This window comes from Lissotriton vulgaris, chromosome 5 (genome assembly GCF_964263255.1).
Source record: "Lissotriton vulgaris chromosome 5, aLisVul1.2, whole genome shotgun sequence".
Classification (NCBI taxonomy): Eukaryota; Metazoa; Chordata; class Amphibia; order Caudata; family Salamandridae; genus Lissotriton; species Lissotriton vulgaris.
In genome coordinates, this window is record NC_141693.1 from 1,208,989,637 (window position 1) to 1,209,133,815 (window position 144,179).

The 144,179-nt window shown below is 45.0% G+C and overlaps 1 protein-coding gene across 1 annotated transcript; it reads left to right on the forward strand.

Moving 5' to 3' along the window:
• The first annotated feature begins 12,356 nt into the window (after window positions 1–12,356).
• Window positions 12,357–92,105, forward strand: LOC147712291 (uncharacterized). The gene is made up of 5 exons (XM_086919613.1): window positions 12,357–12,571; window positions 33,097–33,417; window positions 68,656–68,691; window positions 90,726–90,773; window positions 92,054–92,105. Exons 1-4 carry the CDS (start codon window positions 12,357–12,359, stop codon window positions 90,769–90,771), a joined length of 618 nt encoding a protein of 205 aa, XP_086775739.1. The 3' UTR covers window positions 90,772–90,773; window positions 92,054–92,105.
• The last annotated feature ends 52,074 nt before the right edge of the window (window positions 92,106–144,179 follow it).

Consider the following 144,179-nt stretch of genomic DNA (forward strand, 5'->3'; position numbering starts at 1 on the left):
GATGCACTACAACTATGTCTTCTTCAAATAATTCACTGAAGTTCATTTCATGGAATATAAGGGGGATGGGGTCTATGGCAAAGCGGTATAACACATGCTTCTACTGTAGGCGCAGGGGTGTGCACCTAGCCTTTCTCCAGGAGGCTCACTTAATTAAGGAGGATGTTGCAAGATTACGCAGAAGGTAGAGGGGTCAGATTTTTGCAACCACCTTCTCGGCATGTGTCAGAGGAGTGATGTTTTGGGTTCATACTGCAGCTGGATGTCGAGACAGGATGAGCCGCTGGGGACTGGAAGATATTTGAAGGGTGCAGCATCCAGCAGATAGAGAGTATTCATTCTTCTCCCCAATACACCAGGTCCATACTAGAATTGACAATTTCTTGTTCTCCTCGGCCCTCAGTGGCTCTATTGTTGACACTGAATATTTGGGGCGCACTCTTTATGACCACAGTCCACTACTGTTAATGCAGCAGCCCCTAGCTTGCTGCTAATTGCTGTTTGCACATCGAGGGCTCCGTGCAGCGGATCCATCGCTCACGCGACGCCCTCCTGCCGGCTGGCCACGCCCACATCCAGGCCACGCCCCATTCCCGCCTTTACGGCCGCCTTTATTAATGTGTCAACACAGAACGCGCAGCGGACGAGCGCAGCGGGAGCGCCGACTTCGCGCCGAAGTCGCGCATAAGTCAAGCCCGTCTGCGCCCGTCCGCGGCCGACCGGGGCAAGGGGCACGACGCCATGCTCAAATTATATCATACACCTCCAAAGACCTTATCGCCCTTCAAGGCACTTGGCCACTTCCGGACTCTGTCCGTAGACTCGTCGACTCATTGGGCCTTGCCCCCACCCTCCCTGCACTGCCGCATTCCCCGCCGCAATCTCCCCTGGCACCCTGCCTCCCCTGCCCTGACCCACCCCCCTCCACCCCAGTTCTGTCCGTTATTCTACTCAATACCAGGTCGGCGGTCAAGCATCACCACGAGCTGTTCGTCCTACTCGATACCGAGAAACCGGACCTACTGCTCTTGACCGAGACCTGGTATTGCGATACCTCCCTTCCCGCTCTCCTGGCCACCCTTCCACCGTCTTACGTGGCCCTACGTGCCGATCGACCGGCCGGCAGGGCGGGCGGTGGGGTCGCGCTAATTACTAGGTCAGATCTGCACTTCCAGTTACTTCCCTCTCCCCCTATGGCCCCTGTCGACTTCCTGGTGGCCCGTTCCCTCCAGACCGCCCCTCCCATCACTTGTCTCCTCATGTACCGCCCCCCTCAGCCCTCGCCTTCTTTTTTACCTGCCTTCCAAGACCTGCTGGCAAATCTGGCGGTCAACTTTGCCTCGGTTTTGGTGCTGGGGGATTTTAATTACTGGCCCTCAGACCCACACGAGTGCTCCGCCTCAAAAGAATTTACCGAATCTCTGTCTTCCCTCAACTTTGTCCCACACATTTCTGTCCCCACTCATTCTCACGGGCACACACTTGATCAGGTCTGGGCTCTTAACCTCCCACTGGCTTCGGTGGCGGTCTCCCCTTGCCCTTGGTCCGACCATGCCCTCATCTCTTTCTCCATCCCCCACAACTCATCCCCCAAAACCCCGCTTGCCAAAAACACCTGGGCGCGGAACTGGAACAGGTTGGATCTCCCCTCCCTGACCTCCCTGCTTCACAATTCCATCCCCCCCCTCTCTGGCTTATCATCGGCCTCACAGGCCAAGGCCATTAACACCTGGCTGGCTGGAGCCTGTGACTCAGAGGCCCCCTTACGACGTATCTCCATCCGCCGGCTTAAGGACTCTAACCGATGGTTTAACGACCATCTAAAAGAACTTAAACTGAGCGTCCGGAGGGCGGAGAGGCAGTGGAGGAAGGACTACAGCCCGTTATTAAAAACCCACTTTCTGACACTGTTGGCTGATTACAAATCAGCAATTCTAGCTGCAAAGACCGACTACTTCTCCACGAGAATAATGTCGGCCGCCAACAAACCCAGGGCTATCTTTGACATCGTAAACGACCTGGCGTTCTCAGATCGAGCCTCGCCCCAAATCCCTCCCTCCCAGCTTCTCTGCGACCAATTAAACAACTACTTCGTGGATAAGATCACTAATATCAAGGCCAATATCCCTTTACCCTCGCCTACCTTCGTCGATCCCTCCCCCCCCCCAGTACAAAATCATTTCACTGTTATCCCTCCCCTCACTCAGGAATCCTTTCTGTCGATTCTCCCCAAAGTTAAATCAGGGTCCCCGGCGGATGCCTGCCCCGCTCGCATCCTACAGCAAATCTATTCTAGCTGCCCTGATCCCCCGATTGCCTTCCTCAACAGCGCCTTGGCACAGGGTGTGGTGACCCCGGTACTAAAAGCAGCCACCATAGTACCCCTGCTGAAGAAACCCGGCTCGGACCCTTCTATCTCGTCCAACTTTCGCCCCATCTCCCTGCTGCCCTTTCTGGGCAAGGTGATGGAACGCCATGTTACCGCGGCTCTGAGCACTCACATTGAGGCGAATGGGGGGCTGGCTTCTCGTCAGGCAGGATTCCGCCCCAGGCACTCAACAGAATCGGTCGTAGTCGCCGTCCTAGACAACCTCAGAAAGGGCATGGATGACAACAACCACCAGGCACTGGTCCTCCTCGATCTTTCCGCCGCCTTTGACACGGTGGACCATACCATCCTACTCACCCGTGTCAAGGCGGCTGGCATCGGGGGATCAGCCCTTGTCTGGCTCTCCTCCTTTCTGAGGGACCGCACCCAGGCGGTCCGTCTAGGCGACTTCACCTCCACTCCCCTCCCTGTCACTTGCGGTGTTCCCCAGGGTTCCTCTCTTTCTCCCCTTCTTTTCAATCTCTATATCTTTCCTCTCATCTTCGCTCTCCAGCAGCTGGAGGTCACCGTCTTCAACTACGCGGATGACCTCCAGCTCATCTTTGATCTGTCCCCCTCTTCTCTCTCGGTCTCCAATTTCCAGTCTACTATGACATTCATCAGGGACTGGATGAATCACAACCATCTTAAACTGAACCCCGATAAAACTGAGCTGGTTCTCACTGGTGGTTCGTCCAGCCCCTGGAACTCTCTTTTCTGGCCCCCCTCTCTCGGCCCTGCACCCTCCCCCTCCACCACTGTCAAAACACTGGGTGTCAAAATGAACAATCAGCTCACTCTTCACTCACACATCAGCTCCGTGGTCTCCTCCTGTTTCCTCACTCTTCGAACCATCCGCTCTGTCTCCCGCTTCTTCACCCCTCAGGCCCTCAAGACCATCATGGCCGCCCTGGTAATCTCGCGTTTGGACTACGCCAACGCTCTTTTCCATGGCATCCCTGCCTATAGTTTGCGTAGACTCCAAGCCATCCAGAACCAGGCGGCCAGACTGATATTTGGCCTTCCACGTCATCACCACTCCACCCCCCTCCTAAAGAAACTCCACTGGCTCCCCGTGAAACAACGCTCCCTCTTTAAAATCGGGTGCATGGTTTTCCAGGCCCGTCAGGGCACTGCCCCTGCTTTCATCACTTCACTTATCAAACCCTACGTCCCCGCAAGAAATCTCCGGTCCTCCTCCAAGTCCCTTCTCCTGATCCCCCGCTTCTCGCGCAAAAAGTGGGGTGGATCCAATTTCTCTACTCTGGCCCCTTCCTTCTGGAACTCTCTCCCTGATAACCTCCGCTCCGCAACTCAGTACCTTTCCTTCCGTGGAGACTTGAAAACCTTCCTATTTAGCCAGGCTTTCCCCGCCTAAATTTTCTCCCTGGTCTTCCCTCCCCTCAGCCACTGAACCTTCAGCGCCAAGAAACCGCAAGGTGTATGCTGCGCTTTATAAGCATTTTAAATTAGAAATTAGAATTAGAGAGGTGCCCCCGTTCCCTTCATGGAGGCTTAACCCATTGACACTGGAAGGAGTCCCGTTTAGGGCCGCATTAGGCATGCTTGTGAGTCCTTCTTCTTACATACCAATGCTCACACACTTCCTCAGCACTAATTGAACGGGAGGCATTTAAAGTGGTTTTGAGGGGACACTGCATGGGCCAGCCCATTGATATACAAAGAGAAATCCGCCAAGAGTTGTTATATTTAGAAGGACAGCTATGGCAATTGGACAATGTCCAGGGTCTTGACCCCACAACCCTGGTGAAACTGCAGGAAACAAGGGCGAGCCACAATGCAATATCGGAAAGACTGAGATGTCATGAATGTAAGGCACATCTGGATAGGGTACAGAAGGAGTAGGGGAGAGCTGGTCGTTTCTTGGACTGGCTGATCACAGCAGAGACTCGCGGGTTGCCAATTAAACAGCTCAGGGCTGAGTCAGGTGATTTAGTGTACAAACCTGAGCAAATTACTGTTTCATTCCAAGAGTGTTATGAGGGATTGTACGCTGCCCCGAGAGAGGTTCCCCAACACCTATTGGGCACTTCTTAGGCCCCCTGCGGCTCCGGATGGTGGACAGGCAGGTCCATGAGGAACTGGGGGGTCCGGTGACTTTGCAGGAGGTAAATGGCGCCATTACAGACATGGCTGCCGGTAAGACACCAGGACTCAATGGCCTTCCGGCAGAATTTTATAAAAGATACAGTGCCAATCTGGCACCACATTTAGTGACCCTCCATGCGGACTCTCTTAGGATTGGCAGGCTTCCTGACTCTACCCACAGCGCGTTGCTGATTCCCCTCCCCAAAACTAAGGAGATAGGTGCCCGGGTGGCGGATTTTAGGCCTCTCTCCATGCTCAATCTTGAAGATTTTGGTGGGCTGGCCGCTTCCCCACATGAAATCCCTTATCCACCATGACCAGAATGGCTTCATCCCCTCCCTCAATACCTCCTACAACTTGCGTAGGCTCTACTCCATCCTTTTTCATCTAGAGGTGACCTCTTGGCGACAGGCAGCGGTTCTTTCCATTGATTTGGAAAACACATTTGATAAAGTCTGCTGGGAATACCTGTTTGAAACCATGCTCCGTATGAGCCTTGGGAGCAAGTGGGTGAAGTGGGTGCAGCTCCCCTATGAGGCGTCTATGGCTTGGGTTAAGATGGCTAAAACTATTTCCTGTCAATGCCAGATCTCCAGAGGAACCTGACAGGGATGTCCCCTATCCCCCCTCCTGTGTGCCTTAGCTATTGAACCATTGGCTGAGAAGGCGGACTGGGGGTACCAAATTTTGAGCTCTATATGTCAGCAGCCCAGCTGCAATGGTTAGCACAGTGGATAGAGGGAGTAAATGAAGAGGGTGTATGTCTGTCGGACCCTGGCACCTGCCCTGACATACTCTTGGCCAAACTACTGGACTAGTCCATCACTGTCCCATACCACTTGAAACTACAATCCACAGCTTTACAGACAAGGAAAAGATGTCTGACTAAAGTACGGGGATCCCTAAGGTACTCCCCGGTGTTGCCGCTGGTGTGCCTCCTGCACGGGTCCTAGGACAACATCCTCTCCCTAGCAGCTGGCACCCTGGACAGCAGTGGGGTTGGAGAACTTCGGGGACTGCTTTTCTGATAACATGCGGATCCATTTTGGGGAACTATACAAAGGAAATGGGGGAGTGGCCTCGGAAAATGGCTGCTCGGAGCTGGAGCTCCGTAGGGAACTCTACCTTCATCCCTCCGAGCAGCACTCCGCTGCCTTATTCTGCCTCCTAAACCAACGATTCCTCAACTGGAATACAGACAGATCACCCGGAGCTGAATTCCATCCTTCTACATGCTTCCATCATGGAGATATCTGTACTGACAGCAGTTCGACCAATCCTGGGTTCACTGGTCCTGAGCTAAACAGATCAACTGAGGCTCAACACCTTCGCTCTCAACTGAGCTGCATACCTCCTAAATGATTCATGGCGGAGGCTCAGTTAGAAGCCTGCCGATAGTTTGGGGATGCTCAAAGTGCGGAATGGAGACAACACTTATCCCCTGTGAGTCTCGCCCGCCGTTTCCACCACTCACCGTGAGTTCGAAGATGGTGAACGGGGTCATCTGTAACTTCACCGGGCGCTCTGGGAGGCTAGATGGTCAAGCCGGGAAGTCTGGGGCTCTTGACCATGTCCTCCTTTAGTCCTTATGGGGAAGGCATTTTCAGCGAGGGTCTACTTTGTTGCTGCGCCGGATGCCAAAATGGTCCCCACAATCGATCGTCAGCAGGGGTCAAAGCTACATCCAAGGGAGACTCCCTGCCCTCTTCTTTGCGTTAAGGTAGCAAAATGTGTTTTGATACTACACTACTGCCCTGCCCTTCTGCGATGACCTTGATTAGAGATATAAATAATGCGAGTAAGACACTAGAGTCGCCCTGCCTGTCCTGGTAATGGCAGCTGTTTCTCCCCCCCGACGGTTATCACTCTACATCAAGCGCTCCCCCTAAAGACATGCAGACCCTGGCTCTATTCATCATGCAGATCGCCTGCTTAGTTTGCCCCCCCCCTTTCATCTGAATTATAAAAATTGTGGGGATCCTCTGAATTAATACATCAACGACTCATCGCCCCCTGCGTGACCTCAAGATGGTTGCCTCAGTCATTGACTCTGTGAATTCGCCATCAACAGTTGAGACCCAGCCATTTTGACTGATGCTCAGTAGAGCTACCTTGCGAGCTAAAGGGGGGATGGGCTATGGATTCCCTCCTTGGCCATCACCTACCCAGCCAGTCCTTGGGCAAACTCTCCTGCATCTCTCCTGACCGTATCTCCCTCCTCCCCCTTCACCCAAACCCCTACCGCTCTACTCTTTTTTTCTTTCCAGCTATTGACCCCTGCTCTCACCCGTCCTTGCTCATAGTTCCCACCCTGTTTATCCAGTGGATTTTCTCATATGAACTTTCCCTCGTCAGTTGAGACCTAGCTATTTGACTGATGCCCAATGGAGCTAACTTGTTTAGCTAAAGGCGAGATGGGCTGTGGATTCCTTCCTCGGATTTCACCTACCCAGTCAGTCTTTGGGCAGACTTCCCTTCGTCTCTCCTGCCGTCTTTTCCTTCATCCTCCCCCTTCACACTTCCTCCTTTCTCCCCTCCTCCCTACTTCTTTCACCTTTCTTTCCTCTTTCAATGTGTTGTTTATTTTTGACGTAATGTGTAATTGCTATCATTTTCTGTAATACTGTGTAACCGAATGTAAAGCGCCCTGAAACCTACGGGTCTAGCCAGCACTATTTAAAACTCATTAAATACATAAAATAAATAAAAATAAATAGCTGTCTCCCGCTGGGGCAGTCCCTGCAATATGAGGCATTGACCTGCGCTTTTGGGCAGCTGTGGGGAAAGGGAAGGGAAGAACCTGGAACCCACCCAGTGCTACATGCATTGCTGAAGCTTGGCTCCGCAGAACACCAGGTGAAGTGGTTCTACGCTACCTTGCTATCGGCATCCCTCGACCCTCTGACTGACTTGCGGGATAAGTGGGAAAAGGTTGTAGATGGGGAACTATCAGATGCAGAGTGCGGGTGTTGGACTTGGCCCTTTTTGCAGGGTCATCCCTGAACTTTTTGCCTTTCTCCTGTATTTTGTCTGACATGTTTTTGTTGGTTTTATGACTCTGGGCACTTTACCACTGCTGATCAGTGCTAAAGTGCATATGCTCTCCCTATTGTAAATTGATGAATGGATTAGTGATTCCATGATTGGTTTGTTTGATTTACTTGTCAGACCCTAGTACAGTGCACCGAATGTGCTCAAGGCTTGCAAACCAAATGCTGCTAGTGGGCTTGCAGCACTGGTTGTGCCATCCACAGAAGCAGCCTGTAAAAGTGTGTCTCAGGTCTGCCATTGCAGAGCCTGTGAGCAGTCTGGTACTGCCATGCTGACTGGGCAAGTGCACCCACTTGCCAGTCCCTAAACCTTCCCTTTTCCTCATATCAGACACCACAATGGAATCCCCATAATACCCTGCGCATCTACCACTCTAATTCTTGGTCAGTGTATTGTACACGGAATGCCCCTCTACCCTCCACTTAGGAAGGTGTATGTTTCCGGGGAGTTTCCCATGATATAATCAACATAATATAATCCTATATATGCCCGGCACCAGCCGCAACTGTGCCCTTTTGACACCTTGCTCACATGTTATTTTGGAGCCCTCTCTTATACTGATAACCACTGTGCTCCTTTTTGGGGTCCACCCTATTATTGCCAACCATGGTGCTACCGCCTAGCCGACAACGGCACATCACTGGCCTTCCAAAGACCAACCAACACTTTAATGGAACCACAAACGAGAGTGGACACCAGCTATGTTAATCCTGTGACAACACCTGTCTAACCACACAGACTAATGCCGGATTAAGAGACCAACTTAACAGAATAAGGCCAAATCGCTTCCCACTTGCAACCAAGCAACACCGCCATATAGCGACAAAACCCAGGCTATGTCCACTTACTTTTCATACACTACCCTCCACTCCATCATGGCCGCCCGACCAACTAGCGAAACCACATGACCAACTTGGGAGTTCTACTTCCTGTATGGAAGTTTGGACTACACCCGGTTTGCTACTTAATGAGGAGGTAAACGACCAGCTCTCCACTATCCGGACCCGGTGAGAAGGGTAGGCACAACTGGCCCTGACAGAAGCAGTAGAAAGTAAGTGTACCGCCTCTACAGTGACAGGTTTCACGAATCCGTTATGACTAAAACATTCCGCCGCGCTGTAGTGTCTCCTGACACGGGTCTATTTTTCTTAACCCCGCTTAACCGGGAGCGCTTCCACGCAGGTACTTAGATAGTACGATTTAAATGCCTAACCACACACCGCTATGTCCATCCACCTGTAAATAACGGGTCACAATGGGCGGGGTAGAGGAGTGTAAATCACTCGCACGTAGCGCTTCAAACACACATCATGTAGGCATTAACTGATCATATGTCCTGCTATCTCGAAGACTTAGCGCTTGCACCGAGGGTCTCCAACAACTGGAAAATGTGTTCTGCTCATTAACAGTTTTCCCAATGAAGTTTGTCAAAAGGGTTTCTTATGGGCTGCACAGACATGCGATAACCCACATGCGATGGCTCTTTTGTATTCAATTAAATTTTCCTCCACACTGGGACTGGACACTGACCACTCGAACCATGTCCAACCCGGTCTTCCGAGTAACAAGAAACGCATACATTGATACTGGGGCACTTTGATACCGCTCCATCCAAATTGTGCCAATTTCATTCTAAACACTGATTGCAATGACTTAGAATTAGAAAGGGTTGCATAGACTTAGGATACCCCACGAATGATGGCTCCTTTGAATTTAATTTACACTGAAACAGGACAACGGCCACACCAACAAGGGTCGAACCCGGTCTTCCGTGTAGCAAGATACGCATGCGCCCAGCAGTTCAAGTTACTACTTACCTTAACACCATCCCACTCTTTCCTTCCCTTCTCAGCCTTAACCTCTATGGCTTCTCCCTTGATGTCAGACCCACCGGGTACTGTTGACACCCATTAACTCTAACCTTTAGGTGAGTAACAGTACTACCGATCCCTTGGTCTGCGATTAGGTTCAAATGGATACTGCTGCTACCAGTTTTTAACTTGTTTTTAATCACAAACTAGTCACTATCTTCACTAGTATGTCACTTTTTCACAGTGTGTTCACGGTCACTACTGGGTCACATGTTGTTACTTACCTGTGGTAATGTTCTCCTTTATCTCCCCTTTCTAGGCAAGAGCAGTGTCATACAGGTAGTACAACGTATGTGCTGTATTTAAACTGATACTAGTCATTAGGTCATGTTTTGTAGATTGCAGTTTTTTACTAGGTCCTGAAGAATCGCAGTCAATGTACTAGAAGCGAGAAACATGTTGACCACACCATTTGCACTTTAGCCCTGGTCCACTCGGAGAAACCACAGTTCCCACGAGCACCGGCTATCCTTGATTTTACTTGTGGCAGAGGACCACCAGAATAAAATTGTTTTCCGGTACCTTGTGCCACATTTTATCCTCACCCACACTATCTACTCTGTCCTGGCCCCTCACCCCCACTTCACCCACAGGCAGTTGGATAAAAGATCTCCGATAAAGAACCCCTCTTTGAGGTGAGCCCATTGGGCATTGCACCGCCTGCCCAATGAGGAGCATTGCCGATGATGAAGCATGACACTCGCAAGGGTGTGTGAGGCCATTATATCCAACAAATTGGATACCCAGGTGTGGTCCTCCATTGACAACTAGTCCTTATACCATAGTGACCGTCTCCTTCTTTCTTCCCCTAGGAACAGCCCAGTTATCTCTTTTGTTGTCTCCATACCAGGGGCTACGACTGTGGCCGGACCTTCCATTCTCCTCTCTCTGAATGGTGATCAAAGTCCTACTGGATCACAATTGACCCCTGTCTTCCCCTACCCATTGTTACATTCTCTGCACGGCTAACCATGGTGGGGATTCACTCCTTGGCGGTTAAGATTAGTTCATTCCCCCAACTTTTCTATCCTCAGTTAACAACTGAGAGACCTACGGGCCCTGTTAATTTTTTTCGGGGTACCCCCACTTTCCTGTTCTTCTTGCATTTACACATTCATCTCACCTCTCTATACCTTTACCACCACAAGATGGATGGACAAGGACTGAGTTTTTTGTGACGATGATGCGGCAGCTATCCATAGATTACCATCCATTCTTGGCATCGATACAGAAACAGCCACTGGGAGTAACTCAGCGGATTGGAAATCACTCTCCGATATGAAGAGAGAGTGGGTTAGAATTACCCTACATGGAGCACTCATGGCTGAGTATTTTAAGGCACAAATAGCACCGAATGGCCTCATCGTAAAAAACTTCCCCAGGATATTCTGGGAGGATGGCCAATTTAAGATCGAATGGTCATTAATCTCTTGGAAGTGTACACACGACCTCCTTATTTTGCTGGTCAATACAGCAAAATGATTAGCGGATGAACTGCTCACCAAGATTCAGATCGCAGAAAGTGCACTGAAGAGTGCCGGGCAGAATCCAGGCTTCAAAACCAAGCTGGCTGAATTGAACAAAGAAATCGCTGAGCATAAAGAATTTCTGATGAAGCAAAAGGTAACCAAGTTACAGAAAGATATCCAGCGTTTTTCAAAAGAAAAGGTCTATCCGTATTTAAAAGATGACTACGTCCCTCCTGGGACGGGCTACCTTTCAGACTCCAGTGCCAATTCCTCCAGGAGAGGATCAAATAGTGACAGCAACTCGAGCGGTGATGATTGGCAATCATAACCCCGGAGGGGGAAGAGAGGAGGGAGATGTGGACAACCATTTTACCCACACCCTCCACTTTAGGGCCCACCGTTTTGTCAATACCCTCATTTTCCACATCCTGGGCCACCGTATGCACCCCAATATCCACCTCAATTTGCCCCCCATGGCATTAACCAGCAGCCTTTTTTAGACAGAGGTTGGGGCAGAGGGCATGTGCGTAAGCGAGGAAATGGGCCAGACAAGAGGGTACAATGGGAGGACACTCAAGGTCAAGGGATGGACACTAGGAGCAAGACAGCACGAAAATAAGCTTAGTAGTGAATCTTTCTTCACGCCAACTCACTGCAGGCGAAGAAGTGCTTCAGAAGGGACTCGGGTTCGTCCCTACACCTAAGATTGACCACTTCCAACAGAGTTGTGCAATCCAGAAATTTTTCCGTAAGATCAGGTTGAGAGCGCTCTTTGATGGGAGACCACAAGAGACTCCAACTGACTCGGGTCTCCACAACCCTTCGAACTTCACCCCACATAGTGGGATGGTCCCCAATGAAATCCTAACGTATGAGCAGGCTGTGCTCAAAGACATTGGGTCTATGAGACCAAGCAAGAAACACCACAACCTCTCTAATTCTGAAGGACAGATGCTTGATTCCTTAGCCAACGACCAGACCAGCACTATTAAACAGGCAGACAAGGGCGGGGCTACAGTCCTAATGGATACCACTGACTATAACACTGAATGTCTTAGACAACTAGGGGATAGGCGATACTATACCCCCATCCCATTCAACCCCACTGAGCACCTGAAAACTGCTATCACTGGGCTGGTTGAGTCTGCTGAATGTCAGGAGTAGATCTCTAAAAAGGAGGCTGACTTTCTATCAAAAAAAGAACCCAAGGTTCCCTATTTTTACATCCTCCCAAAAATACACAAGGGGACCACCCCCATACCAGGACGCCCGATTGTATCAGGCATTGACTCTGTCCTAGATCCTTTATCATAGTTCTGTGACCACGTTCTACAGCCACTGGTCAAACAAATACCTTCCTACGTCCAGGACACCACTGATGTCCTACGCCTCCTGGATAATCTACAGGAGGATATCCAGGTCGATTTTCTCATCACCCTAGACGTGGAGGCCCTCTATACCAACATCCCCCAGAGGGCCACACTAGGGATGATTGAGAGAATCCTCAGTGCTGAAGAAAGGAACTCTCCTACGCCACCTTCCTTTATTATGGAATGTGCTACCCTTGCCCTGACGGAGAACTACCTTGAGTTTAAAGGGCAACATTACCATCAGACCCAGGGTACTTCCATGGGCAGCACTTTTGCCCCCTCTGTAGCCTGCCTCTACATGGCAGACTTCGAAAAAGACACATCAATGGGCCAGTGAACCCCTACCATCTTAACATCAAATTATGGAGGCGGTTCATTGATGATATCCTTGTACTCTGGACAGGCACTGAAGATCTATACAAAGAGTTCTTCAGTTGGCTAAACACGCTGAACGAATATCTCCACTTCACCATAACGACGTCTGCATCCAAAATAGCCTTCTTGGATCCTACTGTCAGACTGGAGGGGGGTAAAATCGATACCACCATGTATCGCAAACCAACAGACCGCAACAGCTTGCCCCACTTTACCAGCCACCACCCTAAGGCCCTGAGACTGAATCTGCCTTTCGGACAATTTCTGCGGGTCAGGCGCAACTGTTCCAACTTGCCAGATTACAAAACTGAGTCTTCCTTACTATCCAGAAACCTGAGGGATAGAGGGTACCCCACTAGAGAGATATCTAGGGCATGCAAATGTGCACAAAACAACCATAGGGGGGCCCTCCTTGAATACAATACCCGAACGACACAGGAGGCAGATCTCCTTACTTGTGTCACCACCTTTTCGCCAGCCTCAAACGAAATCAAAAAGATAATCAAAAGACACTGGCAAATTCTGAACACGGGCAATCTCAATCTTACAACACCAAGATTTGCCTACAAAAGGTCAAGGAATATTAAGGATATTCTGGTGCAAACTAGGCCAAAGAAGACTGAGCCACCTAAACAAACCACTCTGTGGCAATTACCGCCTGTACAAGGACACTACCAGTGTGGCTCCTGCAGTGTGTGCCCCTTCACCAGCACATACAAAACTATCCTCCTGACGGACACCTTCCGCTGGGAATTGCGGGGCCATACTAACTGCAATACTCCCAACTGCATTTACCTATTGAGATGGCCAAGCGGTCTACAGTACGTGGGCATGACCTCCCGCCCTGTGAAAATCTGTATCTCTGAACATAGAAGCAACTTCTGTTGCAAGAAAACAAACACCAAGATGTGCAGACACTACTTAGAACAGAACCACACGGCGAACTCATTGTCCTGGCTAGTTCTTGAAACCTCCCCAGACAAATCCAAGCACAATCTTTTCCGGAAGGAACACCGATTGTCCACCGATAGACGGGGTTTGAATGAGGATATTCCATGGAGCGCCCTGTGAACATATCTCTGCAAATGCATCCCTAATCTGCCTAGCGACATCTGCTAAGTTCAGTGTACATCCGTTGGTTTGGACTAATATCTGTTACTATCGTCATTATACACTCCGTGGCGCACCACAGGAATACTCCACCACAATGGAATCGCCATAATACCCTGCGCATCTACCACTCTAATTCTTGGTCAGTGTCTTGTACACGGAATGCCCCTCTACCCTCCACTTAGGAAGGTGTACGTTTCTGGGGAGTTTCCCATGATATAATCAACATAATATAATCCTATATATGCCCGGCACCAGCCGCAACTGTGGCCTTTTGACACCGGGCGCACATGTTACTTTGGAGCCCACTCTTATACTGCTAACCACTGTGCTCCTTTTTGGGGTCCACCCTATTATTGCCAACCATGGTGCTACCGCCTAGCCGACATCGGCACATCACTGGCCTTCCATAGACCAACCAACACTCTAATGGAACTACAAACGAGAGCGGACACCAGCTATGTTAATCCTGTGACAACACCTGTCTAACCACACAGACTAATGCCAGATTAAGAGACCAACTTAACAGAATAAGGCCAAATCGCTTCCCACTTGCAACCAAGCAACACCGCCATATAGCGACAAAACCCAGGCTATGCTCACTTACTTTTCATACACTACCCTCCACTCCATCATGGCCGCCCGACCAACTAGCGAAACTACATGACCTACTTGGGAGTTCTACTTCCTGTATGGAAGTTTGGACTACACCCGGTTTTCTACTTAATAAGGAGGTAAACGACCAGCTCTCCACTATCCGGACCCGGTGAGAAGGTTAGGCACAACTGGCCCTGACACAAGCAGTAGAAAGTAAATGTACCGCCTCTACAGCGACAGGTTTCACGAATCCGTTATGACTAAAAATTTCCGCCGCGCTGTAGTGTCCCCTGACACGGGTCTATTTTTCTTAACCCCGCTTAACCGGGAGCGCTTCCACACTGGTACTTAGATAGTACGATTTAAATGCCTAACCACACGCCGCTATGTCCATCCACCTGTAAATAACGGGTCACAACTAGCGGGGTAGAGGAGTGTAAATCACTCGCACGTAGCGCTTCAAACACACATCATGTAGGCATTATCCGATCATATGTCCTTCTATCTCGAAGACATAGCGCTTGCACCAAGGGTCTCCAACAACTGGAAAATGTGTTCTTCTCATTAACAGTTTTTCCAACAAAGTTTGTGAAAAGGGTTTCTTATGGGCTGCACAGACTTGCGATAACCCACATGCGATGGCTCTTTTGTATTCTATTCAATTTTTCTCCACACTGGGACTGGACACTAAGCATGGGCGGAAAATTCGTTCCGCTCGCGGATTTTCGGTAAATTCGCAATCTGCGACATTCGCGAATTTTCCTTCAAAATCCGCAAATTTGCACGCAGCGGATTTTTTTTCTTGGTGATACAATTTTGCGGCGTGCGTCGTTCACTTGCGTCATTCAGCGTTTCCCGAGTTGTTTTTCTCGATATTTTGCGAGTGCTGCGCCATTTTGGATCTTGCTGCGGGATCCCGCAGGAGTTTGGCGACCGCGATTACGTCATTGCGGCTTGCCACCTTACACAGCGAGAGTTTGTCAACCCGAGTACGCCGTGATCACGTATCGCGTGAGTCCGCAATTGCGAACACGTAGATGCGGCAGGCAGCAACAATCTCGCACTCGCAAAAATACAAAATTAGCAATTCTGCACAAGAAATCCACCAGCAAGCAGCATAAACCTTCTGAAAATTATGATTTTCATCTGAATAACTCCTCAGGTTGACATTTGCCTGCACTTTTTTTGCAAGGAGTCCATTTTGGGGAGGGGGGAGGGTGGGAGGACGGAAGTGCCCCACAGTCTCCAACTTCCTGTTCCTGTCCAGCAGGCTCCTCCCAGTGCTTTGTCCATCTCCTGGTCACTTTTCATTTGGATCTGGAGCTGGAAGGATTACTTTTTGTGGATGCTGCTGGATATTTGGATTTGAGGCCTTTTTGACTTTCTTTGGATCACTTTTGGATTCGAAATTTCACAAGTAAGTTTGTTTGGGGCATTACAGTTGCTGCAACTACAATTTTGGAATTTTCAATTTTTGGGCTGTTGTTGGGGCCTTTTGCCCAGGGGTACTCAGTGGTGGGTGGACTGAGTCTTTCTGTGGGGCCTCTTTAATAAAAACATCATGTAGGGCCTGGATGGCTTGGGATTGTGCAGATTTTTCTGTGTTTTTTGATTTTTTGGGGTGTTCATGGGGACAGGCCATGTGGGTGGGGGCCATTTTGAGTGCTGCTACAGGCAGGCCCTGGCCATGTGCTGGGAGGCAGGGGCCATTTTGAATGCAGGCAGTGTTCTTAGGTCTGCAACCATTTTGCCTAGCTTTCAACCTTTATGCCCAAGGGTAGTGAGTGGTGCATGGGCCTAGTCTTTCTGTGGGGTGTCTTGAATTTAAACATCATGGAGGGCTTGGGATTGTGCTGATTTTTCTGTGATTTTCGTTTTTTGGGGCTGTTGTTGTGGCCTTTTCACCAGGGGTAGTCAGTGGTGCATGGGCCTAGTCTTTCTGTGGGGTGTCTTGAATTTAAACATCATGGATGGCATGGGATTGTGCTGATTGGTCTGTGTTTTTCGATTTTTGGGGGTGTTCATGGGGACAGGCCATGTGGGTGGGGGCCATTTTGAGTGCTGCTACAGGCAGGCCCTGGCCATGTGCTGGGAGGCAGGGGGCCATTTTGAATGCAGGCAGTGTTCTTAGGTCTGCAACCATTTTGCCTAGCTTTCAACCTTTATGCCCAGGGGTAGTGAGTGGTGCATGGGCCTAGTCTTTCTGTGGGGTGTCTTGAATTTAAACATCATGGAGGGCTTGGGATTGTGCTGATTTTTCTGTGATTTTCGTTTTTTTGGGCTTTTGTTGTGGCCTTTTCACCAGGGGTAGTGAGTGGTGCATGGGCCTAGTCTTTCTGTGGGGTGTCTTGAATTTATATATCATGGAGGGCATGGATGGCTTGGGATTGTGCTGATTTATCTGTGTTTTTCGATTTTGTGGGGTGTTCATGGGGACAGGCCATGTGGGTGGGGGCCATTTTGTGTGCTGCTACAGGCAGGCCATGTGCTGGGAGGCAGGGGGCCATTTTGAATGCAGGCAGTGTTCTTCAGTCTCTACTCTGCAACCATTTGCCTAGCTTTCAACCTTTATGCCCAGGGGTAGTGAGTGGTGCATGGGCCTAGTCTTTCTGTGGGGGTCTTGAATTTAAACATCATGGAGGGCTTGGGATTGTGCGGATTTTTCTGTGATTTTCGTTTTTTGGGGCTGTTGTTGTGGCCTTTTCACCAGGGGTAGTCAGTGGTGCATGGGCCTAGTCTTTCTGTGTGGTGTCTTGAATTTAAACATCATGGATGGCATGGGATTGTGCTGATTTTTCTGTGTTTTTTGATTTTTTGGGGTGTATAACTGAACTGATGTTCCTCTGTCTTCCATTGCTTTTAGGTGCACAAGACTCAAGAGAACCACCAGTGCCAGGAAGAAGTCCTGCAACGGTGTGTATGTGCAGCATAACGTCACGCGACGTCACGTCTGGCCACAGACAACTCTGCAACTCTTGCAACTGCGGCCTGCTGTTCTGACCTCTGAAGAAGATGGCCCCAAAAAAAGTTCCCCGTAGCTCCTCTAGCAAGAAAGTTGCCTGTAAGGAGCAGAAGAAGCAAGTTACCAAGGAGACTGGTGTGCTGCCCGCCACATTTTTTGGGAGTAAAAAAAAAAGTACGCCTGCAGCAGCAGCGGGATCTGCTGGGGACCAAGCTGGGAGCAGCACCCCCGCTCCATTGGGCTCAGTGCCACCACCACCACGCCAACTTAAGTCCAAGCCCTTGAGTGCTTTAGAGGCAGCTAGTCTAGTTGTTCAATCACCATCGACCAGTGATGTTGGCTCATCGCAAGAAAGTAGCAGCATCCCTCAATCAACACAGGTTGTTGTAACTCATCTGACGAGTGTTGAACAACCACAGCCGCAACAACAACCACATGTGCAAGTACAAGCCCAAGTACAAGTGGAAGGAGAGGCAGTGCAAGGAGATGCGCAAGCAGAGGTGCATGGAGGGTCACAAGTGCCCACAATAGTTGTTCCTCCCGAAGTAGGGGCACATCAGGGAATCGACAATCAAGGCGAGGTATCATTTGAGGAAGCCACTCCTCCTGATGATCATTCATTATCTTCCACACCCCTAGCAAGGAAGAGATCAAGGGTGGTGTCTACATCTTCTTCAATCACACCTCCTTCTGATGATATGGATCAAAATTGGGAACCAGCACCACTGCCGTCTGAGAGTGAGGCACACCATGATCTGACAAAGGTAGTTAAGCGTAAAAGGAAGCGTGTCCAAAGTCTCATACTTATGGAGTGTGATGAGGCTAAACAAGAAGTGTCGGATACTGCTGCTGATGAAGACTCTCACGACGACGACCCAGTCATCATAAAGGTCACTGCAGCCCCAGCGGGCATGCCGCAAACAGAGATTTTGACCCTTGCCCGAGAAGCTGCTGAGCGTGATGATGATGTTGTCGACGAGGAGGCAATGGAAACACCACAATCATTGGAGTTAACTAGTACACCAACACGTACCGCTTCCATATTTCTTCCTCGACAGAAGGGACCTCCATCCACCTCGACCTCAATTAGTGGTGGTGAAAGTGCACAACGTACTAAAGTTCGGCAATCCACATCCTCCACTTCATCTGGCATTAGCAGCATGGCCACCACCACCAGTATCGCCGCCTCCTCCGGCCCCCACAGACATTTCATGTCCGCAGTTTGGGACTTCTTTAGTATTTGCCCAAAAAAGTAAAACTTCGCCATTTGTAGCATTTGTAAGCTTGCAGTTAGTCATGGTAAGTTTGGTACCAACTATGGTACCAGAGGCCAGAGAGGTCATCTTAGGAGACAGCACGCTGTCCAATGGTTTGCGCACCTAAAGGAGATCAAGGAAGCCCGAATTGCAAGTCAAGAAAACGTTGATGTTTCATCTGATGATGACGAGGAGGAAGAAGACGTGTCAAACACTTCACTTACACCCAGTACCCCTGTCAGCAGCACACCCCATGTGAGCCACACTAAGAGTGTGGGAGAGAGTGAGACACCAATGCGAAAAAGTTCATCAGCGAGCGTAACTGGGTCAAAGAAGTCATCATCATCATCCCGTAAATGCTTGGTCCAGGGCAACATTAGAACCATGTTGTTTTCAGACGCGCCATATGAACGCAACCACCCACTGACGCGTCTGTATAACACTAAGCTGGCTAAAATGCTAGCTCTGGACCTTTTCCCTTTTTCTTTTGTAGAAGGGGTTGGTTTTCTAGAATTATTGGCAGCGCTCTGCCCTAAATGGAAGGTTCCTAGCCGGTTCTATTTTGCCAGAGTTGCGGTTCCAGCACTACATGAAGATGTGCTGGAGGTGATTGGGGCAGCTTTGCAGAAGAGTGCTGTTCACACTATACATCTGACAACAGACATGTGGACCAGTGGCGCAGGCGCTGATTACATGTGCATCACTGCACACTGGGTCTCTTTTTCAGGGGTTAAAGCAAAGCTAAACGCAGGTGTTGACCCGGACCAAGTTTTTAAAGCTGCTCGGAAACATGCAACACTAGCCATGTTTGGCTTGGAGAAACGTCACACAGCAGAAAACATTTTGAATGAGTTTAACACAAAGGTCTTTCACTGGCTGTCCCCCCAAAAATGCCAGATTGGTTATGTTTCCATGGATAATGGCGCCAATGTAGTTAAGGCCATGGAGCTGGGTCACTATTTCAGAGTGCCGTGTTTGGCGCACTGTATAAACCTGGTTGTTAAAAAATTCTTGAGTGATGAAGACAGTCCAGCGTGCGAGTTAGTGGCCACCTGCCGAAGAATGTGCAACCATTTCAGCCATTATTTTAAGGCCCGAAAGCATCTGAGGAGCCTGCTACATGAACGTCGAATGCCAGTGAAAGCACTCATCCAGGAGGTGCCAACACGTTGGAACTCAACCTTCTATATGCTTGAGCGTCTGTATGAGCAGTATACGGTACTCGATCACTATTTCTTAACACTGGGTACAGCTCAGAAGGACCTGAGGCTAGATGCGGCGCAATGGAACCTAGTTAAAAGCCTGACAGACATGCTTCGTCCTTTTGAGGTCTTCACGCATGCAGTCAGCAAGGAGGACTGTAATTTGGGAAAAGCTATCCCATTGTTGCGCATGCTGGAGCACCAACTGAAGGCGGTGTCTTCTATGTTTCAAAAAGATGAAAAAAAACAAGACCCTTTTGTTTTGGCGGAGAAATTATTAGAGCGCCTACTTGGCGATGAACGTCTTAAAATGATCCACTCAGAACAGCATTACATTTGTGCTACTATTCTGGATCCACGCTACAAAAAGGCGCTGGCAGGCAGAGCATTCTTTCCTTTTGGTGATGAAGATGTTACAAAGTACAAACGTTGGCTAGCCTTGTCAGTCATGAGGTTTGAAAGAGAACGGCAGAAAATTGAAAGAAAAGGCAGTACATCAGCATTAGCAGGCCATCCCCAGTCAAAAGAATCCACTTCTGCCCCTCTGGCTGTGGCACAAGTGACCTCTCAGCCGTTAAAGACACCGGCAACCGGCAACCGGATCATCTGCACCAGACACAACAGTAACATTGAATGCAGAAGAGGATTGGCTAACTTGGCTTGGGTTTGGTTCTCAAAAGGTCACAGCAAAAAGTAAGCAAAGTGGAGGAACCTTGGAGAACCTTGAGTCGATGGTGCCGGACTATCTGAATGACTCAACAGAGGTCTATGTTAATGCTGACCCATTGGCGTATTGGCATGGGAAAAAAGAATTGTGGACACAGCTCTCCAACCTGGCTATAAACTACTTGTCTTGCCCACTCGCAAGTGTGTCTTCTAAACGTGTTTTCAGTGCTGCTGGTGGCATTGTAACTCCCAAACGGAGCCGCCTCTCGCCCAAAAATGTGGAGAGGTTAACAATGATCAAGATGAATCAGCACCTCATACCACCAGATTACAAAGTACGAGAAAGCACGCCGCATGAAGACGAGGAGGACAGCAACGTAGATGAGGGAATTTGTTCTCTGTTCGGTGACACTGACCTCACCCTGCCTGAATTCGCAGAGTATGATGACGAACTCTTATTCTTATTCCCTGACAACGAGCCCTGAAAATGAGACAATGAATCAATAACTTTCTTTTTCGTCCTTATTCACTTATATTCTTGTGTGTCTGTCTTTCTTTGTTTTGCACAGTTAATTTAATTCAAACTTTAATCACCTAACCATCAGCAGAACTGTCTTCAGTTGTTTGCTTATTGATTTGAAGGTGCCGCAGTCTGCATTCCTCAGGTTCACAAGTTCAGAAGAACATGCTCCTCTATCCTCCTCCTCCAGACTCCTATTTCCCTCAAAGCAGAGGGCTGGATTACGCCCAATGAAGAAAGACTCAGCACTTGTGGGGGTGTTCTACTTCTTTGCGGGTGAGTTGACGGCTCTGGAGCCATTGCTGGGAAGCTCTAATACCGGATACAAGTGGTTTGGACCAAATCGGAGGCAAATTTATTTTTGCGTTTTTGCTGACTTGCTTGCCTTTGAGGTGCTCTTTGGGGGGGTTCCGGGTGTTTGTGGGTGAGTTTTGGGGTCTGGGAGCACTGCTAGGACAGTCTAATCTTGATTGCATTTGCTTTTCAGGAAATCTGTGGTGTAAAACAGGAGTTATGACCTAGCTGCACAGCGCGTTTGGACCGAAGGCCGAGAAATATTGTAAGTATGAGATTTTCCTTTTTGGCTGTTTGGGGGTGTTGTGCTTTTTTGCGGGTGGGTTGGCTGGTCTTGGGGCATTCCCGGGAAGGTCTACACCAGGAAGCCCCCCAAACAGGCCCCCGAAAACGCTACATTGAGCAAAATGTCAGAAATAGCAAAAATCAAATTCTGCATGGATTTTGTCCAAACCACTTCTATCCGGTATTATACCTTCCCAGGAATGCCCAAAGACCCGCCAACCCACCCGCAAAAAAGCACAACACCCCCAAGCAGCCAAAAAGAAAAAGCTCATACTTACAAGAGTGAGGAGACTTGCGTAACTGTACCAGTCCAGTACATACAGGTGGTGATACTGTTACTTTTCTATTACGGGTGGCACTGAGAATACACTGTTACAAGGGCTACTGCTTAATTAATTTAAGTTTCATCCTACAGTGCCAATGAATACTAGAAAAGGAAAATGAAGAAGATAAATAATCTGATTATCTATCACTACACATGGTATGTATTTACTTACATATGGGATGACTTTAGGTGCTTTGCTTTTTATTGTGATACATCCACACATGAATGACATGATACTAAACTTATTAACAGAGGTAGTGAGTGGCCATCGTAATAGCCGGATATATGCTGTGCTTGCAATACAAACTACTGCTACTATGCATGGTAGTATTCGGACAAAATTACAACTTCTTTTCCTTGCCTTTCCTACACTGGGACGGACGTACGGGTGCGGTGTTACATGCTCTTCAAAGTAACACTTAGTTCATCCAGTGACCGTCTACTCTCTCTAGATACACATATGCTATCTAAGAGTCAGATAGTACCATGATCCAGGCATCCATCCATTCAAACTATGGGGCAGATTAGGATTGCGGATTTCCCGCATCCTCCGGGCCGGCGGAATCCACCGCCTGCTCGGAGGATGCGGGAAATCCGCAGCGGACTGAAAAAGACCCCCTGCCAGATTAGGATGGCTGGGTATCGTTTTTCAGTCCGCAGCTTTTCCGCCGCCGTCGCATCCCGTCCGCGGTGGAAAAGCACTAACATGGCTGGCGGTGTCTATCAGACACCACCAGCCATATTAGGATGTCTGGGGGAACACATGCCTTTACACGGCGGCATTTCCGACGTGCAAAGGCATACAGATTCTTTTTTGGGCCCGTTGCAGGCCCCCAGAGGTGAAGGGGGGGTGGGGGGGGGGTGCACATGGGTGGTACCTATGGTACCCCCCTGCATTTGCCTGCACAAAGCGGCAGGCACCACGCGGTGCCTGCCGCTTTTTGCATGCAAATGCACAACTTACATTTTTATCATTGCGGCGGGTGCTGCTTGAAGCAGCACCCGCCGCAATGATAAAAATACAGGGTGTGACTGCCAGGGTGGCGGTCACATCCTAATTACTACGGAGGGACCGCCACTGCACCTGCGGATGGTCCCTCCTACTCTATGGTGGCGGACGGACTCAGGTCCGTCCGCCATCATAATAGGCCCCTAAATGTCAATCATTCTTCTTCATGTCTCTCATCTGGACAAACCTTACGTTTTCTCACGGGGAGCAGCACACTATGCAGTCTGCAATCTCAATAAGTAAGGAATATAAGAGCTTACCACTGCCTGCCACTACCGTGGCAACCCGCACAGCAGTTTGGTCCGGCTCCGGCACTTGCACCGCCTCCTCCCCAGAGCTTCCCTCCTCCACCTCCGCGCTGGGCCCAGCACCAGATGTTCCACCTACAAAGTACATTTAAGAATGTTAGATGCCATAGACATACACCACTCACTAGCATTTTGTCTAGGAATGAAGAAATGTGAATACAGAAACCAATCTAATAATTTGTGACTGTCTACTCTAAAGTAAAATTTTCCAGTGAAGGGTCTGGTCTTGGTGCACTTTTTGGCACAACTGATGAATGCTTGCTTTTTAACACGCACCATTTTTCTCATAACAGACAGAAGCTTCACTTCTAAGAAAAAATCATCATCATCACCACTAGGACAGAGGGACCAACGATTCATCACCAAAAAGAAAAATTAAAGTTTAAACCAGGTGAGGGCTCGGCTCGCCCACAATAAATGTGTGAAATAAATAACTATTAGCTCTTTTCCATTTTTAATCAACCGTTTCTGTTTTATGACAAGCTTGATTTTAATAAATATTTTTACTTTTAATAAAGCTTTAAAACTTAAATAGACTCTGTGGTTTTTGGTCATAAGTGAATGAGCAAAAGGTTTTGCAATTTGCAAGCATGAGCCCGTGCCTCTGACACTTCTGGACTCTGACTCCGTACTCTTGTCTTGCATTGGATAATAATTATCATTGGGGATCAATCATCGATGAATTCGGGAGCTAAATGACTCTGCCACACTATCTAGTCAGTAAGGAGATTGCGGGTTCTTCAAAGTCTGATATCACTGAGGTATGTGGAAAGTCTACCTGCGCCTATTATAATTGATAAACAATGCACTATTTAGTGTCCATAGTTCTGTTTGTGCAGGTTTGTCCCTGCAACAGTAGTAGAATGGATTGTCCTCCTATCCAAACCAAAAGTAAAGTAGTATCTTATTCATTCTTGGCGGTCATTCACCTTTTTATTGTTGGCAATTGCCAAAGCATAAACATTTAGAAGACTTGAAAAGACATTATGGACAATCCCAGAGGACTGCACTCAGTGCATAGAGCTATTGCTGACTAGAATGGGAGTCCAATGGAATTGCCAAATGTGCAATCTTACTTAGCTACACAGACAGACTAATAAGAATAATCTAGTAATACCACAGGGAGTCATAGTCGAGGCAGGATAAGAATTTAGATACAGTCTACAAGAAGATCAAAGACGATTTAGAAAAAATCTAATGAGGAACGCTAGGAAAAAATAGGTACTCTATATTAAAATTAAAACTTACCGGGGCCAGCAAAGGAGCCCTCGCCTGACCGATCCTGTTCAGCAGCAGCAGCAGCCTCCTCCAATGCCCTCTTGCCCCTGGGGGGAGCTGATGTACAACATGAAAGAAAGAAAGACCAGAAAACATGGATGAGATTTGTCAACCAAATCAAACATTTCAAAAGAACAATAACAAAATATTTTGGCGAAATAGCAAATAGACAACTATTCCACGGGATATATTGACCGATCTCATGTGGTCTACTACGTTATTAGTATTGCTTGATTTGCGGACCATCGACTTGGAAAGTTCTTATGTAACTCACTAAATAAAGTACTAAAAAGGTTTGCCTAGGACTGGCAGGCAGCAGTCCGCAGCACGCAAAGTGACAGACAAAGTCCATCGTGATTGCAGATCAGCGACAACACTAAAGTTTCCTACTACATCAACCAGTCATTAAAATACTCAAACTATCAATCCGCCACCACTATTTCTTCTTATCGCCATGTGTACAAAGGAGGGACTGGACTTGAGTCTGTAGGGGCTGATTTAGAAGCCCCTTGCGGCTCTTTTGCTCCATTGTTGCGTGACTTTTGTGACGCAGCGGCAGAACAAAAGAGGCGCCATGGTGCGGCGTATATTAACAACGTGACGCATATGGAAGATGCATCACGTTGTAAAGCCCTGCGCCATCAGGGGGCGTTCCGGCGCAAGGGAGGGCGTTCCTGCGCAGGAACGCATTGTAAAAAGTGGCCAAGGGAAATCTACAAGATTTCAATCAGTCACTTTGAGGACAATGATGCGTGACTTAAACCCTGCGCCTGCTTGAAGCAGACGTACGGCTTGACGCAGCATTGGGGAGATAGGGCACCCAAGAGCATTGCTTGAGTTGCGCCATCGTTGCCACGCAACTCCAGCAATGCGCCGCCTTTACGGCACAGATGCGTAACGCTTTGGTGACGTTTTGGGCCCATGGTGGGCCGCATTGTAAATACGGCGCACCATGGGTGGTGGTGGCGTGGCGCACAATTACTGGCTCATACCTGCTACTTTGCAGGGATGCGCCGGTAATTAAAAATCTGACCCTTAGTGTCTAGCATTAGGCAGCTCTTTAAACTACACTCATGCATAACTTCAATGAAATGAGCACAAAATAAGCATAGTAGCAGCGCTACTGAGAAGGAGAGCAGTGCACCTGAAATGCACAGAAGATTTTGAAATATAATTTACCTACAATGTAATCAGCAGCATTATTGCTCTTGGTAAAAAACTAAAATTTGCAAGATAATAACACACAGAGTAGGAGAAAACATAGTAAAGAAATAGCTACTACTACTCACCAAGCCCGGGGATCTCAAGGCCGAGCAGGTCGAGCAGATCGCTTTCCCGGTCCAGGACATCCAGCCAGCGGTGGGTGGCCTGGTTGTAGCTGCGCCGGACCCGAGTGTGGTGGTACATGGCCCGGCACACCTTCTCCCACCGCTTCCGGCGATCCTGGATCCCGTACCCACTAGCGATCTTGCCGCCTGCCATGATGGTCCTGGGGAGGCGGTGCTGAACATAAAAAATTAGTGCGGGCACCTCCTCCGGGCTGAAGATCTCCCGGGGTGCGACCTGCTCCCCACTCAAACGCTCGCACGGGAGCCGGGCACGGGGTGCGGGACCCTTTCCCTTCTCGGGATGCTTCCCGGCTCCCTTTACCATGGTCTGGGCAGAAAGGAAGCTAAATAATAAAGAAAATAGAATAGGGAAGAGAAGAAAGGAAAAGAGTTTAAAAAAGTAGTTTAAAATTAACCAAAAGTAGCAGAAAACACAAAAATATAGAGCTAGAAAAATAGAGGGATAGATAATAAGTAAAATAGATTTAAAAAAACTTCAAACAAGCAAAGGATGGCAGAGATTCAGAGAGGATAGAAAAAGCATGCCCAGAACCATAGCAATGAATGAGAAACAAGATGGCTGCGCCCGTTCACGACAGCGTGGGTAAGTTCGCGCAAGATTTTCCTCGCGAACACACGCAAAATTGTACTAGCGAGCCGCACACTTTGCGAGATTACACATCGCGCCCGGAAACGGAAATACGTCATGCAAACAAGATGGCCGCGCCTGTGAACGACCGTGAGGGTAACTTCGCGCCGTTGCGCTAGAAGCAGCTTGCTAAAACGCACAAAACCTTGCAAACTAACACTCCGCAAAAAAACAAATTGCATATTCACACGAATTCGCGGCTTCCGAATTCGATCTCGCGCAAGTTCGCGTCCAGCGAATCCCGCAAAATTGCAGAAAAACGAGTTTTGCAAAAGTAAAAGCACTCAGCAGGTGCAAAAGTTCAAACTCATCATTAGCAACCATTCCCTGTAGTGCTTCCTGACTGGGGCCCCTCCAGAGTTCAGTTGCTAGTTGCAACAATTGTATGACCCTGCTCTGACACTCACAGCAGGCTCATAGAATAGCTAGAAGTAGGCCACAAAGGTCATGGAAAAAAAAGTGCACTGCAACAGAAAGCAAATTACTGGTAAGGAAGCAGGTGCCAGACTGGAATTTTAAAACAGTGACACATTAATAAACCAACCCCAAATTAATTCATGTCAGTTGAAGCAGGGCAGGTGTGCTTGCTTTTCCCCCCCATAATCTACAGTGATGATGAACCAGAGGGTGGCATTGATGTACCAGAGGGTGGTATGGGTGAAACAGAGGGTGGCAGTGGTGAAACAAAGGGTGCTGGGAACCTGTGATGATGAACCAGACGTAGAAACAATATAGTCGCGACCGTTGCGAGCGGACAAGTAAGTTTGCAATTGCGAACTGGTACCAAACCCTTGCGAACTGGCAGAAACCCTTGCGAACACAAAAAAATATAAAAATCCGTAAATTCGCGAGAATTCGCGGATTTTGTGGATTGCGAGTTTGCAAATACGCAAATTCGCGAACACCAGATTCGCAAAATTCGCCCGTGCTTACTGGACACTGACCACTCGAACCAGGTCCAACCCGGTCTTCCGAGTAACAAGAAACGCATACATTGATACTGGGGCACTTTGATACGACTCCATCCAAATTGTGCCAATTTTTATTCTAAACACTGATTGCAATGACTTAGGGTTAGAAAGGGTTGCATAGACTTAGGATACCCCACGAATGATGGCTCCTTTGGATTTAATTTACACTGAAACAGGACAACGGCCACACCAACAAGTGTCGAACCCGGTCTTCCGTGTAGGAAGATACGCATGCGCCCAGCAGTTCAAGTTACTACTTACCTTAACACAATCCCACTCTTTCCTTCCCTTCTCAGCCTTAACCTCTATGGCTTCTCCCTTGATGTCAGAACCACCGGGTACTGTTGACACCCCTTAACTCTAACCTTTAGGTGAGTAACAGTACTAGCGATCCCTTGGGTCTGCGGTTAAGTTCAAATGGATACTGCTGCTACCAGTTTTTAACTTGTTTTTAATCACATACTAGTCACTATCTTCACTAGTATGTCACTTTTTCACAGTGTGTTCACCGTCACTACAGGGTCATATGTTGTTACTTACCTGTAGTAATGTTCTCCTTTATCTCCCCTTTCTAGGCAAGAGCAGTGTCATACAGGTAGTACAACTTATGTGCTGTATTTAAACTGATACTAATCATTAGGTCATGTTTTGTAGATTGTAGTTTTTTACTAGGTCCTGAAGAATCGCAGTCAATGTACTAGAAGCGAGAAACATGTTGACCACACCATTTGCACTTTAGCCCTGGTCCACTCGGGGAAACCACAGTTCCCACGGGCACCGGCTATCCTTGATTTTACTTGTGGCAGAGGACCACCAGAATAAAATTGTTTTCCGGTACCTTGTGCCACATTTTATCCTCACCCACACTATCTACTCTGTCCTGGCCCCACACCCCCACTTCACCCATAGGCAGTTGAATAAAAGATCTCCGATAAAGAGCCCCTCTTTGAGGTGAGCCCGTTGGGCATTGCACCGCCTGCCCAATGAGGAGCATTGCCGATGATGAAGCATGACACTCGCAAGGGTGTGTGAGGCCATTATATCCAACAAATTGGATACCCAGGGGTGGTCCTCCATTGAGCACTAGCCCTTATACCCTAGTGACCTTCTCCTTCTTTCTTCCCCTAGGTACAGCCCAGCCATCTATTTTGTTGGCTCTTACCCCTATGGTAGGCCCAAGTATAAGGTAGGACATTTTGCTAGGCTACCTGTTCTCCATAGGCCAGAATGGGCAGTTAGAATATTACATCATATAATCCTAACTGACTCAGAGAATATGGTAATAATTCGAGTTTAGTATGCCTGAACTCGGAATGATGAAATATATCTTTTAGTGAAGTTGGTTTTAACATTCTGTGTTTGAAAATGCCACTTTTAGAAAGTAGGTATTTTCTTGTCTAACTATCCAAGCCTGCCTCTGCTAGGTTACATGTTCTTTGTTTGGAGTTTGAGTGACAGTACTGGGGGATTCCAGGAGACAGGGTGAGTCAGCCCAGTGGTGAATAGACCGATCTGCATCTAGATGGGAGGGAGGAGTTGCACCTGGGACCTGAATGGGGCTGTGCCTTCCCTCCACAATTGTCGCGATAGTCAGTAGCTCGATAAATATAAACTGCCACTAACCTTTCTATCTTGTGGCCAGCAGAGACGATGGAAGATGAATGACCCCCAGTTCCCTTTAACGCAACCTCCAACAGAGGAATAGATCCTACTGCGTGAAATTAAGCACTGGGGAAAAGGGGAATTGGATAAAATGTTAAACTAGGAGAATCTTCTGGGGTCCCTTCTGGGTCTGGTCAGAGGAACTGCACAGCATCCGTATTGATGAGTGTGCTGCAGGACAGGAATACAGAAAAACACAAGTGAGGAATTCACTCTCTATGTCATACTCTGATATACAATATGCCTTCCTTGTATTTTCACTCACCATGGACCCTTTCTGCTAAACAGCAAGATAACTTGTTTTATAATACACTTGATTGATAAAGAAGAAGGCAATCAACAGTAAGTGCTTGTCCACTGATATGAGAGTCACAAACATTCTGTGCTGTTAAGGCTCACAACACGAATAAAATGTACTCCAGAGTATGCTTAAAGTCATGAGCATAAATAGGTTTTTCAAATGTATATTATACGATTTTGAAGAACCATGTAAATAAAGAAATGATTCCTTTGTGTAAACCGCTTAACCCAGCGATCCAAACTAATGCCAAAACAAATAGTGATTCAAGGTTGTTTCAAAATATCACTCCGGTATCCTGAAAAACGAACAGTACAAACTTGCATCAAATGTAAGGAAGGATAACTGCCAAAATGCTCTGAAACCAAGTAAAGGAAATTGAGGCTTCAAAATACTGAACACGCTAAGCACACAAGAGTCTCGGAGCCACAGAGAGACTTCAGAGAGTTTCCGCTGTGACTGCGGCATTAGGAATTTAAACTATGTCTGTAACAAACAGAATAGCGTGATAAATGGAGGCAAGCCCGCACTCCTCTCCGGTACCCGTATCCCGACGGGGATTCTAAGAAGAGCTCAGGACACCGGGAATTCGAGCAGGAGCTCGCAGGAAAGAAATCACGGCTCAGTCTTCTCGCTGGAATCCGGCGGGGACACACCATTTGCCATTCCGGAACACAAGAAAGATTGTCAAGCACCTTCCCATTGCAGGGGAGGTGCTTATATTGGATCCGCCTTTGCCTCCGTATTTCTTGCCCCAAGGCCTGCTGGTCTCTGTAGTGCCGGCGTGTTTGTGGCATTCCAGACCAGTGAGAACATTCCAGTTGCCGGGGAAACGGGCAAGCAATTGCTACAACAATGCTGGTTCCACCTCCTGTGGTGCGTCTGATGTCTCTGCCCTGCACTCTGAAAGGAGAGGAGTCATGTCAACTGAGTGCTCCAGGGCGTTGCCTTTCCTCCACAATGCTGGCTCTACCTCCTGTGGGGCGTCTGATGTTTCTGCCCTGCACTGTGAAAGGAAAGAAGGAGTCATGTAAACAGAGTGCTCCAGAGCTGGTTTGGACTAGGCAAATGCCCCTCTGCCCTCAGAGGACAAAGGATTTTGGGGTATAGGTATTGGGACCCTGATCCCAAGAATTTAGATCACTTTTGGACTACAAGAAGAAACCTTTGCTGAGGAGAGGAACCTGAAGAAACTGAGGAGAGACTAAGCTGAAGTGCTACTTGGGGGATTGGCCTGCAGTGGTTGCCTGACTGCCAAAGAAAGAGAAAGGACTTTGTGTGCACTTTATTCAACTTGTGAAGGATCTCCAAGGGCTTGAGAAAAGAGCTTGCCTCCTGCTGAAGTTTCAGGGACAACAGACTTTAACCCCCAGATCCCCAGAGTTCTTTAGAAGTGCCTTCTGCTGTTTTGGGCCTTCTGAGGGACTGCGTGTCGCAAGGAGCTGGAACCGTGATTCAAGAGGGAGAAGCGTGTCGCTGTCGCAGCCACTGCCGTCGCATCGTGGATGTCGCCGCTGTAGCTGACGCATTGCACCGCATCAAGAGAAGCGTCTCGCAACGAGGAAGAAGCATGTCGCCGTTGCAGCCACTGCCGTCTCATCACTGAGTAAGGATGTCGCTGCTGTAGCTGTCGCAGTGCATCGCATCACAAGAGGCGCCTCGCATCAACGGAGAAGCGTGCCGCCATTGGAGCTGCTGCTGTAGCATCACTGAACAAGGGTGTCACCGCTCCAGTTGTCGCATCGAGCGGAAGCGTCTCGCATCGTCGGAGAAGAATGTCACCGCCAAGGCCGCTGTCGTCGCATCACTGAACAAGGGTGATGCCGCTGCAGCTGATGCAACAAGCCGAGACTTCTCGCACCATGGAGAAGCGTGCCGCATCAGGAAGAACTTGACATCTTTATTTCTTCACACCGGATCTTTGCCGCATTTCCATCCTGCAATACGTTTGTTGCCCTGCGTGTCGCATCTTAAGGTACATTGACTAAAAGAGTTGCATTTTAAGAAGTAAAAAGAACTAAGCTAAAACTACCATTTTAAGTACCGTATTGTGGATTTTTGTCGTTTGTGGTCTTGTGTTAAATCTATATAAAGAATACTTATTTTTACTATACAACTTCTGTGGTGTCCATCTGTAGTGTTGTCACTGGATTACTGTATGTGTTCACAAATGCTTTACACACTGCCTCTGAGAAAAGCCTGTCTGCTCGTGCCAAGCTACCAAGGGGGTGAGCAGGGGTTATTTTAGGAATGTACCCCCTTACCCTGACTAGAGGCAAAGGTCCCTATTTGTCACAAGTACCTACCTGTGCCAACTAGAGACCCCCAAATCTAACAGGGGGTAAATCCTGCAGCACCCAAAGAAGATCTCCCCTAACACCCATCTGAAATACACACAATTCAATTGTATACATGTCCTACATGATAGCCAGAAACCGGTCCTAGGATGCTTGATTTTGGTCCAGGAAAGACATGGCTTGGCAGTTCGGTCTGAACAGTTCCCATGAGGCACAGGGTCAAGAACCTGAACTGGGGTGGCTTGGTGAGAAAAATAACGATGGATTAAACCCAGATCTGTGACGGGGGTGGATGTTTTGCCATTGTGCAACATTCCGTCCATCAACTTGTGCGTTTTGCTGACATGATCTTAGGGCACTGGAGTCACCAAAGTCCCACTTTTATGCAATGTTTTTTATCCTGTCTGTCACTGTAGCAGATGACTTCTTACCTTATACTTCTAAGAACTGTGAAAGTGTCAAGTTATTCGGCTAACATCAATCTGGAACAAGTGTCTACTTTTCACCATTTCAGGGTCAAATATGAACAAATACAGACATTTAGCCAAAATAGTTGAATGATGAATAAATGCAGGAATAGTAATTAAGTAATCTTTAATACTCGAAGAGCTCAGTTATAAGTCATCCAGTAAGTTCTGCATCCAGGAACAACTGTCCTTTACAAATGATGCACAGAAAGATGACATACATAACATTCCATATTCCACAAGAACTAAACTAGCACATGTACAAAAGGAAGAAGAGAGTATATTAAGAATGCAAACACAATAATGTAGTCTGAATTGTTTCCTTTCACCTTATATGTTCATAAGGAAACATCTGGGATGTACAGCTTGATGCACATAATCTTTGTCAGACATTCTTAAACTTATATAAAAAATTCCAAGTCAAGATTAGATAAGGTAAAATAAGATAAGATTTAGGGGGATATTTATGAAATTTTCACACAGTCTAGCGCAGCAAGTTAACTTGCTGCACTGCTTTACAGGGTGTTAAGATTGATAAATATGATAGCAATATTGTCACTACCCAGTTGTCCTGTTCCACCGCTCGTGCCTGTCATTGTCCCTAGTGTGGCCCCTATCAAGACATTATTTGGAGTAGGAATTTTCTAATAGCAATGGTAGTGTACACGCATGTATGTTTGTGTTTTTTATTAGTGCTTTTGTTGCCCCTACGGTGACTCTTGACCTTTAAAGAAAGAACAAGCTCTTATGAGACATTCATGTACTTACACATTTTATTTCACTGGCCACTGATTCCCTACACTAGCAGTAATTGCTGATGACTCACTAATTGTTTCCTGACAATAATTGCTGATGACGCACTGATTGTTTCCTGGCAGTATTTGTTGATGACTCACAGATTATTTTCCTGCTTAATTACTGATGACTCGCTGATCGGTTCTTGCAATTCCATGGACTCTGGCACCAAACCTTGCACCTATTATCTTTTTAAACCCCTAGGCTCTGGAACGAGTGCTTGGCCTCGTCGTTCAAACTCACTCAGTTGAGCTCTGGACTTCTCTTGCTTCGAATCCTGCTCACCTTCTTGCAGCAGCTTCAGCTCTTCTCATCACAGCAACTCCTGATGTCTTGCTTGTCACCTGCTCAGAGTCTGTCATGTCCCCACGGCAAGCACTCAGATCTTGGATCTTCTTCCAACTGTTCTCCAAATTCTCATGCTGACTCAAACTTCCCACAGAGAAAGACAAAGGAGGAAAGAAAAGACAAGAATAACTCACCACGGAACCACCACCTGATGATTAGATCGCAACCAACCTTCAGGTAAACCAATTCATGTACTAAAGACAGGTGAAATAAGAACAGAGCAAGAGTTTGAAACATTGTAATGAAAGGCACAAAATTGCAAAAAACACAGTTGATGGACAGAATGCAGAACAATGTCTTACATTCACCCCAGTACAAAGATCTGGGCCTAAATCCATCGTTTTTTTGCACTCCACACCATCCTAGGTCAGACAATGGCTATATGCAAATCAGCCTTGACCCTGTGCCTCATGGGAACAGTCCAGCCCGAACTACCAAGCCATGTCTTTCCTAGACCGGAATCAAGCATCCAAGGACCGGTTATGGCTTCTGCATCTCAGCGCCTCATACTTTGTTATAAATGACAGCGCTACATCAGGAGTGCACACACCTGGAGAGGCAGATGGACTGAAGTATTGTGTTTGTGTTTAAACAAAGCCTTCTGAGATTTGTTCTGCTTCATGTAATCCTGTTGGTGCTACTGGCGGCGGGCACTTTAAAAAGATAAATAGTTAAGCACAGCACATGGCTGGAAGTCATGAAGCGCAGCAGCTGACTGCTGCCTTATAGCTATGAACCAAGCAAGATATCTCTATTCGCTTTTGATGTTGCACATGTAAATGAATTTTTGTCTGTTTCCTGTTTCACATGAGTTTCTATTTTTTAATAGTTTTTTTCCATAAAAAAAAATTGGAATGACTGAATTTTTGCAGGACCGAATCCGAATGCTATAAGGGTGTTATCATTTCCACTGTTGTTCAATGCTCTGTCTATATGGCACATTAATGTCACAGTGAGCAATGTAATTGAAGGAATTCTCTGTATACTATTGTTAAAATGGATTATTACATTTTTTTTAAATAGTTTCACAAATACCTAGACAGGCTGTAATAAATTAAACCTATTGAGTGCAGTGCAGCGAAGGGTGAGTGATATCTGTGTGAGTGCAGGTTGAGCAGTGTGCCTGTGTGAGTCCAGGGTGAGTGATGTGCCTGTGTGAGTCCAGGGTGAGTGATGTGCCTCTGTGAGTCCATGGTGAGTGATGTCTGTGTGAGTGCAGGTTGAGCAGTGTGCCTGTGTGAGTCTAGGGTGAGTGATGTGCCTGTGTGAGTCCAGGGTGAGTGATGTGCCTGTGTGAGTCCATGGTGAGTAATGTATGTGTGAGTGCAGGTTGAGCAGTGTGCCTGTGTGAGTCCATGGTGAGTGATGTGCCTGTGGGAGTCCAGGGTGAGCGATGTGCCTGTGTGAGTCCAGGGTGAGTGATGTGGATGGGTGAATGCTGGCTTAGTGACCTGTCAGAGAAGGGTGAGTAATGGGTCTAGGAGTGCAGGGTGACTGTGCCTATGTCACTGCAGGGAGAGTTATGTATCTGTGCAAGTGCAAAGAGACTTGTCTGGCTACTCCCAGAGATGTGTTCGCCAAGCCACCTATTTTCTTTCTCAAATTTGCTTGAGAATGCAACATTTGCCACAGTGCAGTATTTACGGGCCACCACTTTCAAATGTCACCAGCCGCCCCTGCTCACCAGACATCTGGATATGCACACACTCCCGAGGTCGAGAGGCATCTGTGTCCCCCTTATCTGATGTTTTTTCTTGTTATGTATGACTATGATGCTATTCAAAGTATTTTATTGTACCCACAAAATGAATATATGTGCGGCCCAAACTTCTGTACTTTGAGACTGTGTTCAGCCTCTGTCGATACTCTACCAGGCGCTGAGTTTATTAAAACCAACTTGTTCCTGTTTTTCCAAATGCCTCTTGTCTTATCATTTATTTAAGGTAAAATCATATTCGAGCAATAAGGGAAAAGGGAGGAATGCACTGTATTAAATAATATGCCGCATTATGGCTGCAAAACGTGTGACAGATCCTATTATCAGGCGTATTGACAATAGGATTGATAATAGGATCTGTCACACGTTTTGCTGCGGGAACCCGAGATACGCTTGATGGTTCCAGAGAACGAAGGCTGATATTGCCTGTTCTTTTATACCAAGAATACTATACTATGGAAGACAGTAAGTTATTGAAATAGCTGCAAGATCATTTGAAGGTGAATTACATAACAAAGGTCCTTGATACCAACCTGACTGTTTTTTAACTGAAAGTGATAACAGTTTTAGGCCCTGAGGAAGTCATTGGGTGATGTCCCTTGACGTAACACGTGTTGGCGTTTGGCTGTTGTGTACTGTACCAAGACTGTACTGCTGTATCTACAAGTCTTCGTGATCATCTGGACTGAGAAAATAAAAATAAGGATTTTTTCATAATTTGGATGCACAGATATGGACAATGATTTTTTGAATAGATATTATCTGTAAAACTCACAGATACGTGTACTTTTGTGCTCAGGGAATCCTATATGTCTGTTCCGCTATCAAAAGTGTTGCAGCTCTAAACTACAGTGCAGTTCACCTTCTGCTACTTTTATGGGCAGATCAATATCTTGGCCCAGTCCCAGTCATGTTCATTAAAACCAGGAGGATCGCAAATGTCTGTTTTTCTCAAAATTGGATTGTGGTTCTAAAAAGTCTGGGAAGCACTGGTCTAGTGTAAAATCATGACTTAAGTCAATATCTACTGTGGCCTCGTAGTGATTAAAAAGGTTGGATATGCATTTCATATGTTTAGCAAGTTTATGTCATGGTGTTACTCATGCCAGCAGAGACAGAATGATATGTACAGGAGGCACCCATTGTTTTGCACCATATTTCCCCAATCTCTATCGCCCAACAGTGCTGTTATACCTGTGCTACCTATCAGATCTATAATGTCTACAACAGGTCTACAATGTTGGTAATGATGTATAGAGTACACTGGCTGCCCATCCACCCCAATAGGGGGGGCCCTTCATCCATGTACAATTTTACTCCATTCAGATGCTCCAATGATGCTTCTGTGTCTATGTGCTGCTACTAGTTTGCACGTTTTAGAATGGATTAAAGCATACCCTTATGCCTGAGGTGAGGCAATCTAGGTTTAGTATTCCACTCTGGATCAGGCGTGATATTCATGGGTCAAGAAGTAGGCAAAACTCTATGAATTGGGGGGAGGAGCCAAGATGGCGACGGGTGAAGACGTGTAGGCTCCCGGCTCCTACAGCTGCCTTTCCTCCGCGCTGATTATCCTGCACCTAATCCTGCAATTCTGGAGGCGAAATGTGCGCCATGCTGTGCTGACTCGTCTCGACTTTCCCGGGTCTCCCAACTCGCCCGGCAGCCGGAGTAAACCGAGTGACGACATCGAGCCCTGGCCCCGGGACACCGCCGCCGCCCGTCCCCGAGTCTATACGGCTGAGAGGCGGCTGACCCGTCTGGGGATCGCCGATACTGTGGAGTGGTATTCTCCTCCCGTCTCGGACCCATTGTCGCGCAGCCTGTTGAGGAACGCCGCGACCAGCGCCCTACGAGCTGTAACCCCACAGGAGACATTTCGGCGGAGCGTCTTTGTCTGCGGCCGGTGGAGAGGGAGAAGGGCTGCACGGCCATGTTGTGATGTGGCTTGCTGCCTGCCCCCTCGGCCTGGTGTGCGGCCGGTAGCTCCGCAGCCCCCCGTGTTGTCGATCCGACCTTCCTTGCCTGTACGCGCATGGAGCCCTGTATCGCAGCTGCACCGCGCTGCGCCCGCATTTAGGTAGCGTTGCGCCTCGACCACTGGGATGGGATCTGCTGCCTTGGAGAATGGGGGCGAGCGCCCGTCCCTGTCTGCCGGTGATGGTGCCCGAAGGGAACCGGGGGCCAGTTTGCACATTCCTCTCTGGGAACGGGACTGCGGGGCGCCCCAACCGCCGATTTCTTACAAAACTATCCTGGCCGCCCTGACCGAATTTAGGTCGGAATTGAGGGTGGGTTTTCGAGCGCTGAGTACTAGTCTCGACACAATGGCGGCCGATCTACGGAGGGACCGTACATTGGATGGCCAGCTGCCCATGAGACTATCTACGTTTGAGCCTATGAGGGGTGCAGTGTTGCTTTGTATTGGAGGAGAATCCGTGACTTTCCCTGTTTCAGTGGAAGCCTGCCACCGGCCGACTAGTGAATGTGTTCGTGATACTTTGTTTCCTTTGTCTCCGGAGCTTAACACTCTGCCGCCTGCAACTATGTTGTTGCCTCATGCCTGGGACTCCCAACAGCTGGCCCCTTCGGCGGATTTCCTATTGATGCCTTTAGCCTGCGCTCCGGAGGCCGCGCATACCCCGGATGGACTTGGGAACTTGATTGCTCAGGACGGAGGATCTATTGGTGACGTTCGATGGCCATTTTGTGGGACTACTGTATTCTCCTTCACTATGCGGCCATTTTGGTCCTTGGTCGGGGTGGGGGTGGGCTTTCTTTGTGTGCCTCGTTTTGGGGTCTGTACTAGGTCGGGTCAGGGCTAAATGCTCCTTACGCAGTCGGTTGCTTGGCGGGTTGGACCGGGACTGGGATTGTTATAGACTTGATTCAGTCGCACACAATATATTGAGTTTCCCCTAACTGCTGCTGTATTAATGTCTGCTTCAAGCTGTCGCAAATTGAGTGGGGATGGTGTTCTTGGTTGAGGGGCTGGGACTGTTCGGATTGGCTCCTCCTTCCGTTTCCTTGGTGGTTTTGGGGAGTTGCGGATTAGAATGGTCTGATCTCACTCTCTATATTTCAGAGTTTCTACTTTTTCTTTTCTTCCTTTACTTTTACTACATTTCGGGTTCTTTATGGGGCGACAGGCACATTGTCGGGGGGGGTAGGCCGTAGCCTCCGCATTGGTGTAGGGTGGGGGGGTAGATTTTACTTCTTATTTAGTTTCTATGGGCCTTTTTTTCATTTCTCTGCGCTTTCTTGTACTGTTTCTTTCTGGGTCTGTGCCAGAGGTTGGTAGGGAGTGGGTGGCATTGGGAGTGGCACGAGCTTAGTTCCTGTCGTCTGCTTGTTTTTCTATTGTATTGCTACTCTGTTGGGGTACTTCACGCAATTGTTGCTATTATACTTGCTGCCTACTCATGTGGGTACTACAGTACGGGCTCGGATCTCCTTTGTACCTATCCTTTATTGACTTTTGTTTAATTCGGCAAAACTTAAAAATTAACCTTTATTTCTCCTTCCCCCTGGCGACATAATTTTCAGTGTACATGTTCTTGATTGTTGCTATATTGCCTGATGCCATTGGGGGGACCGTATTGTTGACACCTGCGCTCAAATGTTATGTGGCCGGCCAGACGGTTGTAGGCCCGTATTTGTATTCCTGCACCATGCGCAATAAAGGTTTTCAAAAATTAAAAAAAAAAAAAAAAAAAAACTCTATGAATTAGACAGCAGTTTCATTCAGTGGTAGTTCTGCCGCTAAGGCAGAGAAGCGTCGCCCCATTGCTCTTAGAGCAGTGAAAAAGAGAAAAATAAATTGATAACAACCGCGTTATTATCATTTTATTTGTCATTACTGCGGGGCTGTGTTAGAGCGGGGGGCATGTGGCTTAGAAGGAGGAGTGGTTTGTGCACACTTAAGCACGCATGACTGCTTGACCGGCAGTCTTGACCCTGCCAAACAGTCATGTGCACCATGCATATTCCCCACCAGGCTGTAACACACAGGTTCCCTGGCTGAGCACTGATCAATGGCGCCCAGACCAATAACAACACTGCATTGCAGTGTAGTGATTGGCTAAGGGGAGCCTGTGTTCCCGGGTGCTTCCTGCAGCTTCTTCCAGATTGGAGTCGGGAAGAGAAGAGAAGCGGAGATGGAGGAGAGGCTTCGGAAAAGGTAAGTTGTTTAAAAAAATTATTTTTCAACCTCTCCACCGCCCGCCACCCCCATTACCTACTAGTCGCCACTGGTTTCATTGTTCTTTTCAGCCTTAGGTTTCGCGGAAGTTTGAGAGATTTAATTGTAGTTATAAAAAAAAACAACACTTTGAAGTGAGACTGGACTCAAATGGCCTAACACTCTACCCTTGTTACCATTGTTAATTGGAGCCACCCACAGTCAAAACACCAAATTTGGGACCACAGGTACAAACCTTTCTGCCAGTTGCAAACAAATTGGCCATTTGCAAATGCGAAAAGGCATTTTGGCATGTGAGAAGTTGGCCTGGTATACGCTGTCCACCAATTAAAGTTGGCACTTTTCAGCAATCCAAACAACCCTTATGGTGATTTAAGAGGTCAAAGATAACCTTAGAAAGCTATCTAAGTTGTAGCTGTTGAGAGCAACCTTCAGGCTTAGACTTGAAGGAAGGTTAAGCAGCTTGTTTTACCAGAATGCAACATTATAGTATTGGTTAAATGAAAGGGGAACCACACAGTAGTTATAAAAATATGTATTTATTATTATAACACTCTCTAGTACGGCACAGTATCTCCTACACGAACATAATCACAAAGCACACAATAGTTGAGCACAGAAATTATAGTAAACAGCACAAATACACAGTGGGCCCCAGGAGGGGACAAAACCATATACTAAAATAGCAGTATAAGAACCACGACTCAAGTCAAGACAGCGTCTATAGGACGTAGAATCGCTGGGACCCCAAGGAACCACCCATGGTGAGTAAGTAGGGACCCCACGGAGGACGGGTGCAGTGTGGGAACACGACGCGTGCTCCGTATAATTCTATGGGAAAGTCGCAGTTGAAGTTTTAGAGTTTAAGGACCTTTCCCAGTGGACTTCGAAGAAACCCCATGGAAGTTAGGAGGTTGGAGAGCCACCCCACCCGTGGATACCGAGGTACCCAAGTTACCTATCCCAGTGGAGCTGGGTGCATAGGTCTGAAGAGGCATCGGAAACCGCTGTTGAACGCAATAGAGGACTTCGAAGAAGAGCTGCTGCTGGGAGGTAGAAAAGTGTACGTTGGAATCCAAAGGTGGATTCTTGTTGAAGAGCACCTGAAAGCAGAGGGGACTGAGTCTGGGCCACTTAGGAGTGACCAGGGGCTCGGTTGATGACTGCTCACCTAGGTTGGGTTCTTCAGGTGCGTTGATGGAGGTCTTGACTCTGCAGAAACAGGGACCAGGCAATGTCGAGGATGACCAAGAGCTGGATACGAGCTGTCCCACAAAGGATGTTAAGTGCTGAGGGGTCAGTGTCCAGGGGGAGCACCAACAAGCCTTGACAATGACAACCCATGCAAAATGTTAAGAAAGATTACGGTACGCACCAGCAAGGTCAAGGAGACTCACCACAGCAAGGGAAATCAGGGCATGCTTGGAGCAATCAGAGGAGCCCAAGAAATGCAAAGTTGAACCTCAAGTGGACCCACAGACCGTAGGCACAGGAGTCGCAAGAGGACCTCGAGCGATTTCACCAAACAACAGCCGACGGTGAACTCAGTGTGAGGAGGCCAGAGTTCTCGGTAGGAAATGGTGTTAGAGGTTAGGGCTACTCAGAACCCAATGCACTTGTCGGGAAACACCAACAAGCATATGCACTTGCAAATGTATGCAGTGCACAGGTGTTTGAGTATTGCATCCCCCTTGAGGGATTCGGACCTCAAACTTTGTGAGAAGACAGCTTAGACCTCAAGGGACATAGAAACCTACCTCCTGTGTTGCTGAAGCCTTCAGAGCTTAGAGTCAGAAGACCAGACAGCAGTGTTGTGGTGCCTGCGAATGCAAAGGAGTGACTCCTTCACCCCAAGGGGGATATCTTCAGTTGTCCTTTAAACTCCACAGGTCCTCCACGGAGCCTGTATGGTGCACGGGCACAGACAATGCTTCAGACTGAGAGTGAGATGAAGTCAGGCCCAAACAAATTCCTACGAAGTCCAGAGTGTCCAGAGGGTCGAATTTCAGTGGTTTCTGGTTCAGAATCTTGACCACGTAGAATCTAGGGTCCTACAGCCAAGTAGGCCCTTTTGTACCCATGGGAGAGGGTTGAATAGATTCAGAGGACCCTCCCAGGGAAGGGTCCGGACAGTGGGGAGATTACTCCCATGTCCTTTGTTCAGTTTTGCGCCAGAGCAGGAGCCAATGGCTCCCAGAACTGGTTTGAACTGGACTATGCACAGGGACACCAAATGTGCCCCTCATGCAGACTTTCAGTCATTGGCAAGCGCACCCACCCAACCCTAATACGCTAAATCCAGTCTGGGAGGACAGAAATGTGTCTCTGGTCAGCAGCAACCATTTTGTGCTGTCCGGGACTAGAAGGCTGGTACCGGGAACAACCGGGACCCAACAAAACTCTCTTCTGAAGGGTGGAATCATACCTCCCACACCTGTTACCGGTGTGAGGGTATGATTCAAACATGTTTGACACAAAACACAATAGGCTTTGTTTCAGCCATTTTAGAGTTGATCATCACACAGTTGAATAATGCCACTCTATATGTCGTAAATGGCTGCTTCACTAACAACCCGGGAGGATGAACTCCGTAGGCTGCAGAGGTGTTATGCCCATGCAGTGGCACCCTCACACTTAGAACCAAGCCCCCTGCCTTCAGGATTGTTTAGGCCTGCTATAGGGGAGACTGATAGGTTTTAAGTGTAGTGACCCTTAGATATAGTAAACCTTTATTTTAAGCAAGTGGTGCATACACCAACTAACACAGGCTGCAAAGGCAAGCCTGTAGTTTCATTTTGCATGGCCTCTCATGAGAGGCATAATACCTGCTTCAGCCCAAGGGAGGCCTCTGGGAGTACCTTTGCCTTGGGTACATGGGTACCATATACTAGCGACTGACAAGGGTACCCTAGTATCCAATCTGGAGTGTACATAACATAACAGTTTAGGGAGAAAGCAGATAGACTGTGGTCCTGATTAGCAGGATCCCAGACAGACTAGTCAAAAAACAGTATTACATTCAGCAAAAAGTGGGGTAACCATAAGAAGCAGATTCTACTTTCCTACACAAAACCTAAATAGCTATTCAGTAATTGCAATTTGGGTTTTGCAATCCGGTATTAGGAATGGGTGTGTTAAGAGTATCCCTTCCAAATAGCGACTCTCAGTGCAGAGTACGAACGTAGTCGCCAAACATTTGCTTTTTACCACCTATTTCAAGTAGGTGGTAGCCCAGTCGAAAATGAGAAGGGGTCCCCAGGGGACCCCTTCCTCTTTATGATTGGATCATGAAAACCTTTTTAGGTCTCGCCTGTCGATGCGCATGCGCATCGAGCAAGGCGAGAGTATTGGCACTTATCCGCTCTTTATCCACACTGCAAGGAATCGTGGCGATTCCTTGCAGTGCACGAGAAATTTAAGCTCAATGCGCATGCGCATTGAGCTTAAATGCGCGTGCACATGCCCCCAGCCTTGCCTACTCTCTCTCACAGCCTCCCCCAGCTCCGCCCCCTCACTACTTGATTGCAGGGCCGCTAGGCCGTGCTTCCCCTACTCTCCTCCCCCCTCCTCCTCTCCTCCCCTGCCTGCCTGCCGCTAGGCCGTGCCTCCCCTACTCTCCTCCCCCCTCCTCCTCCTACTCTCCTCCCCTGCCTGCCTGCCTGCCGTGTCGCACCTCTCCCCTCTCCGCCCCCTCCCCTGCCCGCCGTGTTACGGTGAAAGGCTTGTTATTAGTTTTGAAGTATTTAAGAAGCCGTTGCCAGAGGCGAATGTACGTTCATCAGCTGTGTGTTTTGAAAAGCGTTAGACCCGTGTGACTCGTGTCTTTTTCAAACTGTTTGAACCTGCATATGGTTAATCTCTGAATGAACAAACTCCCAGAAAGCTTTTTCCTTCTTTGTCTAACTGGGCCTGCTAAGGTTGTCAAAGATTTTGAATTGTTTTGCTAGGTGATTAGAATTGTGATTGTATATGTATAGCGCCCCATACTCTTTGCGGGGCTCCAAAGCACATAGTTGGACTGGTGGCATGCTACACTGACGGGGGTGTGCTTAGTTGAAACTGGGTCGGGAATTGAGCTCCAACCCAAAGCCCAATCCGAAAAGCTTATTTTAGAGTTTGGCAGATGTTTGGACAAACGTGACCGATACCCCGTCCGCCTTGGGTGTCAAATCCGTCACGTTTCTGACTGCTAAACTCTAAATAAGGAAGCAGGAGACAGACCTCTTTCAGTGCTCAGCGTCTGAGATGTGTGCTGATCGAACTCTGAAGCAAGATTGCGAGGCCGATCCCGCCTATGAATCACGGATCGCTGCTTGCACAGTCATTTTGTGGTTACAAATAGGAACAGTGTCATTGAAAACATTGGTGTTTAAAGGGAATGCTTCAGCAGCAGTATTCGGGTCCCATGATGCAAATCAGTGTATATTTGCGGATGGCTCAGTAGCTGGTCATTATGCCTCTTCCATGTGTCAGCGCTGAGGCATTCTCTTCTTCTGCGTTTAAATGCCATATTGCTTTCAGGCTCAGCATGTTACCATCTGGCATGTGCAAGTGATTACATAATCCGATGAATCAACTCCAATCTGTTCTTTTCCGTTGATTTTTCAAATGTTCCCACCTTCCTCTGTCCGATTCTAGAGCTATGTATTTGTTCTTACTCTCTGGAAACGCAGAAAACCTCTACCGCGGGAGGGCTGGCTCTGGCGAGTTTTCATGCTGCATTTGCTGCCACAAGTGAATATGGCACGCGGCGTGGCTGGATGAAATATTGCTGAGCAGATGGCTGAAGGCTATGGTCTCATTCGCCCTTGGCTCAGCTCTGCACTGTGACCCAGATCGGCAGCGACTATAATTGATTTCTTAAGCTAAAGGCTGCAAATATAGCTGTGGAATTAGGCTCTTTGGAGGCATGCTCACCCTCAATGACCATCACCCTCAACACCTCACCTACCCTCACCCTCACTCACCCTCAACCACTCACCCAACACCTCACTCTCACTCACCATCAACATCTCACCCTCAACCCCTCACCCTCAACCCCTCACCCTCAACCCCTCACCCTCAACCACTCACCCTCAACCACTCACCCTCAACCACTCACCCTCAACCACTCACCCTCAACCACTCCCCCTCAACCCCTCCCCCTCACCCTCACTCATCCTCACCCTCACTCACCCTCATCCTCACTCCCCATCAACACCTCACCATCACTAACCCTCATCCTCACTCCCCATCACCCCCTCACCCTCACCCCCTCAACCTCACCCCTCACACCCTCACACTCACTCCCTCAACACCCCACCCTCACCCCCCTCACACCCCCTCATTCACCCTCATTCACCCTAAAACACCCTCACACTCTCACACACCCTCACTCTCACTCATCCTCACTCACCCTCAACCCGTCACCCTCACTCACCCTCACTCACCCTCACTCAACCTCAAAACCTCACCCTCAATCACCCTCAACACCTCACCCCCTCACCCTCAACACCTCACCCTCAACACCTCACCCTCAACACATCACTTACCCTCACTCTCACTCATCCTCACTCTCACTCATCCTCACTCACCCTCAACCCCTCACCCTCACTCACCCTCAACCCCTCACCCTCACTCACTCACCCTCAACAACTCATCCTCAACACCTCACTCACACTCAATCTCACTCATCCTCACTCAACAACGCTCAACATCACTCACCCTCAACCCCTCACCCTCAACCCCTCACCCTCACTCACTCACGCTCAATGCCTCACCCTCAAACCCTCAACCTCACTCACCCACCCTCAACCCCTCACCCTCACTCACTCACCCTCAACCCCTCACCCTCACTCACTCACCCTCACTCACCCTCAACGCCTCCCCCTCAACTCCTCACCCACCCTCACTCACCCTCAACCCCTCAACCCCTCACTCACCCTCAACACCTCACCCTCAACACCTCACCCACCCTCACCCTCACTCACCCTGACCATCACTCACCCTCAACTCCTCACTCACCCTCAACCCCTCACTCACCCTCAACCCCTGACTCACCATCACTCTCACTCATCCTCACTCACCCTCAACACCTCACCCTCACTGACACTCACTCACCCTCAACGCCTCACCCTCAACGCCTCACCCTCAACTCCTCACTCACCCTCACTCTCACTCATCCTCACTCACCCTCAAAACCTCACACTCACTCACCCTCACTCACCCTCAACTCCTCACCCTCACTCACTCACCCTCAACACCTCACCCTCAACCCCTCACTCACACTCACTCTCACTCATCCTCACTCAACCACCCTCAACATCACTCACCCTCAACCCCTCACCCTCAACACCTCACCCTCAACACCTCACCCTCAAACCCTCACCCTCAATCCCTCACCCTCTACACCTCACCCTCACTCACTCACCCTCAACACCTCACCCTCAACGCCTCACTCACCCTCACTCGCACTCACCCTCACTCACCCTCACTCACCCTCACTCACCCTCACTCACCCTCACTCACCCTCACTCACCCTCACTCACCCTCAACCCCTCACTCATTCTCACTCATCCTCACTCACCCTCAACACCTCACCCTCACACTCAGCCACCCTCAAACCCTCACCCTAACTCACACTGACCCTCACTCACCCTCACCCTCACTCACCCTCAACGCCTCACTCACCCTCAACGCCTCACTCACCCTCAACACCTCACTCACCCTCACTCACCCTCACACACCCTCACTCACCCTCAACCCCTCACCCAGTGCAATAGGTCTCGGAGCATTTGAGTTAGAGCTTTTAGAATTGTTTATGGCTTTTTTTATTTGTAATTCTTTACCATTGGCTACAGGGAACAAAAATGCTAAAGATTTACAAAAAAACCCATAAACAATTCTAAAAGCACTAACTCTAATGCTGCGAGACCTATTGCATTTCCAATGCTTGTTTAAACTGCCTCCTCTTAACAAATTAAACTGAAATGTTTTATTTTTATATTTTAAATGCATCCCGTTTTCCTTTATGAAAAATGGGTTGCATTCCCCCCAAAAACTTTGCTTTTTCAAAGCAAACACAGACATGGTGGTCTGCTATTCCTAGCAGGACACCATCCTTGTGTTTTTTAGCAATTCCCAATGGGTCGCAGATTGCGACCTACCTCATGAATAATAATGAGGTAAGTCAATTGCGACCCTATTAGGAATCGCAAATAAAACTCTTAAGAGTTTTATACATTTCAAATAGCGATTTGCAGGAAATCACAATTTGGAACTCACTATTTAAATATTTTGTACATGTGGCTCTGAGTCCTATAAAATCCTGATGGGCAGGCCTATGAACATTTCTACCACCCTTCATATGTCTCCAGCTTTACTTGATTTGCATTTGAATGACGATGTTAATAAATGTATAGTACTGCAAAGAACAGATTGTCTGTCTCAAGAGCTTCTGTTCTCAGATCCGAGCTGGACTGCTTTTCAGCCTTGCTGAAGCGTTCCACAATCTGCAGCCAGGAGACAGTCCCCACATTAACCCTTTCGATGCTGATGACGAGCTGAGCTCGTCATCAGCCACGGTGGTCGTGTGCGGATGACGAGCTGAGCTCGTCATGTAACGCGGCTTTTGGAAAAAAGCCGCGTAGCGCAAAAATAACCGCTGCAGCGATGCGGTTAAGGTCTACGCTAAGGCCCCCCTAGTGGAAGTCACTGCTCCAGCCCCGATGGCGAGCCCCACACCAGATCCTGCTCATGAGAAACACGACTGAGATGCGCTGCTTACCTGGATCCACATCACACATTGTATTGCAAGCGGACTACTCAACCAAAGGGCACTAGACCTGCTAGTCGTGGTGCTCCTGTCAGCGCACCACCACAAGTCCTTAGCATGCAGCCTCTCCTCCTGCTCTCGCCTACAGCCTGCGAGCACAGCCCAGCCAAACAACCCAAGATCACACAGCGCAGAAACTAAGTTCTCATCTGATGCCCATAAGAAGTCTCCATGATCCCAAGTGAGCTTGGAAAGACTAAAGAAGTTGTCATATGACTACTGTGTGAAGATGCAGCCCATCCGGCTAACTGCTGCCTGCGGCCTGATGGCAGTGGCTCCAGAGGTGTATGACATGATTGGCAGTGAATCATTTGCTTCTCCCACCCTGATGAGATATCAGTTTATCACCGTCTCGATAGCTGAGCACGCCTCTTCTCCTGGTACTTTACTACAAGCACTAGAACCCCTGGCAACCCCAGCTCTGTGCCCAAGGAGGCATGAAGCCAAGGGCGCTACTGACCTGTGCCTGCTGTTTTAACTTTCCCCGTGTAACTGCAGTAAAAAGAGTCCCAATCTCCTCAGCTGCAATGCCGGTTGCAGTCACTCCACTATTAGAAGGCTGCTTACTAAAGGTGCATAATACCTGCCTGTTGTCCCGAATGCTGAGAACTGAGAATGACACTTTGAATGCCCTCACAACCCTGGTAAACCTAACCCTGTGTGTGGCAGGTTCCACTTTTGTACGACCAACACAGGTGACCTCAAAGACTATGCAGAGAGACTATTTCTTAACAAGGGTACTTAGGATTCGGAGTGCTATATGTCACTGTTACTGCAGTTTTACCTTCAAAAGAGTGAATGTCTTATCTAAATTATAAAACCAATAGAACGTTGCCTGAACATTTTAAGTTATTGTGCTGCATGTGAATTCTCACTGAAACTAAGGATCTGCCTTATAATCAACTTTTAAGGGTACCCTTGATTGTTCAGAGGTCCTACACCCTGAAAGCCTAAAGACAAGCAATTTAGTGATTCCAGGGCCTACAGCAACATGTGCCATGAGTTGTCTAACAGCCATTGAATCCCTTAAACCTCGTGATCTGGCCCGGCAGCACACAGGCAGAGTACCACCTTCTCTACCAGACCTGAGTAATTCATCACTGCATAGATTCAACAAAAATTAAAGTCTTTACTGATACCTAATCTACACAAATCCGCATGAAGATAAGCACCTACAAAACTCAGTCACGCCTGAAAGCATATTTTCCATTGACCCATCAAAACAATTACAATGCTGTAAAAAATATAAATACAGAGTGTGAACACATACTAAAACATGGTTCATAACGTTGTGTTTATTCAAAGCAAAAACATAGAAAGAAAAAGAGTGACACAAAACAATAAGCTCAAAATACAAAGTGGTACACCTCAGAAAACTGGAGACACGTGATTTACATTTATTTAACAACAAAGACACACATTGTCAGGCACTAGAAAAGGCAGGAGCCAAAATAAATAAGCCCCACCCACACGTACGGACAGATGCACACACTGGGAATGTTGTCAACCAGACATCCTGCAAAATGGCTTGGCCTCTTAAACATGCAACAAAATGTATTTATTTATTTATAAAGTTTTAGTATAGGCAAACATGACACGGGCATTCCTAGGATTCAGATTATGGAAAAGAAGGGTCTGCAAAAGACCACGCTTAAGAGACTTACAGAAAGTCGACAGACAATGGGATAAGTAAAATTAAATACTAAAATAAATAAAATCACTTACCTTGCGCTTTCCGCATCGCCGACTAGAGTATCTAGGGCACATATTGTCAAAGAAGGGTGTGAAACCCAAGTTGAAGTTGGTGCAGGCCATCAATAGGCGCTATCCCCTACTGATAAGGGGCAATTATGTTTCCTCCTGAGGCTATTGGAATATTTTTCTAGATTTTTAGAATATTTCACTGACAAAGTTCATGTCCTAAACTCCTTGATGAAAAAGGGTGTGAGGTATCTTTAGAGGTATCTTTAGACTGATGAGGGTCAATAAGCATTTGACATGATCAAATAATCCATTATCAAAGCAGTGGTGTTAAAACTCATTGCTCCAGGGATGTTTTTTGCTGATGGTTATGTTGGTTATTGTTTAGGTGCAGTGTTAACTCAGGTGTGAGTGGGCCAAGAAAGGATTGTGGCGTTTGCTTCAAGGATGCTGAAGACTGCTGAAAGCACGTTCTCTGCCATTGAAAAGGAGGTATTAGCTTGCTGGTGTGGTATGCAGCATTTTAGGACATACATTGGGTAACTCAGTTGGTGTGGTATGCAGCATTTTAGGATATACATTGAACAACTCAGTTTGAACTGCGTACTGAACTCAAGCTGCTGATACATTTGTTTTTAACCAAGGGTGCTGGTAAAGCTACACCTTGTATTGCCAAAAGGTTGTATCATTCGTAGGAGTACACATCTATCATTACTTATCTCTCTGTAATAAAAAATATCATTCATTCATTCATTCAAAGCTTTATTTAGATATACAAGATATCATAAAAGCACTTACAAAATATAAAAAAATATCAATATAGACTGTTTGTCACATTTACAGCTAAACAATGGTACTGGGAAGGATGATGTCCAATGCATGGTGCCTAAACCAGAAGAGTCTTGCAAAGGGGCTGTGTCAAAGGAAGAATGGAAGCAGGCATTACTGGAGGATGAGGCTTTGTAATTGGTAATATCAAGGTTGCCTGGTGATGAAGCTTTGAGGGAAGACAATCCAGATAAGGTGGATTTGAGTGAATTTCGTCCACTATGAAAAGAGATTTCAGTAGTGAAAGGGATTGTCAGAAGATAAGATAGGTTGGTGGTTCATGTATGTTTGTGCAAAAGGTTATTAGTGTTGCTATATGAGGGACAAGAAGTGATGTCTCCTATGAAAAGAAGAGCCTGTGTTGTTGTTGGTGGCCTGGTATGGATAAAGAAATTAAGAGCTTTGTTCATAACTGTGTGGCCTGCACATGAAATGAGAAATCTCGCAAGGCAAAAGAGGCTGCTATGGCCCGGGTGGAGCATCCCAAAAGAGCATGCCAGATAGTTGGCAGTGACATTTATGGTCCATGTGAGTATCTTGGGCTGGTAACAGGTATGTAATTGTATTAAATGACTATTACTTCAAGTGGCCCGAGATGGATTTCATTAGGGAAGTGAAGACCTATAATGCCGTTCCTTTTTGTGAAGTGGTTTTAGAATGGAAGGTTGTACGGAGTTAATCATACTTGACAATGGACCACAGTTTGGTTCTGATGAGAGCAAGTATGTCCTTAAGATAGATGGAATGAAAAATCACAGAACAGCGGTTTATCATCCTCTGGGGAATGGTTCGGTATAATGCTTTGATCAAGTACTGAGAAATGTATCCAGATGGCTGTGCCGGGGCCTGAATTGTAACAGGAGGGGAATAACATGTCATGGGGCTACAGGACCACACACCATTCTGTCACAGGGGTACCCCCATTTTTCTTGCTCAAAGGAAGAGTAGCATGCATGAGTGTTGCTTTTGCTTGGATGGGATGAGCGCACTGTCCCAATATCAATGGTCAGTTTTGTAGTGAAAGGGTCATGACATATCAAGATCTGTATGGTCAAAGACACAATGATAAATTGAGAGAATACTCAGAGTAGGTTTGATAAAGTAGATTTGGTGAGATGGTTGTAATTAGAGTAGTTCTAAATGATCTAGTCCCAAAGAAGTGAGTGATTTGCAAGGCCATGTGGTAAACTTAATGGGTGAAAAGAAATGCAATATGAGGAATGTGTTTCTAAATGCAATGAGTTGGCAATTAAGTTGTGGAAAAATAATTCAAGTTGGAGATGAGTTGCATGTTAAGACAAGGTTGAGTGGAGAATGGGAAGTAAAAAGACAAAAAGAAACTTGAAGATTATATTTGAGCACGATTTATTTTCGAATAGAAGTACTGCTGTAACTAATTTGGGCATTTTAGCAAGCATAATTGTAAATAGTTCTAATAGAGGCCAATATTTGGAAAGAAGACCAAAGAAATTTGAAGATTATATTTTGGGTTTGATTAATGGCACATTCCATGTAAAATTAGTTCAAATAGGGCTACAACTGGTCTACTTCAATTTCAGATTTTTCATTTCAATTCAGAAAGCTTTATTTGGGTCATTAAAAATAACCATAAAAGCATATGCATACAACATCAATATCAATTCTTATTACATTCATATTTAAAAAGATCATAAAAAGACATCAGTTAATAAGGGGTAAGATTAAAACATCATGCTTTTCCTTGCTTCAATAGATTTGAGCAGAAACGTTGCAGTAAAGAAGCAGACTTCGAATTCATTCATTTACACAATCAGTCTCATAGCAGCATCAATGGTAAAAGTACAATATTTTAAAAATACCAGTTCAAAAAGGCTACACAAAGATTTTTATACAATTCACAAACTAGGAGGAAGTGCAAAGTGCTTTGTTTGGTGTGGCCATCACACGGACAAGGAGAAGTTGGGTATTCTTTAATCTTAGGGAATGCGACCAATTGGTGCGCAAGCCCAAATCTCACCCTGGTTAAGACATATCTATGGGACGCTCTGGTTACAGAGCTCAAGTAAGTTTGGAAACCTACAGCATCCGAATAGCTAGAATAGAATTGACAGGTGGTTAGCTGTTCGTTATCACTATTATTCACCTTAGTTCTATTGGATAGAAACAGATTCTTAATTTCTAATTTTGTCAGTTCTAATGTTACCTCAGGATCATCTTTAATATTTACTTTAAAAATGTCATTAAAACATTGTACAACATATTTCCGCCAGGGGATCTTATACCAGTTGTCCAACCGTAGACAATCTTGGATAATTACTCTATTAAAAGCTGTTTCTTCTTTACTCCAGATTAGTCTCCAGGACAGTAAAGGTCTAAGCGCTAACTTATCTGACAAATAGCTGATACCTAGTTCCCTACGAGTAAGCTCTGTTGATGCTGAACTAGGAAGGCTAAGCAAATTCTTTAAAAACTTATTTTCAGTTATTTGTATTTGCTTATTACAACCGTGACCCCACATCCCCGCACCATATAGTGCGATGTATGCGCTTCTAGCAAGATATATATGTAGCATTAGTGTTCATCTAACGAGGCATATTTCTGTGCTGGGAGACATTTAATTGGGTCCCTAGTCACTAGCCTACTCAACATTGAGTTAGGTGTTTGTCTTCAACAATGCCTATTCGTCCAAAACAAAATATTGTTTTAACCTTAAAAAAAGGAAGGGAGAGTCCAAATCTGCTTTCAACTCGACATAACCACCTAAGACAGTAAGTGATCCCACACTTAAAGCGAAACAATAATAGAAAATATGTGGTGAAGAGGAAGGCACCTCACGGGAGAACACCCTCGGGGCCCTTGGCAGATGTTTACCAGTTTCTTGCCCCTTTCTCATCATCGGTCGCCATTCCTCTTCGAAAATAAAGTTGATTTTAATCACTTTTTCTGTTCCATACCAAGGAGTGCTTTCTTGGATGGTTTTGTCTTGCACCTGTCTTCTTTGCACAATACACAAATGGTTTTGCGTTTGGACACTTTATTTTGGTTATGTCGAGTTGAAAGCAGATTTGGACTCTCCCTTCCCTTTTTTTAAGGTAAAAACAATATTTTGTTTTGGACGAATAGGCATTGTTGAAGACAAACACCTAACTCAATGTTGAGTAGGCTATTGACTAGGGACCCAATTAAATGTCTCCCAGCACAGAAATATGCCTCATTAGATGAACACTAATCCGTGTCCAGGGTACTGGGATCTTTTTGTATTGTTGTTTATAGAAAAAGGCCAGGGGTTATAATGAAGTGCCATGCCCCATTGATTGTCCCAAGTTTAATCTGTTCAGAGATATTCATGCATAGTGTCTGTTTTTAAAATTAATGATTATGCAATCTCCCTTTATGGTTTTTCTCGTTGGGCCTATCCATTTAACTCTCCGTGTAGTAAGAATCTGATCTGCAAATGTCGAACGAAAGTACAGTAACGACTTAGCCAACTAATACTTTTATTCCTAAGTGAGTTATGAGACTCTTCTTTTTGCTGACTAAGGGGAGGTACATTAGTAATAACTACTACATACGGGGCACATTCGGGAGGCAGGTTAACTGAGTGATACCGCCCCGTCTCTGTGATCCCTTCTCCCGCTCTAGAGTTAACCTCTAAAAAATCATTGTTATTATCGAAATTAGCCAGACTCTTGGTTTGCATTTCCCCTGCTAATCCAGATACAATTGGGGATGCCACATTTCCCGTACTATCCTTAGTTGTAACTTCTTGCGCTGTATTCGTAGTTATAGCCACACATTTTTCATTTAGGGCTAATATGACTTTATTCAGCTTCTCGTTTTGAGTAGTCAAGTCCCCCCTTAGCCTAGTTCTTTCCTCATTGATTAGGTCGAATTTAGTATATAGGGGTTTGAGGGATGCTTCAATCCTCCCTCTAATTACATCAGTAATCTGGGTTACAAGTAAATCATTAGGGTTCCCTATATAAGTTGTTTCTGTAACTGGCACAATGGTATTCACTTTCCTACCCTTTCTTATTGCCCCTTTGCTACTCTGTGTTTTCCTACACCCCCTTCTTGCCCTGGGTGGAGGCGAATCTACATAAATTATTTGTTTCTGGGGTGTATGAGTTCTGGACTCTTAGTTACTTGGACCCCCTCGGTGAGTTCCGCCAGAATTTCTTTAGGCGAGGTAGCATCATCCCCTGATTGGTTGGGGGTTCCCAAGATATCCGGAGTTGCAGGCAAACAACTTGTACCCAGGGAGATTCTTCTTTCCGCCCTTCCTATTTCCTCATTAATGGCACTAACTGCCTTTACCAGATACGATTCTATGCTAGAGCCCCCGGTAGCCGTATTATTTTTAGCACTTTTCCGACCCATCATGATTGTTAAACACAGTACAAATGGAACAATCTCAAACGATTTCCAACTTAGCAAGTAAAACAATTGCCTAGACCCTCTTATCGCTTAGAGTATTAAAAAACCTGCACAATGTAAAAATACTGTAATATGACCCTAAATTAGCTCAGGTCACTAAACAATACTGAAGGGACTAACCAATTAAAAATATAGTGTACTCACTGTCCTTAGTTTAAAAATAATAATAAAAAACTTAGTATGTCCAAAACCAAAACCAAGTCCAAGTCCTTACAATGGGGTGAAGAATCCAAATACCGTAGCCCAGCCCCGCCTTGTACTGCCTCGGACAGCCTCAGAAGGTCCCGCCCTTGTCCCGGGCTTCACCCGGCGTCGCCCGCATGCGTCCCGCGACACGGGAGGAGTGCCTCGCCTTTGAGCGGAAGTGGGCGGGTTGATAGAGCAGGGAGACCTGGGGGCTGTAGTCTCCCCCCTCGGCGGCCGCGTGTTGGTTCTAGCAGCGGCGGGGGAGACTTACAGCCGATCTCAATAGCCCCCCTGGTCAAGCGGCAAGCAGCAAGTCCAGCGCAGGTAAGGAAGTGCCCAGGAACCTCTTGTTGCACCTCCGATTCGGTAAACAAAGCCCCTGTTCCACCGGAGGAGTGCCTCGCCTTTGAGCACCTCCAGGCGCAGAAGTGGGCGGAAGTGGGCGAGGTGATAGAGCAGGGACACCTGGGGGCTGTAGTCTCCCCCCTCGGCGGCCGGGTGTTGGCTCTAGCGGTGGCGGGGGAGACTTACGGCAGATCTCAATAGCCCGTCTGGTCAAGCTGCAAGTCCAGCGCAGTTAAGGAAGTGCCCAGCAACCTCTTGTTGCACCTCCGATACGGTAAACAAAGCCCCCGCTCCACCGGAGCAGTGCCTCGCCTTTGAGCACCCCCGGGCGCGGAAGTGGGCGGGGTGATAGAGCAGGGAGACCTGGGGGCTGTAGTCTCCCCCCTCGGCGGCCGCGTGTTGGTTCTAGCGGCGGCAGGGGAGACTTACAGCAGATCTCAATAGCCCCCTGGTCAAGCGGCAAGTCCGGTGCAGGTAAGGAAGTGCCCAGCAACCTCTTGTTGCACCTCCAATTCGGTAAACAAAGCCCCCCCCCCCTTGTTAAGACAAGGTTGAGTGGACAATGGGAAGTAAAAAGACAAAAAGAAACTTGAATATTATATTTGAGCACGATTTATTTTCGAACAGAAGTACTGCTGTAACTAATTTGTGCATTTTAGCAAGCATTATTGTAAATAGTTCTAATAGAGGCCAATATTTGGAAAGAAGACCAATGAAATTTGAAGATTATATTTTGGGTTTGATTAATAGCACATTCCATGTAAAATTAGTTCAAATAGGGCTACAACTGGTCTACTTCAATTTCAGCTTTTTTGTTTATTTTTATGCTTGACGGATGGGAATGGGGATATGTTGTATTTTGATACGGAAGTCACCTTATGAGATCCACCAGCTGTGTCCTGTGATGATGTAGGGGGAATATAGGGGAGGTGGGTGTGGCAGTTGATGACTGTGTATTCTAAGGGAGACGTGTATAGCACTTGAGCTGTAAATAAACAGCTATTTTAAACATATTGGAGATAGTTCTTCATAAGAAGTGTATGCTGAGATAAACAAAAGATGTCTTGAAATACTACTCATCTCACCCATCAGACCAGCGTTATTGGCTGCTGCCCTGAAGGTTGTGGGCAACATTGTGGTAGGTTATTGCTTTCTGAAGGCAGCATTGGCTGCTATTATATGGAGTCGTCTACTCTGAGTGCAGCATACCATGCTTTGACTAATTGTCATTGGCCACAAAGCTGCATAACTCCTATGGCTAGTGATGACGATTCTTTTTCAAAATTAAATGTTTTGCTTCAATATTGTCAACATTAACATGCAGCATGCAACTGTATCAAAAGTGTATTTTTCCTTGTTGAAACTGATTCTAGCTAATGTAGGCATGCATTTTAAAATGGTTCAACGTGTAGATGACATCCTCCTTTCTTAACGTTTCTTTTTACTTTAAGAGTATTTTGACTCCACGTATATTATCAATGTGTGCTTGGTGTTCTGATTTCTTCATGCAATGCTTGAAGAATGTTTTGCTGGTGTGAAGCACCTGCAAATGAGAGCTTGGAAAATATATCTCATTATGTACTGATAACTAAAATTCTTAGTGACATTTATGGAAGCTTCTTTGTGTAGTAGCTTGAGAAAACCAATGGATTTGTCTTATTTGTTTGTGCCTTTATCTGATTAGTTCCCCTCATGAGAATCATGTGTAGGTGTAGTGAAATGTTAGAAACGTGTGTTTTAACTAATGCAATGTAGACGAGAGTTCTGACGTCTTTTTATCCGCCTTTAGATTCAGATTCCCTTCTCCCCAGTTAGATCAGATGTTTGCTACAGCCTTCCAGATACTTTCTGACAGAATATTTTTATCCTGACTCCACTTCAGATTTCTGTGCCTTTTTCCAAATTAAGCAGTATTAGGTGCTTTTTTTATGAGCGAACTGATTTGCTATATTTTACTTGAATCAACTTAATTACAGTTTCTATTTGCTCATATGATTTTGAATTGCTTTAAATATATTGACTAAAACCTCCAAGTATTGGCTATTGAATTACACGTAATTTTGATGAATTGAGTTGTAAATTGCAAATCTTTTAAAACGCATTTATGGTTGTAATTGTAAATACTCACTGTCTTGCTTGTGAGGCCAAATTGATGTTAGCCTCAGTCGGAACTAAAGTTTAATGGAAAGGCGCTTATTGAACCAAACTTTGCGCCAGAATCTGCATGGAGCAAAGTGCCCTAATACTTTGGTAGCACAAAATGGTTTCCACTGGGGCATAGGGGGTTCAAATTTGCCCAGATAAAGTTCAAATCTGCCATGACTCGGTCCACATTCTCCAGCTTCCATGGTCCCTCTCCCTATTGAAGGCAGTTCAGCATTACTGAAGCGTTTGCAATATCCTAGGAGTGTGTGTATAAGTAGGGTTGTACATTTTTTATTTTTGGGTTGTTGAGAGTTGTGATGTTTGTTGTTTTTCGATGATTTTGTGTGATTTGAGCTGCAGTGTCCAACTTTGGTCAAAGTAGGCTCCATGTTAAAGTTGAGAATGTAAGTACTTTTTCATGTTTATAACTTGTGCCACACCATGATAGGGACTTAGGAAACTTCCATTGTGAGATTTTAATAACTGAGATTAGTGTTTGGTTAATCCTTTTATAGAGAGGAGTAGAATTCGCTAGTCAGAGTCCTTATCAAGAAAAGCTTGGCGGACCCCACCGACCTCAAAAACTACAGACCCATCTCCCTGCTCCCGTTCCCAGCGAAAGTGATTGTGAAAGCCATCAATAACTAACTCGCCACAGGCATTTGACTCGGTGGAGTGGCCGTTTCTTAGGGCGGTTATGCAAAAGTTTGGCCTGGGAGACGCATATCTGGACATGGTGGGACTCCTATACCAAACGCCAACCGTTCGGGTCCGGATAGGGGGCCTGATATCGGAGGCCATACAGGTGAGGCAGGGCACACGACAAGGCTGCCCGTTATCGCCTCTACTCTTCTCGTTGGCCATGGAACCGCTGGCGGAGATACTGAGGATGCAGGGCGCCGAGTGGGGCATCCCGTTGATAGATGGGGTACACGCGGTTTCCCTATATGCCGACGACCTACTCCTCTATGTCAGAGACCTGACACGGATACCCCCGGGACTCACTGACGCCCTCCGCGAATTCACAACACACTCGGGACTGAGGGTCAACTGGGGTAAATCTGGGGTCTTCCCCTTTCACCCGGATATGCAGGACTGCGCAGTACAACTAGGAGACTCAACGCTGACATGGTATGCCGGTACCTTCAAGTACCTGGGCATCCACATATATAGGAATGCAGCAGATATACTGGATGGCAACCTGATTCGAGCCATAAACTCCTTGCGAGCCCAGATCCAATTCTGGGGCACACTCCCGCTCAATGTCCCGGCCAGAATCACCCTGACCAAAATGATAGTCCTACCTAGACTCCTGTACTATTTTTCGAACATACCGGTGTATGTCCCACCTCGGGTTTTTAGAGACTTGGAGACCCTGACACGAACACTAATCTGGAATGCGGGGAGACCAAGGGTGGCCCTGAAGAAATTGTATGCCCCGACGTCCTCGGGGGGGCTCGCGGTCCCGAACCAGGAGCACTACTACCTTGCCGCGCAGCTCCAATGGGTGGTGGCCTGGCTAGCGGGTAGGAACCTAAATGACAAGGCCTCAACAGTCCCAGCCCTGACCCACGCGGAAGCTCTTGCACTGTTCCACCCCCTCAGAGGCGCGACACGCGAGACGCAACTACACCTGGCAGTGGCACTGAGATGCTACAGGCGTGCACTGCGATTGACCAAGGAAACTACCCCCTACGCTCCAGCCCTGCCACTAGAGGGACTGCCAAGGCCTGGGGGAGTGGTGACTGCAGCGCGCCTACAAGACTGGGTGCAAGTGGGGCTTGAGACACTGGCGGACTTATATGATGACGGGGCCATGGTACGGTTCGAGGGGCTAGTGGAGAATCCAGGACTGCCAGCGGGACAATTCCTGATGCATACATCAATGATACGGGTCCTAACGGAACACTGGGGCGATATGTCAGTGGAACCCGAGACACACCTCTTAATACAATACCTGCACGTTATGGGGGCAGGGTCGCACGTTGTGCACTGGCTAACGCAGGCGCTGAGTTCCCACACAACGGCCTCCCTTCAGTCGCTCAGGGACAGGTGGACCACAGACAGGGGGAGGGACTGGTCGGATAAAGAGTGGGAAAGGATCCTAGAGGGACCGCAACACGTTCCCCGCAATTCGAGATTCAGAATCATACAGTTCTATATCATGCACAGGGCATACCTGTCCCCGGACAAGATTAACCGCTACTTTGGTTTGGATACCTCCAAATGCCCGCGATGCGCGCTACTGAATGCGGATCTCCTGCATATGCTGTGGGCATGTCCCAAGCTACGGACGTACTGGCATGATGTTAACACGCTGTTGACAAAAGGGACGGCGCTGGGCCTACGTCACGACTGGGACACCTGTGTGCTGGGCCTTCTCACCAGGACAAAACATAACAAAGCACACATGAGGTTCTGGGATCTGGGGCTGATAACCGCCAAAAGACTCATAACCCGTCACTGGAAAGCCGCGGAACCACCCCTGACGAAACATTGGAGTGCCTCCCTCATCTACTGGGCAACCGCAGAGGGCACGGTGCTACGTAGGGAAGAGACGGCGGGGCGGAGGGCCATACCGATAGCCCAGACATGGGAGGGCTTCCTGAGAGCGTTCACCAGGGCCTGTCACGATAAAGGGGTGTTGTAAGGAGATGGCTCCTCCCCAGTGGAACGGGGGGGACATGTCCGGGCCACAGGCTGCGTAGTGAGAAAGGGGAGAATCGGGAACCACACGCATACGGACATGAAACACCACCCATGCAATCCATCGCTCGCCCCCATAACCCCCCCCCCTTTTTTCCCCTCTCCACTCCCCCCCAACTCCTCTGCCCATCCCGCCTTGCCCTGCCCCCCCCCACTTGTCAGCGGAGCCCGCATACACAGTCGGCCCCACCGATACGCCCCCACCCGAGACCTGGAGCTACCACACACCACTAGTACCTCCTCCCCGAGCACACTCGAGGCCAGCACCCTGCGAGACTATTACACCCGAAACTGCCTAGACAGGACCCACACTGCAACACCCCCCCACCCTTACCCCGAGATCGGATTCTTTACACCCTCACCTACTCTCCTGTTTTTCCCCAGTTTGAATTGGTGGCATCTACGGCAAAGGACACCCCCCAGTTGTCCACGCTGGATCTGCCTTCCCCACTCACACCTTTCACTTCTGACACACGGCGGCGAAACACAGGAGTGCAGCACACATGCAAACCACTGCCGCAACCTTCTACCTCACGGAGGCGTACCACTGAACCTCCTAGCCGACCACAGCACACATACAAGTTGCCTGGAACCAAGCCCGGTAGGTTATTCACACTACTGAGGGACATCATGCTATATCACTAGCCAGTGGGTTGCGAACACCGGGGGTGCGGCTGGCCATCAGGCTACCCGCCCTGACGGGTGAGGTCAGGCACTATAGTAAGGTAGGCAGGGCGCATTGCACAGTACAGTAGCAGTGAGGCGATTGGTTTGGTGAATGCAGTGACCGCCCCATGACAACGGATGGAGTTCTTTAACAACGAGTGCCTTTATAGACTTTCAACCGTCGCCAACATTCGCATTGATGATGTACGAGCTACTCCAATTGTTGTTTCCCCTTTGAATTATGCACACAAGAAATGTAACTGTATGCCAAGTGTACCAATAAAACAGATTTAAAAAAAAAAAAAATAACTAACTCGCCACATTCATCGAAGAACACAACATTCTCCACTCCTCCCAATCCGGCTTCAGAAAAAAACACTGTACGGAAACACCCCTCCTCGCCGCGACAGATGACATCCGTACCTTACTGAAAAAAGGAGAAACAGCAGCCCTCATCCTCCTCGACCTATCAGCGGTGTTCAACACAGTCTCTCACCGCACCCTAATACACAGACTCCACGACGCAGGGATCCAAGACAAGGCCCTCGACTGGATCTGCTCCTTCCTCTCTGGCAGAACGCAACAGGTCAGACTCCCCCTTTGCTCTTAGACCCTACACCTACCACCTGCGGAGTCCCCAGGGGTTATCCCTCAGCTCTACGCTCTTCAATGTCTACATGGCTCTACTCACCGCCATCGTCAGAACCAATGGACTCAACCTTGTGTCATATGCAGACGACACCCAACTCATCCTATCCCTATCCAACGAACCCAACACCACCAGACACAACTTTTGAGAAGGCATGGAAGCCATCGCCAAAGGGATGAAAAACAGCTGACTGCAACCAAACACCAACAAAACGGAAGTACTCATCATGGGCCCAAACCCCGATGCCTGGAACAACACCTGGTGGCCCCCCGCCCTTGGGAGCCCGGCGTCTCCCACGGACCACACACGCAACCTAGGGATCATCCTGGACTCAGAGCTCAAAATGGACTGCCAGATCAACTCTGTCTCATCCTCCTACTTCAACACCCTCCACCTTCTACGTAAGACCTTCAAATGGATCCCCCTCAAACACAGAAAGACCGTCACTCACGCTCTGGTCAGCAGCAGGCTTAACTACGGCAACGCACTCATTGCCGGAATAAACAAAAACCTCACCGCAAGCTACAGAACATCCATAACGCTGCCGCAAGACTGGTCCTCAACCTGCCACATCTCCCAGCACCTGCGCACACTCCACTGGCTCCCCATCGAAGCTAGAGTCACCTTCGAGATGCTAACCCACGCTCACAAGGCCCTCCACGACACCAGACCAGCATACCTGAACAGCCAACTCAAATTCCACGCACCCCAAAGGACCCTACAATCAGCACAACTCTCCTACACTGTGGTCCCCTGCACCAGAAAGACCAGATTGGGAGGCTGCTCATTTTCCTTCCGCGGAGCCAGAGCCTGGAATGACCTTCCGCTCCACCTCAGATAGATAACATTGCTCCCCATCTTCGCAAGAAACCTCCAAACCTGGCTCTTTGACAGACCCCCTCCTTGATGGACTGGAACCTACGAACCCCCCCGCCCACCCCCCAGTACCATGAGACTCTTACATGTGAGTAATCACGCTTAACAAACACCTGATTGATTGATGATTGATTTGAGAGAGATTTCGTGCTGGTCGATTTCACTTTGTGTGTTCGATAGTGCCAGAAGGGTACTGTTCCCCATTTCCCTGAACATGATTGCAGACTTTAGATTTTCATTGGTGGTACAGACAAAAGTTATTGTTTTTTTTTAATCTATGATATTTTGCTTAGTCAAAGCTGATAGATGTGGAGTGAGCGCCACTGTGGTGTGCTCTGAGTAAGGTGTTGCGCTGTGATAGGTAGTTTATATGTGTGCTTCTCTGGGATTGGTTGTTATGTAATTGAGTGCTGCTCTGCAAGTGGTTGGTGCAGGGGTGTTGCACTATGATTTGATTCTTGTGTCACAGAGTATTGCTTTGTGATTTGTTGTAAACTGCCTTTATTTCAATTTGGAGTTTACAAGTCTGTGTTGTATAGTGTAAAGAATATCCACTCCGGATCTCCGACCGACCCCTGCCCTCACCACGTCTACAACAAGGCCGACGCTATCATCGCACCCCACCTGCGGGACATCATCAACACCTCCTTCGACACCGCTACCTTCCCGGAGAGCTGGAAGCACGCCGAACTCAGGGCTCTACTCAAGAAGCCATCGGCTGACCCCACCGACCTCAAGAACTACCGCCCCATCTCGCTGCTCCCGTTTCCTGCAAAAGTCATTGAGAAGACCGTCAACAAGCAGCTGGCCGCCTTCCTCGAGACAAACGGATCCCTCGACCCCTCGCAGTCTGGCTTCCGGGCCAACCACAGCACCGAGACCGCCCTGATCGCAGTCACCGATGACATCCGAGCGCTGCTCGAGAACGGAGAAACAGCGGCCCTCATCCTCCTCGACCTCTCCGCGGCCTTCAACACTGTTTGCCATCGTACCCTAGTACAACGCCTCAGCAACGTCGGAGTCCAGGAGAAGGCACTGGAGTGGATCATCTCCTTCCTCGCCGGAAGAACACAGAGAGTCCGCCTCTCCCCGTTCAGATCTGAAGCCACCGAAGTCATCTGCGGCGTCCCTCAAGGCTCCTCGCTCAGTCCAACCCTCTTCAACATCTACATGAGCCCCCTCGCAGACATCGCACGCCAGCACAACCTCAACATCATCTCCTACGCCGACGACACCCAGCTGATCCTCTCCCTCACCAACGACCCCACCACCGCCAGAGCCAACCTTCACGAAGGGATGAAAGAGGTAGCCGAATGGATGAAGAACAGCCGCCTGAAACTGAACTCGGACAAGACGGAAGTCCTCATCCTGGGATCTTCACCCTCCACCTGGGACGACTCCTGGTGGCCCGCCGCCCTAGGCAGCGCACCCAAACCAACAGACCACGCACGTAACCTGGGCTTCATCCTGGACTCCTCCCTCTCCATGACCAGACAAGTCAACGCCGTCTCCTCGTCGTGCTTCAATATCCTGCGCATGCTACGTAAGATCTTCCGGTGGATCCCCACCGAGACCAGGAAGACGGTCACCCAGGCCCTCGTCACCAGCCGTCTGGACTACGGCAACACCCTCTACGCCGGAACCACCGCCAAACTCCAGAAGAGACTCCAGCGGATCCAGAACGCCTCAGCACGACTCATCCTGGACATCCCCCGTCGCAGCCACATCTCCGGACACCTGAGAGATCTGCATTGGCTCCCGGTCAACAAGAGAATCACCTTCCGTCTCCTCACCCACGCACACAAAGCCCTACACAGCCAAGGCCCAGGATACCTCAACAGCCGCCTCAACTTCTACGCTCCCAAACGCCAGCTTCGTTCGACCAGCCACGCCCTCGCCGTCGTCCCCCGCATCCGCAGAGCCACCACAGGGGGACGGTCCTTCTCCTACCTCGCCGCCAAGACATGGAACTCCCTCCCCACCCACCTCCGCCGGACCCAGGACCACCTCGCCTTCAGGAAGCAACTCAAGACCTGGTTGTTCGAGCAGTAGCGGATCCCCCCCCCCAGCGCTTTGAGACCCTCTGGGTAAGTAGTGCGCTATATAAATACGATGATTGATTAGATGATATTCAGCTTTGTTAAGAGAGTTATAAGTAAACCTGTCCCTGAGGCTGAGGAGTCCCCTCAAGAAGGCACCCCTGCACATTAAATGATGATTAACGTCGGGTTACATAGGTGTATTTGGGTCAGACAATGGAACAAGTGCACAGCGAATGAAGGGTCTTTGCAATGTCTCCCATATGGTACCTTAAACTTGATAATAGTTGAGAATGCAAAACAAATGTATGAGCTAAAATAAAAAACACAAAGACATGGTCAGTAAGAGGTTTTAAATGCCAGTACACTGACACCAGGCAAGGGATTTGGGAGTTTGGGAAGATAGTGATGCCTAGGTTTTAACTGTCCTGGTTCTTCAAGTCTTAGTAGTTTGGATATGTACCGCATCAGCGGCGTGAGGACCACACCTACTGCATTGAGTCCCCGTTATCGTACTCCATTTGGCGATCTTGATGGGGGTATAATATAAATCATGTATACACATAAAGGGGTCGATTAGGATCGCGGACGGACTTGAGTCCGTCCGCGACCCCAGAGTATGAGGGAACGTCCGCATGGGCTGCGGCGTTCCCTCATGTGCGATTAGGATGTGACCGCCACCCTGGCGGTCACATCCTGGATATTTAACATTGCGGCGGGTGCTGCTTCAAGCAGCACCCGCCGCAATGTTAAAAGTGCATGTGTAACATTTACATGCACAAATCGGCAGGCACCGCGCGGTGCCTGCCGCATTGTGCATGTAAATACTGGGGGGTACCATAGGTAGCCCCCATGTGCAGCCCCCACCCACCAACACCCTGGGGGCCCGCAACGGGCCCCCAAAAGCAAAAGTACACATGCTTTTCCACGGCGGAAAATCCGCCGCGGAAAAGCATGTTTTCAAATGCATCCTAATTTGGCCGGCGGTGTCTGATAGACACTGCCAGCCAAATGAGAGCTTTTCCGCCGCGGTTGTAATCCGACCGCGGCGGAAAAGCAGCGGACAGAAACCAAGACCCACCAGCCATCGTAATGTGGCGGTGGGTCTTTGGTGAGTCCGCAGAGGATTTTCCGCCTCCTCCGGGCCGGAGGTGGCTTCCGCCGGCCCGGAGGAGGCGGAAAATCCTCCATCCTAATCGGCCCCTATATGTTGTGATTTCATCATCCCAGTTATAAGAATTCTGTTGGCAAGCATAACTGACTCACTTATATCTATTTCGGGTATCCCCAACTTATTTATCCATTTTAAATGGCAATTTTCCAGATCATGAAGAAATTTCTGCATCAAACATAAATACAAGATACCAATTGATGTCTTTTTTACTAGGTGCTCCATAAGGGGAATTTTGTTCATTCGTTGGTCTAATGATTGCTGTGTATTCTGTAAAAAACTACGAATTTGCAAAAACTTAAAAAAATCATTTTTTGTTAAAACTTAATCTGTAGCTACTGAAAAGAAGCCAAATGACCTTTGAGAAACAAGTCCCCCAAATAACGTATTCCTTTAGTCCCCCATCTAGTAGCTACTAAATCACAAAAGATAGGAGACGGTAATAAGCCAGGTGCCGCAAAAGGTGTATATATGTTAAATTTTGCAATGTCCAAAATGTCGCCGAACCTTTTGCCAAACACCGTATGCTGCTTTTAACGTCTTAAATCTAGTCTTTTTATATTAACTTCAAGAAACAAGCTAAACAATTACCTTCAAGAAACAAGCTTTCATCTCTTTGCCCTTGACTAACTCATAAACTGATGGAGTATTACAATGAGGGATGCTAGCTCAGTCCCCCATTATAAGTGGACTAATAGCCTGAAGGGTCGCTGCGATATAATAGAAAAAAAAATATGAAACATTCCAACCACCACACTCTTTAGTGAGAATAGTTTTTTTATAGGCTTTACGCTGTCATTTATAGCCCCACAAAAATCTTGAGGTTGCCCTTTCTACATTTTTAAAACAAACAGGGGGAAATTTTAAGGGTACTGTGCGAAACATATACAAATACTTTGGTAGAATTAACATTTTTAACACATTAACTCTTCCATGTAATGTTACATGAAAATGATCTAATCGTTCTAATAAAGAATTAGTTTTAGCCAATACTGGATTAATATTCAATTCAGGGATATTAGAGATTGGGAGCCAAATCTTAATTCCAAGATAAGTGACTTCGGAAGCAAGTGGAATATTGGCCGGCGGGTTATCTCCAGAATATGAAATCTGAGTTTTTGAAAGGTTCAGCTTATACCCTGAGAAGTACTCGAACTGTAAAGCTAAATCAATAATAGCTGGCAGCGCAGTTTCGACATCTGTTGTAACGACCACAATGTCGTCAGCGTATGCTAGCGCGCGATAATTTGTATGGGCTAAGTAGATTGGCTTTATTTTTTCTTCCAAGTTTAAACGATTAACAAAAGGATCAATATATACCGCAAAAAGTAAAGGGGAGCATGGGCACCCTTGTCGCGTGCCAAGGGTAATTGTAAATGGGGCCGAAATTTCAGTATTTAGACAAATAGATGCCTTAGGGGTATCATACATAGTCCTTAACGCAGTTAAAATGCCCGGACCAAGTCCCTTTCTAGATAAGATGTCCCATACATATGCCCAGGCCACCCTGTTGAATGCATTCTCAGCATCCAACAGGGTCTAGGAACCAGACCACCATTCTCTGATAAATACATGTAAACCAAGTTCCTCTATTTTTAAGTCTATGTAATGCTGGCTGCACACTCTTTCTATGCAACAATGCGATTATTTGAATACATTTTTTACAACTCAACATGTATATTTATTGTGTTTATCTTGGTCATGCAAAAGTAAAACAACAAAAGTGTAGATCTGTTTCCACGATTTCCTTGGGAAATAAAGAGCAGTAGTGTTGGAGGTTGCTGATACGATCTGCTACCCTAGAATCGTTAGGGGCTCAGATGGGGCACTGTCAGCTTGCTAGGAACCAGGCCAACATTCTCAGTTAAATACATGTAAACTAAGTTCCTCTATTTTTAAATCTATGTTGTCCAGATACACAGTCCTACTAAAATCATAGGTAACATGTAACATGGTACCACCAACGTTCTAGGTCAGGCACTTATTTAATGGGTCTCCTGACTAATTCTTACATGTGCCCAAGATCTTCTTTTCACCTTGTACAAGACATCTGTGGTGTTAGGGAATTTAACACAGCTTAAAAGGAACCCCCCTATTTTAGTGTGTGTGTTCAAGCTTGAACCTTAAAAAGGGCTGCCCAACTATAGTATTTACCTGTCTTTGAATTCCATTCATTGAAGATGGCAGTGGCTGCTATCATTCATGTTAACTACCGATATGCTGTTACAGCATTATTACAACAAAAAGGGCTCCTTGCTGGAGGGGGAGATGCTACCTTCTTGGTTGGGGTCCACAAATTGTATAAAACAAAGGTATCTTATTCATGTGTCCACTTTCCTGCAGTAGATGGACCTACACAAACATTTCACAACTAGACACCAGCTGCAGTATCAAATGTATACCAATAACATATCAGGAACATCAGAATTGGCTTGAAGGCGCCCTACCACATCCACTAAAAAATGTACGACTGGGTCCCTTAGTAATGAAAGGGCAACCTGGCCAGTACTAGCCGGTTATATATAAGCTTAGCACCATTGAATGTATCAGACATTCGTACTCTTTAGTTAGACTATATAGAGGCTTAATACAGTTTGTAAAGCGTACAATAACAGTTACCCCAGCGAGGGCTGTTCAAGCTGTGCAGCCACAGTTAGCTGTGCCTGTAATTATTCCTGTGACCATCAATGCAATTATGCGTAAAGTTCCTGCCAGATGGGAAGAAATCCCGTCTGGATTGCACAAAAAACAAATTAGCTTGAAGTAGTGTTTCCCCATGTAGGACCCAAAGACAAACATATAATTCTCACAATGTGTCTTCCAGTTGGCATGGTTCCCCCAGTGTAGGATTGTGCAACTTGGGGCACAGTATTTGCTGTCAGATATACCATAATACATGGTACACCATCCATTGCTGTTTTGCCTGGATTATTATAACAGATTCAAAATGAATACGAGCACGGCCCCTACCCTGGGCTTGGAAATTAAATGAATTGACAATTTAGCCACAGTTTCCTCAATTATTTCCAGTGATATTAAAGGGAAGGCAGCAGCACAGGCTGTACCAATCACCTTGGACAGGTTCCTGTCCAGGGTCAAGAGCGTGAAATCATTGCTGAAACCTGTACATCTATAGGTCGAGATAATTTGGGAACCACACCTAATAAGTCACAGATTAAGGGCAATTCTGGTAAAGAATTTACCAAACAGGCACCTGAGAGTTTACATTTTTTGGGGGGATAAACAAAAAAATAAAGACCAAAAACAGAGGGGGATCTGCACAGTCAGAGTCCCGCGGGATGCCAGAGTAGAAGTAGTGCGTAGTACCATCCTCAGTAGGTTAGACTACTGTAACGCACTACTTCTAGGAGCCCCAAAGGTTTTGATCCATAAATTACAGAGGGTTCAAAACATGGCGGCTAAACTAGCCCTATCCCTACCTCGCTCGGCTTCTTCTGCCGGAGCCCTGGCAATCTTACATTGGTTGCCGGTCCAGCAGAGGATCTCCTATAAGGCTTTGTGCCTGGTTTTTGGAGCACTGCATGGTCAAGAACCAATACCATTGCAAAATCTTTTTTCGTGGTATCAGGCTGCCAGACCTCTGAGATCCGCCTCAGTGTTCCTAGTGAAAGTCCCAAGAATAAACAGAGTGAGAATGGGCGGCCGCGCCTTCAGTTTCACGGCCGCCATAATGTGGAACACTCTACCTCTAACACTGAGGAGCAGTCAAAATTTGATTTTATTTAAAAAGGACCTTAAAACCTTTCTCTTCCCTAGAGCAGAATAAATTGTAGAACTGATGGTGGAACTGATCTCAGCGCCAGGATACCCGCTGGGTGACAGCTGCGCTTAATAAGCATTAAAATACATACATACATACATACAGTAACCGCGATACACTTGAAAAGCCTGATAGGTATCAATTTACTGATACTTGTTCTTCTCGTTCCTTTCAGGAAATGCTTGGAGAGAGGTGGACACCTGGAGCGCAGGTAAGAACAGTATGTGAAAACGAGAAAGGACTCACAACATTAAAGACATCATCATAAAAACAGGAAGAGAAACTTCCAGTACAAAAACTCCACTTCCCAAAGAAGAAAGTGATAGGTCCCTATAGTAATCTAAGTGGTAATGTAAAAGAAAGGAAGTACCTCTCCTTGTTAGATCAAAAGTAATTTCCCAAATATGAGTGAAGAAAAATAATAGTATTTGGGTAGACAATCATTTTCAAATTATAAACCACGTTATTATCCTGCGGCGAGCCCTACAAAAGTATTTAAAACTTAAGCGCACAATGGTGCCACATGCTTGGATGAGGGAAGTAACGCACATGAGGATAAAACCATGCTACATTGCAGTGTAATACCTGCTACTTTACCTAATCCAGAGAGACCCTGTGCCTCATGGTCTGTTTAGTGTGGACAATTCCAATTTCCACACTCTATAAGAAATATATATTACATATTTTCAGATGCATCTCCGAGAAGAAAGCTCCCAGCAAACTTTTCAAAACTCATCTGTTTAAGCTGTAGGGTTTGGCTCAGCGCCCTGACACTCTTGTAGAAACTATTGCGCTCTCAAAAGACCCTCCCTTATTCATTCACATATATGCAGCAGTACAGAGAGGGGGGGGGGTGCAGCTCCGGATCAGTCGAAAAGCCAGGTCTTGAGGCACTTCCTGAAGGTGGGCAGAGTGGGGGAGTGTCTTATGTTGAAAGGGAGCTCGTTCCAGGTCTTCGCTGTGACGTAGGAGAAGGCTCTTCTGCCTGCTCTGGTTATGCGGATACACGGGGTCGTCACAGTAGAGGTTTTTTTGGGGTACGTGGAAGGAGACTCTTTCGTTGAGGTATTTGGGTCCGATGTTGTGGAGGGATTTGTAGGCGTGGGTGAGTAGCTTGAAGGTCACTCTCTTCTTGATGGGGGGCAGTGGAGGTCTCGTAGGTGCTGTGTCATATGCTCGCGTCGCGGGGTTCTGAGAACGAGTCTGGCTGCAGTGTTCTGTATGGTTTGGAGTTTGTGTAGCAGGGTTTTGTTGAATTCGGTGTAGAGGGCGTTGCCATAGTCCAATCTACTGGTTATGAGTGTTCCTTTCACTTGCCCCTATTGACAAATTTAGGGGTGTGAGCTGCAAAAGAAAAGCAAAGTACCTTGCCACCCAAGTAAACTGATTTTTTTATAAATGCAGCACGTGTACTTCATCAAGGAGATCTGCCCTCTGTACTCCTAACATGACCTGAGTACAGAGGGCAGGTTGGAAAATACAGCAGAAATGACTGCTTCTTTATTCTGTCATGAGCCACCCTTAATTGGGGATGTATCACTTACATCTGTGCGTTTCTGACAGTAAGAATTTACACAAAGCATTGAAACACCCGAGCGTAGCTGGCTGAGCGCGTTGTGTTCCGTGCTATTGGTCCAGAGGGTGTTATGCCTTCAAAGTGAGGCGTGCCTCTTAGCAGAGTTGCAATGCAAAGTAAGCACAGTAAGCGCAGTAAGAGGAAACATGTGCAGCAGTCACATGTCCCAGAGTTCCAAAGCGTGGTACTCGTTGTGCAAGTAAACATGTTCAATGGTGTCATGACCTTTGCCTACATTTACCCATAGCCCATGTGATTTCCAGCAGAGGATGCTGGGATTTGGATCCTCTTGTGGGTGAGTCCCATTTTATCCTTTTAAGAGTGGAAACTTTGCAATTCAATTGCTCATATTTTCTCAGAATGCACCATGTTTAAAAGTGAAGTATTACTGACAGTGGCGGCTGGCAGGTAACGGGGGCGGTGAGGTGTAAAAAAACCGTTTAAAAAAACATTACCTTTTAAACAGTCGCTGTCTCTCCGTCAAGTTTCCGCTCTTCTTGGCGAGGTCCAAACCATGATGCATTCAAGTTCCCCATAGGCAATCACAATGCTGCAATGCTGCTCTTTAAGAGTATTTGGATCTGCCACAGGGCTCTTGGAAATCTCCTTGGGAGTACAGTAAGTCTCTATGGAATTCCAAAATCTGTTGCAAAATTATGAGAATAGGGAAATTGTTCTGGTCACTCAGTTAATGAATGGGTTTTGATGAGCCAGCAAAGGAATTCCCAGGATAGCAAGATAATAGTATGGTTGGGAAAAGAAATAAGATTAAAAAAAGAGCAGTATTGTGGTGTTTTTCAAAAGTCATTCTTAAAAGTATAGTCATCTCTTTTACTGTTCCAGAAGCCAAGGGTGTTCCATCTACTGCCTGGATTTGTTCAGGCATTTTCTTGATAATTCTGGAAATATCTCCTGATGTGTAAACTAAGACTCTGGCTTAGCTTTACAAGGTTTGTCTTCACACCCACAGGTGATACAAGTGAACTTAGTTCAATGCACTAATGGCTGCAAGTGAAAAACATTATTGTAGCCCCTAGAACCTCACCCAATACATAGTTGAAGGAGTGTCAATACTTTTGGATCACTAACAGGAAGCAGTGATTTACACACGCGAAGTCACTTGAAATGATATAGCCATTTCAACATATTTATTTCAAAATAGTTATTTTAAAACTCAGGGATCTAGTGCACATAATACTGGTAAGTTCACAGAATATAAGAATTACAAGTAGCTAAGCTTTTCAATAACAGTGAAAACAGGGATCACAATGTGTAGCCCTTAGCACTCTCACTGTACTATCTTTGAGCACTATGCTAGTTGTAGCAGATGGATAAATAGTAAGTATGGGTTTTAGAGGCGGTGCATATACCTGGACAACATGATTTGTCTGTTTGGAATAGCTTGCCAGCTATTTTGAGCATAAGGCCAAGGTGATTGTGTCTATGCAAGAACCCAACCTTGGCACTAGTTAACGAAGGCAGAATGCTTCACAAAGCCTGGCAGAGTCTTGCTGGAGGCTTCTTCAGTCAAGATGGAATCTGGTACTGTGTTCATTTGGATCTGCAATCCGCAAACTGGGTGTATTATAAACCTATCTTGAGGAATGTGTTGACATAATCATATACATTATGTAGCTGAACTAAAAAGGTAAACATATGTCAATCCAGGCTACATTGTGTGGGTTATGGTTGTTATTTGTTATTTGTCATTGAAAAAAGCACGTATTACAGACTGATGTTGCACTGGGTGTTTTTGTCTATGTCATTGAGGGAACGATATTACACAGTTAAAAGAATGAAACATGTTTACAGTTTCTCAGGAAAATAAAGGACACCATGTTTTAGACTGAGGAACTTATACACCACCATTTTCTAGACAGGCCTATGGCAATATGGAGTCTCGGCTTGCAGAAAATGGAGCCTGTATTTATATGTTCAAGAACCTAAAACTAAAATAAAAAAGCCGAAAAGCAAGTGATTAAAAAGATAAAATAAAAGAATTATGGTTGGAAACAGACATACTATTTAGACATTTCTGGAATAATTTCTCATCTAAGCAATCACTAATTAATAACTGAATGTGTTTTGATTACTCTGTCATAACTTCTTTACATGTTCATTACACATTTACAGAATAAAAGCACATGCCAGAAATGTGCATTTGATGAAATAGCAATTCATCACTTGTTTCATGTTCAATAACTCATGGGGTCTCTTCACTGGAAGATATGATCTTTACAACACTTCTCTTGGGCCCAACCATCATCCAGGCATAACCAACTTGCCCCACTGTCAAGGAATGCCAAGGTCTTCTCCTTCATCCCATATAGGACCTTCAACAGCACAGACAGGAGGAATATATGAGCCTTCTAAACTCCGTGGACATACCAACGAAAAAGGCTTGCGATACTTCTGTCCTTTCCCCTTTCACAAGTGATGGGATTTACTGCTTCCAGAGTGCATCTTTGATTGGACTATTTATTTTCAAAAGACAACGGTCCTTAGAAAAGGAAGGGAATTGAGACAATAAATATACACTCAATAGAACTATATTGTTAAGAATGCCCAGCCGGACACTTTAATTTCTTGATGAAAGTAATATAAAACAAGGGAATGAAGCACAAAGTGCGATGGAAGTGGGACACCAGCCGATGTCCAACCAACACACTTGGGGAACAAACAGAAGGGAGGGAATATTCAGGCAACAATAGGTTATCAAACAATTAAAATTGCAAAATGATAATCCACATTATACACATATGCATGTTCAAATAATATGTTAACTCTGCATTTAGTGTACTTATTGTCGACGACGTTTCGAACCACACATATTATTGGTTCATCCTCAGGACAAAAAATGATTGCCTAAAGAATTAATAATTAAGCTTGAACCCCATTCCGGATAAGCTAAGGATCGCTTTGGAGAGAGTATTGATCCTGGTGACTTTCTAGGGATATAGTCTGCCCAATTACTAGGGAGTCAGGGGGAAACGATGCCCTGGTCCAAGAGTCTGAAAACCGGAGAGTGCAGGTCCACAATGGGGGTCCTTGCACAGCGTGAGGATACCTTCACGTTTTTTGGACTAGACATGCAGGAATCAGATGCTCAGAAGATCCACACTAGTTACCTAACCCATTTTTGTGTTGATGTTCTCGTTCGGAATCAGAAAATGCTCCATGTGCCAGACTACTCTGCATCGGTCCTGAGGAAGAGGTCGGCTTTACCATGTCGGAATCAGCCTTATGAGTGGGCAATCGAGTACACCCTAGAGTGTAATAGAATCGGTTTCTTCGTTTATCAGATTGGTGTTTCTACAGGTGATGGTCTAATAATTGTGCCTGATTCATAAGAGTAAAGAAACAAGGTAACAAGGGTTAGTTCCATCCATGTGGGTTTTACTGCCAGGTTACAAAAACAACAGCTTGATTTCCTTGCTGTATGTCAGCAGAAAACTCAAGTTCTGGTCTCTCAAACATCCATTTGAATGTTGTCATAAAGAGTGAATAATCCGATAGGCAAGAATCTTCTGTGGCTACTAGTGGAGTCACCCAAGCTTGCGCTGGTTCTGTCAAGGTGATGATCAAATAAGCAACCTTGACCCTATCCTGTGAAAATTGAGCAAGGCAGAAAGCAATGCAAGCATTCAGGGAATCCAAAAATTCCTTCAGCTTGCTCGGATCCCCAAAAAACCTGGGGTAGTGAACAAGACTATAGGCACTTCAGTAGCCCTTGTAGCAAAAACTTGTAGTAAAGATATGTTCTCATTGTGTAGCTGTTGCAGTTCTTGTGTCTGCTGCACAGTATATTTAGGCTGGATCCATATCTTCAGAACTCGGAACTGATCTTTGGCATTGCAAATTGTCTGGAGAGTGATTCCTGGCTAGATACTCTGGACTTCGGGATGATTGTGATGCCCAGGTTTTAACAGTCCCGGTCTGTCAGAGGTAAGGGCACCCCACCGCCATAGCCACAATGTTGCGGATCCTTGGTAGTGCCTAAGCAGATGGTGCATTCCAGAAGAAGCCCTGGTGGAGAAATAAGGTTGTATGCAAAAAGGTTCCTAAATGTCAGGAAGGCTGTGGGTGGGCAAAGAAGGAAGTGAGGGGAGGACAGAACCTCTAAGGAACAGGAGAAGATTGGAGAAGACTTGAATTGCCAGGAACTGGAGCAAACCTGAAGGCAGACTACACCGGAATCACCAAGAGAGAGTCTGGAGCGAGTAACACACCAACAGGAATGATACAAGGTGAAAAAGTTCCTTCCTTTTATACTGTAAAAAACAGGAAACTACATCAAAATGAGAGTGCTACTATGATGGATTGTGACCGTGATGGTGAGGCCACCTTCATTGATTGGGTAGCATGTGTTACCCAGATATCCTCACTTGAGTGTTCTGGGAAGCAGAAGAACCAAAATAATGGAGGCACCAAAAGTGTCTCCCATCAGGACCTCCCCCCCCCCCCCCCCCCGAAGAGAGGAGCAAGGGCACAGGAGACTGTACTGGTGGGCTAACCGTCGTAAGGTTATTTTGTAAAGAGGGCGCATTGGCTCATTGGCAGATCGGCACTCCCAGTTCCCAATTTGTGCTTGCACCCGGCCTGTCCAATGCAAATTTCGGAACTGACATTGGGCCAGGTGCCATTAGCGGCTCAAAATTATGGATCCAATTCACAAAGGTATTTACGCTTAGTAAAGTTACGAGTGCAGTATCTACGCACTCGTAGATGAGTCTCCACACTTGTGGAAGAACCTCCACACATGTTGCAGAATCTCAGCACTGAAAACTGCAGTGCGGAGATTCTGCCCCAAGTTTAGAATCTCCACCACAAAAACGCACTAATAAGTTTACTACACCTAAGTACCTTCATGAATCAGGTCCTAAATGCATGGGAGCATTCTGCAAAGTAGAAGGAAAAGTAAAAAACTAAAGGAAGAAATTAGATACTTAGCTGGATGGAGGTGAAGTGGGATGCAGGGTGGATGTTTTGTTAAGTACCTGGCCACCTGTGTATAATGTCATTCATTTGCCTGAGTGGAATCAACAGCCACCAGTGAGAGATGTAAGAAGTGGGACCAACATGATTGTGGGTGCAAGCACCCCTGTCAATCAGAGTTCACCCAAGGGAGGTTTGCCTCCTTGTCACTTCTGATCTAGAATTGAGACCAACCCTTCTTCTAGTACCTCTGGTACTGATACTACCCTTGAATTGTGAGCACGACCTCATACAGGAAGAGTTCCACTTATAAATGTACCCACTATTGGTGCTTTGGCAAGTCTAGAGTTGTGTTGTAGTTGAAGAGTGAAGACTTATTAAGGTTTTTTCAAGTACATGTTTTATTCCTAAGAGTAGGTGAAAAGCGAGCCATTGGTAGATACACTCAGCATCAACTGTCCTCCAACTTTCACTTCTACATTCATTAAGGGAACTTGGAACTGCCACATGGCATCCCTTAAATTCCCAACATTCTTACATGGGTTTCCCCTTTTATAAATAGAAGTGGATATCATCTATAACTAAAGAATACAACAAGCATCTATACTATTTCTATTCCAGACTAAAATAAATAATTTATAAATAAAATACATATTTACAATTAGGAAGGCCAAAAAAGGCAAACTACAACAATAACAGACTAATACATGGGCATTAACCAATACACAGTAAATGCATACCCAGAAATATAATTGGTTGTAGAAATTCTAAATTGACACTTAATGGACAGACATAAACAACTCACTGCACAGGCAGACACACCTTGAAAACAACCCAAATCATACTCTAAAACACAAAGGTACATTATTTACTCTACTACTACATCTTATACTTCCACCTGTACTCACTACCGTCAAGCCTTCCCTGGTATCTTCCTCACGCTCGTCATCCCTACAACTCCTTTCTTCTACAAGCTCCACCTTGACCACCCAACAGATATTCCACCATTGACCACACTTCCTCGCAGGCACAGGTTTTTTTCATGGACTGTATCACCAATCTCAGCTTTGAGAACTGTAACCTTATTTTCCTCATTGAAATACTTATTTTGTTTTTCCTGAACTACTTTAAACACATTTCCTTACACTTTCATCTGTCCACTTGCTATGGTTGACCCATTTGTTCAACCTACTTGGTCAGAAACACGTAGGGGCCCTATGTCTGCATAACAGTTCAAATGGTGAAACACCAGTAGATGCAAGTGGAGCCGTGCAATAAAACCATAACTTGGCTTTAACCGCATTCACCACCACACAGATTTTGGCCACAGTCCACTGAATATATTCTCCCAATACCCTATTCATCCTCTCAACCGTCCATTGGTTTGAGGGAGATACAGTGAGCTCTTTAGATGTTTTACTCCACTAGACTGCAAGAAACACTCCAACTCACCAGACACAAATTGAGTTTCATTGTCCACCACTACTCCTGATGTCACTTGATTTACAAATTTGACCTCCAACCACTTAGTGTAATAATCCATCATGACCAATGCAAACCTTGATGAACTAGCTAAGGAATTAAATGGTCCCACAATATCAATCCTCACCTTCTCCCATGGTACAGAAGGTACACACTATTGAACACAAAGGAGGTGTACGCAACTTCATAGTTTTGTCACAGCTAGAACATATGACTCATTCCTTCACTACTTGGATGGCCACCAAAAAGACAACCTCACAAGTCTTTTTGTCATTGTAGCTCTTAAATGATCTTCATGAGCTCAGATTATAATGGCCTTCCTCAAAGAGACAAGTGGCACCAACTTGTATGCTCTTACTAACAATCCACCTTCTATTGACAGGTCCTCCAAAACCTCTACATAAATCTTCAAATCAAAGTCAAGATTCTTCCCTCTTGGCCATCCTGACTCCACATACTTCATGACTAAATCCATGGAAGAATTATCCTTGACAGCCTTTACGCCAATCTTGCTCTAATAACGCACACATCTGCGGTATGTCCACTGCTGCCACTATACTATCCTCCATATCTTCGTCACCCCTTCCACCACCTTTTACCTCAAAATACTCAGAAGAATGTGAAAAATAGTCTGCACATCCATACTTACTACTAGGGATGTATTCCTGAACAAAATCAAATTGCAACAGCTATGAGAGCAAACGAGCAATGGTTGGGGTAAAAACCTCTAACTTTTCTTCCACTCTAAATAAAAATGAAAGGCTTGTGGTCCTTTGAAATATGAACTTCCTTCCCCAATCATAGTTCTTAAATTTCATAACCGCCCACCATCAGGGTAGCAGTTCCTTTTCGATAACAGAGTACTGTCTTTCCGCACCTGTTAAAACACGTGCAGCATAACTGGTGGGCCTAACATTTCGACCATCTTCTTGACTGACAATTGCTCCTAACCCCACATTGCTAGCATCAACAGTTAAAACACACTGCAACTCAGGATCGTAATGTTTCCAAACCTTTGGAGTAACCGATTGTTCTTTCACCCACTCAAACACCTCTTGACATTCAGAATTCCAATCAAAGGTAATACCCTTCATAAACATTCAGGGCAAAGGTCTCAATCTGGTAGCAAAATTCTTTATGAGCAATGAATAAAATTCACACAAGCCTAGAAATTATTTCAAGCCTGCCTTGCCTACTGGCAGTTTTTTTGTTTGAATTATGCTGTCAACTAGACTTGATTTGGGTACAAAGCTGTGACTGGTAACCAAATGGTTCACATACTCGACTTCATCAGTGAGGAGTACACATTTATCACTCCTAAGATTAACTCCCTTAGTCTGGAATCTGTTAAACACTTCCTCAACAACACTATCATGTGTTCTTCTGTCAGGTGCAAACATTAACACATCATTCTGAAATATTGACAGCCCCTATTCATATCAGCATGTTAGACATCACCATCTGGAGAATTGAGGCAACAGAGGCCAGCCCAAATGGCATGGGGCAGTATTGGTCTAACTTTGAGGAAACCATAGCTTCCTTTAAACCAGCTAAACGATAATTGATGTTAAGGAAAGGATGAAAGTCCTCACAGATTTCTTTGTTCAGACAACAGAGGCCCACACAGACCCTCAGTTCCCCATTCTGTTTGTGAGCCACCACCAGGGAGACAATCACAATGATGAATCAATGGGTTCAATAATGCCACACTTGCACAAAGAGTCTAGTTCCCTCCAGATCTTGTTGAATGCTAAAAGGAACATTCCTCAATTTCTGTTTCTCTGGTCTTGCCCCTTCCTTCACTACTATTTTGTGTTTGTAATTCTGAATCTTTCCAAGCTCCCCTGAAAAAACATGAGGATACTTATTCATAATTTCTTCTAAGTCCACATTGTCCCTGACAGCTAAAAGCTGCTATTTTTTCCCAAATCTAATTAATCATGCTAAACAGCCCCTGGTGGAACCACTTAAGATGTTCAACCCTTTGTTGGCTACATAAATCTTCCCAGCTATTCTTCGGCCTTTGAACTTCAATATGTCCTTAATGTACCCACACAAATTAATGTCACCCTCCTCATAAGACACTGCTTTGTGATCAGGCGGTAATAGTGGTCTTGTATGCCATACACTGTCATGTAGATCCTGGGTAAACATGGTGATGCGTGCCCCAGAATCTACCAAGAATGTATGACGTTACAATGCAGTTTTTATACCACAACATCCCTTACAATGCATACATTTACATCGCATGCCATTACAACAAATGTTTTTAAACTACATTTACAACGCATTCCATTACATCGCATTATACCTTTACAAGGCATACCATTACATTGCATACCATTTCATTGCATTTAAGGTAAGTGTTGGATGGTGTAGGGGTAAGAATTACTATTCTAACTCCAGGGGGTGCAACAGTAGGTTAAGTGTTGGATAGTGTAGGGGTACTATGCTTTGTAAGGGTATGCATTGTAGTGACATGCGATGTAATACCTGTGTGCTAGTGTCATGCGTTGTAGTGACATGCAATGTAATGGTTGTGTTGTAGTGACATGCGTTGTAAAGGATGTTGCAACGTAATGACTGCATTGTAAATGTATTGCGATGTGATGACTGCGTTGTAAAGGTTGTTTCCCTCTACCAACGATCTCAAACTTATGTCACCTACCATGATCTCAACATATAGATCTACACATAAACCTGGATTATCTGTTTTCACCACCTTACTTTTTACAACCAAAAACATGTCTCGACTTGTTGCCGAAGCTTATATCTTCCTTGTCTTGAATATAAGCATCAATGAGGCATTTGACAAAGACTGTTGTTTAGATCTGGAAGATTTACACACTTTCGTAAAATGTCCCTGTCTGTTGCATAATCTACAAGTTACAAATTTAGCCGAACATTGCTTGTCCCCTTTCACATGTGTGCGATTTCTACACCGGAAACCTATATTCTGTTGGGAAAAGGACGAGTTGGTTTGTGATGAAAAACTGAATTGGTTTTATTAGCCTGTTTGCAGTCTTTCAAACCTTTACTACCACTCATCTTAACAACAGCTACTGGTTCTGAACTGTTGCCATCCAATTCCTTAGCTGACAATTGTGAGGTCTCAATGCTCTTAGCCATCTTGATGGTATCCTCGAAATTAGGATTATCCATTGATAACAATTTTTGTTTTATCATCTTATCATTGCAGTGACTACCAAACTCGGTTATGCATCCAATCTAATCTGCAGTTTCTTTTACAGTCTCCTGGCATTCATCCAACTCATTATCTCCTTCCAGAATGACTTTAGGCATGTGTTTCAGTATAGCGCTGCCTTCAAAGCTTAACAAATTAAGAAATAGATATTACCTTCTTTCAGCATGGAAATAAAGTGCCCATATTTATTTATTTATTTATTTATTTATTGAGCTTTTAGAGCGCGACAGCTACCCAAAAGGGTTTCCTGGCGCTACGAGATAGTGTGCTAGAGGACCAAAAGTTTACTACCCTGCAAAACAGAGGGATTTATTGATTGAACAACCAGGTCTTAATGGCTCTACGAAAGTGGAGATAATTCCACAGTTTGGGGCCCAATAAAGAAAAAGACCTGCCGCCCATTCTAGAAAGTCGGACCTTAGGCAAGCTAAAAAGGCCATGCGATGAGGAACGCAAGCAACGGGCAGGAGTGTACATATGCACCAGAGATTGTAAGTATCTCGGGGCAGTACCCCATTTTATTTTATGCATGTAGCTGAGATTTTTAAATTTGACTCTACTCTCAACCCTGAGCCAATGTAATGCACGGAGATGTCCGGAAATGTGTTCCGTTCTGTGACATTTACATAACAGCCTCGCAGCTGCATTTTGGACTAGCTGAAGGAGTCTAGTGACAGCCTGTGACATCCCTCAATAAAGAAAATTGCCATAACCTAACAGTGAGGTTATCAGGGCATTGATTACGGACTTCTGTGTGTCATCCGGCAGCATCCAAATGATTTTCTTTAGCAGAATGGTAAAGCATGTGGCTGTTAACTTCCTAACCTGGGGCTGCATAGTTAAACCTTTGTCAATGGTAACCCCCAAATTTCGTACCTGGTCAGATGGAATAGGGAGGGTGCCCATTTCTGATGGCCAGTGTCTGGGACTCCAAAGGTCCTGCTTGGGACCCAGTATTAGGACTTCTGTTTTTCCTCCATTCAATTTGAGCAAATTGTCACTCATCCATTTTTTTGGCCATCTGACATGGGAGCCCCACCCACAAAATCCCTCTCTGTAAAAAGCCTGGGGGTCACGTTGAGCGCAGATCTATCTCTGAAGGGACAAGTTGGAACAGTAGTCTCCGCTAGTTTTTTCCAACTTAAAAAAATTAAAAAAATAGCCCAGTTCCTCACACAATCTGCTCTTCTTCAGGTAGTCATTGCTCTTGTTCTTTCCCGATTGGATTTTTCCAACAGTCTCTATCTGGGACTCCCAGTTGGTCAGCTGAAAAGACTTCAGCTCGTTCAAAACCTAGCAGCTAGGCTGATTTGTAAACAACCCAAATGGCAGTCCATCAGACCCGGCTTGGAAAGATTACATTGGCTACCTGTAAAACAAAGAATTGAGTTCAAAACTGGATGCATTATTTTCAAAGCCTTGCAGGACACTGGTCCAAAATTTATTAGGAATCTTGTGTCTAGGTATAATCCATCTTTAAATCTTCGCTCTGCGCATAAAAGCTTTCTGACTGTCCCCTCCTTTAAGAAAAAACGGCTGGGGGGTAACTGCTTTGATCACCTTGCAGCTACCTTTTGGAATTCCCTTCCCCTGCCTATTAGACAGAGCCCTGCTCTTCTTACTTTTAGACGCTCCTTGAAGACTTGGCTTTTTAAACAGGCTTACTGTTAAAATATTTGGCTTCTTAAACAGGCTCACTGTCAGAGTAATTACTAGTGTTATGTTTCTCTCCGATAGCGCCATGAAGCCTACGGGCGTACGTGCGCTTTATAAGTAATTTTTAACATAACATAACATAACATCCATTTGGCAATTTTCCTAAGGCCGTATTGAAGGAGAGAAGTAGAGGCTTGATCCGACTTTGAAAGGGAAAAGGTGATCTGAGAATCGTCTGCATATGTGAACATAGTAAGACCTTCTTGTTCAGCAATATGTGCTAGTGGTGTTACATATAAGTTAAACAACAGAGGGCTGAGTACCGAGCCATAAGGTACTCCATACAGAGATGAATGAATATTGGAGAAGGCAATATTAGAGAAGATTTGGAATGTTCTGTGAGTTAGAAAGGATGCAATCCAGCCCAGGGCTTGACCACCGATGCCCATTAAAGAGAGGGACTTTAACAGTATGGTATGAGAAATGGTGTCAAATGCTGCGCTGAGATCAAGTAGAATCAGCACAGCTGTGTCACCTCTATCCAGAAGGTGGCGTAGATTTTCTGTGACGCCCAACAATGTTGTCTCAGTGGAAAACCCTGGGTGGAAGCCTGATTGTGAAGGGTGTACTACGGCATTAGCCTCAATGAACTGGGCGAGATGAAAGTGGACGTGTCTCTCCAAAATTTTGGAGAAGCCAGGCAAAAGAGAGATAGGCCGGAAATTGGCAAGAATTTTTGGATCGGCCGATGGATTTTTCAACAGCGGTATCACCATGGCATGTTTCCACATGGCTGGAACAGTGGAGTTTTGTAGAGACAGATTGAGGGCTCTACAAATCACAGAGAGCTGTGGAGTGTCAAGAAGTTTGAGTGAAGAGATTGGGAGTGGATCAACTGGTGAGCCAGATTTAAGTTTGCCTAGAATTTCTTTTAGGCCATGAACATTGATATCAGGCCAGGAATTTAAGGCCTTGTAGGTAAGAGATGGCTGGGAGGTGGTGACAAGGGTGGTATTGTTTGTATCGGGCGCCAGATGCTGTTTAGATATATCCAAGTAGATAGTCTCTATCTTCTTTGTGAAGAACCGGGCAAGTTCTTCACAATGGTTGCTGCTCAAAGGAGGTGGTTTGGCAATATTTGAGAGCCCGCATGTTCTTTAACTAAATTAAACAATGTTTTGGATTTGTTCGTTGCCTCTGTAATGGTCCTAGCAACGTAGCTAGCCCTAGTTGTGGTAGAGGCCTTGTGATATAACTTTAATTCTTTCCTATAAATGAACCCTGTTTCTGAGGAATAATCTTTCCTCCAGATTACTCCCTATAGCCCCCAAATATGTCTCAAAAGCATCAAACCATTGTTTCCATCTTATTGGAGGCTCACCTGGTGATTCTAAGAAAGGCTGTGGTGGAGTTATTGCCTACATTGTTTTTAAAAAATGTACAAATGTAACATTTCTTACAACCCGAGGACTAAGATATGCCACAACCCTAGCATAGGATACCGACTCCCTTAAGAATAGTTTAACGTGTACCGTATTTGGAATCCACACCTAATGTATATAATCCTAATACTATGATTACATGAATTAATACTTCAGCAAGACAGTAGATCTAATATCCACCAACTGTGAAGATCAGGGATGGTGAGAAGTCTTGAAGAACCCAAAAATTGGGTAATGTTCACCAACTGTGCAGATCAATGCTAGACAGTATACCAATTATAGACCATGGAAAAACTCCCCAGTGAAAAAAGGGTTTTGACCACAAACTTTGGGAATCAGCACCAGTGTAAACAAAATCAACTCTCACTGAGTGATCCACAAACTTTGTCAGCGCAATGACTCAATCTAGTTTACATATTGCTGGAATCAACAATATATAAATATTCCTGACTTGAGCCCACAGGCCTTGAGGATCAGCATTGAATAAGCCTTCACTGTGCATGCACGCTGTGTGAATCAGCGCTGAATGAAGCCTTCACTGTGCCCGCACGCTGTGTGGATGAGTGCTGAGTTGAGCCTTCATGATGCCAGCAAGCTGTGCAGATTTGCGCGGTATGAAGGCTTCACTGTGCCCACATGCTATGCAGATCAGTGCTGAATAAAGCCTTCAATGTGCACCCACACTGTGTGAATCAGTGCTGAAGAAAGCCTTCCCAGTAGACAGCATTACACTAGAGCGCAGTCACACTGTGGGTGCCAAAGGAACTTAAAATAACTGCAGTGTAATTCCAAAATGGCCATCACGTCAGCCTACGCACTAAGCCAATGATGCTTTTCACTGATATTGTTGCCTCGCAAGTCACAGCTGGACTGCAAAGCTTTGAGGTCCCCTTACACTCTCCCAAAATGACTGCTACATAAAATACAACTGTCACATCTGCAGACGTCCGGCCTGAATTTGTAACGCAGAGTAAATGATGATTATGCATTTCAGGACAGTCGTGGAGAAACTCGCTGGCATGTGCCTTAAGTTTTTTTTCCATGCAAGCCCCCTTCTTGCATGGAAAAAAACTTGAAGCACATGCCAGCTTCCAGTTCATCATTTACACCCCTGTACCTGAATGTGTGGTGTGCGCAGTGAGCGACCCGATGTGGATCAGGAATCTGCATCGTAGCCATGATATACCAGAATCTGCTTCATAGCTGTGATGACACAATCGGTCTGTGTCGGAGTCTTGCTTGATTGTTCCCAAAAAGATGTCGTAATTGAAGGATGAAGACACGGTAAGGTTTCTTCAAGCACACATTTTATTCCTAAGAGTAGGTGAACAGTGAGCCACCGGTAGGCACACTCCGCAGCAACTGTCACTTCAACATTCACTAAGGGAGCTTGGAACTACCACAGGGCATCGTTCCAATTCCCAACATTCTTACTTTAAGATACTACAAGTTGCAAGTCTCAGAAAGAAAGACAGCTTGTAATGTAATGATACATGCCACGCCGCGTGTTACACCTCGCGGCGTGGACTTGGTTCGTGCTGACTCCATGACGTGGGTTTGGCTCGTGTTGAATTCTCGAGCCAGAGCCCGCGTTTGGAGTTATTATTCTTTAAATGCGTTTTCCACGAGCCACGGCCCGTGCATACCTTTGTTATGTTTTGAAAGTGTGTACTCCCGTGCATGGTCGGCTGAGTCATTCGGTTAGCCATTGTAACCGCCAGCTTCCTGATGACCAGACGCTCATGTACGGGTGGAGTTAATCTTCGTGAATTAAACTTCACTTACCAGTTCTTCATCTGCTTCCTGTTCATTTACCACATATTTTGGCGACGATCGGGAGACTCCACCCCACCTACGCTGATTTTTCTACATTATGCGACATCTCGTCAGCGTTGTCATCTACGAATTACTTCATTGGACGAGTGAAGCTTTAACCACTCCTCCAATCAGCGGAATTGTTTTCCTCAATTCCTCCAACTGACAGCCTCTATTGGTCGGTTACAATCCGCTGCATGACACGATCGACCTCATTGGATCTTACTTCTTCAATTTTTTGAGGTATCGTGAGAAATCTTCTTTGAAGACGCTTCAAGGTACTGTTATTTCTAAATATTCTTAACAAGCGCATCGTCTTTGGAAACACTTGAGTTAAGACGCTTCAAGGTACTGTCATTTCTAAATATTTTTAACAAGCGCATCGTCAACGATACGCACGTTGTCTTTGGAAACACTTGGTTTAAACCACTGCGTGTCGTTTCAGCGATACGCACGCTTCCAAATTTAAAAGATTTGATATTTACAGCTTATTCACATGGTCGTGCACCGCGTATCTCTGCAGCGATACGCACGCTTTTCATTTGGAATTTGCATATTTGTTGACAGTCTGCTACAGCGATACGCACGCTTTTGAAACCTTATAAAATTAAATGTGGCAAAATTATTATACAATTGTTACAGCATTTTGCACATTCTAATCAGTCATTTTACAACTGCTATAACGATTTTCTCGTTTTTAAATCTGGCATATTTTGGTATTATGATTACTGTGATACTCATTTAGCATTTAATTCCAGCTTGTTTATTAATACATTAATACTTGGCTTCTGTAATTTTATTGAATATGGCTAATAACCAGTGGCATCAGATTACTCAACCCCCGCCTTTCTTGAACAAACCAGGTACTCCTGACATAATTTGGTCTGAGTGGTTTGGTTTATTCGAAAACCATTTAGTGGCTATTGATGCTGCTGATTATTCTGACAAGAGAAAGTTTGCTATCCTTTTTGGGTGTTTAGGTCAAGCTGGCCAGCGAATCTTTAAAAGTATTGTTCCTATAGCCCCTCCTATTTCACAAGATGAGAGTGGGGATAATCCTTGGAACGTATATATTGAAGCCATCGCCAGATTAAAAAAACAATTCTGTGATGAACCTAACATTATGCTAGAGCGGCACAGTTTCTATTCCAGGAAACAAAAAGAGGAAGAGAAGGTAGAAGAATACATTGCTGCTCTCAGAGTGTTAGCAATCACTTGTAATTTCGAACCTTCTCCAGACAAATTTATAAGGGATCAATTTGTATTTAATTGCGTTTCTAGAAAGATTAAACAGAGGATTCTTGGATGCAAGAACCCATCTTTAACTGAAGTCATAGACCTCGCCCTTAGTATTGAACGCTCTACTTTAACCAGTAAAGTTGTGATGGAACCATCAAAACAAGCAGTCAACGCAATAGACTGTTATGACTCTGATCAAGAAGAAGCCCTTTGTGCCATTTCTAATAAAAACAAAGTACAATCCAGTAAACCCTTCCAAAGGAAAAATAACTTTTTCTGCTATAGATGCGGTTCAAAAGATCATATAGGAAATGCTCCGAACTGCCCTGCGCTCAAGAAGCGTTGTTCTATTTGTAAAAAAATTGGACATTTCCAAGGAGTTTGCAGATTCGCCAAGAAACCTCCAAATGTTAATATGGTGGATTTTGATGCATGTTCTGATTCTTTTAAGAACATTGTTGTAACCTTTGATTTTAATGGCGATGTTGATTCCATTAAGGGCCCGCTATGTGCAGCTATTATTGATAATGTTCACCTCCAAGTTATGGCAGATTCAGGTTCCCCATATACAATTCCTAGAGATTCAACCTTTTATGAAAAATGGGACAAAAGAATCGAATTGATTGAATCTGACGTTAATCCATTGGCATTTGGTGAGAAAGATATTAACATGCTGGGGTATTTCGAAAGTTTAGTCCAATGTCTGGGGAGGGAGACCATCACTACAATTTATGTGGCAGAGAAAGGTAAGAACATCGTGGGCTGGAAAGACTTAGCCAAGATGGGTCTTTATTTAGTTCCTGGTGATGAGGATCCCATCAAAGTTGGGAAGTTACCTAAATTTAAAACTGATCTACCCATTGCTGCGATAGAGAATCCTAATATAAATGTACAAGACATTGTATCAGAATTTAAACCTGTCTTTAAGGAAATGGTGGGGAGTGTAAAAGGATTCGAACACAGGATTAGATTAATACCTGGAGCTCAACCAATAGCACATAAGGTTAGAGCAGTTCCACTGAGCGTCAGATCAGAATTGAAAGTAATGTTGGATGACTTGTGTAAACAGGGTATCATTGCATCTATCAATTCTTCACAATGGGTCGCACCAATTGTAGTCGCCCGTAAAAAGACGGGAGAAATTAGATTATGTGCGGATTTACGCTCATTAAATATGAACATAATCGTTGACTGTCACCCGCTACCAAGAATTCACGAGCTCCTGGCAAACATAGGCGACGCGAAATGGTTTTCGCTGATCGATCTTAGGTCAGCGTACCATCAGGTGTCTTTGGCGAAGGAATCCCAAGAACTTACTTCTTTTATCACACCATTTGGAGCCTTCAAATTCCTTCGCCTTGCTTTTAGTTTAGCGTCTGCTGGTAGCGTTTTCCAGAAGCTGATGGATGTATTATTCCAAGGGATAGCGGGTGTACAGGCATATCTTGATGATATCTTGATTTTTGCCAAAACGTTAGATGAGCATAATGCTATCCTCAGAAATGTACTTTCAATTTTGATGTCTAGAAATATGACTGTTCGCACAGATAAATGCAAATTTGCAGTGAACAAGATTGATTACTTGGGACATACAGTCTCAGACCAAGGTATCACTCCCAAATTTTCGGTTGTTAGAGCCATTGAAGATGCAAAGCCTCCCCCGGGTAAAGATGCCTTACGATCTTTCCTTGGACTAGCAGAGTATTATGCTAGGTTTGTTCAGTCATACTCCCAAGTAGTTGAACCTTTAAGACGACTTTTGAGGAAAGGGTCCAATTTTGTTTGGACACAGGAGTTAGACAAGGTTTTTTGTGAGATTAAAAAGTTGATTGTTTCTGCAAAGGCCATACATGCTTTCAGGGAGGATGCCATCTCCGTTATCACGGTTGATGCAAGTATTTCTGGACTAGGGGCAGTTCTTACACAGAAAGTTAATGGTCAGGAGCAAACAGTGGCGTTTGCGTCTAGAGCACTTAAAGACTTCGAACAAAGATATAGCACAATCGAGAGGGAAGCCCTGGCTTGTGCATGGGCGGTCCACAAATTTAAAATGTACATTTGGGGTAGAAGATTCGAGTTGGTCACTGACCACAAGCCACTAATTTATATCTTTAATAAATCCAATTCAGCGTCCATGTCTGCACGGCTTATGAGGTTAGTTTCAAAGTTGCAGGAGTTTAACTTTTCCGTTAAACATATTGTTGGAGGCAAGAACTTTCGTGCCGATTGCCTATCTAGGATGGCTATGGTCAAGGATGATGAGGAGGATTTTCTAGTGGAAGATGTTGAATGTGTAACGGTTGTGGACGCTGTGGATGAAATTAGTGATCTTATTTCTGAGAATGATTGGAAGGAAGCCACCGCCTTGGACAATGTGCTGTTGAAAGTTCTCGAGTTTACCACCCATTGTTGGCCTGAACCCAGAGGGTTGAGCGGTGATTTGCGTAGTTTTGCCCAAATTGCTGAGGAACTTTCTATTGAGAACGGTATAGTCCGAAGAGGTGAGAAATTTGTTCCCCCTTTTAAATTAAGGGAATCCATTATTAATAAGGCACATCAAGGACATTTAGGGGCGACTAAGACAGCTATGCGTATTAAGCAACACTATTGGTGGCCATCAATAGATTCTCAAGTTAAAAATTTGATTGATTCTTGCCCGGAGTGTTTGTTATCCGACAAACATTGGCACACTTTAAAAGTTCCTTTGCATCCTACGGAATTTCCTAGCTCTCCTTGGGAGAAAGTGGGGGTAGATTTTTCAGGCCCTTATTCCATTCTCCAGCAGGAGAATAAGTACGTTATTCTTTTAGTCGATTATTTCTCGAAGTGGATGTACTTGGATTTCGTTAAATCACCAGATTCAGACTCTACCATAACCTTCCTCAAGAAGGTTTTTGATTTAGAAGGGTCTCCAAGGTTTATCGTCACAGATAACGGGACTCATTTTGTCTCTGATAAAATGTGCACATTTTTGAAACAATTGGATATCAAACAACTCAAGGTTGCTCTTTATTCCCCAGCTTCGAACGGCCTTGTCGAGAGGGGGAATAAAGTAATCAAAGAGGGTGTTCAGACTGCAGTATCTTGCGGTTACAAAGTAGGTGAGTTTGTGAAGCAAAAAGTATGGCACTATAATACCTCCCCGCATTGCGTGACTGGGGTTTCTCGATTTTCTTTACTGAGAGGCAGGGAGAATCGTTCTGTTTTATTTCCTTCCTGGTTGCACCAGGGTTCTGCACTAAAAACTATTGATTTGGACTCTGTTAAGAAAACTGTTCTTGAGAAACAAAATCAGATGAAGTTACATTTCAATGGTACTTCAGATAGTAAATTGGTGAATCTTCTGGTTGGTGACTGGGTTTTAATCAAGAATCCTGGAAGAGTAGTTAAAGGACGTTCAAAATTTTTTGCCCCTGTTCAGGTAGTTAAAGTTAGCAAAGGAGCAGTTTTTCTAGGCAAAAAGGGTTGGTGGAATAAGCGCCAATTAGTGAAAGTCTCTGATCACCAGGCTGAAATTATCAAAAACAGGAAATTTAGTGATAATTCTGATAATTTAGATTGGAGTTTTTGGATGGATACTTCCTCTTCTGGTGTTACTGATCATCCCTTTGTGCAACTTCCTGTGGAGGGTTTAGCGAATTCTCCAAATGTTATCACTAGTCAGGATGCTGCAGTTCCCAAAAAAGTTTCTTCTTTTGGCAGACACATCAGGGCTCCAGAGAGATATAACGAATTTGTTAGATTCTAGGCATTTGTTTTTTTTTCTTTCCTTCTCTTTTCCCCTTTCATTTTGTTCACTGTTGTAAGGGGGAAGGTGGTGTAATGTAATGATACATGCCACGCCGCGTGTTACACCTCGCGGCGTGGACTTGGTTCGTGCTGACTCCATGACGTGGGTTTGGCTCGTGTTGAATTCTCGAGCCAGAGCCCGCGTTTGGAGTTATTATTCTTTAAATGCGTTTTCCACGAGCCACGGCCCGTGCATACCTTTGTTATGTTTTGAAAGTGTGTACTCCCGTGCATGGTCGGCTGAGTCATTCGGTTAGCCATTGTAACCGCCGGCTTCCTGATGACCAGACGCTCATGTACGGGTGGAGTTAATCTTCGTGAATTAAACTTCACTTACCAGTTCTTCATCTGATTCCTGTTCATTTACCACACAGCTCCTAGGGGACTGGATGTCTTCAGACAGAGCAGTTTTTGAGGAGCTTGCAAAGGGAAAACTTGATCTAGAGTTCAAAGATGGGTACACTGGAGAAGACCTTTCATTTTTAAATGAGGCAGCTGTAAGACATGCTTGTGAAACTCAGGATAGGTTGGAAGAGTTGGCTGTAGAGTTTGGAGCTGATCTGAGCAAAAGTCATGACCCGAGGAAGAACTTCAGGAAGTGTCTGAATGAAAATACTCTTAAGAATTTGTGAGCTGGTAGGTAGCATTCTACAATGGAGTAACATCCAAAAACACTCCCACAGACACCTACTTGTACTCCCAACCCCCCGCCAAAAAAGCTCCGCCCCCCAATAATTCTTTGCGGTAGTTTAGTTCCAAAAGCACGTGGAGAGAGAGATGGCTCTTTATGAGGAGGATATTTTTGTACAAAGCAACGTAGGAGGCAAGAATCTTTAGCAGTGACAAACTGTTAAAACTAATTTTCACATATTATATTATTATTTTATACCAATCAGGCTTTTGTCTGCTTTATCGAAAAAAAGTATCTCAGAAACATAAATGTATTTTATATTCCTAACCACATGGTTTCATTTATCTTTTTCACATACACAATGAAAAAATATCTTAAGTTTTATTTGAGTACTAGCATCAACATCTACAATTTTGATTTTGAGTTACCATGATACTTGTATGTATATAATTCTAAATATCTTTAAATTTCAAAGGATATGGAGAACCAAAGATGAAGAGAGAAAAAATGGAATGAAATAAAGGTAAGCTAAGGGCAAAAGCGAGAAGTGATATGTATTTTAGGCAATTACATTAATGTATACTGAAAATCAATATTTGTTAATGTATGATATGGTAACACCAGGGAAAAATTTTACAATATATTTAACTAGAATATGTCTCAATATTGTAATATACAAGTAAGCGTATGTCTCATACAAGTTTTAAAAAGATTTCTTTAAAAAAAATTGGAGAACTTTAAATGTATAATAAACATTGCTTCTTTATTGTTTGCTTCTGTTATATTGACAGAGGCGTATGCCAAATTAATAATGGATAGTAATGCTGAAAAAGAATTAGGACATAGAAGGTTGTTTTAAACAAATGTTGTAAGTGTAAAGGCTATAGGTGAATATTGAAAAGGAAAAACACGTGCAATAAATATACATTTACTGCATAATATATAAATACATATTTACAGTTTAATATTTATATTTGAAGACCACACTATAGTGGGTTTGCAAATTTATCGCCCACCAGGTCCTGCAGCACAATTTATATCGAGCCTGGTGGGGAAATTGCTTCAGCCAGCACTGCGTTATAACAATCTGTTTATTTTGGGCGACCTTAACTTGCACCTTGACAATAAGGAGAACCGCGAAGTACAATTGTTATGCAAGGACCTTGTGTCTATGAACTTGGTGCAAAAAGTGAGTGCTCCAACCCATACACTGGGACACATTCTAGATCCAATTTTTACCAACTCAGCTGAGATTGAGGTGGGGATGCCGTGGGCAGTCCCTTGGTCAGAGCACCACTTACTGTCCTTTTACTGTACCTTCTCGTAGGCACACTACCGTTAAGCCTAGGCAAGTAATTACACATAGGAAGTGGACAAGGTTTAACCCCAATACTTTCTCTCAAGTACTTTTGAATACCGGCCCCAAACCTGAGGAGGATATCAACATAGCAAACAGGGATGTGGAAAACTGGATAACGAATGCACTTGACGAAACTGCATCGTGGACCACAATGAACACTAACAGAATGAAGGCAATAGCACCCTGCTTTAATGACACTCTAATTATGGCTACAAAAATGCAAACAACTAGAGCACAGGTGGAGGAAAGACTATTGCATTAAAAATATCATGTGCTTATTGGGAAAATGCGCTGTGACTTTTATACCGAAAAAACAGACAATGGCAGTAACTCCTCGAAAGAAATGTTTTCTATTTTGAAAAGTCTCAAATCGCACGAACTCATAACTGCCCCGATGTCTATCTCCTTGGGGAACTGCAATAAAATTGCTGACTTTTTTGCAGATAAAGTGGCAAAAATCTATGACTCGTTCCCAGTGGAAGCACGTCAGGGTGTGAATCCAGAGTCCCTTTCCGAAGTAACATCGGAGGGAGAAACTCTTGATGAACTTAGGGTGCCGGAGATGGAAGACCTGAAGATATTAACAGCACAAAAAATGGGGCGCCACTGCACCCCAAATCCAGACGCACAGCTATATTCGTAAATGTTGCACATGTCTAAATTACTTGTTCTCATTTTCTCCATTCTTTTCAATAATAAATCCATTTTACTCCATGTTTTGAATTGTATTGCTTCTTTATTTCCAATGTGCTGTCCACACATGACTTGCCGATGTTTTTAACACTTCTCATACCACGGATATGCCACTCCAGGCCTTTTTCCGGGCACGCATAAAACATAAAATATCCTTAATATTCAGGGATGATGTCACCCAATGCATTTCGGACTTTTCTAAGTACTTCCTCAGGGGTCCACTAAAAGATTAAATAAAAACGTTGCTGTTAACATTTTGCTTCAAATGACTGCAATTAAATGCAATTCGCAACAAGGTCACATAACTATACTGCATTTAAGAACACCGCATGGTTATACACGTTTTTAGCTCTTCCCTCAGAAACCGGAGCTAAAATGCTACCGTAATTAAAAATTTGCAAACATTCGTGACAAGAATTTTCAATTCTATTAAGGACACGGAGGCGAGGATTATGCTTTCTCTATTTCTTTACTACTAACAGCAGCCAATAGAAACACAGTAAAGAAACGAAAAAACTACAACTCCCATGAGCCCTTAGGCCAACCATAGAGAGTACATGCTATATAAGGCACCATAGAGGACAACACTTCCTCTTTCTTTGTCCAGGAACCATAACAGTCTAAAGTCATTTGAAGAAAAATACCGCCAACCATCCAGAAAGGAAAGTCCGAAGGCTGAACCGCAAAGAAATCCAACAGGAAAACAGGCAACCATTCCAAAAGCGCCGAAGGTGCATCAGGAAAGACAGCAAATCCAGGATCCAAGGCGTGGAAAACGGTGCCGGAAAGACCAAGATGACAAATCACTTCTGGTCCGAACCTGAAAGAAAAACAGAGCCGTAACACATATCCCCAAAACCTTTGAAGGTCGCATCACATAGGGTGGGGAAAAAACATCAATGCAAAACAATGCAGATCATAGTAAAGCCAAGATGCACATAAACAATGCAGTAGAATACCAATGGGTGGGATAATCCTCGCCTCCGTGTCCTTAATAGAATTGAAAATTCTTGTCACGAATGTTTGCAAATTTTTAATTCTATGGCAGGACAGGAGGCTTCAGATTATGCTTGTTCAAAGCTGTTCCACCACAACAGATGCAATATCGACAATGGGTTTGAAGTAAAAAGTCTTAAACACTGTATCAGAAGACCAATCAGCTGTTTTCACAATGTCATGCAAACTTACACCAACATGAAAAGCCTTAGAGGCCATGGCACCCCTCGCGGAGTGAGCTCCAAAGATGGAGGTATCAATTCCTGCTTCAGACATAAGCCAGCGTACCCATCGAGCAAGAGTAGCTGACGCCACAGGCTTAAAAGGTTTTAATAAAGCAATCAATAACTGTCCAGACATATCTTGACGAAGAGGAGCAGTACTCACCTCATAATCCTTTATGCAGCGTACCACACACAATTGTGGGTGGTGAGGAAATGCAGGATAAGTGACAGTAGACAGATTAGTCTTGGTACGCCTGGAAACCGTAAAAGTAACCCCTTCCGGGGAAAAGGAACGACCAGCGAGGTCCAACGCACGGACATCCGAAACACGCTTACAAGACACTAATCACAAAAGCATTGTCAATTTCGCAGACAACTGCTTACGGGACAGAGAAGCGTTGGGAGGCCAAGCCTCCAGAAAACGCAGCACAATGGAAACGTCCCAAAGAGCCACATATTTCGGACATGGCGGTTTAGCCATTCGCACACCACGCAACAATGCAGAGATGAGAGGATGTTCCCCAACAGGCTTCCTGTCGACCAAAGCATGGCCCGCAGAGAGAGCGGAACGGAAAGAATTGACGGTCCTGTAAGCAGAACCAGCAGAAGCGATGGAAGCAAGAAAATTAACCACTAGAGAGATATCTGCAGAAGCGGGATCCAGATTCCGTTCAGAACACCAATCACACCACCTACGCCAAGCTGACGCATAATGTTTGCGCGTGTTGGGGGCCCAAGCCTCACCGATAAATCTCTCAGCGTCTCCAGATAAGCCAGGGACTTTCCAGCGTTCCCCGAGAGACGCCACGCTACAAGACGGAGCTGGCCCGACAAGACTAGAGGATGCGGGTGGAGCAGAGGATCTAACAGCAAGTTCCACCGCGCTGGAAGCAGAAATGGTGTCGAGCAACTCATTTCCAGAAGGTCCGGAAACCAAGCTTGAGCTCTCCAAAGAGGAGTGATCAGAACAATCTCCGACAGAAACTGTTTCGTCCTGGCCAAGACTCGCGGGATCATCGCGAACGGGGGAAAGGCATAGCACAGCTGAGGAGGCCAAGTCTGGAGAAAGGCATCCGTGGCGATGGCCTCCGGATCCGGACGCCAGCTGTAAAACCTGGGTAGTTGAGCATTGAGGCGAGAGGCGAAGAGATCGATCCAGGGGCGACCCCAAAGGCGAGACAGGGAGCGAAAGACCCGAGGGTGAAGACGCCAGTCGCTGAAGTCCAGTAGATGGCGAGAGTTCCAGTCGGCCACTTGATTTTGGCGACCTGGAAGATATTCTGCAATAAGAGTGATCTTCCTCTGTAGGCAGAAATGCCAGAAATCCTTCGCAATCTCCACTAACAACTTCGACCGAGTCCCCCCCAACTTGTTCACATATCGCACCGCCGAGATGTTGTCCATGCGAAGCAAAATGCAACAACTGGTGGCTTGTGGAGCCAAACTGCGGATCGCAAACGATCCCGCCAGAAGCTCCAGGCAGTTGATATGAAGGGCTAGTTTGTCCTGAGACCAGCGGCCGCCCGTCGTCAAGTCTCCGCAACGGGCCCCCCAGCCCCAAAGACTCGCATCCGATTCCAAAACCAGGTCCGGAGTCGAGCCGAACAGAGCTTTCCCGTTCCAAGCTTCCATGTGATGGAGCCACCATATCATTTCCGACTTCGCATCCTGGGACAGAGGAACCAGGTCGGAATACCGAAGACCCTTCTGCAAGTGTCTGATTTTGAGGCGTTGCAAGGCCCGATAATGCAGAGGACCCGGAAATATCGCCTGGATGGAAGAAGCCAACAGCCCGACAATCCGAGCGATCGACCGCAACGATACGTTCGGTGCAGACAACAGTGACTTCAACTCCCTCTTGATAGACCTGACTTTCTGGGCAGGTAAAAGAAGTTGGCAAGAGACTGAATCCACAAGGAAACCCAGAAACTCTATCGATTGAGTGGGAAGTAAATGAGACTTCTGCGGATTCACTAGAAATCCGAGAGATTGAAGTAGATCGACTGTCCAAGACAAATGGGAACGCAGTTGTAGAGGGCACTGAGCCATCAAAAGAATGTCGTCCAGATACACTATAAGTCTCACCCCCCGCGCCCGCAGTGATTCCATGACGGGGCGCAGGAGCTTCGTGAAGCACCATGGGGCGGACGAGAGACCGAACGGGAGTACCGTGTATTCGAACCAGTTCCCCAGCCATTGGAACTGCAGAAACGGCGATGAGGCGGAAAGATGGGAATGGACAAGTAGGCGTCCTTCAAATCCAGGCGAACCATCCAGTCGCCCTTGCGAAGAAGATCCCTGAGAAGATGGATGCCCTCCATCTTGAAGTGACGATAGATCACCCCGTTGTTGAATTCCTTGAGGTTGAGTACAAGGCGAGACCCTCCCCCCTTCTTCTCCACCAGAAACACATTGCTGACGAACCCCTGTGGATGGAGGGTCGTTCGCACAATGGCCCCCTTGAGAAGAAGAGAATCGATTTCCTTGGAGATCACCTCGCGATCTCGTTGGGAAAAAACAAGGGGAGAAGGGACGGGACCCTGAAGAGGGGGGTGGTAGAACTCGATGCGGTACCCCTGCACTGTTTGCAATATCCATGCATCGCTGGAGATCGAGCGCCAATTCTCTAGAAAACACTGAATCCTTCCCCCCAAAACAACACTGTCGAAAGGAATCAGGCTCACCTGCAGAGGAGTAATCCTGTCGTCCTCCCTGGTTACCACCGTAGCCTCCCTTGTTGCCTTGGCCTCGACCTTTCCGGGAGGGGTAGAAGGTGGTTTTGGATCCAGAATAGGACTGCTGCTGTTGCTGGCGCTGTCCGCCTCCACCCTGATGGGACTGCTGGCCACGTTGCTGACCAGAACCTCGGCCGAACGAACGTCCCCCTGAACGTCCGGCCTTGGCAAAAACCGGGCGGAACGCCCTACGCAAAGAAGATTGCGCCTTGTCCAGGCCACTAAAAGTCGCCACAAATTTAGTCAGCTCTTTCAAAAGCGGCTGACCAAATAACAGACCTTGAGCCAGAGCACCGGATTCGGAAGTAGCCAGCTCTGACAAGCGTGGATCCATTTTGATCAATATGGAACGCCGACGTTCCGTTGAAAGGGCACAGTTTGCGTTCCCCAAGAGACATATAGCCCTTTGGGCCCAGCCAATGAGGACATCGGGATCAATGCCAGCCGCCTCCCCTTGGGCTTGGTATGCCAGATCCAGGATTTTTGTCAAAGGACCAAGGATATCCAGTAACTTGTCTTGGCACAGGCGCCAAGAGCGGTCAATACCCTTCTTGGGATCCTTATTAAATTTTTTAAGGTAAGTCAAAATTGTGGGATCGACTTCCGGAGTATCAGCCAATTTGTCCGCCAACTCCGGACGAGGGCACTCAGAACGTAACCGAGCACGCACCTCCTGATCGAAAGAGTCGCGGATATGGTCTTGAATATAGTCCGCGACTTCCGGAGCAGGGCACCAAACCTTGGAGTTAGGGTGTATAATGTCTGTAGGCTCAAAGGTCAAGATTGGGGGATGTGGAGAAGCGTCCACAAAATGTTCCTTTCGGGACTTTTTAGCCGAAGGGGGACCAGAGGGCCCAGAAGATGACGAGGAAGAGGCATCCTCAGTGTCGAGAGCAGGAGCAGACAAGGACCTGGCCAAACGAACAAAGTCAGACCTGTGAGGATTACTGGGTGACTTAGAGGAATGCTGGGAAGAAGAGGATGGAATCCAACCCTGTTGTTGAGCATAGTCAGCCAAATGACATTTCAGAGGCCCAATGGCACGGACCAATGCAGTATTAACAGACTGCTGAACGCCTTGGTCAAGGGCGTCGACTAAATCATACTCAAATGAATCCTCCTGCTCCTCCTCATAAAAATATTCCTCAGCATCGACGTAGTCTGCCATAGTAATGGAGAAAAAACAATGCACGGAGGAAAAAAACAGGTAGAAACCAAACAAGAATCCAAATATACCGAAGTATATCTAGAGGCCCACAGCAAAACCAATTGCAAGTAATAGGTCACAATCAAGTGACTCCGATAGGGGGGGTGACAGCCCCACGCAAGCTAACTAGGCAGAGCACAACTCGACCCAAAACAATCAGTATAAAATGTGGAGGGACCAGCTTGCGTGAAAAGAACACCCTAGGCACAGCCTCTAAAAATTATGCAGCCCAAAACCTTCCAAGAGGTAGAGGGCGTCAGAGGAGCTCTCCGGCAGGCAAAGTGGGCAGAGGCAATGAAGGAAAGCGCCGCCTCGTAGCGTTCACCAGCTCCTGTCACACGGAGCGTCCAAAAGCCACCAATGCGCATGCGCGGTAGCGTGCCTGCTTCCCGGAAGAGGAGCGGCGCGCGACACGCGCGCGCAAGTCCCCGAGCTCCGGTCCCGCTCCACCGAAGAATTCACCAACGCGGGCACAAGGCGCCCGCAAGGCCAGAGAGGCGACCACGCGCTCTCAGAAGCACATACAACAACGAAGAAATCGAAGCACAAACGCCGGTGGCAGCGCAACGCGCAAAGCGGCTGAACACAAACGCGAAAGCGAAACCGGCATAAAGGTAAACAATAGAATCAATCAACTGAACAGTGCCATATAAACACACAAGTAAGAATGAATACAGAAAAGCACTTAACTGGCTGCGAAGCAGCAAAGAAAGAGGAAGTGTTGTCCTCTATGGTGCCTTATATAGCATGTACTCTCTATGGTTGGCCTAAGGGCTCATGGGAGTTGTAGTTTTTTCGTTTCTTTACTGTGTTTCTATTGGCTGCTGTTAGTAGTAAAGAAATAGAGAAAGCATAATCTGAAGCCTCCTGTCCTGCCATAGAATTGGACTTAAAAGAATCCCCTAGCTAACTCCCTCATCGCGATATTTAACCCTCCAAAACCTTACGTGCAGTGCCCAGTTTACCACCCCTGTGGTCCTCATTTTGCCTCCCCGACTCTCTGCCCGGATTTGCAGCCTTTCAATTCCATACCTGTAAAGTTAAGTTCTATTTATACGCGATGGCAGCGTTTAACTGCACGCCATCTTCTCCCACAGCTTTAACTCCTTAGATGATTCCCCGCCTCTTCTACTTCATCTATCACGACCTGTCATTGACCTTCACTCTACCTTCCTACACCCCCCATAATGCCTCTGTGCACAAACCCGGTAAAGGCATCCAATCCCCTGCATGTTATTCCAGACTATACTATCTCCCTCTGCACCGTTCGTAATTACCCCAGCTGATTCCTTACTGTCCCCCACCCACCCTGTTGATGTTATCACATGCGCAAAACGATCTTCCTGACCACGTTATGCTGTTCATACATTTTACATATTACATGCCAACTAATTTGAAAATAGAAAATAGAACCACGTCCAAATAATGATTCATAGTGTTCGTGTCGTGGCTCTGTAAAAACAAAATGCGCTCAAGCAGGTTTCTTCGGTATTAAAGATGTGCTTCTCACGTGCATTTTCAAGTCCATTGGAATCTGTTTATCCATTATTTTTCTTGTACCTTTCTTTTGTGGGTGCTACGTGCAGGTAGGGCAATACATTTCACAATTCTGACAAGAGTTGCTGTGCACACCTTTTGTAAAAATTTTGTTTAACCATTATGCTCCTTGTCTCACAATTTGAACCTGTTTGTGTGCTCCCTGGATGACGTGGTCCGCCCTTTGCCACGTAGGAATTAACAGCACAAAAAATGGGGCGCCACTGCACCCCAAATCCAGACGCACAGCTATATTCGTAAATGTTGCACATGTCTAAATTACTTGTTCTCATTTTCTCCATTCTTTTCAATAATAAATCCATTTTACTCCATGTTTTGAATTGTATTGCTTCTTTATTTCCAAATTACTGTCCACACATGATTGGCCGATGTTTTTAACACTTCTCATACCACGGATATGCCACTCCAGGCCTTTTTCCGGGCACGCATAAAACATAAAACATCCTTAATATTCAGTGATGATGTCACCCAATGCATTGCAGACTTTTCTAAGTCCTTCCTCAGGAGTCCACTAAATGATTAAATAAAAACATTGCTGTTAACATTTTGCTTTAAATGACTGCAATTAAATGCAATTCACAACAAGGTCACATAACTATACTGCATTTAAGAACACCCCATGGTTATACGCGTTTTTAGCTCTTCCCTCAGAAACCGGAGCTAAAATGCTACCGTAATTGGACTTAAAAGAATCCCCTAGCTAACTCCCTCATCACGATATTTAAACCTCCAAAATCTAACGTGCAGTGCCCAGTTTACCACCCCTGTGGTCCTCATTTCGCCTCCCCCGACTCTCTGCCCGGATTTGCAGCCTTTCAATTCCATACCTGTAAAGTTAAGTTCTATTTACACGCGATGGCGGCGTTTAACTGCACGCCATCTTCTCCCACAGCTTTAACTCCTTAGATGATTCCTCGCCTCTTCTACTTCATCTATCACGACCTGTCATTGACCTTCACTCTATCTTCCTACACCCCCCATAATGCCTCTGTGCATAAACCCGGTAAAGGAATGCAATCCCCTGCACGTTATTCCAGACTATACTATCTCCCTCTGCACCGTTCGTAATTACCCCAGCTGATTCCTTACTGTCCCCGCCCACCCTGTTGATGTTATCACATGCGCAAAAACGATCTTCCTGACCACGTTATGCTGTTCATACATTTTACATATTACATGCCAACTAATTTGAAAATAGAAAATAGAACCACGTCCAAACAATGATTCATAGTGTTCGTGTCGTGGCTCTGTAAATACAAAATGCGCTCAAGCAGGTGTCTTCAGTATTAAAGATGTGCTTCTCACGTGCATTTTCAAGTCCATTGGAATCTGTTTATCCATTGTTTGTCTTGTACCTTTCTTTTGTGGGTGCTACGTGCAGGTAGGGCAGTAAATTTCACATTTCTGACAAGAGTTGCCGTGCACACCTTTCTTAAAAATTTTGTTTTACCATTATGCTCCTTGTCTCACAATTTGAACCTGTTTGCGTGCTCCCTGGATGACGTGGTCCGCCCTTTGTCACGTAGGAATTAACAGCACAAAAAATGGGGCGCCACTGCACCTCAAATCCAGACGCACAGCTATATTCGTAAATGTTGCACATGTCTAAATTACTTGTTCTCATTTTCTCCATTCTTTTCAATAATAAATCCATTTTACTCCATGTTTTGAATTGTATTGCTTCTTTATTTCCAATGTACTGTCCACACATGATTGGCCGATGTTTTTAACACTTCTCATACCACGGATATGCCACTCCAGGCCTTTTTCCGGGCACGCATAAAACATCCTTAATATTCAGTGATGATGTCACCCAATGCATTTCGGACTTTTCTAAGTCCTTCCTCAGGGGCCCACTGAAAGATGAAATAAAAAAGTTGCTGTTAACATTTTGCTTTAAATGACTGCAATTAAATGCAATTCGCAACAAGGTCACATAACTATACTGCATTTAAGAACACCCCATGGTTATACACGTTTTTAGCGCTTCCCTTGGGGAACTGCAATAAAATTGCTGACTTTTTTGCAGATAAAGTGGCAAAAATCTATGACTCGTTCCAAATGGAAGCACGTCAGGGTGTGAATCCAGAGTCCCTTTCCGAAATAACATCGGAGGGAGAAACCCTTGATGAACTTAGGGTGCCAGAGATGGAAGACCTAAAGATATTACCAGGGTGAATAAATCTGGATCTCCCCTGGACCAAGTCCTTCCCAAGATCTTAATGTAAGGAGGCAATGTTATTCTGCCCTATGTTTCACAGCTAATTACTCGTAACCTTTATCTGGGTGAAATTCCTCAAAAATGGAAACAAGAGAAAGTGTGGCCATTGCAGAAAAAAACACTAATAGACTCTTCAGTGTTAGAAAACATGTGCCCTATTTCACTGCTATTGTTCTTTGCAAAAATTGCAGAGAAAGTAGCCAACAAGCAACTAGTTAATCATATTAACCTGAATGACTTGTTAAACCCTTCACAATCCAGTTTTAGAGCCGCTCATTTTACAGTCGGCTCTACTCCTTGCTACGGAAACTTTAAAGAAATGGGTGGATGCAGGACAGACAGCTCCGCGGATCCTGTTGGACCTCAGTGTGGCATTTGACAACATATCTCATAGTCTTCTTCTGCAAAGACTATGTAAATGTGGAGTCAGCAGTTCAGCTCTGTACTGGATGACATCCTTTTTCTCATCGTGAAGTTTTCAAGTTGCTCAGCACCCTTATACCCCCAAAAGCATTCCCCTGCTGCAGTGGCTCGATTCTAAGCCCTATATTGTTCAATCTCTATATGGGTCCTCTTGCAGAATTAGTGGAAGGACACAATGTGACTATTGTATCATACGCCGATGATATACAATTGACTGTCACCTTATCTCAAAATCCGGCACGGACAGCTGATCAATTCTCTCTTTACTTATAGGAGCTAGCCGCCTGGATGTCCAACCACTGTTTGAAACTCAATGGTAACAAACAGAGGTGCTGATAGTAGGAAAGGCCCCCTTGATATGGACAACAGCATGATGGGCCAAGACATTAGGGCAAATACCTACCCCGAAAAAGGAAGTAAAGAATCTTGGAGTCTGGCTTGATTCTAAACTAACGTTTGAAAGTCATTTCTGGAAGGTGGCAGGGAAATGTTCTGGGACTCCTAAAGTCCTACGGAAACTCCTTGACCTTTTACCCATCACTGCTAGGAAGACAATTGTACATGTCTTGGTCATCTCCCAGATAGACTATAGTTATATCCTCTATCTATGAGCATCTAAGAAAGGACTGACCAAGCTCCAGTCGATCCAAAATGCTGCAGCACGCCTAGTTTTGAACCTCCCTAAAATAGCAGCGGCAGTGAGGGCCCTGGCAACCCTGCATTGGTTGTCTGTGGAGAAGAGGATCACATTCAAGGCCATGTGTTATTGACACAGAATTCTGTGGAAAAAGGACCACGATATCTCCAGTCTATGATAACTGCTTACACACCGGCATGTAATCTAAGATCTAAAAATATGGCACTGGTCACTGTGCCTAGAATACAGAAAGCTAGGATGGGAGCTCGCTCCTTTGTGTATCTCACAGCTAAGATCTGGAATATTATGCTAGTGGGACTAAGAACTGAACTTTGCAAAAATTCTTTTTGCAAGAGATTAAAAACATGGCTGTTTCTACCTTCAAACTAGCACCGTGATCTTTGACTGCTGCCTTATGTTCCTGGACACACTTCTTACATAGTTTCTCTGCCAACTTTATTGAGAGTTTGCACCAGCGTTGGGACACACTGGTGGTGTAACCATGCGCTTTATAAATTGATAAATAAATGAAAAACCTTACATTTTGGAAAAGGGAAGATTAAGCAAAAAATAAATGAACATACATTCAATTATGTTAGCTATGTTGTCGCTCATCATCCATATCGAACAGCAGATTAGCGAAGCCTTGCAATATCAGATTCATTGTAATGTGGAAATGTAAGTGAGTTCTCTTATCCTGTTTTATTGGTATGGAACGCCAGGTTAGGTGTGGAGGTTGAACATCCATGAATAGGACAATGGAAAGCAAAGTTGTAATCTGGCAGGTGGACTTCTGGCTGAAACGCCTCAGTTAGTCGATTTTCGGCAAATACTCCATTGGTGGAATAGTCTGAAAGTGACATAGACGGAGGAGATTTGACAGAGTTTCATCCATCTTACCACTAACATATAAATCGAGCGAGCTGACAGTCACAACAGTGGACAGATGCAACATCGATTCTTGATGGTCCGGGCGCAGGCGCCAAGATAGAAATGTTAATTACACACTCTTTTTACTAAGTAAAGTCAGCTCATTTGGGAGTAGGGAGTTCACTACTAACGTACTCCAAACGTATTGAAAAAAAAAAGGTATATATACATATGGAAAAATCTCCTCATGAGATTCAGGTGGGCAATAATCACTAGACCTAAAAAAATAGCCTAGTTCCTTAGACACTAGTAATGAAAGATACTTTTAAAGGAGAAGATTAGACTTGCAAACTGGTTGGTATCCTGAATGTGAGGCTTCTTTGTTTAACCCTGCAGCCAAAAGGAGATAGATCTAGCCAATAATTCTGGACTTTGTATTTAAAGATTTGCATTATGTTTTCAATGGATTAGCTTTAATTTGAGAATGCATTTAAAGAGAAAACAAAGGAATACGTATTTTACACCAGACGCAAGCACACTTCAGTACACTCTCGGTTTATTAGAAACTTTTGGGTCAGGATAAAAGCATTTAACATGAGAAAATACTTTTATAAATCAAGTTGGCAATTAGCTTCTAGGTAGAGACATTGGCTATCTATTGAATTTTAGAGGAGTGGCATATTATTCAGAGGGTGCATTACAATCTAAAATACAGTGTTCCTATTTCTTATGTACAGTGGGTATTACATATTCTGTAACGTTGAACCTCTATTAACATTCATTATGAACGTAAAGAGTTAAGGTACAGGACGAGTTTAGTTGCTCAAGCAGACTATCAATTTTGTGTCTGAGAGAAGTGCAGGTAAAGGTTTGATAACATAAAGAAAACATGCCAAAAGTGTAATATGGCACACTATGGAAAGGACGGATTGAAACATTGAAGATAATCCATATTGTAAAAAAAGGGTTGGTTGGCGAGACTGCTCCGTAAACAATAAGTTTCTTATGATATTTCAAAGAGGATGGGAGGTGCACAGAGGGTAGTGCTGTCTGGACTGAAGATTTGGGTCTTAGAAGGATGCACTTCCTTAAAATGCTGACAAGAGTCAAGAAAGACTTCATTATCTGTGGGGGTGTAATTCTCCCATGAGAGTTGCCAATCGTGGTAGGCATCTTGAATGACAGGAGCTTACGTTACCTGGGGTCTTTTGCTTGCTTGCTAGGCAAGATATATAGTTCCTGCAGCCTAGACTTGCTATTGAAATCCTTGATGCCTGTTTCTCGTTTAAGTCAATGTAAGACATCTTTGAAATGAAAGAAGTTTCTTATTTCACTCTAGTTAAAGTTATAGATTTGCACATCGTTATTTTCATGAGAAGTTCATCATTTAGGACTATTAACACTTTTGTACTTGCTTACTTTTGCTAACAGTCATCATTGGGATTACAGACTCTTTCTTCCACTTGTTACAAGGAGTTACCTTGTAGGTTACGGATCATCAGTACTGCAAACTTCAGCAGAATTATGTAGGGACGTGATTATGTTAGTATGGCATGCAGATATTTATAACTGCAAATATATGATCACCAAAGATGAAATACTTAATGTCAGTGAATGCCTTTCACGTTAAAGTTATCAACGTTTTACAAAGAACACAACAGAACCACAGAAAGTCATTTCATAATATAGAAGGTATCCCTAATAGCAATCAACATATAACGATCCCAACAACGAGCCACAATTATGACATCAATCTTAATTGTATCTCAGAGTAGAGTTTGTGAAACACAGAGACTGTTAGCAGGTATGTCATGTATTGTATCCTCATTGAGCACAGGAAGGTTAGCCAAAGACCTTAGCATTCACCTTTCCAGTGCGTAGATTTTATATGCTTGCATAAGTCACTAAGGAGGAAGACGACTGTTGTGGGCATATCCCTGACACTTTTTTTCTTATGTGTAGCAAGATCTTCCTTCTGTAAAGTGCCAAAGGTCCTCCTTTGGTGGGGCAGTAAAGATGCCTTCACCTTGGTTTCTAAGACTTGTTGCTAGGAAGATTGAAAGTTGGTCTCTGTTGTCTTTCACCTTTGCACAGTGCCTTTATTCTTGAAGTTTCAACAGCATTTGGTGCTATGCTGTGGCTGCCACAGAAATTGAAAACATTTTCCTGTATGAAAGTTAAATTCCTCCGATTTCAGGACATCTGCTTTTTAGATATGGCATTTGAAACAGCTTTAAATGCCTTGAAACACATTTGTTTTCCAAAAAATGTATACATAATAAACAGACATGGGGGGCTTTTGGTCAGCAAGGCTTGAATCACTAGCATCCTTTCCCTTCTAAAATTGCAGGCATTAATACATCCAACATAAAGATTATAGTCTTTGGCAAAAGGAGGATTAAGTATGATGCATGTATCATAAATGGGCAGAAAATTGAAACAGTTTCTAAAATCTAATATTTAGGGGTGTGGCTAAACAATTAAGGTCACTTTTCCACACAAATCGGGGCATTTATAAATACGGCAAATGCTCTTATTTTTGCCTTGCATCATCTTCTTAAACATCTTTGGACCCCAGAGATTTCTGCAATTTGTAAAGTCATTGACAGCAAATTGATGCCCACTCTAACACAAGGCACCTTGGTCTCTAAAAAACTTCAGGCATCCTGGTTGGATCTTGCTCAATGGCGAAGCTAGAGATGTGTTTTCCAGCTACCGTTATGTACGCCTCAAACTTAGAACCAGCTTAAATCTAATACGCCAAGATTATTCATTTTAAGAACAATTTCTTTCTCATTGTGTCAAGTTAAAATCAGTCAAGCTATAGTCTGTTATGCATTTCTTTTGGAGCATCATACAGAATATGTGATCAGAAAAACTGAATTTTTTATCAGGTGCTTTTGGTGGCCTTGGATTTACAGATCTGATGGAAATCTTACTTCCACCCAAAAGGTTTGCTAAACTTTTCTCGAAACAAGCATTGTGGCTACCAGCTCATGATGATTCGCAAGTCATCCACTCTAAGGCTCTTGCAATACTAACCATGGACCTTTACCAGCCACTAACCCTGCCGTCCTATTTATGTCTGCCATTCAAACTGTTTGTTAAAACTCAATTACTTCATCTACGACTTGGTATGATTCAGCTGAAAACATAGAAGTATGGGTGACAAGCATGTGGTCAGGATGTCCTATGCAGGGGATGCCAATCCTTGATCAAGACTTGCTCATATTATCTGTCTGTGTACCCACCTCTCCTGCCCTAGGCACTTTTGGTTACTATGAATTTCCAGACAGCTGAACATTAGATCCTGTAGAGCTGCTGTAGACAAATGCTTAAAGTCAATTATTCACAAGAATTTTAAATTGTATGATGTCTGCCATAATGACATTGAATGCTGCAGTATCAGCAAGTAAGTAGACAACTTATAGACAACTTGTAGCGCGCACGAATGCCGAGGTGTCTTGGCGCTATGTGTAGCAAGGGAGCAAACAGCGGTCAGGTGCAAACAGATTCATTCCCTTGCAGGGAAAAGCTAGTTCTTAAGAATTTTCCTGAACCGGGGTCTTGAATTTTGACACCTAATACTGGCAGGTAGTTAATTCCAGAGCTTAGATGCGCGGTATGAGCGACTTCTACCTCACTATCTGGCCTTATAGATCCTGGGGGCCTGAGCTAATCCTTTGTTGGAAGATCTAAGCTTCCGATTTGGTAAATACCACTTATAAAGGTTTCTGTAGGTTCTCAGACCCTCCACCATACAGTGCTTTATGCACCAGGCATAAAGCCTTAAACTCAATGTGCTGCTTTATCGGTAGCCATGATGGTAGTTTGGAATATTGAGCAGCAACTGTGACTGGAGTTTTAACAATTGGCGCTTGTCAACGCCCGGAAAGAGTGCATTACATTAGTCGATACTGGAGAGACTAGCACAACTATAACTACTTTTCTAAGGTCTGAAGGGATAAAAGGTAGGACTTTACGCAGGATTTTCAGCAGATAAAAGCAGGATAATGTCAACTGTTTGATCTGTCCGGCAAAGTTTAGTTGGACATCAAACAGAAACCCTAGGTTTATAATCTTTACAGAGGGATTTGGGCAGTGCCCTGCTTCTGCCGGCCACCAAGATTGATCACAAAGAGAAGGCCCCGTCCTAAACTCTTTTTTGGCTGTGTTTAATTTGAGATATCTCTGATGCATCCACCCCATGATTTGCTTCAGTCATCTGTGAAATCTCCCTGCCACAGTTTTGGCATTTGAGGAAATGGAGATGGCGATCTGCGTGTCGGCGCCGCAAGTTACCAGGGAGTACCTGTGAGCCCTTTTTAACTTGGCCAGAGGTAAAACATATATGTTAAATAGAGTTGGTGACAAGGCTGAGCCCTGCAGTACTTCACAGGGGAGGGAAAATCTCTCTGATGTAAAATTGTCCCAACACACCCTCTGTTCCCGTGCAGTGAGGAATGAGGTGAAAAGGGTTAGAGCTGACTCTTTAATTCCTATTGCCTTCAGCTGTTGCCTCAGTACCAAATGATTCACTGTACCAAATGTGGCTTATAGGTCAAGTAGTGTCAGGATTTCTCTTCCTCCTCCATCCAGCTGCTTGCATATTTCCTCTGTTGCCATGATTAGAGCAGACTCTGTGGTGTGCCTTGGTCTAAAACCATGTTGTGTAGAATCCAGAAGGTCATTTGCGTCGTAAACCAATTCGATCTTGATTAATAGATTTTTCTAGTATTTTGGCACCAGTGGCAGACATGATATAGGTGGATAGTTTTTCACATCTAGTGGATCGAGAGAGGTTTCTTTAGAACTGGTCTAATACAGACTTTCTCTCAAGAGACTGGATAGGTTCCAGAACTAATAACGTTATTCAGAAGCGGAGTCAGTTTGGTACTGAGGCCAAATGTATTATAGCGGAGACAGGGATCAGTCGGGGGGTCGCCAATTTTGTAGCTAATAACAACTCATTAACTTTGTCCACAGTTAAAGAAGAGAAACTAATCAACTGACACGTGGTGGAGTCCGAGCTCCTCTGACGGCGGTAAGGGGGGTTTGATCGATGCCGGGAACATACTAGCAACCTCGTTGTACACTGTGTTAACCTTCTCCTGAAATAAATTAGGCACTTTATCACAAAGGGCTTGATCCGGCGCAAATTGATTCATCTGTTGCAATTTGGACAATGTATTGACTGTGTTAAAAAGCTCTCTTGAGGTGTTTGTGGCACCTTCAATTTTATTTGTGAAGTAGTTTATTTTAGCGCTTATGATAGCTTCTTTATACTTGGCTAATGCTAGATTATAGGTATGTTTACCTTGATCACTATAATCTGCCCGCTCTGCTCGTCTACACTTAGATTTAATGAGTTTGAGATCTGAGTTGTACAAGGAAGCTGAGGTTCTATTATTGCAGACTTTATTAGTTCAGACTGGGATCAGCTGATCCACGGCTGATCTAACCCAGCCATCAAGTTGTCTGCCGCCTTGTTATTGGCTGCTACTACCAAAGGTGGGATGTATGACGTCACAACGCATGCTTTTACATCGCATGCTTTTACATCGCAGGTTTTACAACGCATGCTGTTACAATGCATAGTGTTAAGGGGTGCTGGATAGTGAATAGTTTAATTTACTATTCCAACTCCAGTCCCCGTGGATAGTAGGGAAGGTGTTGGATAGTAAATTAAATCTATTCCCTATCCTAGAGCGCCCCCCCCAGCGCAATGCGTTGTAATGGCATGCGTTGTAAGGCTTGCGATGTAAAGGCATGCGTTGTAAAAGTTGCGTTGAAAAGGATGTTCCCCGCAAAGGTGGGCTTTTATCTTGTGTCTCTATAAAATCCTCGGTCTTGATTTTTCCACGACCTCATTTTGGCAGGGGGCAGTTTGTTTGACTGTTAGCTGCCATTATCCAAAAAGGATAGTTTAATATGGATGGCCATATGGTCAGACCAGGTGAGGGGTGATATTTTGTCCACTGTGATATCGGGATTGTTTATGAATATACCATCCAGAGTATGAAGGGCCTTATGCATGGGCTCTAAGACTAGCTGTGTCAGTCTGAAACTCTCCAGGTTATCTAGTAGAATGGAAGTATCTACATTCTTATTGCACTCAAGGTGAAAATTGAATTCCCCCAATATCGTAAGGGTAGGAGAGCACAGACAGGATTCCATAAGGGTCTGTAATCCTTCGATAAATGGGGCTTTTGGTCCAGGAGGCCTGTATAAGAATAGGCCGGGGAAGGATATAGTATTAGCACTTTTAAAGTTGAAGGGCATAGCTTCTGCTCCAGGGAGCTGAATAGGCTCAAAAGTGGCTTTATTGCTAAGCCGTCTCCCTTTTGCTCCATTCTATCCACACTGGTCAATGCATATCCTGTTGGTACCGCAAGGACCCAGTCGGGCTCTGAAATTTCGTTGGCCCAGGTTTCTGTTAGAAAGACTACATTCGGGTTTGATGTTTGCAACATCAATAAAAATTTGTACTTGTGCTTAACCATTGATCTAATGTTAAGCAGTATAGCATTTAACACAGCAGCAGGTATAGGGTAGTTATTTTTCCCTCTTGGGTATTATGTGGAGCCCAGAGGCCGAGGTAGGTACCTCTGGTGAGTTGTTGTTCCAACTAGAAGGACTATGGGCAGGTGTACTTGAGGGAGGGTTCAAAGATCATAAATGAAAGGTTGCATGCAGTACACTGAAATGGATGATGGTCCCTACTCCCAGCCTAAATGGTAGAATTTCAGTGTTTACACTTATTTAGTGGCATTAGCTGCTGCCTAGCGCAAATCTGGTGGGAAAAACGGGCATGGGTTCTGCCACAAGGTGCATTTCGGGCGCTGACGGGTGCAGGCAGGCTAGCCTTTGAAAGCAAGGTCGCGCCAGCATACTGATTTTATCTCCTTTGTGCCAGAACAACTAGCACACCATCTTACATACGGGCACTGCAGCTCGTCAAGGAGACACCGCAGAGGTTGTCTGGAAGACTGAAACACCTTTAGTAAAGTGCAAGATATGGTATCACATGTATAACGGATTAAAACGTTAAAAGTGCCTTCTTTCCAAAAGATTAGTATGTGCTTTCCCGGTCCATCTTTAAATTGCTTTACCGAACCACAAACAGACAGCAGTGTTAAAATAACACTCCCAAGTTGCCAAGTACTAGCTAATTTTTTACATGCACTATTTAGGTCAAACCTAGCGCTGCGCGCATGCGCTGTGATAGGAAAACTACCTCTTGGAATCACTTTGGACTTTTCAGACTCTCATGTGTGTGTTTTTATTTTTAGCATTTTTTCTATTGGGCTTTGCGTGCGTCTTTCTACAAAGACAGCACGCAATTGGGCAAAGGCAGGTGCATGTCCCACCTTTCCCAGGAAATGTATCCGCCCACGGCCTACGGCTTGCGGTTACGAGCAGAGGCGCCATCTGTTTGTGATTATGTCCCACTTAGCGCATTTGCTGTTGCCGCGCTTGTTTAAGGTAGGCTTTTCTGTTGTTTGCTGACAGAAATGGCAGCCATGTTGTCCTTCGCCTGAAAATGCCATATCTGTGGCTCCTTGCTTTCTCCCACTTCTTCCTGCACTTCATAATGACTTTGTCCCAAATCCAGTGCCTTTTTCCAATTTCTTTTCATCCTTAGACTTTCTTTTTTTACCCCCTTTTGTGTTTTACCTCTCTTACTTTCACTCCTTTTTCTCAACTTTTTTCTTTTTCCTTTCTCCTTCTAGCCTAAGCAGCTCGATTGTGTGTGCATAATCACTTTGCCCCAAATCCAGTGCCTTTTTCTAATTTCTTTTCATCCTTAGACTTTCGTTTTTTTACCCCCTTTTGTGTTTTACCTCTCTTACTTTCACTCCTTTTTCTCAACTTTTTTCTTTTTCCTTTCTCCTTCTAGCCTAAGCAGCTCGATTGTGTGTGTGTCTCTCATACTCACGAAGCCTTTGTGGACTTCCTGACACGTGGCTTGTGACGCAGTGAATGGGCTTATTTATACAGTGTTTTGCTTTTCGGAGCTTGGCTGCCCCTATAGCATTCAACATTGGAAGGGCTTTATAAATCCAATAACGTACCAGGTATGGACTGACCACAGGTTTCAAACATTATCAAACTAAACATTAGGGCACGCGCACAAACAAGGGTGCGCTTGCATGTGCCAACACCACTTCAGAAACACAAACTGGTGTACACGCATGTGAAAAGGCACACTTTCACACCTGCACTTATGAGCATACAGCACATGCGCACACACACAAACATCACAGATGTACACGCAGGAACAAATAGATTCTCATGCACAAACAAACATTGGAAATCCAAGCATATTACCCCCTCCCTCACATACACAGAAGAAAAAGCAGACACGTCCATGCACTTCCCACATACCAAAATGCAGACTCACACACACATTTAAACAAGTAGACACACATAGTTACAGATACTACCCCGTGCTCACACAATTAGGAGATGGATGCCGGCTTGTAGGTCTGAAATCAAGGAATTGCCATGTTGATTTCGTGCGGATTGACAAATATATTTGCAGAAAATATCTTTCTTCCAAAGCTTTTGCCCACTAATGTATTATACACTCCTCTAGGTCTCTAAATTTATGTAGGGCTACATTAATAATATTGGTATTGGGGTAGTCTTTTTGTCCATATATGAAATGCCTGCACAAACATGTAAAAAACATAATGATCACAGCAGCATGCCGAGACACTGCAGATTGGCTTTCCCAGTGTTTGCACAACTGTGCACTGTCATGCTTTGAAGGTCACATGACCGTTCGAGCCTTAGCCTCGGGCATTAACCTGTTGATTTCTTCAAAGTAGCTTTTTGGCTTGAGAAGGATCTCAGGTAGATTGTTTGCCAATGAATGTTTGGTTCACCAAGATACTGTACTCATTTTTTGTTGTCCTCATTCGTCTCAGGTTAGCCCTCTAAGTTCTTACTCTGTTTCCTCCCTTATCGTAGGAGATCCATCACACCAAAGGCATAGTTTGCTTCCTCTTCTTATACCACGGCTGTCAAAACCAGGTAGCAAAGTACTAAAGATGCAAGTAGGTGTAATCATAGGATAGATCCCTGAAATCTGTATTTCATAGAACCTATACCTGTCACCTCTCTTGTTCTAACCACCTCACTAGTGGTGCCCAAATCTTACATTTTTTATTTTCCAAAACCATCATATACAATTTAAAAGTGTATTTAATAGACTTTAGCCAATCTGCGGTCATTGGTAGAAGGTTACTTATCCATTTCCTACAAATCTCCCTACGAGCCTGGAGGATCATTTAAAATAGTAATTTCGCTTCATCTTTCTTCATTTTTGCCTGCTTCCCCAAAATACCAAAAATACCAAGAGATAGGCTTACCTGAACTTTTATATCAAAATTGTCACTTAAAGCCTTACTCATGTCCCCGGGGAATTTTTGAACTCCTGGGCATTCACAAGCAAATTAATGTTGTTTGCTGCGCGCAACTCACCACTCCTCCAGCCCAGCCTGAGTGGGTTCCAATAAGCCCTGTGAAGGAAGAATAGATGGTACCTCCATAATTTGCCAGGCTTGACAATGCTATAAAGAAGGTTCAAAGATACTTGCCATAAATTGTATAACTGGAGCTCTGGCAAGTGTCTTTTCCACAGCTCCTCCAGCAACCTGAAGTCTCCATCCACCAAGTCGAACACCAGCCAGTACCATCTTGAGACCACCTTGACTTTTAGTGCCCCTGATTTAAAGTTTCTTCAACCTAATTTGAAACTCCTTTTTTCATATTTAATATCTGAAACCAGCTTTTCAATTGAAGGTTGTTTACCTTTGATATTGTATTGTCTGCTAATTCACAGAGTGCGTCCCATGACATCATCCTACCCTCCTCAACCAATTGTCCGAATGCCTGCCTCTTTTAACGGGAGTCCAGTTTATCCTTGAACCACTCAGGTGAACATGAAGAGTCCCAAATGGGTGCAAAATTGCTATAATAGGTGAGTTTAGTTGCTTTCTTGATACAATACTATACTTCAGCCATACCTTGTAGTACCTTCAATTTCACCTTTTTGTAGTACTTAGGCTCTCCAAACTTAGATGCAAAACCAGAATCTCCAACCGAGTGTCCCTCAATATAGCTTTAAACATCCTACCTAATTCCAAGCTATCTGGATTATCGAAGAGAATCTTTCCTTTTTTAACATAAAAGCCCAGGCATATTATCCCAGATCCGGCAGAGTCAAACCACCTTTATCTTTCTTCCTTCTAAATTTCTTCCAAGCTTTCCGCACCCATTTTGAGGCACAGATAAAGCTGTTTATCTTACCTTGCAACCAATCTACCCATTCAGTCTTAAAAGGTAAGGGGATTGACTTGAATAAAAAGGTACATTTTGGCAAAGTAGACATCTTGATTAAATTTACTCTCCCATAAATAGATAGAGGTTGATGGACCCAACTCGTCATCAAGTTGCATGCCTCTTTCATTACTCTTAGGAAGTTGACCTCAGGGAGTTCCTTAATATCCTGTTTAATTTTTACCCCTAAATACATAATTTCCTTCTTAACCAAGTTACTTTCCACCATCATATTCCAGGCCAAAATTTCTGTTTTAAGATTGTTGGCAGGATATCTAGAAACGTGACCAAATTTACTAGTCAATCTCCCAATTATTGCCAATGCAGCCAGAAGGTCAGATGGGTAAACCATAAGATTGTCCCCATAGATGGCAACCTTTTTTCCCAGCCATTGCACCAAAAGGAGATATAGCTTTTTCATTTCTAATTTTGTTTGCTAACGGTTCCATATATAAATCAGTAGGGGAGATAATGGACAACCCTGTCTCGTCCTCCTAGTTTTTCTAAACAGGGAAGTAAGATTTCCATTTACTAAAACTTTGTCGAAAGGGGTTTGATGGATCAATGCTAGTGTCCTGCAAAAGATTTCTCCTAGGTTATAGAACTTCAGCTTTGATTGCAAGTAAACCCATTTTACATGGTTAAATGCTTCCATGGCATCTAAGGTATTGCTTCTAGGAGTACCTTATACACAGTTGCAAGATCTTTAGCACCAATTAAGCTATAAGTCAACTCTTGCAATGCCCTCCCCCTTTGAAAGCCCTTCAGCTCCTCATGTAGGCGCCCCTCAATCACTCCATTAAGCCTCTCCACCAATATCTTAACGAAGATCTTATAATTGCAGTTTAGGAGTGATATTGGCCTGTATGACTTGCAGCTCCTCACGCAGTTCCCAGTTTTCAAAATTAGTGTAACAGTAGCTTCATTCCATGATGGAGGTATCGCCAACCCCTTTTCTCAAATATCTCCCTGAATACATTTGTCAAAATAGGCATCAGAGAAGATACTGTACTCATGAATATTTCTTTTGATGGCACCTTTAATGGGGTCTACAATGATACTGCTCAGCGTGAGAGAATTTGCCCAGTCTGACTCTAGGACTGCTGTGGGAAAGCCCATGGGGTGGTGCAGAAATGTCATCCATATTTCAATGCAAGGTAGGCCAGCTATTATAATGCTTTACAATATATTTTCCATATGTAAAACATGAGTTCTTTGACTATAATATCCCAGTATTGTTATTACCAGGTCAAAATAAAAATGTAAGTAATAAATATGCTTTACTGTGCCTACGCTGTTGCAGACATATGCCATGTGCATGATAAAATAAAATGTAAGAGCAATAATGTAGTACAATCACACAATGGATGACATCACCAGGCTTTGGTACACTAGGTTACCAAGGAGAATGAGCATACACTGTTCAGTTTAGTTTTCAATATTGAGAAAGATATTTTAAACCTCAGTGAAGGAGTTCCCATATTTTATATTGCAGATACCACATGTCCATGGTGGCATTTACATGTTACACAAATATGCATAAAGCTGGAATTCTGTACCTTCTTTTGTACCAATTGCCAGACAAGCAACAGCATTTTGGGTGAAATGTAGTTTGTATAAAGTGTTTCTTTATACACTTTATATGAGTGTCTACACGGCATAGGTGTAGACACTTATATAATGGACAGTGTACAGAATAATCATTGACCAAAGTACCATGCATCATTATTACCTTTCTTATATGCTGTAACTAGTACAACATATCCTTGTCACATTGCCCATTTGTGGGTCCAATGAGAAGTTATCATCTCCTATATATATAAAAACAAATGTATGTCTGTCTGTTTGTCCTTTATGCATTACTACACCATTCATCCGATCGGCATGAAACTTTGGGAAGTTGTTGAGTACACTCCCGCAAAGGTTTCTGGCAAAAAAAAAAAAAATGTTAAATATCGGCCCCCGACCCCCCAGGGCCCTCATAATCTTTCCAATACTGAATGTTTACAGTTTCCCGTGCGACTCGCTTTTGCCATGACCATCAACAAAGCACAAGGACAATCGCTGCAAGTGTGTGGACTAGATTTGGAGAATCCGTGCTTCTCACATGGACAACTTATGTGGCCAGCTTACGCATCGTAAAGCCTCCTAATTTATTCATGTACGCACCAGACGGAAAAACAAAAAATACCGTGTATCCACAAGCACTCAAATAAATAAACAGAATTAAAACAACACTTTAAAATGTTTTCCATATTAAAATGAATAAGTTTCAATAAAAATGACACAATGTAAATTGAATGTTATCATAACAAGTTTCCTTAAATTTCCTTTCTTCTGAGATCACAGCAACTCGCGACGGGTAAGCTAGTCAACAATATAAACCATGGTTATTTTATTTGTAGCTATAAATTTGACACAAAACCATGGCAGAGTGGATATATGCAACTATTTCTTTGGCTACCTTTTGTGTGAGAAATTGTGTTGTTGGTTAAACTGGGAGTGATCCCTGTTCAAGCAACAGCCACTACCCCATCGGGGTGAACCACAAAAGTCAATAAATTAACCTGTGCTTAACACTCTGCTAACTTTGTCCACCGAGTAATAATATGGCGAAGAACATCATCACCTTCGAACAAAAAGTGCTGTCCTCACTCAATGTGTTGGAGAAGAAGAGACGATTTATACCAGCAAATCTCTCAAAAGATCAAAGACAAGCCATCGGTGCACTAAAAAACCAGCAGGAGGCAGTTATCAGGCCAGCGGACAAAGGAGGGGCAGTGGTCCTGTGGTCGAAAGAACTGTATAAAGCAGAAGGTAGGAGCCATGTCTACAATCTCAATTGGTACCGCCGCATCACACAAGATCCCACGGCGGAGATCACCCATGAAATATCTCGGATGGTGAAGGAAGCGAGAGAGAATGGAATCCTTGGTCCAAAAGAAGCGGAATTCCTAGTAAAACGATACCCACGAACTCCACACCTGTACTTTCTTCCAAAAGTACACAAAGACCCCAACACACCACCAGGTCGACCGATAGTATCGGGATGTGATTCAGTGCTGGAGCCAATTTCCAAATTTGTTGATGTGTTTTTGAAGGAATTTGTCACAAAAGTACCATCGTATCTTCGTGACACGATGGATTTCATAAACAAGGTGGAAGGACTGGAATTCGACCCAAGTACCCAACTTCTGGTCACAATGGACGTTTCGTCCTTATATACTCAAATTCCACAGCAAGATGGAGTGGATGTCATCGAAATGTATTTGGACACCAGACCACGTCCTCATAGGGTACCCACCGAGTTGATTGTTAACTTTGCGGCCTTGGCTCTTAATAAGAACTTCTTTGTGTTTGAAGAAGAAATGTTCCTACAAATCAAGGGATCAGCGATGGGCTGTCCCTTTGCACCGGAGATGGCAATATTATACATGGCCCAGTATGAGGAGAAGTTCGTTTACAATAACAACCCGTACAGAGCCCACATTGGGCAGTGGATGAGGTATATACACTTGTGGGACACCCCCGCGCCGCACGGCCACCAGCTGCTGCGTGTGTTTCCCTCTGCCTGCCTTCTGCCTCGCCGCCGGCCTCGCTGACGCCGTGGTCGCTCCCCTCTGGTTTTCCAGTTGTTTTGCCCTAAATTTGTGCTTGTTTGTTTCTGCCGTCTGTTCGTGTATTTAGCTGTTTTTCTTTGTTTTGCCCGTAATTTGTGCTTGTTTGTTTTTGCCGTCTGTTCGTGTATTTAGCTGTTTTTCTTTGTTTTGCCCGTAATTTGTGCCTGTTAATTTCATTGTATCCTCTGTGCCGTGTCCAGTTTCCTTCCTGATTGACCGCCTACATCGCCGCCCTCCGCTCTCGCTTCCCGCCACCGCCATTGGCCCCGCCCCTTTTCTCTTCTGTTCCCTCCCCGCTCCCGCCTCCCAGCTGCTCCGCCCACCCGCGCACTTCGCCTTAAATGGGGACCGTGCGAACACGCAGTGGTCACGCGCAGCGGGCGCGCCGATTGTGCGCCGAAGGCGCGCCAAAGGTAAGCCCGTCTGCGCCCGTCCGCGACCGGATCGCGACCAGCGCCAGGACCCCTGGCCCCCGAAGACCCCGGCCGACCCGCCTGACGTACTCCGCCGCCACCCTCATCGCACTCAACACCGGCCGACTCCCAGAATGCCATCAAGCCACTCCTCGGCGCACCCACGGACCCTTCAGCTGCCACGCCTGCAAGTTCACCTGCATCCGGACCTGCCTCGCACCAGCACCCACCAAGTCGAACGCCAGCAGCACCCACCTCAAGTGCATCCTGCTCAACACCCGCTCCGTCCACAGACACGCCATCGAACTCTGGAACCTTCTAGACGCCACAGCCCCTGACGTCGCCTTCCTCACGGAGACCTGGATGAACGCCTCTTCAGCTCCCGACATCGCCATCGCTATCCCAGAGGGCTACAAGATTGTCCGGAGGGACCGCAACGCCAACCAGATGGGAGGAGGCATCGCCATCATCCACAGGAACACCATCCGTCTCACGACCAGCACCGACAACACCCTGAACACCGCCAAACACCTGCATTTCCAGATCCACACCAGCCCGAACACCACCCTCAGAGGCACCCTGATCTACCGACCCCCTGGACCACGCACACAATTCAGCGAGGACATCGCCGACTTCATCAGCCCGCATGCCCTCCCCTCCGCTGACTACATCCTCCTAGGCGACCTAAACTTCCATCTGGAGAACAACAACGACCGCAACACCAGCACTCTGCTCGACAACCTCGCCAATCTTGGACTCAAGCAACTGGTGTCCACCCCCACCCACCTCGCCGGACACACACTGGACGCAGTCTTCTCCTCCAGCCCAGACATCGACTTCAGCCACGCCACAGAGCTTCAATGGACGGACCACCGCTGCGTCCACTTCACCTTCAAGAGAACGACGACCCACCGCCACCAGCAACAGGCCGCCCGCAGAAGCTGGAACAAGATCACAGCAGACCAGCTCGCCACCTCCCTGAGCCAGCACCCTCCTGCCAGCTCAGCGAACCCCAGCCAGGCCGCCGACAACCTCACGAAGTGGATCAGCAACTGCGCGGATGAGCTCGCCCCGCTGAGGACCCCGCCCAGCAGACCCGGCAGCAAGAAAGCCCCGTGGTTCACCGACGAACTCAAGAGCTCCAAGAAGAACTGCCGAGCCCTCGAGAAAGTCTGGAGAAGGGAACCTACACCGGACAACAGGACCTCCCTCAAGCTTGCCACCCGGAAGCACCACCAGCTGATCCGCACCGCCAAGAAAACAGCATTCAAGGACCGGTTGGACAACAACGCACACAACTGCAAGGAGCTCTTCAACATCGTGAAAGAGCTCTCCAACCCCAGCGCAGGAAACAACGACATCACCCCATCGCAAGACCTCTGCAACTCCCTCGCTTCATACTTCCACAACAAGATCGCGGACATACACAACAGCTTCAACAACCAACCAACGCACACCATGACCGAACAACCACCCCCCACCACCACCCTCCACGCCTGGACCCCGATCAGCACCGAAGACACCATACGCACTATGAACTCCATCCACTCCGGATCACCGACCGACCCCTGCCCTAACCACGTCTTCAACAAGGCCGACGCTGTCATCGCACCCCACCTGCGGGACATCATCAACACCTCCTTCGACACCGCCACCTTCCCTGAGAGCTGGAAACACGCCGAACTCAGCCCTCTCCTCAAGAAACCAACAGCGGACCCCACTGAACTCAAGAACTACCGCCCCATCTCGCTCCTCCCGTTTCCAGCCAAAGTCATCGAGAAGACCGTCAACAAGCAGATGGCCGCCTTCCTCGAGACGAACGGATCCCTCGACCCCTCACAGTCAGGCTTCCGAGCCAATCACAGCACCGAGACCGCCCTCATCGCCGCCACCGATGACATCCGAGCCCTGATGGACAATGGAGAAACAGCGGCCCTCATCCTCCTAGACCTCTCCGCGGCATTCGACACTGTCTGCCACCGCACCCTAGTACAGCGCCTCAGCAACGTGGGAATCCAGGACAAGGCGCTGGAATGGATCATCTCCTTCCTCGACGGAAGAACACAGAGAGTCCGCCTACCACCGTACAAGTCAGAGGCCTCCGAAGTCATCTGCGGCGTCCCTCAAGGGTCATCTCTGAGCCCCACCCTCTTCAACGTCTACATGAGCCCCCTCGCGGCCATCGTACGCAAACACAACCTCAGCATAATCTCCTACGCCGACGACACCCAGCTGATCCTCTCCCTGACCAACGACCCGCCTCCGCCAGAGCCAACCTGCACGAAGGGATGAAAGAGGTAGCCGAGTGGATGACGACCAGCCGCCTGAAACTGAACTCTGACAAGACGGAGGTCCTCGTCCTCATCCTGGGCTCTTCACCCTCCACCTGGGACGACTCCTGGTGGCCTCCCGCCCTGGGCACCGCACCCAAACCGACAGACCATGCACGCAACCTGGGCTTCATCCTGGACTCCTCCCTCTCCATGACCAGGCAAGTCAACAACGTCTCCTCGGCGTGCTTCAACATCCTACGCATGCTACGAAAGATCTTCTGGTGGATCCCCTCCGAGACCAGGAAGACCGTCACCCAGGCCCTCGTCACCAGCCGACTGGACTACGGCAACGCCCTCTACGCCGGTACCACCGCCAAGCTCCAGAAGAGACTCCAGCGGATCCAGAACGCCTCAGCCAGACTCATCCTCGACATCCCACGAACCAGCCACATCACCGGACATCTGAGAGACCTCCACTGGCTCCCCGTCAACAAAAGAATCACCTTCCGCCTCCTCACCCACGCACACAAAGCCCTACACGACCAGGGTCCGAGCTACCTCAACAGCCGAATCAACTTCTACGCTCCCAATCGCCACCTCCGATCAGCCAACCACGCCCTCGCCGCCGTCCCCCGCATCCGAAGAGCGACTACGGGAGGAAGGTCCTTCTCCTACCTGGCCGCCAAGACCTGGAACTCCCTCCCAACCGACCTGCGCCTGACCCAAGACCACCTCGCCTTCAGGAAGAAGCTGAAGACCTGGCTGTTCGAGCAGTAGCGGCACCCCCCCCCCCCCCCCCCCCAGCGCCTTGAGACCCTACGGGTAGGTAGCGCGCTATATAAGTGTCACTGATTGATTGATTGATTGATGTGTGGTGTATCTGGAATGGTACACCACAATCTCTGGAAGAATTCCATGACTGGCTGAATAACAGAAGTCCAGACATTAAATTCAGTTTGGCTTATGATTGCAGAACCATGCCATTCTTGGATGTAGAGATCAAATCAACACCTGAAGGTCTCAAGTCGACTCTGTACCAGAAAAAAACTGATAAAAACAATTCCTTGCACTACAAAAGTTATCACCCAAAGAGTCTCAAGAACAATCTCCCCTACGGACAATTCCTTAGGGTGAGAAGGAATTGCTCAAGAACAGAAGACTTTGTCACTCATGGTGAAGCACTCACTAACAAATTGAAAGAGAGAGGGTATCCAGCCAAGCTCTTGAAACATTCCATGAAGAGGGCAAGATGGACACCTGGGGAACATCTTCTACAGAAGAGAGTGAAACCACAAATGGAACGGATGGTATGTGTATCCACATTTGGACCCCACACGACCCCGGTACAAAAATTCATCCGGAACAACTGGCATTTGGTTGAGGAAATCATTCCCGAGAGCGGCAAACCCTTGTTTGCGCTAAAGAAAAATCGCAGTATAGGACAGCAGATTTCCTCTACCAGGGCGGCAACCAAAAGAGAAACACAGAGCACCCTCTTCAACATGGGCCCAGTCAAAGGACAACAAAAAACTATGGTAGGGGGGACCTGGGGGAAGTTTAAAGACCAAGCTCTGCATACTCTCCCCAACAAAACATATAAACAACAATGGTACCAGAGGGTCTCAAAAAAAGTGCCCAGATGGAAAGAAAAGCCAACCCATCCCTGACCTCTAAAGAGATGCGTCACAGAGGGCTCTCAACAGGATGAGGAAAATACCCATCAGTCACCAAACGGATCCGCCCTTCATCATTTGGGATTTTATCCGTACCACCCGTCTGAGAAGATCGGTGCCACACTTGGAGGTCAACCCGGTGGTAAGGGGGTTTCTCAACAGTTACCGGCAGTGACAGTGTGGTGTGCCTCTCGATGTTGTGAGTGGCCAAAAAGTGGGACTGGGGTGTGCAGTGATAGAGAGTGTGTGGAAGTGAGGAAACCAAGAAAGGGGTGTAATAAAATTGGTTCAGAAAGAGCACAAAACAAACTTTATTTTCTGTGTGCCTAACGTACCAATATTAAAAATATATAACCTTAGGCTGTCTGATTATGTGGACCGCCTAAGGTAGATAGGTCGACTAGTTTCTGCAATCATGGGACTATTGCGTCCTTGCATTCATCAGGACCAGGAAATGAATAAAACTACTGCACCATGTGGAGAAAGGGAAGTGAAAAACGACACCAGGAAGACAAATAACAAGTGCAATTGGTCACCTGATTGCTCCGGGTGCCCTTACAGTCTGTGTTATTCACTGGGAGAAGAGAAGAAGGTTAGGTATAGCAATCACTGTCCAGTGGGCTGTAGAAATAGTCCAGTCAAAGGACACCACAAGTGTGGAACATGCTTGGTGTGCAGCTTGACGATGGAAGGCACTCACTTTACTGATGGCACAAAACACTGGTGTCACGAGGACTTCACAAACTGCAAAACAAAATACGCAGTGTACGCCATAACCTGCCCCTGTGGGAAAGTATACATAGGCAAAACAACACAAGAAGTACGCCAACGCATAATCCAACATAGATCTCGGATAAATAACAAAGTACTGACAGCACCTCTTGTGTCCCACTTTCTGAAAAAAGAACATTCGGTCAATGATCTTAAGTGGACTATTTTGGCAAGTATCAAAAACATTGCGGGTACCGGCGGGGACCCGGATGTACGACTGGCACAAAAAGAGGCCTACCTCATTTTAAAATTCAACACTGCTATGTCGGGATTGAATGATCTGAATGAATTCAGCAATCTATAATGACCTGGAAGTCTGCAACGCTAGTCTGCTTTTGCCTGCTGCAGCTCATGTGATCGTAGTGTACCAATTTTGAGATAAACATAGCGAAAAGATTATCCATCAGCCTATGCTCTATTAAATCTACAGATGCCTCCACACCCCAATACGTGTCTCATGCTGCACATCACATCTGCACCTTAATTTTCAAAGATGTGGTAGCTAAAAAACTACGTTTCCCATAACACACCAGGACCGCAGTCTGTTCAAATACAGGTAGACACGCCCCCCGGGCCAACAAGCTGTCTTCCAGAACTCGTTGTGTGCCGGACCGCAGCGTCTCTTAAACTCTGTCGAGAAGTAAGTCACCCCGCAGGGACATAGTCTATACTGGATAAGTTTAAAATCACGTCTCCCTAAACGCTCGCTCTTTATACCAACAGCTCTCAAGCCCGTGCGGCGGCTGCCGCCTCCACACGCGTGCAGTTAGGACAAATCTGCCTCGTAACGAAGGTAGGACATTTACAAGTTTCCCGACCGTCCTAGCATGTCAGTTGCATCACGAGCCATACTAAGAGGTCCCTATCCTTTCTCCAGATTATATAGATCTGCACAATGAACAACTGACACGGGCCGGCACCATTCCTTTTTAGCGGCAATCTCTGCACACTGTTAAGGTATGTTTCGGTCTTATATAATGTATAAGTGCAGCACATTAGAGACAGTGGAGTACCGCTTCTAATCGAGATCTTTTACGCTATTTATCCACAGGGAGTGATCCGAACCTCTCACCATTAAGGTACTTTTATTTTCAGAGTGGTCGAGTCCAAGCAATGAGTTTATATAAGTTAGCCCCTTCACTGACACCGTTTTTTTAATTATTTCACAGTGACAACGACCCCCCAGTCTATGTCCTGAGGAGAACCCGTCTAATGTTGATGGGTTCGAAACGCGTCGACGTTCTTACCTCCAAGATACCAAATAATTAGGGCTCGCTAGGAATCAACTCAATACACTTGGAAATGTTTGATCTGTTCCCATGTCATTCCTAGCCATAGCACTTGATGTTAAATCTATTGTGTATCTTGTGTAGGTGATAACAAGTAGGCTTATTGTAACCTGTCAGTCCACTTGTTCAGTCTATATCCAGGACTGGAGCCTCAATGATTGATTGACCTGAGGCCTACCACAGTTGTCCATGTTAATTGTGACAATTTCCTTGTTTAAGCACTGTGTTTGATATCTTCTTTTCAGTTCACTGAATATGTATTTGTGTATCTTTATAAATGTTGTGTTGTATTTTTTGATGCCAAAAAACTCTTAAAAATATTTTATAAAACAAAAAAAGTTATTCAATACAAATGGTTGTCCAACCTAGCAATTTATTATACTAGGCTGTGTACTACTACATATACTCAAACTGCCCGGCTATTGTTTTGTTTATTGCAACTTGGCACAAAAGCAGGGTGATTTTAACTTAGAGGCAATATGTAAAGTATTTATGCAACACACAAGCAGTAATAAAGTAATAACTAATTACAAAACAAAACCCACAGAAATTTTGGAAGATAGATGACATTTTAATCAACTTGACACCAAAACGATAAAATTACAACTAGCAGAATTAAAGTTATGAATTTTTAAAGTTTATGGTAACAACTAGCACCTAACTGATCAAAGTGACAACCATGGACATCTTGTCAAGCGAGATCACATCAAAGTTAAAAAATATGGCTCACCACTATGGAGCGCGGGTTGTATACAAGAAGTATATTGGACATGTTTGGTGCTTACTTTAGAAGAAGTTTTGAAGAAAATGTTCTGAGAAGGTAAAGTTCAGCATTGAGGACAGCAGGCTGGAGCATCATTGTTGTGGAGTCACTGGACAAAATTGTGAGGAAGCATTCTATGTTCGGACTTAGGGCCCGATTTAAATATTGACCATGTCCATACTACATCACAACAGCGAAGGAATTTACACACCGCCAATAGGAAGGTCCACCTGCCGGATGTAAATGCAGGTGGACATCCAGTTTGCAAGGGCATACATGTAGTAATTTTGTACTGTTCCTTACTGCCAAGTACAGTCTGGCAGTAAGGAACAGAAAAATTGTTATAATGGCCCCCCTGCCTTAGAAGAAGCTTCTCGTGGTGAGGGAATCATTACTTTTTTTCTTTTCAAAAAGAAAATCCTGTGTCAGGGTTATCATTTTTTAAAAGAAAAAAAGAATACTGTTCTTCCTTCCGACGCAGCCCTGCAGCAAACAGTAAAATGCATTGACAGGAACCACAGTGAAGGCGATTACTGCCAATACCTTTATAAATGACTGCCAGCTAGATGGTCATTTATAAATCTGGCGGGCGTCCTTCCACCAGGGCAATTGAGTAAATTACCCCTTTGCCTTGGCGGACCCATGGGCTGTCTGCTGGGATATTAAGCCCTGAGTCTCTTCTTTGGAAGTTGAAAGTCTCTAGTGGGACAAGGCAGGAGACTGTAGCCATCCAGAGTTCCAGGAGTCCTGGTACCCCTTTGTAAAATATCGCTGAACAAGATTTACTGCTGTGTAGGAGTACCTAGTGGGAGCTGCCGCAAAACTCAGTCTGACTGGTGATACACCTTGGGCAGAAAGACAAGGAGTTTGGTCCTAGTCTTCTTTTGGTTCTCAGAGCAGTTTTTATCAAAAATGTTCTAAATCCAAAGTTTTGGATTTTTGGCTATCTGGGCAACTTTAGCACCACTAGTTCCGGACTGGAGGGGCACTACTTGTGGGGTTAGGACTACCTCAGGTTGGGTCCAGGTGGAAACCTTTTCTATCCCTGAGGCTCGGAACAGGAGGCCAGCAAATTAGCCCCTGGAGTCACTCTGTGTTATCCTCGTGGGCCTCGGGATCAGCCTGATGCTCATTGGAGTCCACCTCCTGATCTATCCAAACCCCGAATGCTATAATAGCCGTGGGCAAAGGAAGGATCAAGCGAGGGAAGGGAAGGAAGGGAACAGCAGGGAGGGAGTCCTGAAACGACAAACAAAGAATGTTGGACTTCTCCCTTCAAATACCCTCCTACTCTGTCTTCAACAATACATAATATACGAAAAACTATGCCCTCATACACTCTACCTGTAAAGTAAAAGAATGCAACTGTAATGTAGAAGATAAGACTCTTCACAATAGTCACGGGCCCTTTAAGGACGTGGACTGCGCTACTCCCCACTGCAATACACAAAGAACAACAACTGTTACCCACTTTCCTATATGCGTTCTGGATATGGTTAATACCTGAAGTGTTTTATACATACCCCATAGAGAATCTGAGATGGGATATCTCTGGCAGGAATGGGGGTGAGTCTTTGGCAGTTTTCTTGCGGCCCTAAAACACCTAACAGCTGACTGTTAGTAAATAATACTCCAAAAAGGGTTATTTGTACGAAAAAGCAGCAGCGGACCTTAGAATGCCGCACCTAAACTCCAGTGCCAATTAGTCAGTATTCAAGTAGGTTTGTTGTTGTGCTGCCAACCCCGACACCAGCTGCTGTTTGGCGTCGCTGTGCTTTCCAGATCAATTGAATAGTTCTTTAGATACTCATGGGGGCGCACCAAAATGAAAGTCCAAAAAATAATTGAATAGAAAATTGTTCTTTATTATCCTTGTCCAGCTACAAAGTACATCAATAAAGTATATAGCGAGTTCTGACACACTTACAGCAATCTAATTCAGACGATCAAGGATTATAGAACGATCGGAAAAACAACATGCATGAACTAGTGTTTTTCCATACCGAGCGACAAAATGTTTAGAAGGGCTTTCCAACCCCTCAAAAAAACAAAACATTGTTTCTAACACCAGTTACATATATACATAACGCGTTACAATACATTTGTCGCGTAGAATTGTCCTTTTACCCGTTCCAAGATGGCGCCCGCAAGAAATGCGTGATTTAAGCTAGTGAAAAGACAATCCAATCCTTAGTAAACAAAATATGGTTTTTGTTGACCACAATCATACCACTGCTGTGTGACCAACGGGTCGGGGTCTAATACTCTAGCAGCTACATGAATTAAGACGACTAATGCCTATATAACGACCGGTAACACCATATATAACAATTAGTGTTACTTTACAATAAGCGATAAAATGCACAGAAAGGCTTCCCTATTTCTTACAAAACAAAACACTGTTACTAACATTCTTTAAATGTACAAATAGCATGTTACAATACATCTGTTGCGTAGATTTGCCCATTTAAAGATGGCGACCAAAGCGGGAAAAGTTTATCCATTAAAAACAATTACGGGGACGAGACTGGACTGACCAATGGGCTAGCTCTCCACTGAATATAAGACGGTCCCAACAATGGCGAACTCAGCTTGGAACCAGCCATGCCGAGACGCTGAAATTGAACGACTGTCATTACAGGTGAGAGATGGGGGTAGGAGTGTAGTGAACACCTATATTGGGCTTCCCAAATCTAATACTAATGGATGAGTGGGGTTTAGCAGTGTTAGTGAGTGCTTGGTATACATACAAGTAACTTTTGGTTTCCATAATGGTACCTCCATGGGTTCTCCTTAAATCTTTGGGTGAGTCTAATTAGTCTAACTACTTTTAAAGATGGAAACTGTAGTAAAACCATGTTGAATGTTTTTCTTAATCTGCTCGCTCTCTCATGCTGGTTAGAATAAGGATGTTTTTTAGTCTGTGAACCCTTGATCTTCATTACCAGCATGGGTTGATAAGCGCTATGGGCATAGGAAACTATGATATAGGGTAGGAGGACTCGCTACAATGATAATAAGATACAGCATGTGAGGACTAAAATTGCAAAAAAATATTTGAAACAGCAGGCGAGAATATAGATTCTTTTATATACACATATACGTTGCACCTTTATCCTACTGATTTCTTTTTAACTTGTGAGCATGGGTTATTTTTGATTCTGGACTATCCGGTTGAGTAGGTCCTATAACATAAAGGGCGAATATATAGTAGACTGTGAAAATAGGAATATATGATGGACTTAGTGTCTATTCTTTATCATCTAGCACTGTACCCACCTTGAACAAATACAGTCAGGGACAGGTAACTACTGGAGTACCAGAACTGCTTCTTGGACAAAATATACAAGATCCGCAATAACGTGAGAAGACAAGGGAGGAGTGGTACTTCATAGAATTTCAAGGTATGTTCAACAAGGGAACTAATGGATGATACCATAGGAAAATTTTAATAGAATACAGACATAGTGCAAAACAAAGTTTTTATACTGATTTTCTATACTAATTAGAATCATATCGGAATGAAGAAAAGATCTCGAGTAATACTAGTGTGACTACAGAGGGAACTCTCAAACGCAACACAGCGAAAACATCTGCAGCGGTAAGAACCATAGTCTTGATAGCATACCCTTCTTTGTCACTTACAGATAGGAGAAAATATGTCCAAACTATCACTCCAATTTCCGTTCCGTGCCCTTTTGACCACAAGCTACAACCCAACAAAAACAGTTGAAAGGAGGATGGTCTATCTTGAATGTGGGATGAGACAGTTATGATACAAATGTCAGAAAATAGACAAAACATGATGTACAGTGTTCAAATGTGTTATTTATGTATACATAACCTCTTTAGTCTTTCTTAAATTGAATGGCACATCAAGACAAAAACTTGCTGAATGTACTCTTGGAAAATGGTTATACAAGTATGCAGCCAGTATTGGTGCATTCTCCTCTACCTATGAAGGAAAAACAGTGAGACTATACAGATGTTTCTTACTTACTCATGAATGTGAAATAGAGATGTTGGACCTATATATGTTTATGTTATTGTAAAGTGAGAGATGTGTTTTCCTCTACTGACGTTGACATACTCATCTCCCCCCAGGGGAACCCCTCTCTCTTCTCTTTTTTAAAAAAAAAAACCACCCTTTTTAAAAAAAAAAAACTATATTTTTAAAAACTATAGTTTTTAAAACCACAGTGTGATCTTATTATATGTTTTGTACTTTTCTTTACGGCCTTCCATGTAAACCCTCCCCCTTCCGTGGCAGAAACCGCTTAGAAAAGGACTTTTTAGATACCAACAAATTTTCACTGAGCAGTCTTTCCCTGTTATTTGGCTACTGTGTCATCTTGCTTTCCCTGGTCTCAGGGAAACTTGTGTTCTACAAAGAATCTCCATATGATGTAATGTCAAAATGGAAAAATATGTACACACTTGGCTATGCAGGAAACTGATGGGAACATTTGTCTTTTATTGTTTTTTCAGCCCTGAAGAAACTCCTTGGTAGGGAGTGAAACGCGTTGGCTGAACTCGCTATATACTTTATTGATGTACTTTGTAGATGGACAAGGATAATAAAGAAAAATTTTCTATTCAATTCTTTTTTGGACTTTCATTTTGGTGCGCCCCCATGAGTATCTAAAGAACTATTCAATTGATCTGGAAAGCACAGCGACGCCAAACAGCAGCTGGTGTCGGGGTTGGCAGCACAACAACAAACCTACTTGAATACTGACTAATTGGCACTGGAGTTTAGGTGCGGCATTCTAAGGTCCGCTGCTGCTTTTTCGTACAAATACTTAATTGCTACCTGGACCAGCAAGCACTAACAGCCATCCAGTCATAGAAAGACAATAAATATGTCCAAATTTGACGATAAACGTGAGGAAATGGCACAGGACCTGTTTGGGAAAGACTCTTGTACAAACTCTAATATACCAAATGCACCGAAAACTGGAGGACTGAAGGCACTGTTCCAAAAATTGGAAAGATTAAGGAGACAGGAACTATCACGATGGTGGGATGGCGTAACCTTGCAACAATACATCCACCAGAAAAAAGTACCAAGAGGGTTGCGCATCCTAATCTTTCCTACATTTGAGGACTTGAGTGAAGAACTACTAAAGGATTGGGAAACCAACTTAGAGGGTGCTTCGTGTGTAATGATGCAAATACTAATTAAACATGCTGAAGAGAAGGGGGCTAAACTTTTGGTAGAAATAGAAAATGTAGTGAAAGAAATTGAGGCCTGTGAAAATCGGGATCTAGTTGAGAAAAACTATGAGATTTTGAAAAAAGTAATCGATAACCATCAGATGTATTTAAAAGATAAAAAACTAAGAAAGATAAAAAGGGATGATAAAGATTATCGTGATGGTCGCATATACACCTTTGCGAAAAAATTCGATAATATAAATACAGAGGACTCCACTAGGAAACGAACGAGGGAGGAAAGTGAAGACTTAAGATCAGTGAGTAGTACCTCTCTCTCCTCACTAGATAGTGTATCCTCAGCAACAGCCCCAGGTGGACTCCCTTTAGAAGCAGGCCCCTCCACTTTCCAGAAGGAAATGGAGAAACTAAGAATAAGTGGGAATCAGGCCAGAAAAGTACAACAGCAAAAAAGACAAGGAGAGGTGGCAGGAGGCACCAGAGGTCCAACAAGTGAAGAGGGGGAGGAGCAAGTGAGGAGATCAGAGAGGGGGAAGAACAAACCAAAAGAACAAGCGAAACAATAGATGGTAATGTAAGGGATAATGACATAGAAATAAATAACCAGTCAGAACTGAGAATAGTCAATTTGTCAGATAGATGTTTGGACTCTGATGAAAAGAAACTGTTGTGTAAAGGTTTGGGGTTTTGTCCTACGCAGGATGGTGATTTCTCTGATGTACACGTAGACCTGTTTAAATTCACAAGACAACTAAAATTAAAAGAATTTTTTTGCAACAAACCTATGTGTAACTCACTACCTGGGGATTTGGGGCTGGACGTAGAACCTGTGAATATGTCCATTGCTGAGATAAAGGGCTTGCAATGTCTAACCACATTAAATGAGGAAAGGGAAGTTGACTTAAATACTATCCGCTCTGAATGTGGGATTACAGAAAATATGTCTGACGATAGTGGATTACATCCCAAATCAAAGTTTCTCCCCAGTGTATACCATCAAAACATTGATATATTTAACGAGCGAGTCACCGCCGGCCTATATAAACTTGAGAGGGAAAGTAGGGAACAACGATCTAAGGACTCCAACCTTACTAAAGGGGAAAGAGATGCCCTCAAGAGATTACGGGAAGATCCGAACATAGTAATCAAGGAGGCCGATAAAGGGGGAAACATTGTGGTTATGAACAGAAAAGACTACACACATGAGATTGAGAGACAGTTGGCAGATAAGGACTGCTATGAGCAAGTGACACACAATCCGATTGGGCTACTAACCATTGAAATCAACTCCAAGTTGTTAGACTGGAAAGATATGGGGCTACTCAGCGACCAGGAATACCAATACCTACTAGTCTCTAACCCTAGATCTCCCTGTATATATATCCTCCCCAAAGTACACAAAGGTGGACCATTCCCGCCAGGCCGTCCCATCATTTCGGGAATAGGCTCACCTACCGAGAAACTATCTGAATATATAGACCTTAAACTCAACAAACATGTCCTAAACTTACCATCTTTTATTCAAGATAGCAAGGACATATTGAACAAGCTGCAAGACTTTGAATGGTCAAATGATCTCTTTTTTGTGACTTTAGACGTTACAAGTCTTTACACTTCCATCCAACATGACATCGGCCTTATAGCTAGTGAATTCTATCTGGATAGAGAAGGGGCTGACTTGCTCCATAAGAACCAAATGATCCTAGAAATGATGGAACTGGTACTAACAAAAAACTACTTCCTGTTTGAAGATATGTGGTACCACCAAAAGAGGGGTACTGCGATGGGGACCAAATTTGCACCGTCGTATGCCTGTCTTTTTATGGGACAATTTGAAAGAGAACATGTATGGAACCAGAGTGCCTCCCCCTGGACCAATAACATCGTGTTCTGGGGGAGGTACATTGACGATATTATCTGTCTATGGTCCGGATCTGAAGTTGATCTTTGGGAGTATTTTGGTTACCTAAACAAGAACTACATGAACGTGAAACTCACGATGGAATATAGCAGAGAGAGCATAAACTTTTTGGACTTGAAGTTCTATATCAGGAACAACAAAATCCAAAGTACCCTCTACCGCAAAGACACTGCCTGCAATGCGGTTTTGCATGCAGGTAGTGCACATGCCAGTTCCACAATTAACAACATACCATTTGGGGAAATGGTCCGCCTGAAGCGGAACTGCACAGAAGCAGAATCCTTTGATACCAATCTTCAAACACTTAAGAGTCGTTTTGAAGCTAGGGGATACAGTAAAGATGTCATCCACAGAGCAGAGACCAGGACACGCAAGATCCCTAGGGACGAAACTCTCAGAATCAAATCACGTAAAAAACAAAAATCAAGTACAGATGTGAGATTTATAACAAAATATACTAGACACAACAGTAGTATATTCAAAATCCTGAAAAATAATTGGCATCTCCTAAAAGAGGTCCCAGGATTGCAATTACATGTTAGAAACAATCCATCTGTAACATACCGCAGAGGCAGGACATTACGCAACCAACTGTGCCCAAGCTATCTTAAACCAAACAAAGACATCAGTACAAACTGGCTGCCACAAAAACCGAAAGGTTTCTTTACATGCAGGGATTGCAATATCTGTGAACATGGCAGAGACAAAACTAAGCATTTTGCATTTAATGGTTCACCAAATTTCGAAATTCTTTCCTTCATAAACTGCGCTACCACCTTTGTGGTATACATCTTGGGCTGTACTTGCGGCCTAATATACGTGGGCAGCTCAAAACGAAATCTTAGGATAAGAATCCAAGAGCATAGGAGAGCAATTTTGAATAAAGATGCTAGATATGTCCACACAAAACACTTTTGGGAGAAACATAGTGGCAAACCTGAATTTTGGTTCCATGGTTTGGAACATGTACAATCGCCTATAAGAGGAGGTAATCGGGAGGTACTTCTTAGACAGCGGGAAGCAAGATGGATATGCAAACTACAAAGTATAAAATACGGCATGAACGTGGACAGTGAAATGTACCACTTTCTATGATGACATGATAACCTGTAATTATTGTGAGCCAATACTATACTAAAACTGTGTGATGCATATACCCTGGGTACCTAGTCTGTCAGGGGGGTACGAATGATGTACTAAGACTGTGTCAACTGTATGATCAGATATGAATTCAACTTAGACACATCCTCCCTTCTTGTTTTTTCCCCCCCAAACAGAATACTATTAGGTACAACTGAAAAGACACCTTGTCCTCCTTTTCCCTACCCCCATTTCTGCTACCCCCTCCTTTGTCCTCCCCCATATAGAATACTATTAGGTACAACTGAAAGGACACTTTGTCCTCCCTTCCCCCTACCCACCCCCACCTCTGCTACCCCCTTCGTTGCTGCCAAGGCCCGGCTAATGCCCGCCAAACACAAAAACATATACTGCGCATTTTTGACATTCACCCTGTCCAAATAAATAAATATACAGTGCACTCCTTCATTTTAATAGGCAGCACCAAGCACAATGTCCCATACCCTCCCCTTTCCCTAATTAGAATTGACCTAATGACATATACTGGCGAATGTTCTGATAGGCAAACAGTACACCCGAATATGATAGACACCCTTTGAACCTGTAGGCCATTCACCCGTTCTAAGATGGCGCCCGCATAACATGCGGGGGACAATCAAGTAAAAACGCCATACAATATACAGAAAACGAAATAAAGGGAGTGCTGATCAAGACTACATTATTGCTGTGTGACCAATGGGTCACTTTCTGACACACTTACAGCAATCTAATTCAGACGATCAAGGATTATAGAACGATCGGAAAAACAACATGCATGAACTAGTGTTTTTCCATACCGAGCGACAAAATGTTTAGAAGGGCTTTCCAACCCCTCAAAAAAACAAAACATTGTTTCTAACACCAGTTACATATATACATAACGCGTTACAATACATTTGTCGCGTAGAATTGTCCTTTTACCCGTTCCAAGATGGCGCCCGCAAGAAATGCGTGATTTAAGCTAGTGAAAAGACAATCCAATCCTTAGTAAACAAAATATGGTTTTTGTTGACCACAATCATACCACTGCTGTGTGACCAACGGGTCGGGGTCTAATACTCTAGCAGCTACATGAATTAAGACGACTAATGCCTATACAACGACCGGTAACACCATATATAACAATTAGTGTTACTTTACAATAAGCGATAAAATGCACAGAAAGGCTTCCCTATTTCTTACAAAACAAAACACTGTTACTAACATTCTTTAAATGTACAAATAGCATGTTACAATACATCTGTTGCGTAGATTTGCCCATTTAAAGATGGCGACCAAAGCGGGAAAAGTTTATCCATTAAAAACAATTACGGGGACGAGACTGGACTGACCAATGGGCTAGCTCTCCTCTGAATATAAGACGGTCCCAACAATGGCGAACTCAGCTTGGAACCAGCCATGCCGAGACGCTGAAATTGAACGACTGTCATTACAGGTGAGAGATGGGGGTAGGAGTGTAGTGAACACCTATATTGGGCTTCCCAAATCTAATACTAATGGATGAGTGGGGTTTAGCAGTGTTAGTGAGTGCTTGGTTGTACATACAAGTAACTTTTGGTTTCCATAATGGTACCTCCATGGGTTCTCCCTAAATCTTTGGGTGAGTCTAATTAGTCTAACTACTTTTAAAGATGGAAACTGTAGTAAAACCATGTTGAATGTTTTTCTTAATCTGCTCGCTCTCTCATGCTGGTTAGAATAAGGATGTTTTTTAGTCTGTGAACCCTTGATCTTCATTACCAGCATGGCTTGATAAGCGCTATGGGCATAGGAAACTATGATATAGGGTAGGAGGACTCGCTACAATGATAATAAGATACAGCATGTGAGGACTAAAATTTGCAAAAAAATATTTGAAACAGCAGGCGAGAATATAGATTCTTTTATATACACATATACGTTGCACCTTTATCCTACTGATTTCTTTTTAACTTGTGAGCATGGGTTATTTTTGATTCTGGACTATCCGGTTGAGTAGGTCCTATAACATAAAGGGCGAATATATAGTAGACTGCGAAAATAGGAATATATGATGGACTTAGTGTCTATTCTTTATCATCTAGCACTGTACCCACCTTGAACAAATACAGTCAGGGACAGGTAACTACTGGAGTACCAGAACTGCTTCTTGGACAAAATATACAAGATCCGCAATAACGTGAGAAGACAAGGGAGGAGTGGTACTTCATAGAATTTCAAGGTATGTTCAACAAGGGAACTAATGGATGATACCATAGGAAAATTTTAATAGAATACAGACATAGTGCAAAACAAAGTTTTTATACTGATTTTCTATACTAATTAGAATCATATCGGAATGAAGAAAAGATCTGGAGTAATACTAGTGTGACTACAGAGGGAACTCTCAAACGCAACACAGCGAAAACATCTGCAGCGGTAAGAACCATAGTCTTGATAGCATACCCTTCTTTGTCACTTACAGATAGGAGAAAATATGTCCAAACTATCACTCCAATTTCCGTTCCGTGCCCTTTTGACCACAAGCTACAACCCAACAAAAACAGTTGAAAGGAGGATGGTCTATCTTGAATGTGGGATGAGACAGTTATGATACAAATGTCAGAAAATAGACAAAACATGATGTACAGTGTTCAAATGTGTTATTTATGTATACATAACCTCTTTAGTCTTTCTTAAATTGAATGGCACAACAAGACAAAAACTTGCTGAATGTACTCTTGGAAAATGGTTATACAAGTATGCAGCCAGTATTGGTGCATTCTCCTCTACCTATGAAGGAAAAACAGTGAGACTATACAGATGTTTCTTACTTACTCATGAATGTGAAATAGAGATGTTGGACCTATATATGTTTATGTTATTGTAAAGTGAGAGATGTGTTTTCCTCTACTGACGTTGACATACTCATCTCCCCCCAGGGGAACCCCTCTCTCTTCTCTTTTTTTTAAAAAACCCACCCTTTTTAAAAAAAAAACTATATTTTTAAAAACTATAGTTTTTAAAACCACAGTGTGATCTTATTATATGTTTTGTACTTTTCTTTACGGCCTTCCATGTAAACCCTCCCCCTTCCGTGGCAGAAACCGCTTAGAAAAGGACTTTTTAGATACCAACAAATTTTCACTGAGCAGTCTTTCCCTGTTATTTGGCTACTGTGTCATCTTGCTTTCCCTGGTCTCAGGGAAACTTGTGTTCTACAAAGAATCTCCATATGATGTAATGTCAAAATGGAAAAATATGTACACACTTGGCTATGCAGGAAACTGATGGGAACATTTGTCTTTTATTGTTTTTTCAGCCCTGAAGAAACTCCTTGGTAGGGAGTGAAACGCGTTGGCTGAACTCGCTATATACTTTATTGATGTACTTTGTAGCTGGACAAGGATAATAAAGAACAATTTTCTATTCAATTCTTTTTTGGACTTTCATTTTGGTGCGCCCCCATGAGTATCTAAAGAACTATCCAAAAAGGGTTACGTCACCCCATTGTATTAATAATAAAGTACAGTACCTGCACCAGTGAACGACTGATGTCCCAAGAGGTAATACCCCGGCAATGTCCAAACACAAGGAGTGTAATCACAGCTATCCTTCTGTGCTCCTGAGAACACTGCTGTCGCAAGAAAACATGAACATTCCTCTGCATGAACCGCAAGACGCTGGCTCTCCAACAGAGGACCGTATTTCCAATCCTGGTAAGTTGCCACTTGATGGTTCTGCTATTTCGTCTTCCGCATGAGCCGTGAAAAATCAGGCTCCCCAAAGGAGGGCAAAACTATGATAAGACATAGGGTCTTGACAAATCCTTACAGTTCGTCCTCCGCATGAGCCGTATGGGTAAATAGGCTCGTCCAGCGGAGGGCAAAAGCAGGAGATCTCTATGGTCAATAAACAATGTAAGTAAACAAACCGTCCTCCGCAAGAATCATGGAAGGACTCGCCAACGGAGGACAATCTCTGGTGAAATGGCCGCAAATGCCTATCTTCGTTTTTACACGAAGTTTACTGAAAGAAAGGCAAGAACGCTCGCCTTACTGCTGTCAAGAATCCTCTATGACAGGATCAGAACACCTCCGAATGGGTCGCTGTGCACCAAAATATCCAACACAGGCTACAGGAAGTGCGCGCCTATATAGAACGGCCCATCTCCATGTTTCGCCGCTAAGATTTCTGGGACCTGTAGTTTTCTTCCGTTTCCCATTCTGTAACCCCACCGCAGTGTCCAGAGTACATGAAGAGCTCTTTCTGAGTAGTGTAACACTCTGGCAGTCCTGGATACAGGTGTGAATCAGAGCAGGCCTCTGAAGGCTCAAGGCAGGTTCTAGGAAGCAACACAGTCTTTCCAGGTGAAGCAATGCAGTTTAGTGCAGTACACAGCAGACTACACCAGAAGGCATCCCCCTGAGAGTTCTTCTGCAGGCCCAGAAAGTGAACTGAAGAGTGGGTTGAGGGTCCCCTTTCTACAACTGGGGCCTCTTTTGAAGTAGAAGTTTCTAGAGAATTGCCCTTGAAATGCTTGAAGTTTTCTGACTCCTCTGGTCTGGCTCCAAGCTAGATGTATGAACTAGGTGTGACTAGTCCTTTGTGTAAGGGCAGAGCACAGCCTATTCAGTTGTAAGTGGGGCTGAGTCCAGCTCTGCCCCCATTCTGCCAGTTAGTGGCCCATCTAGGCACACCTAATCCCTCTATCTTGTGGCTGTCTTGGAGGAATAAACAAAGTGCACCTGCCATGTACAGCCAGTCATGTGACCCAGGATAGGCAGCAGGTAACAAATAGTTTATGGGGCATTTCCAAAATTGTAACTTAAAATCCGACTTTATCATTAAAGAGCATTTTTGATAACAATTTCCCAGACACCAAACAGAAAATGTTTACTGTTAGAAATTGGGTTGTTTATTGACTGGCGTGTGTACCTTAGTCAATCAGCAACCACAATCATAGTCAGGGTAAGTCAAATTAACCTGTGCTCACCCTCTGGTAGCTTGGCACAGAGCAGTCAGGCTTAACTTTAGATGCAATGTACAAAGTATTTGTGCAACACTTCAAACAGTACAACAGTGAAAACACCACAAAAAAACCTCCAGCCCAGGCTAAAAAGATAATGGATATTTATATTAATAAAACAAGACCACTGATCCGATACAGGGATTATCCTTGTCCCGCTGCAAAGTACCTTGTTTGCGTTGATGTCAAAGATGAGATACAAGGAGCAAAGGAGGCAATGTGTCGTCGGCAACCTTTAGGATATGACGCATAGGAAGATGCAATGGAACCAGGGTCAATGTGCTTTGAGGTTGGTGATGCATCACAGTCACACTCTGTGGTAGAGGTGATGCATCGTAGAAGCCCGTAGCAGTGGCAATGCGTTTTCATCGAGGGAGATGCTCCAGTTGTGAAACACGCAACGGTGGTGATGGGTGGATTTTTGCTGGAGCAACCCTTTATTCAGGGTGGATTGGCTACACTTGGCAGGGCAAGGCTCTCAGACAGCAGAATCCAGGTGCAGCAGGTTAGCACAGCAAAGCTGGAGTCCAGCAGAGTAGCAGTCCAGAATGTCCACAGGTTCAGAAGTGTTCTGAGTTGGTGGTGTCAGAGGTCCAGTACTTATACCCAGTTGTACCTTTGAAGTGGGAGAGACTTCAAAGAGATGCCTTTGAAGTGTTCAGCGTCCCTGCCCTTCCTGCTCTGGCTCCAGACTCACTACATGGGGATATGCAGCCCTTTGTGTTGGGACTGGACACAGCCTATTCAGGTGTAAGTGTCAGCCCTACCTTATGATGGAGCAGGGGTTTAAGTACAAAACCTGCTCGAATTAACGTCCCACTAACACTTATTAATAGTGTGAAGTGTAACTAATGTGCACCAACACAAACACAAGGGGAAAACACTTTGCACATGCGTGAACTAATGCTAAGACTAATGCCTGAAATACAAGGCTGCATTTTTATTTTGCTTTAAAAGATTAACAAAAATAATGCTGCTTCTGCACACTAATGCTCTTGCTAGGGAAAATAACATTGGGATTAGTACAATGATGGGAGGTTAACAGTGAAAAGTATATTTGTGAAAGTAATAATGTTTGTGTTTTATTTACTTTAGAAAACATACGGGCATATAATTCTGCGTGAATACTAGTGGGTTAATTCTGTGAATGGAACAAACTAATACACTGAAAATCAAGCACTGACAGAGAGTGGAGAGAAAAGTAGTAGCTGAACTCCGCTAAAGAATGCGTGTGCTTGCCAAGAAAAGGAAAAGATGGCTTGGGAAAGAAAGGAAATGTTTAAACTTCTTCCGTCGCAAGCGGCAGTTACCGATATATGTTACAGACATGAGTAAATGTTTGAATAGCATATTAAGAATGAATAGAAAACATAGAAAGTATTAGCAAATTTGTCCGTGACTATGGTGGTGTGACAGAGCAACCCCTAAATCAACCAATGAGAGACCGAAGTTTAGAGAATTTTTCAACTACTGTGGGTTGGACATGTAAGTTTTAGCGTATAACTGGGGTGCCTTTAGGGGTGTGATTAGATCGGCGTTGGGAGAAGCTTAGAGGGAGATCGTCGCTGTCCGTCGGTTTGCTGAGGCCTACCTGATTCCTATTCCTGTCCTATTGCCTGATGATCTTTGTTCATTGAAACCTATCTGAAGGGACCCTCTACTGTCCCTAAGGCCAAGGGGTGGTATATCCTTATTTGTTGGTTTAGTATTAGTTAGATAATTCATATTTTGCATAATCATTTGCAAATGTATTTTTGTCCCTGAAACTTTTGTCTCTCCATCTATCCACTCCTTCATGAGCATTTATTCATCTGATATGAGTTTCAATACTGTTTGCATTGATATATGTTCGCTCTATCTGTGATAAATACATTGGTTGTCTTGTGTTTTTCTGTACATGTAAAATCCTTATTTCTTACATTATTTGGTGATAAATAGAATTAACTTTACACTGAGTTTGTGGTTATTTAGATAATCATAGATAGATAGATAGATAGATATTATTATTACCATCAACTTCTCAACTTTAGGTCCATCGACCAAAGGAAAGAAGTTGGTATGCAGGCTCAGTTAGTTATTTATAATTGTTAGATATGATCCTGTATAATGGAACACTGATTTATTTTGTCGTTGAAAACTAAATAATACAGCGTCAGTTCAGTGGATTCATGTTGGGGTGAGTTGTGTTATGGGCCTGTTGAATGTGTTTTGTGATTATTGATTATCGATCCCTGTTGGCACTGGATCCGTTTTTGGTAGCAGAAGATGGTTAATTATTGATTAGTTTCATAATAAATATTGATTATTGATTTTTTTTTATTGAGAACAAAAAAACAGACGTTATTTATGCATCAACTAGCTTCCCCGTCGCGCGTTGTTGCGATCTCGGAAGAAAGGAAATTTAAGGAAACTTGTTATGATAACATTAAATTTACATTGTTTCATTATTATTGAAACGTATTCATTTAAATATGGAAAACATTTTAAAGTGTTGTTTTAATTCTTTTTATTTATTTGAGTGCTTGTGGATACACAGTATTTTTTGTTTTTCCGTCTGGTGTGTACACGAATAAATCGGAAGGTTTTCCGACGCGTGAACATACAGTTGTCCATGTGAGAAGCACGGATTCTCCAAATCTAATCCACACACTTGCATCGATTGTCCTTGTGCTTTGTTGATGGTCATTGCAAAAGCGAGTTGCACCGGAAACTGTGAATGTTTAGTATTAGAAAGATTATAAGGGCCCTGGGGGGCCCGATATTTAACAATTTTCTTTTTTTTTTGCCAGAAACCTTTGTGGGAGTGTACTCAACAACTTTTAACAATTTTTTATTTATTTATTTATTTATTTTTGGGCCAGGAACCTTCGCAGGAGTGTACTCAACAACTTCCCAAAGTTTCATGCCGATTGGATGAATGGTGTAGTAATGCATAAAGGACAAACAGACAGACATACATTCGTTTTTATACATATCGATGTACATAGCAAACTATATCACAATCCTTCATACATTATTGATGCCAGATAAAATAAGCTCTCATACCAACATGTTGCAGCCCCTAACAAGAAAACCTGGAAAACAGATCAGTGTGTTGCCAGATAAGTAAGCTGTGCTATCCCATTATATCGCATCTCAGCCTGTATAAGCAATACAATCATGCAGTCGATGGTTAAAACCCCAAGATTAACTCTGAACTGCACGCTTTGTTCTCAGCTATGCCACTTGCCATTGCTCAACTTACTCCTGCCTCAGGGGTATCTGCATGCATTGTCACATCATCTTTGGTAGCCAAATAGGTTTGATATAGTTCCCAGAATATTTTGGGACGATTACGAGGGGGAAGCAGATCACTGTGATATTCTGTGTGTGTACTGCAGAACTCCATATCTCTTGACCAGCATGCTATCATAGGGGGTGGGCCCCGGGACCAGCAGATCGCCACTCTACGCCTAGCAATCAGTAGCCCCATATCAACCAGTCGTCTTATCGCTTTTGGCAAGTGTATGGAATACCCCAATAGGGCAAGAATAGGGTCAGGCGCCAGCGTCATAGCTGTAATGTCTCCCAAAGTTTTAAAAATCAATTCCCAGAAAGAGTCAACCCCTGGGCATAACCAGGCCAGATGGAAAAATTCAGCCAAGCTTTCACCACAGCAGTCTGCAGAATGTCGTAGCCCATATCTGCACAGCCTCTCTGGTGTGTAATAAACCCTGTTCAGAAATTTAAAATGAATCAGCCTGTGGCGCCCATCCAAAGATATACCTTTTATGCTCTTGCAGCAATTTTTCCATGCTTTATCATCAATCACCTTGCCCAGATCCGCCTGCCAAGCTAGCCTAGCCTTGGTGTAAGGATTTACCCGGTACCCTTGAGTTATGTTGTAAATATTAGAAACAATCCGCCTTGGAGAGTCAGTTTTTATCATGTATGTCAGAGGAGCCACATCAGGCAGCTCCTCTAAGCCACTACCTAAAATATCCTTCAATGATTGTGATCAAGCGGTAATTTCATGGTAATTTCTCAATGCAAAACATCATTTACCTCTAGTTTACAGCTTTAAAGGTGATGGACCTTTGCCACTGTGTATCATCTTCAGGAGACTTTACATAAACATGAAAAATCAAAATGCAATTAATATTTAAGCCAATAAAGAGAGTTGTGAATATTTTTAAAGGGTTTTATTTTCTAGTTAAAAGTGAAGGTTCTCTGACCCTCTATTTATTAGTAGAATATCAATCAGGTTACAGAATTGAAAATAGGAAAAACAGAATTAATACAGAATATGTTACAAATTGAATACAAGGCATTACATAAAGGAAAGGGATGTCAGTCAAAATTCTTTAAAGAGTTCAGGAAAATATAATTCAAGAGTGAGTTTTGCAAGGCTAATCAATAATTAATAATTGGCAAAAATCTCCCTTAAAGAGAAATAAATATATAAGACAAAAAAATCTTTTCAAAACTAGTTAGTTAGTGAAAGCATAAACTTTGAGTTTTAGCATCTAAATCTAAACTTGTTCCATGAGCTGCTCTCTCTGCCCTTGTCTGTTCATCTGTGTCTCTGTGTTTCACACAGAGAGACTGCCCTCTCTTCACAAGACCACAGAGGAATGTGATCTGCCTTGTCAAAAATATGACATGCAATGCTAGCCTATGCCTCTCTGAAAAAAATAAGAGCAAGGCCCCCTCCTCCCTCTGTCTCTCCTCAGACACAATTTCCTCCCAGGCTGCACCCGCGATGTTTACGTACCTAACCCATATGATGTCTGGTCAGATCTGCTCCCTCCTTTCATCTCTCCTCTAAAACCTGCACGTCCCCTAAGGGTCAATATTTATACTCTAATTCTTAGCTAACTATACTAATAATGTTGCAGTTTCAGTAGAAACTTGCGCTGTGATTGGTTAGCATAGGTGACATGAGGGTTCTCATAGGTGACATCCTGTTCTCATTGCAAATCCAACCCATTCCAGTTCTGACAATACGGGCTTAATGCTAAGAACAATATACATAACATGTATCAGTAAGAACATTTCTTGCAACAAAATGTTTTACTCAATTTCCTGTCTCTCTTTCACACCGCACACATGGATGACACTTTCCCACAAACACTGGTACATTGACACAATGACAGGAGTGTACAGTTCATTGTGGCCTTGACCCATGTGTCTTTACTTGAGGCACTTGGCAGTTCATGCAGCTGGCACAATCTTTTGCGCATGCGTCTCTCATTCAGCACACTGCTAACAATTCTAAGCAATGTTGGATTCTTAGACATCCATTTTATTTTGGGCTCCAAAACAAAACAAAGACAAAAGAATATTGATTTATTGAATAAAACCCATTATGTTTACCTCCCCTATACTAATACCCTGTATTAGTTATTACCTAGCAAAAGCTATTATTTTAAAGTAGCTTTTCTATCATTTGTGCACCACATGCAAAATGTGCAATGTACAACATACTATAAACATTCACCAGTGCAAATTTTCAAAACGCAAACATTTAATACATACTCATAGCAACATACTCTAATGTTTTAGATAGCTTTTCATGCAAAATGCATTTGCCCCACGTGTAGTGTTGGTGAATGGTTGATTAACTTATACATATTATCAGGAAGATGTGTTATGAACTGAATATGTATTGTCTAAATATGCAACAAAGCCAAAGACTCTTGAGATGGGAACAGGGAGTGTAGATTACAAGGGAAAGGAGCTGTGAGGAGAGAACACATATTCCATTTTTATCTTCAAAGCTAAAGAGGAAACTGAAATCACAAGTTTTTCTACACTGCAAAAACACGTTAATTCAGCACAATTATGTGCTACTTTAAAAGTTAAAAAAACATTCTCTAAATTAAATGCACATTCAATAGTGAGGTTAAATCTAAACTTGACACATTAAACGTCCATGATTAATTAATTAAGCATGGTTTTAAATGAAAGCATTTCAGACTGAAAGCATTTTGCCCAGGCCTCATTTCATGCCCTTCACTTTGCATGCACTAAAAGTGCCACTTTTAAAAAGCATTTGACTAGGCCTCATTTCATGTTTCATGTGCTATGTGAAGTTAGATTTTAAATTCTAATTCTGAAAATGCCACATTTAGAAAGTTGCAATATTCTTACTTTAGCCATTTGGTGCCTGCTGCCTGTCTCTGAATACACATCTGGGTGGTTGGGGGCTGGGCTTTGTGCATTCCCTCTAGAGAACCTCACAAAGGGATCTTAGGTGTGACTTGATGGGCCATCCTCATCCTGATGGGCCATCCTTGGTAGGATGGGATGAAGAAGCTGAACACAGCTTCACATTTACACCTAAATAGACTGTGTCCTGTCCCAACACAATGGGCTGCATACCCAGCTGGAGGAGTCTGGAGCCAGGGCAGGAAGAGCAAGAAAGGCAAGGACACTGTCAACTTCAAAGGCACAACTGGGTATAAATACTGGACCTCAGACACCACCACTTCAATACACTGCTGTGCTGCTGAAGGACTATAACTCTGCTGGACTGCCACTCTGCTGAACCGCTGCTTTGCTTGACTCTTGTTGCTGCCCTCCTGCCTGCTGTTCCCCTGCCTGGGTGAGAAGGTGTTACCCTAGATCACTTGAACGCAGAATGATTCCAAGGGCTTGCTGGCTTGCCTCCTGT

What these genes read in the sequence shown, in the direction of transcription:
- LOC147712291 (XM_086919613.1), top strand. Translation starts at nt 12,357, where the DNA reads ATGATTGAGAGAATCCTCAGTGCTGAAGAAAGGAACTCTCCTACGCCA. An exon ending in AGATCGCAACCAACCTTCAG is followed by an intron (nt 33,418 to 68,655) that starts GTAAACCAATTC and finishes CGTTCCTTTCAG; the next exon opens with GAAATGCTTGGAGAGAGGTG. An exon ending in GGTGGACACCTGGAGCGCAG is followed by an intron (nt 68,692 to 90,725) that starts GTAAGAACAGTA and finishes TAAATTTCAAAG; the next exon opens with GATATGGAGAACCAAAGATG.